This window comes from Leptosomus discolor, chromosome 19, assembly GCF_034619465.1.
Source record: "Leptosomus discolor isolate bLepDis1 chromosome 19, bLepDis1.hap2, whole genome shotgun sequence".
Taxonomy (NCBI): Eukaryota; Metazoa; Chordata; class Aves; order Leptosomiformes; family Leptosomidae; genus Leptosomus; species Leptosomus discolor.
The window spans coordinates 3,527,939-3,665,751 of NC_141409.1; the positions used below are offsets into that span (position 1 = coordinate 3,527,939).

Genomic DNA, 137,813 nt, shown 5'->3' on the forward strand with positions numbered 1-137,813 from the left:
GACAGATTCAGCTGCTGCCTGTCCCAAGCTCCCTGCTGATCCTCGTTCAGCCCCCGTCTGACCTCACCACGAACCTTCGAGGGCTGCTGCTCTTCCTCTCCGCAGGACAGCTCGGAAGTGGGGCACGGGCAGGAACAGCAGAACGGATAACCTCTCCTACCGCACACACACACCATAGCCGCTCCTTTCCTGTGCCCTGGGCTATTTTATTTGCAGCTGTGGGATTTGTTATCCTTGCCAACAGGGTCTGACCTAGAGGCTCTTTACTGCCTGCACCTTTGTGCAGTGCCCCAGCTGAAGCACCTATTTCACTACACCCTCACCGCGGCCAGGAGCTGCTGATGGCCCTGGATGTGTGTGCAGCCCTGCATGAACCTCCCTGCGCTGCCCAGAGCTGTTTCGTGCCGCTAGCACAGAGGCAGGTGTGTACTTCAGGCCAGAGAGAGAAGCCGTGGAAAGCCCTGCAATGCACACGATACAGCAAAGCCCAGCTCTCCTCTTTTCCTCACCTCCCTTTCAGCTTCTCACTCCTTCTGCCACAACCATCGCAAATAGTTTCCTTCCGCCCACCAAGAGGGAAAGGCTAAACACATCCCTCCATCCTCCAGCTGAGCTTTCTGAGTCATCCTCCCTGTGCATTTCTACCTGCTTCTCTCCTCGGCCTCGCTCTGTGCAGGCTCAGTCCCTGCTCCCTCGCACAGGCCTGTGAGGGGCAGAAGCCCCGGCTTGGAGGGAGCCGGCCCAGGGCGCAGAGCCTGGGGGCTGCACCTCCAGCTCCGCCTGAGCCCTTTTGCCGACAGTAACAGCAGACGTAACAGCGGGAAAGGGTTTCGCTTCTGTGCCCAGCACCTTTAGGTACAGCAAGGGTTGGATGTGGCGTGGGGTAGGGCTGGAGCAGAGCTTCAGGAGTGGGATGTTTTTAGGGGGACAGTCACACAGACTTTCCTTTAGTAGCAACATTTTTTCTTCCATCTTAAAACACAGACACTTCAAACTTCAGCTCTTCTGCTGCGTGGTGCCAATGTCAGGACAAAGTCAGACTGTTATTTTGCCAAACCATGAAATACTGAGGTGTGGATGGAGCAAAAACTGAGTAATCACTGAATCATTGAGCAATCAATTACCCTCAGATCTGTTCCTGGAGCTCTTTCGGGAATCCCGACCTTGGGGAACCTCCGCTGTAAGGGCCAAGTCCTGCATGTCCACAGCTGCTGAACGGTCCCTGCTGCTGCTGGGGACACTGGGAGTAAAACCTGTCTCTGGTAGGTGCAAACTCAGTTTCCCTTCAGCAGGAGGGTGGTGCAGTAGGGGCACACGTCACCCTAGGCAGGGGGATCACCATCCAGCAAGGGTGTCACAGCTTGGCCAAGCGAAGTTGCTGTAGCGTAGGTGACAGCCCTGCTTCGAGCCGGCAGCAGGACCAAAGACCTTCAGAGAGCCTTCGCGCCAGTGCTTCGTCATCTCTGTGGAGACGTTAAGGAATCTTTTCCCCGTATGAAATATCCATGTCGTTGTTTCCTTTGTTATAATCGATTGGTTTTATTTGTTGTAGTGTATTCTGAGGGACTAGCTTACGTCAATTTGGTACCACTAATTTAGCCAATAGGAATGAAACGATGTCACCATCCTGCTCAAATCCTCCCTCCTGCTATAGCCAATGCTCGTTTCTTCTGTTTCTCTCCACTTGCTGTATCATTTTTAAGAGAAAAAGAGGTATATGATATTATGCCGCTCTTGAAATGCCCACTCTCCTGTCAGCTCTCCTGACTCAGAAACTTGGTGTCTCATCCAGAGTCTTCCTCTCCTGGGCAGAGCGAGTCCCCTCGCAGGGATTTAGGGGCACGCTTTTGAAATGATCCCACCAAGACACAGACACAGACCACAGCAACCTCCCGTGCAGGCGCTATTTCCTTTCCTTGGGCTCTTTGGCAGCTCCGCTCGCCTCTGTTCGTTTCGAACATTACGGGCTCTGGGCACAGTTGCCCAATATTGGTACCCAGGCGCCCTGGGGCTCAGCAAATAGCCAGAAAACTGACTTGGCAGCCAGGAGCAAAGGCTTTCTCCTGGCACGGGATGGAGAGCAGGACATGCAGGGGGTGGGAGGGTGTGGTGGGAAATGCTGTGGCTGTGTTCAAGATGGAGTTTGGGAAAAGACAGAGGGATTTGAGAAGGGACAGAAGGGTTTATATGGTCGATGGTGTTGGATGTGCTCTTGTCCTCCCTTAAGTACCTGAACTATATTATTATTATTATTATTACTACTACTACTGTTATTACTGTTATTACTTTGTGAATTGGTGTAGATGCATATCAACAAGGGCATGCACAGGACTGAGTCTGCCTGGCTCCAATCTACCTGGCGCAAGGCATGGCTTACATTTAGAAAATTATTTTAGCCTTCTGGGGTCACGTTTTAAGGCAGGTTTGTTCAATACTTTGCATTTCAAGCCCTCAGTCCTGACTAGGCCTTCCATTTGCAATATAAATCTAATAAATAGCAGGCACGGCTGAGCGTTGAGACATCTTTGTGGCTTGCACGTGAGCTCGTGTCACCTGGCTGTTGTAATGGCAGTGAGTCCTGGATGGAGCAGCCTTGTTGGGAAGGCAGCTCGAGATTTCATCCAGCAGAGTAATAGCTAATTGAGTGTATTTCAATCATGAGATCCACAGACAGAAAGCAAACTCCACAGAGTAGAAGGAAATTGCATCTTAGAGTAATCTGAATGTGGGTAGATAATTAGGCCTATATTTCATGGGAACATTTGCTGGGCAACATAATGAAAAGGCCAGCAACATAATTTTCTTTAAGTAGCGTGATGCCTCCCACTAGGGCCGTGCCGTGCCAGTGCTGGTGCTGCAGTGCAGTGGGACCAGGGAAGGGCATCGCCTGGCCAGAGGGGCTCTTGTGTGATGGTGCGAAGCTGAAGCCTGTCCTCCCCATCTCTAATGCCTGCTCAGAGAAAGCTGCCAAGGTCCCTACACTGCCCTTGGCAAGAAGGTGGCAAACGAAATCCCGCAGCCTCATCACCTCGCCATCTCTCCGAACGGCAGCCGCAGCAGAGTCTGTTCAGGTTGTGCTTGCAGAGCTGGCCAGACCCAGGCCAACTTCTATGGGAGTCTCCCAGTGGGAAGCCAGGCTGCTGCCTCTGAACCCGCTTGGAAGAGCTCCTGCTCTGAGTCATTGATCCAGCCTGGAAGGTCGGCGGGGGGTGCCGGAGCGGCTCTGCGGCTGAGGTTCGAGGGGAAGGCGGCCTGGCTGTCTGCGTCCAGGGAGCCCCAGCCGTGGGAGCGGCAGCGCTCTGGGCCCGCCGAGCCGCGCTCAGCTGGTGCCGGTGCCGGGCTTCGCCCTGAGCGCTGGTGGTACCTGCTGCTGCTGCTGGCTGCTGCACTCATCCCAAGAGAGCGCACCAGCCCTCCGATCCCCCCAGGCTGTGGCTATGCATGGGAAATAAAACTCCAAGGCCTTTTTCAATGTTGTTTTTTTTTCCAAATTTGGGATAGAAAGGCTCTGCTTTTCCACATTCTCCACCCGCAGCTAGGCACAGATCCTCCCTTCCAAATCTCCAGTTTGGACCAGAGCTGCTTGTGTCTCGCCCTGCCAGGGACCCTGCTGCCTTGTGCAGGAGCAGGCAGATAATATTAAATATTTGGCTTCTTCATAATGCTGGCAAATCAGAAGATTTGGGGAAGTGCAGTGACTTAGGAGGGTGGAGGAGAAGGTTTAATCTTTGAGCACAGGTAACCTGTGATCAGGGTCTAAGGGGTCTGAATTCCTTTCCCGCCAACACTGCACTCATTAGCACATTGGGGCTGGGACATGTCACATAACAGAAAGCAAGGCTGAGAGGCTGTATCCAGCCCTGATAATTACTGATCAGGTCTTTTACTAAAAATATCTGTGGGTGAGCTGGCCTAACGCTGGGTCTGAGTGCTCCGTATCCCAGCCGGTTCAGAAGGACTGTTCATCCAGTCATCAGGAGTGTCTTTGGGACTGCATTTGAGCAAGCTCTTATTTTCGGATGTCAAATGCTTGGCCATTTAAGAACAGCTCTGTCCAAATGAATCTGCTCAAAGCAAAACCATAATTCTTGGCTAATTCCAACTTGTAAGCTTTTGATATTGCTTCTGTGATGTATTGCCTAATTTTAATTATGCCAGTGTTGGGAAAGTTATTTTCTTACAGTGCCTCATTAGACGGGAGTTTCTAATCGATGAATTCAACAGCAACATCTTGAAGTGACTAAATTGGCCAAGCGGGAAGGCAGCTAGATGATATTTGAGTGACCTCCTCGTACCTGGGAGACCTTGAGCTTCCCAGTGCAGTTGGCCTTAACTGTTGTCCTCAAACTCCTTCCAAACAGTGCTACGCAGGTAAACCCCAACAGCTCCTCCAGCTCCCGTCTTGGTTTTATCGCCATCTCTCAGGGCAGTTGTGACTTGTCAGGAGAGCTGGCCTGGGACGCCGTGTTTATGGATAGTGGTCACACCACTTTGTCTTCTCTTTTCAGTCTGGTGCTTCACCCTTCCATTTCCACCGCACTTGGGCCAGTTGTTTTGTGCAGAACAATGGGAGCAGGGGGCTAAAAACTGAGCCAGCCCTCTCCGTACCACTTCTGCAGCCTCAGCGTGCCTGGGAGGCACCCGCACCTCGGCTCGCACTGTGGTGATGTACAGCCCTGGGAAGTGTCCCTGGGGGTGAGGGTCCCACACCTCCCTTGGCGCTGCTAACTCTGCCCTTCCAGTAACTACATAACCGACTGTGTTACCTGTAGGGGCCGCAAATGATCTTGGTCTCACTTTGGACCAAAGAAACTACAGTCCCTCCACGTGGCCCATTAAACGTCCTGCTTTGCCCTGGTTTTCTGCTTACCACGCTGCCGAGCCCCTTCCCTTTACCTCCTGGGTTTGTACTCCCTCTGAAGCCAGGGAGCAGTGTGTGAGGCACAAACGCAGCTTGGGTGGGGATGATACTCAGAGGAACCTGGGAGAAAAAGAGGCCATTTCTGAGGATAAGGATCAGCGCAGAGTCCGGTACCGTGCCACTGGAGTTGGGCTTGTTTTTCTCCTGTGTGCCTATCTTTGTAATTATCCGCTCTGGATGTCCTGAGCCAGTTTATTATCTAGTTATTCACTATCATGAGGTCCTTGTATAACTCTTTACAGCATCTAATTATTTATGGCCCTGAATACCTTGGTATCATCAGCAAGCTTTGTCGCCCCTTTTTTCAATTCCTTTTCAAGATTATTTCTGAATATGCTGAAGTGAGCAGACCCCAACACAGGTCCCTGTGGGGCTCCATTCAAGTTCTCCCTCCATTCAGGAGCCTGCCTATTGAAAGAGAATCCTTTAACCAGTTATTTATCTATTTCAAGCCTTTTCTGCCAATCCCATGGTAGCTCATTTCTCTAAGAAGCTCCTGCAACAGACCTTCTGGGAATCCAGGCAGACTATATCACATGCTTATTGCCTCCTCTAAAGAATTGTAATAGATTTATGAAGCACTCCTTTATTCAAGGAAAACCACCTTTTTTTTTGTCTTCCCAGTATTTCAGATGTATCCAACTATGCACTAACCCTATTCTTTATTACATTTTCACAGTTTGCCCAGGAAGGACCTCAGACTTCATGGTCTGTGATAACCCCAAACCCTTCCCAATTGTCCCCTTGAAGCTCTCAGACACTGAGGCTATGTTATGCACAGTGATTACATGCTACAATTAAGTAATTAAACTGTTTCATCTCTGAGTTCCTGAGCACTTAAGTGAACCAGCTCAGTCTGGTGAATTTGCACTCTTTGGTTTGGCTATTCCTCAACTTCTTCTGCTAACACTTGAATAAGAGCCAAATCTGATGCCACATCCATATAAAGATGACTTTTGGCACAGGAACTTCTCTGAGCTTTTCCTCGCTGACTAGAGATGCAAAGTATTCATTGTTTTTCTGTTCTGACCTTATCTCCTGCGAATGCTCCTCTTGCACTGTGGCCAACTTCTGACTCCAGACTCTCCCAACAGACTTCCTGTGCTCGATGTGCTTGAAGAAGTATTTATTATTGTTTGCCTTTGCCTTTTGCAGGTTGTTCCTGTGACTGTTTTCGGCTTGCCTTATTTCTCCTTTTTCCATTTAAATTGTCAGGATACACATTTTTTACTCGCTTAGACAAAAATGGCTTTTCTAAACAAAAAAAAAGACTATCCTTAAAGTCTGAGAATCATCAGGCCATCTCATCTCAGCCTCATCTAAGATCTAGACCTAGCCAGGTCTAAGGCTCTGGGTTTCCCACTAGAGAGAGATGCACTGTTTGGTTTGAGAGGATGCTGAGATACCGGATCTTTCAAGTGTGGACAAAATTTATATGGACGACAATCATCACTGGTCAGGATGAATTTTGCCTGGCTTGGGCTTCAGGATATTGCACCTTCACCGGTGGAAGTAGGGCAGCATTTTGCTGACCAGCTATGATTATTTTGGAAGCTGTTTCGGGGTGTGCTCCCCTAGGATGGCGGGAGCTCAGCAGAGGGAGCCCCATGAATGGAGGTGTGGGGCTCGGGCGGAGGGACCACGGTGCTCCCTGCCTCCTCGGCCTGTTTGCCTGTGTGCGTGCGTCTGGAAGGCCTGTTGCCATGGAGAAGCGATGGGGAACAGTCTGCCTGGCTTGCCTGACTCTTCTCCTAGCGGGAAGCAAAGGCGTCTCTCCAGCTGTAACCGAGCCTCCTCTGCTGTGCCGCACTGGGGTAACCCAGACCCCCGAATACCTGGGAGAAACCCAAAGGCAGGGAGGAAACCCTGAACGAAGGTAGGGAAGGAGCAGAGAGCAGGACGGGAAACTGCGGGGAGATGGGCCAGCGCTTGTGGGGTGCTGTGGAGCGATGGAGCCGGGCACTTCTCAAGGGCACACAGACCAACAGGCCGTGGGCACCTGTGGCAACAAGGGAAGTTCCCAGTAGATATATGGCAAAACCAATCTTTCCCTGTGAGAGCAGTGCAGCCCTGAGACATGGACTGGAGCTGTGGTGGCATCTCCATCCTTGGAGGTCTTCAAAACCCCTCTGGGCAAGCCCTGAGCAGCCAATGTGCCTTTGAAGTGAGCCCCACACTGGGCTGGACCCTCCCCAGCCTCAAAAAGAGAGACCTTGCTGGGGAATGGAGAAGGCAGGGTTTGAGAGACCTCCAAGAGGCACGAATGTGGCTCTGAAACCAGGATGGAGGTGGGGGCATCCCTGCTTTTTAATTTTGGGAATTGACAGTACTGGACAGTGCTTCACTGAGACTGTGACTGCTTGCACAGCTCAAGCTCTCTACATTTTTTTTAAGGTGCTCCCTAAAAACAGATGGATTTTCTCTCATTTTCTATTGTAGAAACTCTTTGGTGACATGACTGTGCAACAAAAAAACAGGGTGGGGGTGGGGGGATAGTCATGAGTAGAAGTTTAATGGGAGTCATCTTCTGTGGGAAGAAATCCAATGCACTGACGCTGGGTTTTGGTTTGTACCTGAAATATGTCACTGTAAGCAACTTTGGGGTCTTTCCAGGTAGATCTGGTGGGGATTAAGTCAGGGACAGAGTAGACCTGTCTGTTAGTTCTGGGTTTTTTTTTTCTGTTTGCATTTTAAAGAATTTGCCGCAACTGGCAAAATATTTAAACATAGAAATAAAGAGCGTTTCCCCCTGGTAATTACACAGGACAAAAAGGGGTGAAAGCACAGTCAAAAGGGTTGGGCTGACCTTATTTTTAAAGTATGCCTGTGTATTTCTCTGTTCTTCCTTCTTTTACTGTGTGTGCGCCTTCAGATCTCTGTGTCTCTGTGTTTCTAGCTGCATGAAGCAAGCCTGGCCGTCGAATCAGATGAGTCTGCACCCGCTGTACCAGCTTTGCTCCCACCACACAGGACTGAGGCGTACCTGGCCGAAGATCTCTTCACCAGTATTAGCACACGGGATCGAGACTGTAATGTTTGGAGAAGACTGATCGCTCACTTCAGCGCCGTGTAACGGCAGAGCTGCGTTCATCCTGGCTGAGACACAAACCCCGCGGGAAGAGGAGCGACTGCCATCCGCCAGAGCAGCTCTGTGGAGAGAGTGGGACGCGGAGGCCAGCTCACTCGGTGGCACTGATGGAGCAGCCAGTGTCACTTAGCACCTCTCCTTCAGTCAGGTGGTCTACGGCAAAAAGCAGGACGATGTCTTTATTTTGCACACAGGGCACCTATTCCGCTCACAGCTTGGGCCAAAGCAAAGCTACATTTCTGAAAGTAAATTCCCCAATGTATGACAAAACTCCAGCTGATGAGGTATTTACATCCCGGACCTTGTGTCCACACACACCAGGGTAGTTGGTAACTTACTCAACTTTTTTTCTGCTCTCTACACCAATTACTTTATTTTTCAATTTGTAGATTAATAGACCAAATAGTTAGACCTAATTTATTCAAATCCTCATATGTTTTCTTGCAGATTTGTCTTTGGAGTCTATGGAGAGAGAACACTGAAGCTTTTCCCAAACTTTCGGTCTCTTCCATGCAGGGTCTCTGAAGGACAGTGAAACATGAGCTTATGCTACAGCCTTTCCCTGGGTACAGACAAGACAAGGTGTGGCTGTTTGTCTGTCAGTCACTCCTCTTTTCACAAAGCTTGTAGGAATTTTAATTATCAATGAAACTTGTACCCTTCTGTCAAATATTGTTGAATGAGTTGGCTCTGAATTCCTGGGATTTGTGCACTCGCTTGCAGAGCCAGAGGCACCGCTTTTTCTGTATCTATTGTGAATAATATTTAAAAACCTGCTGTCCCCGCTCACTCAGGTGCCCTGAAAGCAGATTTATAAAATACTTTCTCAAGAAATGTGCTTTTCCAAAGCCTCCTGGGGATCAAAACCTACACCCATGAAATTGATCTGAGGGCTGGAACCCCTCTGCTGTGAGGACAGGCTGAGGGAATTGGGGTTGTTCAGCCTGGAGAAGAGAAGGCTCCGGGGAGACCTTATTGCAGCCTTCCAGTGCTTAAAGGGGGCTTGTAAGAAAGATGGGGACAGACTTTTAATAGGGCCTGTAGTGACAGGACAAGGGGGAACAGTTCTAAACTGAAAGAGGGCAGATTTAGGTTAGACATAAGGAAGACATGTTTTATTATGAAGCTGGTGAGACCCTGGCACAGGTTGCTCAGAGAAGCTGTGGCTGCCCCTCCCTGGCAGCGTTCAACGCCAGGCTGGATGGGGCTGGGAGCAACTTGGTCTGGAAGGTGTCCCTGCCCAGGGCAGGGGCATTGGAACTAGATGGTCCAACCCAAACCAGTCTGTGATTCTGTGAACTGAAAATCCCCTGAGGCTTGGCGGGCTGAGCAGTCGATCAGCTCCTCACGCTGGGTTTGTTTTCAAGCATTTGATGACCTCGAGGAAAGTGTTTGCTCTGGCAGGTGGCACTGGGGACGAGGAGGCACCTGGATGCCCAGCTCTGCCTCATGGCTCTGCTGCCTCCCCTCGCCCCTGGGAACTCCCGTGCTGCCCTGGGATGACAGGGGTGAGCAGTGATGGGCTGAGGGGACACGGACAGCGGAGAAGAACGAACATTTGTGTCAATCGTTGACAGATGTCATGTTCAGAACCTGACAGACTGACCTTCGCCTAGCCCATGAGGAATGGGACCCTGGTGCACCCACCCACCACCCTGCCATCAAGAGCACCCAGCTGTGGAAAATAAACCGTGCATAAAACCTTCCAGCGGTTCCGTCAAAGGCAGGCGATAGCTTTATGTCAAAATGTCTGCTTTTTTGCAGGGTGCAGGGCTGTTCCTGACAGGGACCCGGAGGGAGCAGCCCCGGGGCCTCCCCTCGCCACCGCCGGACATCCACCTCAGGCGCGGGCACAAACCCAGGAGGGCACGACCGCGGCGAACGCGGGACCCCGGCGATGGCAGCGCCGCGGGGGCGGGCGCCAACCGCCCTTCCCCGGGGTCGCCGGTCCGAGGCGGGCGCCTCCCGCCCACCGCGGCCCCTCAGGAGGGGCCGGCGCCCCCCTCCCGGCCGGCCCGCCATGATGTCAGGCGGGAGGAGGCGGGGGCGGAGGAGGGAGCCGCCGGCCAAATATAGCGGCGCTTCCTGGGCGGCGGGCCGCGCCCGGGCCCTCCCTCCTGCCGCAGTCAATGAGGAGGCAGCGGCGGCGGCGGAGCGCCGCACTCGCCGGGGGCAGCGCGGCGGGGCGGGGCGGGGGGCGCCGCGGTGGCGGCGGCGGCGGTGGCGGCGGCATGGCGGGGCGCTGAGGGAGCGCGGCAGCGAGGGGCGGCGGCGCGCCCCGGCACCCGGCCCCGCCGCGGCATGGGCAGCCGCGGGGTCGTGCGATGAGCGCTCCCCCGGCGGCTCCCCCCCGCGCGAATATGGGCACAGCCGTGTCCAAAAGGAAGACGCTGAGGAACGAGGCCATGTCGTCGGTGGCGGCCAAAGTGAGGTGGGTGCCGGGGGCGCGGGCGGGCGGCGCCTGAGGGAGCCCCGCGGTGCTGGGGACCCTGCCCGCCCCCGGCCCTGCCGGGGGCTCTCCCCGCGGGGCGCCCAGCTGGGGGAAGGCCCCGAGCCCCTCAGGACGAGCCAAGGCGGCCGGCTGCGGGCGCGACCCCGGGGCTTGGGCCCCAGGGCCGGAGTGGCGGCTGTGCAGGGCCATCGGGGTAGGGTGCAATCCCCCGGAGCTCGGGAATGGCAGCCGGGGGTAGGCGAGCTTGGAGGGACCCTGGCGTGCGCCCCCGGGGCACCGCCGGCGAGTCGCCCTCGCTGGCTGCTGCGGTGACCCCCAAGAGCAGCCACCGGCTTGCAGCCGGCCGGTAGCCGCGGGCGACCGTGCCCTCCCCTGCACGCAGCGGACCCTGAGACTTTGGAGAGGCGACTTGTCTCCGAAGGTGTCCCTGCTTCTTGCTGCCGGCCCAGCTAACATCATCCGCAGGTTTTATTTGCTAGGTTGGCAAGGAGCAGGTCAGAAGTGGGTTTGTCAGGGCTGGATCTTTCACATCCTCGGGAATTGGAAGCGCGGTCGGTTTGCTCGGTGGTTTCTCATCAGCTGAAATGCCATCTGCGCGTCCGAAGGCAAAGTCAGCAGCTTTCTTCAAGGGGTCTCGCTCCTCTGAATGGAAAACCTACTGTGTGAAAATCTGGACCCGCCACATCTGCCCTCTCTGGCAATGTCCCAAGCCACCGCACTGCCCAGTTAAAAGATTTGGGGCTATATTGTGCCTGTTACGTTTTCATATTGCTTGTCCTACAGTGTAGCGTTTCACATACTGTCTGGTCTCAGTGCTTTTTAGTCTCAAACGTGGGAATCCTAGAAAACGTGTTTGCTGGTGGTTGTACTTAGGTTTAAAAAGCTATTGCAGATGAGCTTTGCTACAGTGCCCTTTGCCCAGAAAGATGGAAACGACCCTTCTCCCACGCTGCAGTGCAAGTGTCACGACAATCATCTGGTGACAGTTTGGGGGCATTGGCACAGCTTTTTAGCTGCTCCTACAGTACAGCTGTGCAAAGGGGTAGGTCTGTCAGCGTCTCTGCTGTATCCAGACTAGCTCTTGGCTGCTGAAAAGAATGGAAAGAAAGAAACTTTTCAACTGCATTATATAACACCTCCTTTGTGTTAGGCAAAATTGCATTAGAATAACCCGGAGTCGTGTGTAGGACTTGATCTGTGCTGCTGAGGATCTCAGTCACCTCTCTGTGACTGTAACTCAGCGTTACAGCATCTCTACTGTGCTGGGAGAAAAGATAGTCTTATGGCTTGAAGTGAAGAGATCCCAAGATGTCTATATATTGCTGTCTGTGTTGTAAAGAAATCCGTCCTTCAAAGTCTGGAGTGCCTCTGGGGAAAGCTGTCTGGGCAGAGCCTGGAACTTTTCCCCACGTTATGGTGCACCCTGTTCAGAACCAGTTACCGAAATGTGAGCGCTTTCAACAGTGTTCAGAGATCAGGAAGTGGGATTCTTTTTGGCAGATGTCAGCCGGGTGGATGTACAGAAATGACACAAAATGCACCATAACTGTTATAATGAGGTTCTGGGAGTAGGATCAGACAGCCAGTCACACGAACACCACATTCGGTAATTGGTAAGATTTCAAATGGTGGCGTGGGTGTTTGGGAGCGACCAAGGCGTTTTGAATGCAAAGGCTTGTTAGCCCACCAGGATGGGCAGATGGTACTCAAGTAGTATCAACGTGTAGAGTCCAGGAGGTACCTCTGGGGTTCTGGTGTGCTATGTACCTGCTGTAACTACTGACAAGCTGCTGCTACTGCTGTGTGGGAGCCCTGAGGTGTCTTTTGGTGGTGTGAATTGTGGTTTGACCAGAAAAGTTAGCTGAGTGGACTTGGGCAGGGAAACCTGAAGTCCTTGAGGAGTGTCTGGTCACATAGACCGTGGCACAGGACATGTACTCTTACATGTCTCCTTGTTCATGTCCTGCGCTAGAAATGCCTGATTGAAAAAGCCTTTGAGGAGGGCAGAGAACTTCTGCATTGCCTCTTTGCATGGAGAAGGTGCTGGTGGACACAAGCTCTGCCAGTGTGCCTCCATCCTGCCACTCCAGCATGTCTCAGTCGCTGCCTTGTGTGGTCTCTGCCGCCCATAAAATTCTACAGGGGTGATGTCCCACCTGCTGAAAGGTTTCCTCTGGGCTTCTCCGAGCATGTCACACAGAGCTGCTCTACTCTGCCCTGGGTCCTCCTCCATGTATCCCCCCTGTCCTTATCTACCTTATCTACAGCGAGGACTCTACAGGGCAGTAGATAAGGCTACAGAGATAGACAATTCTGTCCTTCCCAGAGGGTTGGGGACTTGGGTCACCTGTGTGGGTAGCACTGCTGCAATGATCAGGTCCCCTGCAGTTTCATGTAGGCAGCCATGGGATTCTTGTGCTGCAGGAGGAGATGCCCTGGGATTGTTTCTCTGTACCTCCTGAGTTCTGCCCTATTCGTATTTCTCCTGACTTTTCTTTTAGAGAGAAAAATAGTCTCCTGAAATTCGCTGCGAGTCCAAGTGGTCACTGATGGGTATTTGTTACGTGTGGCTGGAGTACGTGCGTGTGTGCATTTGACTGTTACTGAGCAGGGAGCATCATTTGTTTGCTGTCAGGAGCAATGTGATCTAAGCAGAAGGTGCAAGCTCCCTAGATTCTTAAATTAAAATCTCTGCAGAGCGACTCAGGGGAGTCTCCTGTCCCAGGAGAATTAATTAAGCTCCATGCAGTTTGTTGTGTACTAGGTCTTTTAAATAGCTTCTTACAAAATAATGGCATAGTTGCTCTGTGCTAGCATTGTTGAGAGCATCCATGATACTGCCAACTTTGGTCGCTGGAGTCTTGTCCCCTTCTGAGAGAGGTGCAGCGAACTGCGTGCGGCAGCCGGGAGGTGACTGTGGCTTGGTGCTGTTGCTTTGATCAAATCTGAGGCGCTTGTCCGCGAGATCTCGCTGTCGTGCTATATCTCCTTCCTCTGTGTGCTTTTTTTTGCTTTGCAGCTCCTGGGGCACGAGTGCTGAAGGCAGGGCTAACGCCCTTGTCCTTGAGTCGTGACCTTGGTGCTGCCCCTCCGCTGACAGCTCCCAGGCTGCTGCGGTTTGGGCTTGTGCAGGTTCTCTTCAGGGTCCTGGCCCGCGTGGCGTCTGACACGTGCTCCTTGGCTTCCGTAGCACACTATCAAGGGCACAGATGAACCAAAGCCTTTAGAAACGGGCTCTCTTTGTCCTTGTGCCTACAGAACAGTACTGGCAACCCAAATGTGGCAATAAAGTAAATCTTTTCCTGCGTCTCTGCTTGGTATTACTCTGGCCTACAGATTTTCTCTGGGAGCATGTGATAGTGCGAGCAAACAGACCTGAGACTCTTGCTGGGTGTTCCAGAACCATCTCTCCTTGCTAGAATTAGCAGGAGAGGTATTTGAGTCGAGAGCGTGGTTCATCCTACTCAATTTCAGGACTTTGGTGTATAGTCCAAGATACCCCACAGAGACAGAAGAATTGGGTTTCTCTCCCTCTCTACTGACTAGAGAGGGCTAGGGAGCAGGTTTAAACAAGGCCACGAAGCGTAAATTGCTGCGAAAGGGTAAATTTGCACTGACAGAATGCCAAGGTACTTGAACGTGTTCCTTATCCCAGGTTTCTTACTGTGTGAGCAGTTTTTGGCTTAAATCTGGGTTCTTCACAGAATCTAGATTCATTTTTTCCGCTTATGAATTTTCCTGTGAGTGGTATGAACCCTCTCGTGCTTTGATTACCTTGTTCTGTTAACATCTTTCTGCTCTGTCCTCTCTCCTCCTGTCCAAGCTCCGTGACTAGGAATTCCTACAAAACTGCCAGGTCTTTGACTTCAAGATCCGTTGCTGACATCTTGATTTCCCTTTCTTGAGAGTGAGAATTTAGAATTTTAAAATTTAAAATGAAAATTTTCTAGCTACCATCTCCCACTCAGATATTTCAGAAAACTGATTTATATCTATCAGAGTGTTGTTACTATTAGGTTATATCAACGTAGGTGCCAACAGTCTTTAACTGAGCTGTTAACTGTGAGTATGCTGGGGGTGACAGAGGGGACAGACACCGCTCTGCTTGATGACAAGAGCAGGATGGCTGCTGTAGGAGGACGCAGGTCCTGATGATGCAGGAGGTCTCTTCTCTCCTGTTTTCCTGAGGTGCAGCACTGTCAGATGCTATCACAACAGATTCCTGCTGCAGCTCCTCTGGGCAGTGCTTCTGAAGGAACATGAGCAGGTGGTGGGTGTTCTTTATTTTTCCATGTAATACTCCTGGATAGTCAGGTTTTGCTTAGCTTGCTGCTATGCTCTAAATGGAGTTACCTCAGGTCTTTTGTGTATCTCTGAGTGTTCCCATACACATTCTTCACTCAGTTCAGCGTCAGTTTGGTTGATTGCACGAATTTGTGTGCATAGATTTCTCATAGCTGCTGGTATGCATCAAGGCCCCTGTTATCCTGTTGATGTGATTATTTCAGAGACAAGAAGGCTGTTCCATGCTCGTCATGTTGTAATTGAGATCTTTGTTATTTGGCAGCTTTCCTCCTTCTAGCAAATGTATGTCTAGACTGTCTATGCTTCTTCGCAAAATCTCAGTTCTCTTCCAGACCTGAGTCCAGCTCTGACATCTAATGCACAGTGAGGGCTGAAAAATGCCCTTGGAAGGGCAGCTGCCTTTGCTGCCTGCGTTGTGCTACCCCATCCCACCCTCTGCACTCTTGAAGTCATTCTGACGGAGAGGAAGCTGGAGATGATGGCAGTGCTTTCTCCGAGGCAACGGCAGTCTTGTCTTTACTGGTTAGACTCAGTAGCGCAGCGTACCAAGGCTGTAGTCCCTGGTTGATGTCCTTTTGTTAAATCGAGCTGTGCTGACTGTGTAACATGCAGGTCTGATCTGCCACTAAAATGAGAAGCTCTCTAGATGAGTCAGGGCTAAACTTGTCATGTCATCAGCTGATTACCTCTCAGTACTACCTGCTCATTTGTATGCAGCTTTTGCAGTGTCATACACTCAGGGTTATAGCTCATCAGCCCGCATATCTGTAAGGCACCTTGTACTTCGTCTCATTTATGTGAAACAAGTTTTCTTTTTTATCTCTCACCAGTTAAATTATCCTGAGGTGTCTCTGCTCTGAGCCCAGTTGAAGGGTTTTCTGTCCAGTGCCTTCAGGTGACTTGATAGGACCTGAACTACATTGGCTGTCATAGTGGAGGCAAAATTGAGCTGAGAGAAAAGTATGATTGTGTGGCTTGTGCTAATACAGCATGTTGATAAAAGAAATGGAAAAGGATGGGATGAAAAGAGCAGCTACCATCTGTTTGAATTTTGCTCTGACTTTATTTTGATCAAGTCATTGGGTAGCCAAGGAGAGGGGGTAAATGGCACGTTAATGGTATGGGCAGATGCTGGTAAACTGGGGTGACTGCGAGCCCCATGAGGGCGGAGGAGGAACACAAAAGGCTTGGCAAGGGGAGACTAGGCATAAGGAGCTAGCATGGCCAGCAAAGTCCCCTTGGCAAAGGGCACATGCAGACATCTGTGGGAGATCAGCTGAGGCACAGCCAAGGAGAAGCCGATGGCACTTGGGAAGCAGGAATGTAGAAGGGAACCACTGAGATAACAGGCAAATAAAATTGGTCTGAAGTTTGCGGTGTAATTGGCTGGAAAACCCCCGTCGCACATTGTGCTGTGCAGGCGTCATTGCCTTGTTAGCTGTCGCTAGATAACTGTGACCAAGCGTCTGCGTTTGCTGCTCTTGGGTTGGCCTGCAGCGTCTGAGAGCAGTGGAACAGTAGTGACAGACCTGCAGGTTCAGCCTGGGCCGGGCAGCAATGTTTTTGAGTTGCTCTGTGCTCCTTGACTGAGCTTCTAACCTGCAAGGAGAGGTCTGGGCATCACCTGCTCACCGGGAGCTCTGGCACTTGGGGTTTTACCCTCCTACCTCATCTGCTCGGGGAAATAGGAGAGTGGCAGCACCTTTGAACTCGGGGTCTTATTCTGAGTGACACTGTTTTCACCGTGGAACAAGGTGGGATGGAGGGTGGCAGTGCTTCTCTCTGGCTCCATGTTAGCCGTTTGCAGTTTGATCTGAGGAAGTGCTTGGCGCTGATTTTTTGAGCCTGTGGTTTGCAAGCTAAAGGTGAAGCATTGGTTCAGATTTTAAGGCAGACAGATCAGCTTCAGGCATTGGCAGAGAGATGAATAGAGAGAATGATAAACAAACTAACATGCTCTTGGAGCTTTTAAACTAGTTACGGACTAAATTTTATCATCATATTTCAGCTTTTTTTGTGTAAATCACCATGTTCTCTCCCTGTTAATTTACCTGAGAACTAGGTAGCCTGTTTGAATGGTGTTGATGATGCCTTGCCAGGACAGACAGTTCCATGGGAAGCCTTGGACTTCCAGAAGTCTTGGTGGAAGAGATCTTGGAAGCCTCAAGCCTAGCCATCTGCTCAAAGCGGGGCTGTTGCCAGTGCTACATGAGATCAGCCGTGGCTTTGGCTGAGCCTTAACCACCTCTTAAGATGGAGTGCAGGAGTAGCTCAGGAGTGCTCTTGCAGCTGCATAGCCTGATGTTAGAATCATTTAGGTTGGAAAAGATGCTTAAGATCATCGAGTCCAACCATAAAACTAGTACTGCTGAGTTCACCACTGAACCATGTCCCTAAGTGCCACATCTACACGTCTTTTAAATACCTCCAGAGATGGTGACTCAATCACTTCCCTGAAGTTGCCACACTCCAGCTCCCAACTTTACATCTGTGTGTGGCCCCAGGACCAAGACCTGCTTTTTGCCCAGACGGAAACGTAGTGGGTGCAAGGAACATCCATGAGGTGCTTGTCCTCCTGTGTGGGTGAACCATGATGGTCATCCCTTTGTTCTTTGTAGTGGGGGTTGCATGCTAGTGTATAGCTCCCACGTGTGACAGAGGCTCTGTGTGACCGTCTCTGGGGGTGCTTAGGCATTGAGGAAGACAGTTTGGGCAACTGCTGCCCCAGGCTAGTGTCTAAAGGTACAGCCTGGTGCTAGACAGGCAAGAATCTGGAAGCAGAAAAAATACTCTGCGGTGTGTGTTAGCCTGTAATGATGCAGAAGTTTAAATGTGCTTCTTGCACAGCTCCAGCTGCACTGCTCCAAAGCGTTTTGCATTTGGCTGTGTTGAAATTTAGTCCCAGGGAGATTAAATTACTCTTTCTTCATCATTCATATCGATCCCCTGTTGCTGGCTGTGGATGACAAATGGACTTCCCACTCCTTCCAGCTCTGGTTGCTCTGGGAGGTACATCATAGCTTTGTTAATGTTTTCCCCTTTGGGAGGAGGTGTTTAAAAGCATGGGGGGAAAATCCTGTCTGCACAAGTTGGGATATGCTGCTGCATCGAGTAGCAAAGCAGAAGGTTGTTTTGGAGGTCAAAGCCATTTTCCACTTAAATGTTTAATGGCTGTTACGAGTCCAGCCTTTTGTGGCAGCTTGAACTGGAGAGGGATGTTCTGAGATTGAGCACCTCTGAAGGAGGAGGACAGTGGACATGATGCCTTGGTATGGAGAGTCATCCCTGTTGCAGCAAGGCTTAGTCTTCTCCCCTAAGAGACACTGGTGTGCTCGCAGGCTGAGAGTGCTCGGCTGCTGGGTTTAGTTGGCTTGGCTTGCCAAGGAGGTGGGTGGCTGTTCCGTCTCCCTGTTTGTGAGCCTCCACCCTGGACTGTCCATTGGCAAATACCAACCTGATGGTGATGCTGCAGAACTTGGAGAGATTGTTCTACAAACCTGGGGAAAATGGATGGCTGGGGAAAAGCTGGTGTTAGCTCTTTTGAGTCACAGGTCTGTTGGGTGCAGGACAACAAGCACAGCAGCAGAATGCTACAAATGGCCTGGCAACAGGAGACTGGAGATTGTGTTTACTGTATACCAGGGAATGCGTGCCTTGACCAAGGATTCCTTTCCTGTGTGGGTTGCAAGCAGAAAGCTTTTCCCTAGCTGGAATACTCGTAGGTTTGTTCTCTTATGTAGGCCTTGATGTTGGATAAGGATTGAGCTCACCCTGCCTGGTTGATTCTTAATATATTTCTGTAAAATGCCAGTCGTCCACAGGACCTGAATCCATCAGAGAGCCAGGAACTGCTTTTGTGGGGTGTTGTGGGGTCTCTCAAATGAGGTTATCCAGTAATCCAAATACTGACATAGCTGGTGCTTGAGAACTTAGGGTTAAGGTAGGTAAAATGGGTATTAGCATTAACGTCTAAGCTGTGGTAGCTCACAGGTAGGAGCATTCAGAGCCAGGGCAGAAGGCTGGGGTGATGGTTGGGACTGGAGGGGAGATACCTTCTTCCCTGGGCTGTCAGAATGGGTTTAACTTAGGGTGGTTAGAGACAGTGATCGAGTTCCTATGTGCGTCACAGAAACAAGGCCAAGTTTAATGCAGGTGCATTTCAAATTTTTTTTTTTTTGGTTTTAACAAAGAAGCTAAAGACTAAAATAGTCCTGGGCTTGTAGTCCAACTCTGTTTTCCCACTGGGCCAGGCAGAAACTGAGGTGTGTTAACCCACTGCTACTGCAGCACGTTTAGATTGGTGTCACCAGAAGCTGGGGGAAAGGCAGCTGCAGGAAAAGAGCAGTGTAGTGGTATTGAACTGTTCCTTCTTTCCTTGGCCTTTAACCCTTACTTATCTCTTTCTTTCTCTCCTTTGCTGCCTTCTGTGATGCTTGGATGTGCAGAGCGGCAAGGGCTTTTGGAGAATATCTTTCACAAAACCATCCAGAAGGTAGAAACGGCTCAGGTAAGAGAATTGACATGCCTTACTTTTATCCATATGTGCATGCACCTATTTGTTAATAGGCCTTTAAAATGAAAGTGCATTTATTTATTATAAAGGGTTAGTGTGAGCTCTCGGCAGCAGAGAGGCAGGAGGAGTCGCCTTCTAGATCTGTGAAGCCCTTGAGGAGAAAAGGCAGTTTGGGGACTCAAAGGTTGGGTGGGCTGTGGGGACAAGTTCAGTTTCAGCGGACAAGTGCCTTGTCATAAATTCATGACTAGAGCTGATGTCTTTGGAAGAAGTTTCAGCTGGGAAGTGAAAGATTGTACTGCACAAGGCTTCTGCATTGGTTTGTCACCCCTAGGTCTTGCTTTCACTGGGGAATAAAAAAAGGTGAGTTATAGCGTGTTACTGATGTGCTTAGCGTATGTGCAGCAATCTGTCCTTGCTGGCAAGGTAGCATCTGGATTTATTCCCAGGGTTTGCTTCAACAGCGATTAGAATGAGGTTTGCCTTGTCTAGGTGAGGACACCAGCATGTGCTAGCTAATGTGTTAATTTTTTGAGCGTGGATATCGTCCCTGTCAGCTTATGATGAGTTCTGCTGGATGGGCAAGAGAGCACAGGAGAAACGCACTTGATTTCTAAGAGGGTTCTGTCTTCTCTGTGAAGAAAGAAAACATTTTGCAGACAATAAATTCGCTACAAAACCTATAGAAAATCCTGTGGAATCCACAGAAACTCCTGTGTGAACAAGTAGATTGTTCTGTAGCATGGAACTGTTTTGCAGGGGATAAAGTTATTAAATAGAACATAATGCAGAGTGATGTTATCATTTTATGTGAACTGTAAGTGTGTGTGTTTAAACCTCTACAGGCAGCAAAAACCTCTTGCTAAAAGAGCAAGCCAAGGCACACTAGTCTTTGACAGCCAGCTGAATGAGTCCCTGCCTATTCTTTTGAATTTGTTCCCACGACCTTCAAGTTCTCCTTGGCTGAATTGTGCTAACTTTGTGAATGGAAGGGCTTGGAAACAGGCTATTGTAGTTTTCTTTGATTGTTTTTTTTTGGGCATGAGAAACTCTAGTGATACTTTACCTACAATATTTGGTCCAAGAACAACCCATGGTGGTAAGAAGGGACGGGCAGAAAAAGGCTGGTGTTTAATGCAGCTCAGATAAAGCGTCTGTGAGGCAGAGGGAGGGAAGGGGTTGGACAGACAGTTCAGAGACAGGCCAGGCAGGTCTGAGGAGGCTCACCAGAATGGCAAATGCATCCTTTATCTTGGCTGGTTTTGCAGCTGCTGCTGTCAGCTGGAGTCTTTGCTGGTCCTTTTCTGCAGTCCCCACCCCAGTTTCCCACAGGGAAAGCATTGTCTCCTGCTCATGTTGTGAGCCCTCATAGTACCTGTGGGGTCACGTTCAGGCCAGGTGGAGGATCTCTGATGAAGAGGAAGGGAAAGTGCAGATCTGTTCAGGTGCCAGAGACCTGGGGAACCTTCCCAGACCTTCAGCCAGAGGAGGAGGAGCCTCTATGATGCGCACTTAGAAAGCCTTACGGGTGCTCCTAGTTGCTCGTTCCTCTCTCTGACTGTAGATAAGGAGAACATGGAAATGGAGCTGGTGTGACTCCTGGATAATGCGCTGCTGTTGGGCTCACCAGACCAACACTTAAGCCCTCTGTGTGCTTGTAACGTCTGTACGCTCTCCAGGGAAGCCTTCTCGGACCCACTGCCCTCTTGGTGTGTCAAGGCTTGAGATAGTATCTGAATCCAAGGAAATTCAGTTGCTGCAGCTGAGGGTCAAGCAGCAAGAGGTACACTTGGATTTAACACAGTCCTTATGAGATCCTTAAGTATTGACTTGGAAATAAAGTTCCCTAGAAATTACTCTAAATGTTTATAGAAGAGGAAAAGAAAGAATCATCATTCTTTAAGTCATCTTTTGAAATTCCACAGTGTATAATTTAACAGAGTCTGTAACATTTCTTTGTAAATAACCATGGTATGAAGGTTGCTATCCTATAAAAATATTGAGAGTAGAAAATTTGGCTCCCTTTTGGTCTCCCCAGTAGTCCAATAACAGAAGTCAAGTCTTTCCTTCTGGCAGAAATACTGTATATCTCAGTATCACTTCTGCAAGTTTCTGAACGCTTCACCTTTGGCTCAGCAGAGTGCTTAAGCTTTATGATTAGCTTCCATCTGATGACTCCAGTGAAACAAAGGGAGGGCCTCTTCTACAGAAGTTGAAGATGTAGCATATGTATAGAAGTACCTGAATCTGCTCCAACTCATCACCTTGGCTGGCAGCGGGAGGCAGCGTTACGGCTGTATGAGCCCACCAGTAGTTAAATTTAGTTAGTTAATTAATTAATTAATTAATTAATAAATGTAGTTAAATTCCTACTTGCATGTGTTGGTGGCTTGGGTCCAGAAAGCTCAGTGCACTGAAGAATCGAGTCCTCAGTGCACTTATGTCTCTGTTCATAGCACTCTGGGCTTTCACCAGGAGTGTCTTTACCTGGTGGGATAGGCCTGTTTTCCACTGTAATAACCCCAGCAGTACATGTGGATGCTCCCTGCGCTGCCGGCAGACTGCAGCTGGGATTAAGGCTCTAGCCTAAATGTGGATGGAAGGAGGCAGGCCTTGACTTCAGTAGTTTGTAGTCCAGAAAAAACGGTTTAAGAAAGGTTTAAAGTCATTGATGAATGCAGTGAGGGAAAAGGGTTGTGGTCTTTGACGAGCAGGAAGGTGGCAGAGCCATCAGTGGGGCAGTGGAGGCTTAAATGGAGGAGGGAAGGACAGGATTCTCCTCTTCTGCGGATCCAGGAGCTAGAACCCTCCTCATGCAGAAAATGAGGTGGGTGTGAATCTCTGGGATGCCAGTTCTTTTGCTGCTTTGCTCGCTAATTCAACTCCTTGGCAGAAGGGTGGAGCTCTGTAACTCCCCAGGCAGACACAGGAGAGCCCCCATCTGGATGGAGATGCCAAGTGTGCGGAGACTGCACCAACTTACTTCATTTCTGCTGCACTTTGTTCTCTGGGGATCGTCCATTTTGGTTTGACTTTTTTTATCTTTAGAGTCCCTTAACTCCAAGGACAGGAGATGGTATGATGGCTTTTGCACCCCGCCTCTTACTTCACCTTTCACAACTGATCAAAGAGCTTATTTTTTGGTGGTAACTTTTACATCCCAGAGTCTGTTTCTGGTGGCTCCTCTGGAGAGCTTGTGTGTAGGTGTGTGACAGAATGTCTTTGAGAAATTGGGGAGTGGGAATGAAGAACTACAGAGGAATTGCATATCAGCAGGACGGGCCAGCTGCCATGTCCGACCATTTTAGTGAGGGGTGAGTTATTTGCAAGGCTTTGTTTACCTTCTGTTTCCAGTAAAATTGCAGTCTGTCCGTGCTCCGCTTCCTTCACTAGGGCAGTGGGTATGGAATTGAACATCAGCAGGAGGTAAAGAGGATTTCAGGGTACTGCAGGGTGTACGTGTAGTGAGAAAAAGGTGAGGGAGAGTATTTGTTGTTGGTTACGACTTCTGATTCTTCCTGATGTGAGGTCTGAGCATTTCATGGCTTGGAAATATTGTGTGACTGTCCCTGTGCAATTCGTTGATGTCTTATTCTGGAGGGATTTTTTTCCAGGTGACTGGGGAGGTATACTTACCTCTTCTCTGTTGCTTGGCTTAGAGCACACTGACTGTGTTCTGTGAGGTTACAGCAGGGATGATGGCCATACTGATTTTTTTCTCTTTGCTCCGCTTTTGGAACAGAGCAGCTGCCTGCTGATGGGGTATGAGTTGCTGGCAGAGGATGAAGGTATTGTCCCTTTGGGATCATTCAGATATTTTTCTCCTACCTTTAAGATATTCTGAGGAATTAGAAAAAAGGGAGGGTTGGACTCTGCTGCAGCTGCCAGGACATGGAGCTGGTGCTGAGGTGGTAATGCATCTCCTGCTCTCTTCCTGCCTCTGTTCTTTGCTGGCTTATTCACGCAGGCTGAAGGTCTGGGAAGGTTCCCAAGAAGAGCACTCTCCCATGTTCACTGTTCACTCAGACTGCAAGGCTGTTGCCAGAGACCTTGCTGACTCTCATAGCTTTCTGGTACCTTCCAAAGACTTTCTGTCTTGTCTGTGGCATGGGTTTAGTGTAGGAGTGCGTGCCCCTTGGGACAGACCTAGAAGAAAGACGGAGAAGGATTGACATGGTGTGAAAGGGAAGTGTAAAAAGGCTACAGAGAGCAAAACATAGAAGAAATAATCACTCGGAGTCTCACCAGAGCTCATGGAGTTTTGGATGTTCCCGGAGTCCTTTTCTCCCAGCTTAGGTGTCAGAGGCCCCACACTGAGATACTGCTTTAGATTTCTTTACCTCCGTTTACTGGAACTGTGAGAGGAAAAGGATATCCATGGCATGGGGCAGTGCAATTAAAAATGACAGCAAGCAGAGCATTTGAGAAACTTCCTTCTGTCTGGGGAAGCAGTGATGCATCCTGGTGAGATGGAATTCAGACTCGAGGATCCTTTGCTGAGGAAAGGAAGGGAGCTGTACTGGGGTTTTGCCTGATGCTTCTTTATCAGGCAGTTTCTATTTTGCTTAGTTGGGTTATTTGGAGGGCAGCTGCTGCTGCTGGAGTGCTGGGGCTGTCGCTGTAGGATGCAGCGCTGGGCTGCCCGCTGCAGACTGGCTGCTCTGGGCAAGCTGTGTGTGAAAGGCTCTGGAAGCAAGAGAGAGGGAAGGATCCCAGCAAGTATAAGGTGTGCTTGGGGCTGCAGAGGTGATGGGCCTTGGGCCAGAGCTGACTAGCAGGTCTTGACCCAAATTCGCTGTGGTTCTTGCAGAAACAGTATGGCTACTGTGACTGGTTTGCATCAGTACAACAAACCAAAGGGGATAGTTACCTGAAGCTGGAAGAAGCTTCTTTTTAAGCTCAAAAGAAGTAATCTTCGTTTCTTTTTGGTTTTGTGTGATGTTTCAGCCATCAGTGAAAACACTGAGTGTGTAAGGAGCAGAGGCAGTTGTGAGCTTCCCCAGGCCAAATAGCGATGGGTAGTTATGGCAGGAGAAAAATGTGTTTGCCGAGGCTACTGTGCCCCGTGCAGAGACTGCACTGAAGCAACTGCTTGTATTTGCACCCTGGGCTTTGACTGCTTCAGAAGAGAGGGTGTGAGTGAGTGTGAAGGGCAGCAGCCACGCAACAGAGGAGGTTCCTGACACTGCCAGGTGCTGACATGGGGTTTGAGAAACCTGCAAAGCCTCAGGCCAGGCAAGTGACCTGCGAGCTGTGCTTTTTATGAAGACATGAAGCAAGGCTGCAGCTATACAGTGCTCTAAGAAGGACCTTCCATTTGCTGATGATCAGACGATGGAGCTGCCAGTGGAGCCTGATTCAGGTTAAGCACCAAGTCTGCCTTTTTCTCTAGAGGGTGTTTACTCTGTCCCCAGGACAGACCCCAGGCGTGCATCTGGCCCAGCTCTCGGTGCTGACGTGGTGTGGCTGGCTTGAGCAGTGGAGGTGGCTCTTTCTAAAGAGCCCATGCTCTGGAGGGGGTTGTAGGCAGCCTGAGTTCAGGGCGAGCAGGGATGTGAAATCTCATCTCTGAAGGTTTCGGGCTGCTTCCAGGATCTGCCAGATGTGTGGTTGTGTCCTAAAAGTTGCTGTGGAATACGTTTGCTTATGAAATGAATAAAAACGTTGCTCACAGTGTTGCCATGGAAATGCTAAGGCCAGAGGTGGAGCTGCCACTTGCTCCTTTGGGTCGTGTCTTGCTCCTTTGGGTCGTGTCTCACAGTAACAATTTCATCTATTCACATTAATGTTACAGGCCAGACTAAAAGGTTACTCATCTGTGAGGAACAATGTCACCTGCACCTTCGGTTTGTTCTCTAGGCGTATTTCAGCACAGAAGACTAATTGGAACTGTTGTGTCATAGTTAAGTGACCTTCTCTTTTGTCAGAGCAGCTCCCTTACTGAAGCAGCCCTTGCCTTTTCTCTGTGGCTTTGCAGAGAAGCGTGTGATGGTCCTTCCTCAGGGGGAGGTAGGGTCAAGGTGCCTGATAAGGTCACGGCGGGGCTGTTTTGGTCAGGCCTTGGGCAATCCCATAGCGAACGCCGTGTATGTTGATCGCTCACTTGACTGAAGATACTGCATGGCTGAAATGCCACTGTGACCTTTTTCTAATCATTGTATCTGTATTTTTATATCCCTGCTTCGTGCTTCAATATTTTGAACAAATTTCCTCGTTTTTTACTGTGCCTATTCCTTGACTACGACCTGTGAGGTCGGCTGCCAGCCTGTCTCTGGAGGCAGGAGCCCTGTGCTGGCAGGGTCATGTTGTGGTAGCGTTGGGAAGGACAGAACTGACATGGTAGGGAGCTTTGCATTGTGGCTCCAGTGCACGCTCAGAGAGGGAACAGAGAACAGGACCCGACAGCCTCTTAGCCCGCCTGAGGGGCAGTGGCGGGCGTACGGGAGGTCTCAGAACTGAAATTGCAAGAGAAACTGCTCAGCTGTGCTGTCTGGAAAGATGCTACTCTTTGTGCAATGCTCTGGGCTCTGGCTCTCCTCTCTGAGGGTATCCCCTGAACTCCTACTGCTGTAAAATGAAAAAAGCATTACCTTCATTCCTCCTATGACGAACAATGCTGTAAGTCCGTGTAATGTAAACCTAAAATCTTTCTGTTCATCTTCAGTGGCTGAGACAGTTCTTTCATTTAAAGTTGGTACCATAAACAGCAGGTCCAGCTCAGACAGAGAAGGGAAGAGAGAACTGTTTCCTTGAAATTTATTTTTCTGAGATGACAGATGGTTTTTTAGTAGGGTTTATCTGGATTCCCCTTTGCCACTTCACTTCTGATGCTGGAGCTGAGGTTTTAAATCTAAGGTGCTTTAATCATCAGTTTGGCTGCTAAATACAGTAATAAATTTGGGACTTTCTTTTTTTAAGCTTCTGTCTATGCCTTGTGGCTATATTCTGCCTTGATTTATAAACTTCTCATCCCATGGGGTTACAAGGCAGTCTGCATCAGATACGAGTTTGGCTTGGCGAGTGCCTCCACTGCTGTGAATGGGGCATCAGTCAGCTGAGGCTTATCCCAGCCTGTTACCTCCTCTCGAGAACCCTGAAAGAAAATGTGAAAGTCTTTTCGTGGTTAGTTACCTGAGTCAGAGCAAGTGCTCAAGTTAGAATTAGGGAATGAAGAAGGATGTATTTTAAGTATCTAATAGTAGTAAGTGCCTAATTTTCAGGAACTACATGTACCGAGAATGTGGATTCTTTCTTTCCCAAGATACCGCAAATTAACCAGTACAGATTATCACTGCTGGTGGTGGTCATGTCTTTGGTGATAGGCATGTCCTAATGACTGTGGTGGGTGGTGCTGCGTGGAAGATGAAGAAAAAAATATCAGAGGAGCAAGTGAAGCCGAAGAGATGCGTTCAAGTAAATAACAAGGGGGTGAGAAGTGGGTTGGCCCCTGGGGCTGGATTGTCGAGCCCCCACGCTCTGGACAGTCTGTTAGACTTAGCCCAGGTAGACAGGAAAGTGATGAAAACATGGTTTGTGTGTTTCTGTTACCAATAGACATGTGGTCTACAGGTCAAGCATGTTGGTCCTCTTCCCTTCATCTTACTGTTAGATTTCTTGGGCACAATAAATCCATGTAGAGCACAAATCTAGATGAAAAGAAATCCATCTGAGGAACCCAATTTGTCTGCTCCAAGGCAGCTGTGCAGCTGTGTGAGACAAAGGTGTTGCTGATGAAAGAAGTGGGAGAGCAGAGTTGTCAGGTCAGCTTTGTCGGAGTGGCTGAAGATGAGGGCACTGTGCCAGGCTTCCCGAGTCACGCTGCCCTGGGCTGGTGTGGCAGTTTGATGGAGCAGCTGGTTGTGGGAGAGGTGACAAGAGCAATGTGAAAATGAAATGAAACGGAGCAGCAGTAACCAGGCAGAGGGTGTTAACAGCAGTCTGCTTCAGCTGGCTCTTAGAGGGCAATTCCAGTTACTGCTGAAGTCCCCTGTTTCAGTTACTGGTTCTCAGGTCTCTTCACTGAACAGTGATGTGGCTCAGATTTAATTCAGCATTGATTTCTGGTCCAGCTTGGCTTCTTTCTTAGCAGAAGCAACTATTAACCTAAAATGCCATAGTGGAGGCAGGTGCAGTGCTTTGGCACCTGAATCCGGGTTACTGCAAGCACAGACGAAGGAACCAGTCACTGGTAATGTCTCGGGGCTGCTGGTGTATGTGAACACGTGTGTGTGAATACTAGCACAGACTTGCTCCCTGAAATTGGACAGATTTGTTTGTAGAAGCCAGTGATTCATTATGATGGATGTTTGAGTCTCTTCCTTCTGTACTGATTTTTTTTCTGTAGGTAAATTCTTTATTAACTAGAAGTTTTGAATAAAGCTTCACATCCCCTTTGCATATGAATTTGCTTCTCCAATGTGCAGTTACTAAAGGTGCTAAATTGAATGGAAAGAAATAATTATCCGATAGTTTGACAGAGAGAAAGCATATTGGTGTGGTGGCAGGCCTTCATAGTGTAGACCATGAAAACTCCTAGGTAAGTACAAGTGAACACGCCTTGAATCAGGGACAGGTAAGGTAGGAAGGAAGGATTGTCCTCACATTTTGCATGCTTGATCAGACAGGTAGTTTATGTCAAAAATATCCAGTCAAGAATTGTAACCCTGCAATTATTTCAGTAAAAAAATGACTCTTACTTGAAACCAATCATGTCCCACTTACATGTCTGTAAATTTTATGGGGCTGAACAGACCTTGGTGTTTATAAAACAGAGACTGGTATCGGTCTCTCTGCACGTGTGATCACCAGCATTTTCAGACATGCTATACTTTGGGTGCTTCATTTTTTCCATTTACCCACTGTTACCAGAGTTCAGAAATTCCTGAATCTCTGAATTGTGGTGTTGTCTGTACGTGAGTAAAGGTACACGATTCTGTGTGTTTGCTCTAATGAGGCTCTGTGTCTTCCATAGAAGTACTCATTTCAGGAGGAACAGGGGCACCTGTCAGCCACTATTTTGTCGTGTCTTAAGAAATATGTAGCATCATTGTGCCCACACAGATTAGTAAGTTTGACAAGTTGAGACGAGTACTTAGAACTGGCCTTTGTTTTTAATTTAAAAAATGGCGTACTTGGCACTATTAGCCAGCACAGATCTTGGCAGATCTTGAAGAGTCATTTGGTGGTGTTTTCCCAAGACATGCCTACTCTAGAGCACAGTTTTGGAACTGGAGAGGGTCTGAGTTGCTGGAGCACAAATGTGATGGCCTGCTGCCTCTTGAGGGGTGACAAGTGGTTGGAGAAACTTTGGAGTGAACACTTTCTGCACTGGTTGGTCCATGACACTGTATCCGGCAGCTGGTAGGACTCTGTGGACAAGCTGTTGAAGGACAGCTGGTGGAGCAGCTTCTTCTACTTGGATGGCTTGCAATTGTTCTGGTGATGGCCCTTGTTGTCCATCAGGCTGTCCTCCTGGAGGAGGTGCAGATGTCCATGCTGTCTCTGTGCAGGAGACGATGGGTGAAGTAGACCACTGCCAGCCTTTCATGTTTTACCTAGACAGTATCAGTGAGCTGCGTGACTCCTCACTAGCTAGGTACGTGTTTGGGCTTCATGTGAAGGCTGGCAAGACAGCATCAGCTCTAGATCCAAGAGGCATAGCTCTTCCTTGAGGACTCTACAGGCGGCTCCTCCTGGTCCGCTCAAGGAGTCACACAGCTGCCAGCTACAGTATCCAGAGACTGTGAGGTCTCACGAGGAGACAAGTGAAACAAACCTGAGTTGTGTCAGCCTGAACAGTCCTGACAGTCACTTCTTGATTAGAGTGGCCAGAGACGTGTTTATCTGCTAGTGGTGCTGGAGGAAGCTGTATCTCAAGCAGAAAAATGAGCTAAGGGTGACACCCTGTACCAGTACCAGCTCAATTTGGTTCAGTCTTGGTTGCAAACAGAGCTGGAGGAGAGGCCCTGGGCAACGTGAGCACAGTCCAGGATGGGCTTCAGATTCCAAAGCTGAAAGTGTACGTGCTCAGCTTGGGAGGGCTCTTCTCAGACACGCACAAGAGCACTTCATAGGAAGCAGAATGTGGCAGCAGTGACAGGTCCACGTTGTGCACGCACATCAGACTTGCCCTGAGATAGGGCTTTTCCTCCTTCACCTCTTTGTGGCCAAGCAAGGTAGCCAAGCCTCAGATTGTTGCAGAGTTCTTCCAGGTCATTACTCAATAGCTAAAGGAAAGATGTTCATTAAATATCTAATGAAGTAAAGGCTTGGGTTTGCTTTCTGCCCTGTTTAAAATGCTGCTGTCTGTGCTGGACACTAATGATTTTCTTTTTTCTGGGGTAGTAGTCACATGAATAATGCATTCCCTGCTGAGCCTTTTTAACAGTCCCCTAGCTGTTTCCCATCTGAAGGGAAGTGTAAGAGGTAATTAACAGCCACTTGAAAAAAAGGATTAGCAGGTGGGTGGGAGCTACTGTTGGGTTCATGCACGGAATTGCCATGGAAATGCTGAGATTTCCTGGCACTTCATCCAGTGTGTGGGCTCCAAAGATAGTTGCACTCATGGGCCTCTCTCCTTTCGATCTTCCTACCCTAGAAAGGGAGCGGCTGTATTTTCCTTCAGGACAGCTTCTGCAGCCCGTGCTGTCACCATCTGCCCACACGACGAGACCTGCTCACCAGGGGTGCTGCAGAGAGAGGGACCCTGTGTTACAGCTGTCGGCTGAAGGCTTTTTGTAGTTCTTTCACGTCAAACCAATTGGCAGAAAATCGGGGGAGGAGGGGGGCGGGACACCAAACCCTGGTAGTTTGCTCCTTTCCTTTAGTTCTAAAAAATAGCAACTTGGTGCACAAAACACGCAGAGTTTGTCACTTGTTAGAGAAGTTGGTGCTGGTCCTTGTCCTGCAGACTTTAACCAGCTCAGTAGCCCTTGTGTGGCCAAACCTGCTGACGCAGACAGGACTGCGCAGCTGAACAGGGGCTGTTTTGCACGTAAGCGTTTTCAGACTGTGCAATGAGACCTACATTTGCTTCTAGCCTTGTTTGGTGGCCACGTGTGCTTAAAATATTGGGTGTATTTGTGAGGAATGTCTCTCATTTCAGTACCAGCTCTGGAGGTTTAGAAGGCTATGGGCACATGTTCTTCTGAAAAGGTTCCTTCCTGGGGGAACCCACCATATCTCTCTCCCCCTTCCCCTCCTGAGTTTGTCGGTGTCTGGGGTGCTTTGGTTTTAAGGGAAGTGTGCCATTTGTTTCAGATCACCTGTTAGCAGACTCCTACGTCGGACAGGAGGACTCCCCTGAGATGCAGCAGGCGGCACAGAACAAGCGCAGGCTCTCCGTCATCTCCGACGGCAAGTTTGAGAGGAGTTTCTCCGAGGAGCAGGCAGAGAAGATGCCAAGCGAGGGACCGAAGCCACGAGTCTACACGATCTCCGGCGAGAGGCCGATGCTGTCGGACCATGAGAATGAAAGTATGGAACTGGTGGTGATGAAGGGGGCTGCCCAAGAGGAATGCCACCACGGCCACCAAGTGCACAGCGCGGGCAGCTCTCACGGCGTTAGCAGGCATTGCAAGGGCTGGCCTGGCAGCCGGCAGGGCTCCAAGGAGTGCCCAAACTGCACCCGGCTGGCTGCCCCTTCCCAGCATTCCTTTGACCTGGAGCAGCATCAATCCAGTGACACTGGGTGGCACAGAAAAAGGCTGGAGAGGATGTATAGTGTCGATCGAGTGTCTGGTAAGTAAGGGTCAGTGCTAGGTGCTGGAAGAACACAAAGGGACTCATCGACCCAGGGGTAAAGGATGACACTCAGCTTACCCCAGCGTGGAAGTTTTGTTGCCATGTGCCTTGAAGTGAGCCCTGTAGTGTTTCCCCTTAGGCACCTTGCGCCAGCTTTCCTGGAAGGGGATTGTCAAAGGGGGGATTTAAAATAAGCTGAGTTCAGTTTGAGGTCAGCTCATCCATGCCCCACCGTCTCTGCTTCTAGCTTGTCAGCAGCAGATGACCCAGGTGGTTTTTGTGCCAGCTTTGTGTAGCGAAGTGAGGGTGATCTCTGTGGGCTCCCTTTCTGTGGATGGAAGAGCAAGAGAGGAGGCGCTGTGTCAAGGCACCTATTTATGCTCATCCAGGAGGCAGTTCAGAGCAGGACCCTCCTTTGCCTCATTCTGGGCCTGAGGCAGGGGAAATCTTTGTGAACGTGCCAGGGTGCTCAGCGGGAGGCTCAGCTCAGGTACGGTGTTCTGTACTTTGCCGTGTCCCCAAAATGCTCGTCTGCATGGCTGGAAGCAGTTTAGGAGGGTCCCTCACGTAGTGCCGCCTCATAATCTTTCCATAAATACTAGCAAATAACACAATATTGGACTTTTTTCCCTGCTCACTCTCCCTTTGCTCAGTATTTTCAGGGAATAGGGCTTGTAATTATTCAATTACATTAAAAAATTCCTGATTGTCTTTAAAAACTTAACTATTAATCAAATATATGTCACAATTATGTGCTTTGAATTATAAGCTAGTACGCAGTCTGTCTTTGCCTGTCAGCCCTATATGCGGTTGGCAAAGAGTCTGACCTAATTTGTCAGATTTATTTTTTATTTTTTTTCTTTTTTCCTCCATAAACACACATCAAGGATTCTAGAGCGGAGTGTCCAGCCAGGAAAGGTCAAGGGTTTTGCCTTGAAAATAAATTGAGTATAAGGACAGTGGAGATAAAACTGTACATCTTTCCTTGGTTCATAGTTTTCTAGTAAATATCACAGTGATATTTACTGCAAGTAAAATCACAGAAAGGTTGGGTTCTGGACCATATTTTCATGCCTAGGTGCTTGAAATTCTGTGACTAAATTAATACATGGACTAACACTAAAGAATAATAATTAGAAAATAATTTTAGAAAATAATTGATTATCGAGTGTGCAGAACACCTACAGTCCTGCTAGTTTCTGTGAATAGTTTTTAAGTGTTGTTTCTCTGTCTGTTCCCTGTGATTTTTGGGCTTCATATCAGACGCTACATGTACAAGTTTAGACCTCATTATTTTTATTGTTTAAGTGCAAGAAAAGGAGTGAGAAGAGTTTTCCTGTATGGAAACCTTTTATTGTTTTATGGTCATATGTATTTTACCTGCTAAAAGATGTCTCTGCATGTGATGACACAGCCAGAAAGCTTGTGTGAAGTTAGAAAAAGAAACCCATTTCAGTCCCAGCCTTTCAGGAGAGGAGATCACCAACCCCAGGGACACGGTCTTGTGGAGATCAGGGTACTGAGTACAATTGCTTGCAGCCTCGTGATGTGTACTGAATGAAGAAGGTTTTCCTGTTCTAGTGCTGACGGATTTCTGTTAAAAGCTATCCCCAATAAATCAAGACTGTACTATGCACTGTGGGACTGAAGCAGGGTACTCGGTACAGAACCAAAGAAAAGCTCCAGATCGCTAATGGAAGGGTTTAACTCCTCATAGCTGGAGCGAAACACCTCTGTTTGCTGGAAAACATGTCCTAGCAAATGCTATAGAGAGGTGCCATGTTCTGTTTCTGGGCCTTGGGATTTGTAATATGTATTTTCAACTAGGCAGCAGTTTTTGTTAGGGCCAGTTATCAGTATGAAAATGAGATTTGCCTTTCTGAAAATATATTGGAGTAGTTACTTAAACGGGAACAAAGTGGGCAGCACTGAACCTGCAGATGCCTCCATTGAGTATTTCATGTTTTGTACAAGCAGGCAGCAGCTGCCCTCAGTGCTTGTCTCAAGCTTCTGAGTGCTTGCACGTGCGGCTGCACAGCAGCGCTGTGCCTCTGAGACCAAATCCCATCGCAGCATTGGTATCGTGGAAGGAAAGTTTTCTCAGCTTGGTCTCGTTTGTGCTCTGTCCAAGCATTGTTACTTAGAGAAAAACTGAGAATTGAATGGCACAACTGCCACAGGTTGCAAGAAGTATTTCTTGGAATGCCCTTCATGCATGGCTAGCAGAGAAAGTGGAGCAGGGATGAATCGGGAAATTGGTCTCCCTGGCCCCAGAGGTTCACTTTATAGTGCTGCTTTCTCTGTTTGGATTTACATGACACGTTATTGCTGCAAGCCAACACTCGTGGCAGTTAAGCCAGAAAGGCATCATTTCTGGCTGAGTTTGTGATGCCTAACGCCATTCCAGAGAAGCACAAGCTGTCATCTCCTGCGCTGCTCCCAGCGTCTGATGCGAACACATCCACTCATGGACAGAGGTGCTGAGATGTGCATGCAGCCTGGCAAGTGGCTGGAGATGCTGAGCGTGGTGGTGGTGGTGTTCCTCCGGTCTTACCCAAGGCCGTGGTTCCTTGACTGTTTCCTCACAGTTGATGGCAACAAGGAAGGAGAACAAGGTCTGCCTGGCCAAAAGGAGCTGAGCTGTGCCCCTAGTCCCCAGCTGTGTGCTTCTCTGCTGCTGTTCTGCCTCTGGCTGGTAAAGGGGTCCCTTTGAGGGGTCACAGATCTTTTGTTCTCCATGGAGTGCTGTGGGTAGGGGAGCGATATCTTTCCTATGTTGACTCCTGTCTACCAGAAAAGGAGGGGAGGCTTCCAGCAATTGTCCAGACAGAGCTTCATAAGGATGTTAGCTGTTCATAAGCTCTGCTTTGGATCAAAGCTAGTGGCTTAAAAGCTATAAAATGTATTAGGAGAGTGTGCAGTCTTTGAGATGCATAGTCCCCAAGAAGTCCGTACAGAATTGTTGGCTAAAAAAGGAATTTGTGCAACAACCACTCCTTCACCACTTCTGTGGGTTCGAGACTTCAAACAAGTAATTCATTTACAGTCTGAGCTCTTTTGCATTTCTTCTCTATCTGCTTTTTGGAAGAAAGCAGACAGAGGAACTTTGTAGTAAGTGTTTAGCAAACTAGGATGCAGTTTTCATTTACCATATATATTTTTTTAGGGTGCTTTTATACAAGGCTTGACATAAATTGTTAGCTGAGAAGGAGCATCTGTTACAGCTTTCTATATGATTTCTTGGAAGCTTCACAAAGGAAGCCTCCCCAGTTGCATTTTGTGTTTTCTGCATCTGTAATTGCAGCCACTTCTTATACTTTCAGGGAACAGCAGGATCAGTCTGTAGTAGGTGATGATCTGTACAAAACATTTGGTAAGTGTCTTGGTTTGAAAGACAGGTGTCTGCGGAGGAAGGCAGGAGCCTCCCTTGAAATGGAAAATGCAACCCCCTTCCCTCCAAATTATTATAATTTTGAAATTAACGGGCCTTCAGGCAAAGATATGGGGAATAGGAATAACAGTTCTTTACTAATATATATATATATATATATATATATATAACACAAGGCAGGAAAAAACCAAACAACCCACTGGTTTACACTGACAGAGTCAGGAATACAACCTGACCCCCTGTTAGGGGGGCAGTAGCAGCCCGATAAGATGCTGGCTGCAGTCCTCCTGAAGCGATGGATGTAGTTCTGTGGAAGCAGCGATCTTGTAAAAGGGTCTGGTCTTCCTCCGAAGGTCCAGTGGTAGGTAGGTAGCTCTTGTCCTCTGGAACTCCAGTGGGGGGAAAAACTCCTCTGGGAATCCAGTGGAAGAAGGCTGCTAGGGTGTTGGAGATCTCCGTTTTTATTTGGCATGGACTGCTTGGCTCCTTCCCCCCGGGCAGAGCATCTCACCATGGGATGGGGAGTCGTGAGGCAGTTCCTTGATGGGCCATGAACAGGAGATAGCCCAGGAGCGAGTTATCGATGGGTCAGGCGATAAGGCATTGTTGTGCCCAGTAACAGGAGATAGTCCAGAGGGGGGAGGCAGGGAGCACCGCCCCACCTGGTCTCAACAGCTCCTGAAGATGGTGGTAGAATACTTTTTTTGGGGGCACATCTTACACTGTAACCCAGGACAGTAAGATATCTGGTCAGTAGTAATTATGTCTGTAGCAGGCACGCAGGTTTTGATTGGGTTTTGGCCGATGAAAGTGAATTAAAAAAAATACTCTTGACAATGCCAGGATATTAATGACTAAGATACTGTAGTTGCTAATGATCTTAAAACTTGAATGACTGAAGAAAGACACATGATCAGCAACTTGTGGCAAGGCATTAAGCAAGGAAGCCGCAAACTGGGAGTGAAGCAAGATGAAAAAAATCAGGTAGCCCCAAAACCCAGAGATCCAATCCACTGAGATCTTGCACTACTTGTGTCAGTGGATTTTAACACACCTCTAATTCCCTGCCTGAGCGACTTCTCAGTAGGAGCAGCTTCTTGGTCAGGTTCCTTCTTCTGGTCACCACCCTCCCACAGACATAATTAGTGATTTGTTTTGCTGCCTGCTTTTTGTCTTAGTCGTCCTAATGCAAGGGGATTAGGAAACAATCCACAGTTGGTTCGGGCAGGACAGTTTACAAACACAAGGGACCAAATAAGCACAGTGTTATCTGCAGATTGTATATTTGATGTGGGTTTGACTTCTAGAGCCAGAAAACCTCATGAAGGCCAGGTCAGAAGCAGATGTGCGAGGGGTTTCTTGAAACCCTTAATGGTAGAAAAAGAGAGTATATCTCAGGCTTACTGTTCTGAAGAGAGGAAGCTGAATGCCTTTCGTCTTCCACAGAGGGTTATATCAGAAGGAACTGGATGAATGGGACATATCAAATCCATGGTACTAAGGAAAAGGCAGAGGCTGGAAAATGCTTTTAATGAATTTTTTTTTTCTTGTTCAAATGTCTCTTCTGTAATTCCTGGATTATTATAATCTTCCATGCTTTCATTCTTCATGTAGTAGCCTGATAGACAGGCTTAGCACAAATTTACAAAACACCTGGTGGTAGCGTGCATATATATGAGGAGGATGAGACTGTCCTGTTTAGTACAGGGCAGGGTGCTGAAGGAAAGTACTAAGAGAAAGAGCCTGGAAAGTCTTGCTGTCTGAATGATGTCTCTGCCTGCTGGATTCTCAGGTTTTGCGCTCTCTCTTCCAGATGATGTCCCCATACGAACTTGGTTCCCAAAAGAGAACCTCTTCAGTTTTCAAACTGCTACTACAACTATGCAAGCGTAAGTGAAACCACTGCCGTACCTTTTACTGTGTATCTTTAAGTTCGTGGCCCACTCAAAGCTGTATCTGAGAGCCTGGAGCAATCGAGTTGTGTGTTTGGCACTGCAGTCTGGGGGTGAGAGAGAACCTTGTCTCTTATTAATTTGTTTTTTACACTTATTAGTTATCTTTTCTGCTACTCCCACTTGTTTGGTTTTACTTTCTTTAACTCTTTGGGCTACGCAGCTCTTCTCTGCTTCCCTTATTTTCTCTGTGACGCTGGCTGCCTCTGCAGAGTGAGGGTCATGTGGGAGCACCAGCTGAGACCCTCCACCACTTGCTTCTGCTGCAGGCACTGCCCCGAGGAAACATTATTCCAGGTTTGCCCTGCAAAGACGTGTGTCTCTATAGGGTGAGGTGTAGCCCTATAGCTTCTCTGCTGGTCTGGTCATTTGAAGAATCCCTCCAAAGTGTGAATGGATCTGAGTTAGGAACAGCCTTTCCCTCCATATTCCGCACAGGTTTTGGTTCCTCTGGTTGCTGTGCATTGGGAGGAGGCAGTTCTCAAAGGACTGAAGAGAATAAGAGAAGCCTCCTTTCCAGGTTGTACCCAGCTTGTCAGGAAATGCTGTCTTCCTGGTTTCAAGTATTTCCTACGTGGCTGGAAAGCCAAGGCAAGCAGTGAAGGAAATGAGACACTGTTCTGCCTTCTAAGGCCCTTCCCTAGCCTTCTCGCCTTTTTCCTATGTCCTTTTCCCAATGTCTGTCACTCTCAGCTCTGCTGCTCTCTTTATTTCTCCTTGTCTAATCTGGTGTCCTTTTTGTAATCTGTTTCTCTGCCACTTCTTCTTTCCTTCATAACTTTTCCCTTCCCAAATTCCGAAAAGAGGCTGATTGTTGATCCTGGTGTTACCCAGATGGGATCAGACCTGTAAGGACTGATGCAGGGAGGGCTGGATCCAGAACTGGGGAGAGGGGTAGCTGCTGAGATATTGGAAAGGATCTGTATTCCCCCGAAAAAAAACACTTGTAGCATCACAGAATGGGTTGGAAAGGGTCTTAAAGGTCATCTAGTCCAACCCCCCTGCCCTGGGCAGGGACACCTCCCACCAGACCAGGTCGCTCCCAGCCCCATCCAGCCTGGCCTTGAGCACTGCCAGGGAGGGGGCAGCCACAGCTTCTCTGGGCAGCCTGTGCCAAGGTCTCACCACCTTCACAGGGAAGTATTTCTTCCTTGCATCTGATCTAAGTGTACCCTCTTTCAGTTTAAAGCCATTACCTCTCGTCCTGTCACTACCCTCCCTGATCAAGAGCCCCTCCCCACCTCTCCTGTAGCCCCCTTTAGGTACTGAAAGCCCGCTTTAAAGTCTCCCCAGAGCCTTCTCTTCTCCAGGCTGAACAACCCCAACTCTCCCAGCCTGTCCTCACAGGGGAGGTCCTCCAGCCCCCTGAGCATCGTCATGACCTCCTCTGGACCCCCTCAAACAGGTCCATGTCCTTCTTGTGCTGGGGATCCCAGAGCTGGATGCAGCCCTGCAGGTGGGGTCTGATCAAAGCGGAGCAGAGGGGCAGAATCCCCTCCCTTGCCCTGCTGGCCACGCTGCTCCTGATGCAGCCCAGGATGCCACTGGCTTTCTGGGCTGTGAGCGCATGTTGCCGGGTCATGTTCAGTCTTTCACCCACCAGCACCCCAAGTCCTTCTCGGCAGGGCTGCTCTTGATCCGCTCATCCCCCAGCCTGTATCTGCACTCGAGATTGCCCCAACCCATGTGCAGGACCTTGCACTTGGCCTTGTTGAACTTCATGCCCTTCCCCTCCAGCTCCACTGGAGGTGTGACCCACCCTTCTGGTATGGGGGACATCACGGGGGAGGCATCTGCCTGGTGCCAGTCTGCAGAATCTGATGCATGGTGGTGGGGTGCTAATCCCCCTCTGACAGTGGGAGTGAGGAGCCTCCATGGGCTTCTACTCTCTCTGTATTGTCCTAGCACTGCTTCTCATGCCTAACCTCGACGCCCCCCTGCCTCCCTTTCAGGGGCTGTAAATCTGGTGGCATCCCAGCTGGTTAACACCCCTGGGCGCCAGGCGGACAGGGCCTGTGGGCAGTCTGAGGGAAATTTGACAGGTTCTTGCTTTGCTCTTTAAAAGTCTTGGCTGGTAACAATGAACAGTGTTTTACGGTTCTGATCTGATGCACCAAACCATGCACAAAATCGGCATATTTACTTTGCCTTTGGGCACATCTTTGCTATCTAAAGTCATCTTTGCTGGGCTCAAGGTTTGTTGGAGGATGACGGCCCGTGGCAGGGCTTACAGGGCTTGAAGGCCAAAGGGAGGTTGGTTTGGGGAATGGTGCCCTAAGGAAACCCTTGAGGAGCTCAGCTCTGCTGGTTAACATAGCTCTTCAGTTAACATCACCAGAGAGACTGTGCTGCCTCTAGGATTTGCATAGAAACATCTTCAAAAGTTCAGGGCACCTCCCTAAGCTGGTTGACGTGGCTCCCCCAGGTACCCCTGTCCTCTTGGCCTCTGCTCTAGTATTTTCAGCCCACCGTGCTGGCTTCCTTTAGAGACCAGACAGCGTGAGCTGACTTCACAAGTCTTTGTCACTGTGGGAGAAGGTCTCCCTGCCCCGGAAGCCCAGGATGCTGAGCTCCTGTCGCAGCCCGATGGGCCGCGTTCAGCTGTCAGTTGTATATCTGCATGTTCTCTGGGTCTACGTGGAACTTAATTTGCATCGAAGCCACATGGCAACACTGCCCCAGGGAGGATTTAGCTTGGTCAAGTAGGACTCTCACCACTGAGAAATGTTTAATTTAAAAAGCAATTTCCTTCCACCTAACAAGAAATATTCCTTCTGGAGTGCAAATTCCCTTAGAACACTGGCCGGCGCTGAGCACTAATGAATTCCTCTTCTCTTTCTTTTTCTCTGCGTCTCCTGGACTCTCTAGCATCTCGTAAGTATAATCTTCATTTTTTTATTTCCTTGTCTGTTGGTGTCCTGGATAGACTCTCCTCTCCTTTCCTCTCCTGTCCATCATATTCACTTGTGCTTTCCCTATGCTAGGGCTGTTTGTCAGCTGGCAAGAGGTTAGATGGCTACACCTCATAGGCCTACATGGATCGCGGTGCAACAACCATCCTCGTCTTCGAAATGGAGACCACAGTTGCTAGCATGCTTTTGTCCCTCTTGATCCTGGTGTACAGAGGTTTTGTGTCTGCAGTCTCCTAGGTCCATTCCTCCGTAGCAGGGATGATGGCTGCCTGCCTCCATTCTTTGGGCTGTGCTCTGGCCACTCTTACGTTTGATTTAGGAACAACGGCTTGTCCAGCCACCCACCCTAGAGAGTGAGGACCTTGGGTTTGGTGAGTCTTTTGCCTGGCCCCTAACTTGCACACAGTCCTGCAAGGGCTGGCTGTCTTCTTTGGTCAGCCTGATCTCTGTTGTCTGGTGAGAGCTTTCCTGTCTGTGTTTCTTGTCCTCTCCAGTTCAAAGCTGTGTAGTTGGTTAATGGCTTAAAATGGTTTCCCAGGGCGTTCAGGGGCTACGCAGAGAGGAAGAGACGGAAACGGGAGAATGATTCTGCAGCTGTTATACAGAGGTAGGGCCCATTTTCTCCCATAGCTGTAACCTTGCCTGGTGTTGCATGGGCCCTTCGGGTGTCATTAGTGACGCTTGATGACATTGAACGTGGTTGTCCCTGTCTGTGTTGCTGTCGTAGGGACGCTAGCAGTGGCTATGTTGGAAATGTGGAGGTGAATGATGCTGCAGCCTTTAAGGTAGCTGATCTCCATCTTCTTAAAGGAACACTGTCAAGTTTCTTTTAAGCTTCCAAACACAATACACAAGAATCTGTGTCTCAGGCAGAAAAATATGTAATAGATGTAAACAAAATTAAAGATGCAATTTCCCCAGCCCTCTCCCAAATACTTGAATTTGTTTGAGGTTAGCTGAATACTTTTATGTGCAGTTGCTGCATCTACAAGTGCACCTGAGAAGTCTGAGACCTAAGCAAAATTAATATCTCTAGTGACTAGAAGTCTATTTTATTTTTGATCTTGTTTTAAAGAATAGAAAGGAAAGAAAAGGGGTTGGGGACTGATTCCTTGTCTGGGTGTTACAGAAGGGCCCTGATTTCCCTCTGCTGGCTTCACAGGGGACATCACTGAGCCGCTGTGGTAATCAGAACTGCTCTGTTTTTTTAAATGTGCCAAGGCTTGTGTATTTTGGCAGCCTACTAAGAAGGGTAACACAGCATTTGTGTCATTGGTTAAAAACTGCCATGTTCACTTCAGCAGTGTTCAAAACAAAGTGGGAGAAAAACATCAGGTTCTCATAACTGGGGAATTGCCAGGAAGATTTTTTTTTTTTTTTTTAGCAACTTAAGGGTAGTGGGTTTTTCCATCAATAATAAAGAGAAATAAGAAAAAAACTGAAGAGGCTGTAAATAAATAGACAGTGTATCTTTAAAAAGAAAGAGATTTCTCAGATTTTGTTAGACAGCGGCAAGTCTCTGTTAGAAAATGGCTTGTTGATGTGGCTTGTGAGTACGGGGGTAGGAGTCGTATACCTTGGTGATGCTGTGTAGTCAGGATGGAGGATGGAGTCATGTCACCCTTGTGTTGAGTGGCCAGCAGGTCCCTTCACCTCCGGTGGACACTGAAGGTCTAGGCAGGGTTGTACAGTGGGAGCCCGTCTGCATTTATCTTATCCTAAAAGAGGAGGTAGGACAGCCATGATGGGGTTTGGCCGTGTCGTGCGAGCAGACCCTGGCCAGCTGTCAGGCCTGCTGGCAGTTAGTGTGCAGCTCTTTCCCAGGGAGCGAGGAAGACCGCAGTTTTGGGTGCTTGTTGTGCCGCCCTTCATGGCCTCGGGTGTTTTGGAAGTTCAGTTGGTGTTGCACAGCCCCTTCAGAGCTTGGCCCTGTGTCTTAGGGAGGCTGGTTTGCGTGGCACGGCACGCAGTGGATGTTGCCTCAAGAGTGAGCGATGCCCAGTGGTTTGCTGAACCTTGTGACCGCTGCAAGGAGGAGCTGGGGAACAGAACATGAGAGGTGCTGTCAGGAGTTTTGCAGAGCGTTGATGTATGTCAGTAATTCTGTCGCTGACCTCGGCTGGGTAATGAAAAGGCTTCTCTGCGGAGTGCGAATGAACCGCTGCAGGCAGAGCTGTAGAGTGTGTGCAGTGGGGCTGCTGTGTCTTGGAGACGCTGGCTGGGATGGATACTGTGGAGGTGACTTAGGGTCCTGCAGACCACATGGTGAGCTGAAGCCTCTCGGGAGGAAGACTGTTCAGGAAAGGGAGTAATAAGGAGATTTTTATCGCTGTAACTTGAGAGATGCTTGTTGAGTTTTGATGGGTGGAGATCTTGCCAGTGATCATGTAACAGTGGGTTTTCTGGGTGCATTTGCAGGAACCAGGCAGGAAGACTGGCCAGGTTTATGTAGCCCCCCTGCTCAGAGAGCAGACTGTTTCTCCCCCAGGGGTGCTGTGCCAGTGCTTTCGTGCTGACATGCAAGACAGGGGCCTAAGGAACAGTACAGCTGCAGAAAGCCCTCAGAAGGATCTAGATGACCACAGGGTGCCCACATTGAGGCAGTTGCAGGCTTGCACCTCCTTTCCAAAGTACTTTTTTCTTTTTTCTAGAAGAGGAGGGGGAAAAAAAGCCCTTTGTGCCATTCTCTGAGCATTTAGTGCCATGGTTAACCTTGAGCAGCTGGATTCTCCCTGGAGCTGCTCTCAGTAGTGTTTGGGAGATGTGTCTAGACAGCTGCCCTCAACCCACACTCATGGGAGAGACCAGCTGGGTGCAGCACACTTCTGTGGCAAAGACTGCTTTACCCCCCTTCCCCCCAGGGTCTGAAGAAGCTCTTCTGCAGAGAGGACAACTGAGCATTTAACAGAAAATGGATTTTGCTCCAAAATGCCAAAAGCCCAAAGGATGTAATGGTGGCCTTGGCAATTTACTTTCGTGCTCAGTGTCTGATATGATCTTGGTCTCACAATGGACCATAAAGATTTTCATTCTGATGAGTTACAACATATGTCTAAGACCTTTCTGTGTAAAGAATGACCCTGGTTCCCTTAAAATATTGCATTTATTTGGATTTGAATGTAATGCTCAGTATGACATCCCACGTGATCAGTCATCATGCACCCCAGAAGGCGTTGTACATGGAGCCCGTCCAGCATGTGTTAGCGAAGCAAATTGTCTAAAGGGGGCAGGTGTCTGATCCACAGCAGTGAATCTTCACATACCCAAGTAGAGCTAAAATAAATCTTTGTAAAATAACATTAATAGCCCAAGTGCAGATGGAAATTTGTCATGGAATAATGTTGCTCTCAGCTTCGCTACCCAGCTGCTAGTTTTCCTTCTTGAGCTGCTGAATTTAGATCCTGATGACAACATGAGATCCAAGGCCAATGCTGGGGACAGAGCAGAAGGTGACGTGGGTTAAGTGCTCTCCCATGAGGGCGGTGTTTGTGTTGATCTCTCTGTATAGGAGAAGACATATCTGACTTATCTCTGAACAACTTCATGTCGGTGGTGGAAGTGTCTTCTAGTCCAATTAGTTTGCTAAAGCATCTGCATGGTTGTAACATGTTCTTACTCATCCCACTAACTCGTGTATGAGCCAGACGACTTGTCAGTTTACCCGTTTCACCAGCAGTAGTATCTGTTGCTTGATGTCTACGGTGTATGTTGGTGGGGCAGAAGGGAATCTAGGAAAGCTCCCCTACTCCATGCAGGCTGCTCGTACACAGTCTCACTGACATACCTGGGGTCCATGGGGCTGCACCGCAGGGTGAAGTCACCCTGGTTAGGTAGGGTTCGTGGAGGGGTGACACTTTTCTTGACAGTCCACGTGCTGCATCTTCCCTGTGTTTCTTCTGGTGTCCTGTTTGATTCCTGTCCTGTTTGGTTCCTGCCTAGGTGAGTGATGTCAAACTAAGGGGAACAGGTCCCTTGCACTCGGAGGGGCTGGATGAAGAGTCCCTTTGCCACGGTCCCTCAGGAGTGGCCAGGACGGTCTGTTTTACCCAGACCTGACTATGGGGTGTAGCTGCCCCCCAAGGTTTACCCTCTGGTGGATTTTTCCCCTGGAGCTGTGTACCCTGAAGCCCCACTGAGCTCTGCCTGTGAGTCCTGGGCAGGGAAGCACGTGGTTAGGCAGGCAGCGTTAGCAGAGAGCAGGCCCATGGGGACAGTCAGAGAAGGAAGAAGCTGGTTCAGTCTTTCCCAGTTCTTTGTCCTGGAGCGCAGTATGGGCTGCATGGTTGCTAACAGCACAGGTGGTGTTTGAGCAGCTGCTGTAACTGTGTTTGGGGATGAGCACAGCCATGAGCATGGTGTGTGCATGCTGCCAAGGAGGGCAGAGCCTGGACACCCCACTTTCCTGCTGAAGCATGTGTGGAAGAAGGAAGAGAGGGGAAGCAGTTACTGCCCTTGGCCAGGAGAAGAGGGAGTGTTGCCAGCATGGGCAGTGGCGGCGTCTTCAGCAAAGCTACAGCAAGGTGTGCCTTAGTCATAGGAAGGTGAAAGCAGGCCATGGGAAGGGGGACTGCTGTGTAGGACCTCACTTGCCCCATACCAGCAGCACAGGGAGCTCGGAAGAAACAGACACACTCCTGACAATCATAACCATCCCCAGCACTGAATAGGTGCAGGCTGGGTACCTGGTCTCCAGCTTTTCAACACCCAGAAGGAAATACACTGTCTTCCCGATTTTATTTTTTTCCTCCCCGTTTTTTCAATCCTGCTGGGCCCAGGTATTGCTTTGTGTTACCTTTCTCAGAGGTTGTGTTTGGCATTTCTTTCAGGAATTTTCGGAAGCACCTCCGCATGGTGGGGAGCCGAAGGGTTAAAGCACAAAGTAAGTGAGAACGTCTAAGATGTGGCTGTGGGGAGTTGGGTTTTGTGCCAGTGGGATATGGGGAGAACCCTATGTTGTGTGCAGATGTGGGTAGAAAGGACCTAGCATGGGGCCAGACAAAGGATTTGACCTGCTGGTGCCATTTTACCCTACAAAAAAAGAAGGCCCGGTTGTTGCAAGTCTCCAGGACACATGAATGTCTGCAAGCAGCCTGTAAGCTATTTCTGAGGATGCTCTGCCTTGGCTGTGGGAGATCTCTGTGGCCTGAGTGGAAGCAGAGCTGCAGCATCCTTGTCCCGTGTGTGTGGCTTTGGGTGATCACCGGCGTAGGCGCTTGCGAGGAGGATGACAGCTGAGAGTTCAGCAGAGCTGGGGAAGGCTGCCTGGCCTCTCACTGAAGCTGCGGACCAGCTGTGGCTCCCTGGGGACAGTTGGCGCTTCATGTGCCATGCAGACTGGTGGCTTTTTCTTTTCTCCTCCCCTGTCTGATCGCCAACTACACAGCAGGACCTGGGGGAAAGTTGCCTGGTGGGAGCTGAGAGGACGGTGGAAGAGAGAAAGAAGAACAGGGAAGAGATTGGTGCAAGAGAGAAATAAGGGAGTGTTATGCCTCACTGGGGAAGAAGTCACCTCTTAGGCCTGGGAAATGGCAGTTCACTTTCCCTGAGGAAGACAACACTCCTCCATAACTTGGTTGGGACAGCTCCCTTATCGCTGTGAAATGGGCTGAGAATGGTGTAACTGGCTCCCAAGAGCTGAGGATTGCTCCAGAAGAGGAAACAGTTTGTTCCTTCCCACCCCCTGGCCAGGTGTCATTTGTAGACTGCCCACAGCAAAGTGTTCCTGAGTTGAATTTGCATTCTTTTCTTTCTCCTATGCTGTGGGAAGTGAACAGCAAAGAGCATTGCCCTTTGAAGTGTCTTTATTGGGATCTGAGTTAGCACTGCCTGAAATGAGCAGGGCTCACCTCCCCCTCGAGCTGTCTGGAAGTTCAGGCATGCCTCTCTGCATTGGTAACTCTCGGGTCATGTTTTCAAAGCTTTCTTCGTGTGCACAATAGCTAAATGCTTGGTTTTAAATGAAAGCTGAGGATGGAAATCACCTGAAGAGCTTACGATGTGATTTGCCTCCCTGGACACCCGCACTTGGACACGCTGCGGCAGAGGACGGGTTGCTTCTCAGCTCCTGTAATGCAGGTCTGCAGTGAATTCCTGTGCTGCTGATGTGAGATGCTGTTACTAGATACACTGCAGCAAATTTGCTCTGTCTGCTGCTAGAAATAGGTATTAGTGGCTATAAGTGGCTGTTAATCTAGGCATAATGGCTCTCACATGGGCTTGCCAAGTCAGACATTGTGGTTGGCAGTTCCCAGGAATTTGCCTGTGGTGCAGCCAGCTGGGCCAAGCTCCCTGGATTCTGCTTGGGAAATGCTGATACAAACAATATAATGCCCCTTGGGCGGGGGGGCAGAAGGGAGCGCTCGCAAGAATGCAGGCAAGCGAAAACTGAAGGATTTCCTCTTTTGCAACAAAATTTAGAAAATATGTGCTTTCCAGAGGTGGCCCCTCCGTTTGGTCCAGCTCTGATTGAGATGTTACTAGAACATGAAGGGAGAACTGACCGGAGAACTAGTGCCTTCTTCTGGTCATGTATGTGTCATTAGCTGTTGAGTACATCTTCCTGTGAGGCCTTTGAGCCAGAGCGTTTACACTGGAACAGCCTTAATCAAATTGAGGTTTGAGCTGTGTGCATTTAAGGAGTGCTCCTCCTTTTTCGGTATTACTTACCCTGTGATGGTCCTGCTCAGAAAGTGCGCAGTTTGTCTTCTGCTGTCTAGAAGATAGACCCTTTTTTGCTGTGTGGAAAGGACTCACGCTTGGCAAGTGGAAGAACAAGCACAGGGGATTCTGTGATGTGTGGCTTTGGTGGAAATCTACTGGATGTTTTGTTTTACTGGCAGCAGCAGAGGTGGCTTTGGAGTCTGTTAATGTCGTGCTTTGGTTTTATCCTAGCATTTGCCGAACGGCGTGAGAGGAGCTTCAGCAGGTCCTGGAGTGACCCGACTCCCATCAAAGCTGATTCCTTCCATGACTCTCGAGAAAGTGAGTTCTGAGTCCTTTGAGCTTCCTCCTGTGGCCAAACCCTCCAGCTGAGGCGTTGACTGGAGTTCCACTGGAGTAATGCTCTGTCCCCTTTTGTCCCATCTGTGATCCTTTTAGTTTCATGAGATCTGAGCAAATAACACTCCAGGTATATGTACCTGTTCATCTGTGTGTACCTATAGTTACTTGTAGAGCACAACGCATCTAACCTCATGTTATTGTGCAGTTGCCAAAGGATACCCAGTGGTACAGCTTTCTTACAGCCCTCTGTTCCCATCATCCCTTATTCACTTGGGAGCAAAGCAACCTACCTGGAAGGACACCAGTCCAAGGCTACATTCACCGTAGTGGGGCTAACCTGCCTGGCTTCCTGCTCAGGAGCCCCTTCCGAGCTCTTTCCTAGGCTAGGATAGCTCAAGAGCACAGCTGCCGCGCTCCATGAGAGGTAGCTTTGATTTCCTGGCCGTGCTGGCTGCACAGATGATAGCTTGGGGCAATCTGATCTTTGTTTGGGCTGCCAGGAATTCCTCTGGGAATCCCCAGTAATGCTTGATGTTCTGCTTGTGGGGACCGAGATGCTGCTCTGTTAATGTACAGGAGGAAATGCCAGCATCTTCCCGCTGTCTTTTTATAAAGGCAACGGCTGGTTTACCCCAGATTTTAGTGGAATCCTGTAGGCAAGGGGCTTGGTGGATAGGAGTTTGCCCATGTTGAAATGGATTGTACTGTAAATGAATTTCACTAATGAAATGAACTGACACACTCAGGTAAGCATGAGATCCAGCCCTCCTAGCTGCAGAAGACACCGTACCTGGTTATAGGGGGACATGTATGAAAGGCCACGTTTAAAACATGACCCGATTGTTCCTTTGCAGTTTGATTCCTCCCCACTCCTTCAGCTAACTCAGAGGTGAATGGAAAAGACGTGGTTCAGACAGGCTCCAGGCACTGCCCAGTGGCACTCGAACATCCCAAAAGGCACAAATAGAGGCATCTCGGTTCACTTTCCTCAGTCCCTGGCTTCAGGGAACCATCTTTATTTTTAACCTTTAATGGTCAATTATATTCCTTCCAGATGGTTTTTTCCCCAGGAGGCATTGAAGGCCAACAGGTAAGGTCAATTTGGAGAGCAAATTCAAGTATACTGTTGCAATACTACTGTGTTTGCCTCGGCTGTCTTCACACTCTGGGACTTCTCTGCCAGGATCAGTTTGACCAACAAGGCAGAGTTTCTTTATAAGCACTCAGAAGATGTAGTCAGAGCAGTGTTTATTATAAGGAGACCAGCTTTGAAGTCTTTGGACTTTTCCTCACCAGCTTGGCAATGTCGAAGTGTAGAGAGTCTGTCTGCGTTCTGTCTCCTTCTCCATTTCTGAAATGACAGGGTGACTGTTGTGAATTAGCATTTGAAAGCTAAACTTGGTGACTGTGAGAGTGATGAAAAGTTACGTGTTACATGGCATCAGGCTCTGTGTGCACACTCTTCATTCGTTAAGTGTTTGTCTGTTTAGAGGCACCTGCCCCAACGTGTGGTGTTTGTTGCTCTGTGGAAGAAAGGAGGGCACAAGTCTCATGGCTTGTGGTGCCTCTTGCGAGGTAGCTGCCAGACAGGATCAAGCGGGGAAGACAAGCTGTTCTACCCTTGTAATGCACCCTGTGTTCTGGCAGGCCATGACCTTCAGGATTCCTGCGGCACTTTGGATGGTGACTTTGATTTGAACTGGGAAGCAGAAAAGGAGCTTGAAGCCATGGCGTGTGACGGAGAAGACTTTATTCCACCAAAAATAATGGTAAGGGTTTTCAACTCAGCTACCTATATCTACTCAGGCTCTGTCTGTCCTTTCAGAGCTGCTAAGTTTAGGATCTTCACGGGAAGAGGCAAGTCTTTTGTACAGGCAACTCTTCAGGTGTGTATGAGGGTCACTCAGAGATCAGCCAAGACGTGACATTCAGCATCTGTTATTGCTGGGGATAAGGTGTTGGAAAGAAAACTAGAAGTGGAAGGACCTGTAGTCCAACCTCAAATCCAGGCAGGACTGTCACCAACACTGAATTGAGTTAGCCTGAGTCTCGATAACCCTGACAATGGAGACCTGAGTCCCCAGCCCCATCAGTCCCTCCTTCCTGTTGCTACTTGCCTGATTTGCTTTGGAGCCATATGTCATCCCTTGAGATGCTTTCTGCTCTTTTATCATGTCTTGATGCTAGGCTTCCCCCTGTGCTCCCTCCTGCTCTGCTCTGTGGGGTTTGTCAGACAGGACCTGGTTCTGACATGTCGCTTCTTTGGCCACATGCACAAGTACTCAGGCAAAATGGGGTCTCAAGCATCCAGCTTGTTCTCAGGGCAGCATTGCCAGTCCAGCACAGCAGTACTGTGTTTGAATGGGTCCTGCTAAGACTTGGGAAGAGTGAAGGACATGGAGACAATCTTGCTTTTGTATGTGTTATATCTGTGCAGACTTAGCCCTAAAGCACCCTCAGGGCAAAGTGACCAAAGAGACCCAAACACTAAGAACCCAACAGCTGGGTTTGTTCAGCCCTTGACACCTCCAGTGTGTCTCCCCAGGCGGCATATGCCAGGATTGTCCATCCCTGGACTCTGTAGATTGTGCCTCCTTGGAAATTTTACATTAACTCCCATGTGGCTGAAGCAGTGGTGTGCTGCCTGCCAGGAGGGAGGGCTCTGAAGCCAGCCCAAGCCGGAACCCAGGCTGCACTTACAAGCCCACCGGTACCGCTGCCTGCTCGACTCCCACCGTGATGAACAGAAGTGCCTGAACTCACAGCACAGTCAAATTGCCCACGTTGCCGTAGCCCTTTGGCCGTGCTGGTGGCAGGCCCGGCCGCTCCAGGCTCTCCTGCTGATGGAGCCAGCTGAAGCTTCAGCCAGAGCTGTCAGGCAGCCTGCGTCTGCCTGACATCCTACGGCTGGGTGCCTGCCTGTGCCTGGTGCCATTTCATCCCTTGGCTGGTTCCTGTTCAGGCATGCAGCTGTCCAACCACCAGCCAGCTACATGTGCAGTTTGAACAGTCCTCTACAGCCAGAATCACAGCCCCTCACACAGAGGAAGGCTGTGATCTTCACTGGGGTACAGCCATCTGTGGTGACACACAAGCTTCTTCATCCTCTGTGTACACTGGTCTCCCCTTTACAAACGGTTATCTCGTACTCAATCCTGCCTTTTGGGCAGAGTTGTGTGCTGATTTGTTGGGAGCCAAGGAGACAGTGACACGTGGGGGTACTTGGCAGGCCTGGGGGTGCTCTGTAGTGGACCAACAGCTTGGAGGACCTTCCACAGGGATGCAGATAGGCTGGATTAGCTGCTAGTTTGGGTAACACCTGAGAGCAAGTGAATAGGGCACTGTTATCATTGCCTTTGTCCTGTCCAGACTCTACTGGCTTTTCCTCATGCTGTTGCACTGCTTTTTTCCACTTCCAGCTCATTTCTTCCAAGGTGCCCAAAGCAGAGTATGTCCCGACAATTATCCGCAGGGACGATCCCTCTATCATCCCCATTCTCTACGTAAGTATATCACTTCTCCTATCTCTGGATGTGTGGGAGCAACCTTCATACAGAGAAATTGTTTTTTGTCCCTATCTCTAATTCCTCTTACAGTGATTCTGAAACACTGATGTGATTTGGAAAAGCTGTCAGGAAAGGGCTGGGAGTATGCTGAACCCACATTTGGGGACTTAGGTAGCTTAGGTAGCGGGGCTCAGGTCTAGGTGGAAGAGTAAAGTAGAGTGAAAATTGGGGGGGGGGCTGCTGGACTCTGCAGGCACAGCCAGGCAGCATGGGAAGCTTAACAAGGAAAGGGCAGGCCTGAGCACAAAGCAGAGCTGTGTGTCACCAGGCTTAGGGCTCCTCCTTGTGCTCATCCGAGCAGAACCTCAGAGCTCTGCGGTGGACCATGATCCCCATCGCCCCAGGTACAGGGTGCATCCCTGTCATTAATTTAACCTTGATTTTTCACTAGGAGTCCTGCCTGAGCAGCGTCTGAAACACCAGTGAGGAGTCAGGGGTCTCTCTTTCCTTGTCGCTTCATCCTGACTTAATTTGAAAGGGAAGGCTGGGACTGACAGCCCAGAAAACTCAGTCTCCACGTGCAGCAGGCAGTGAATGTTGCTGGGGGGTTTGGCTCTGCCGCCTCTCTCTTCCTTTGGGAGTTGCACGGTTGTGCAGATGACCCTGCCGTGCCCGAGGCAGATGTGTTGGGTGTAGCTGTTCATTCGCCAGCTTGGACAGGTGTAAAGCCAGCGGCTGGCTGCAAAACGTGGGCCAGGGGGCAAACGCGCGTTGCTGGTGCTGACTCCATCTGGTGGACGGTATGTGCTTGGGACTTGCCTCCAGGATTCGTCTTCAAGCCTTTGGATGGACTTGGTCTTCATAGACCATTCAGTCTTCAGCTTCTGTGCTGAGGCATGTTTTAGGGCGGTAATTACTGTGCTGTGAGAGAAGCCATCAGCTGGTATAACTGTGCTCTTAGAGCATCTGGTTGCCTGGGAATGGGATCGTGTGCAGTATTAGAGACTGTAACAATGTCATGGGAGCTGGTGCAGTGACAGTGAACCTTGATATGTCTTCTCTTTTCGTTTCCAGGACCATGAACATGCCACTTTTGATGACATCCTAGGTAAGTGAGTGTTATTTTCTTTCTTAACTCCTGCCTGTTGACAATGTAGCGGATCAGTGTGTTAGAATCACTCCCCTGCCCTGTGCCTCAGCTGCCATTTGTAAAGGTGTTTCTATCACCCCAGTGACACCTGACAGTCAGTCAGCTGCTGTTGGATGTGCTGCAGTAATAAAACTTCACTTCCATGGCACATTTTCTATGGCAGGCTCCTGGTTTATGAACAGGAAGCTGAGGCACAGCAAAGATCCCCATTTATTGCACCCTTGCAGATGAGTAGGAGCATCAATGGAGGGCCAGGACGGCTGGGGCTGGTACAGTGCGGTGGTGCCTGCAGACCAGTGTGTGGTGCCGCGCCGTACCTTCTCTGCCCTGTGATGTGCTGGGGTTTTCCGCTTTCCACAGCCTGAAAGCAAAGGGTTTGCTCCGACATCAGTGGGAATGTAGGTGCTGAGCACCTCTCCCAGCTCAGCCTCCTGCCTTCGGGACTAAAGTGAGAAAAAATAAGATTAATTTTTCACTTCTTCCATGGTTCATCTTTTCCAATGTTTTTTGCAGAGGAAATAGAGAAGAAGCTTAACATTTATCGGAAAGGCTGCAAAATCTGGAAGATGTTGATATTTTGCCAGGTACATGAAAGTTCTTAAGCGCTTGGGTGTTTTCTTACAAATTTTCTTTTTCTACAGGGAAAATTACGTAGAGGAACCCGTATTCCAAAGTCAGTGTCAAGGGTTGAGGCTGGGCTGGCCACTAATGAATGACAGACACTCTCTGTTAACCCCTCTCCCCTCCCAGAAGGGGAAGGGAGAGAGAACAAGGGAGAGAGACTTTACGGTTTGGAAAAGAAAATTAAAACAGCTTTAATGAAACAGTAACAGTAAAGGAAAAGATATTAATAAAAATAAGAAAATAATGAAATATATGCAAAACCAATACCAAACCCAACTCCCCCCACCCCGATGACGACACGTCACCACCACGCTGCAGGGCTGGCACTGGGGCAGTCCCAGGCTGGACTGGGCAGCAGACAGGGACGGGATGCAGGAGCTGGACTCAGGCACTGGATTCAGGGATGCACGGATCGGGATCGACGACAGAAGAACAGACAGAGCCCTCCTCAGATGTTGGCCATCGAAGAAGAGAGATTGACCCTCGTGATCCCTCAGCTTTACACTGAACGTGACGTCTGTGGGATGGAACACTCTGTGGGTCAGGTTTGGGTCACCTGTCCGGTTCGCTCCTCCCTGCAGGGGCGACCTTTTTCGTGCTTGTGACCCTTTTCACTCCCAGCACCCCAACACGGGGTACAAGATTTAGCAGTGACCTTGGTCGCTGTGAGGACAAGTCTAAGCAAGGGCCTCTCTGCATCCCATTCCTTGGTACTGACTGTAAACGCCAGGCCTTGTCACTGCTGGGAGCAGTCACTGCCTGGAAGAACATGCTGCTGATTTCAGAAAGTGCCGTTAGTTAGAGGAGACTGAACTGAAAAGTAAAATCACTGAACAGAATTGCTTCTCGTTTAGCTGAAACCAGGACAGTCAGCTTCTGTTAAAGTAACTGCATGTGTACAGCTTTCACTTCTCATTTCCCCAGCCACCGAGCAGTCTCGAGTTGCTGTGACAGCAGGAAATAAAATCTGATTTAGTGTGGCCAAGTCTACGGCTGAGCTGCTTCCCAGCTGCTTTCAAGGAAATCCAGGCAAAGCAGTGTTAGCGCAGACCTCAGAGGATTCCAGAGAAGGGAACGAGCATTTGCAATGAGATGGTTGTAGTTTTCATACAGCTTCAGTGTGACAGTGACAGTGTTGTGGACCAGACTGTCAGATGGCACTGCTCAGAGCTGGAGGCCAGCGTACGTGGGAGAGGGGTCAGGGCACAAGCTTGCTGAGCTGTGCGTGGGACAGATTCAGGCCCTGCTGGATCTGGGGCTTGCTGGGGATTTCCTTCCCAAGTTTCTTGTTCCTCAGAGTGGTCAGCTTCAGACTTTCCCGGCAGCTGTCTCAGGAACCTTGAAATGAGAAGTCAGGAAGGTAACCTAGCTTGAACTCCCTCCCATGTGCCTAATGCTGCAGAACTGCGGGGTTTGCAGCACACTGACCTGGAGATTGCAACTCTTAATTTTCCTGATGTTGTGCTCGGTGGTTTTATGCCTGCCACTGCCAAAGTCTGGTTCTACAGTGATGTCTTGCCTGCTTATCCCTGCTTTGCTCAGCTTCTCATCTGCCTAGGCCAGTCCCCTAGCATCCCCAAATGAAAGGATGTCTTCCCTGTTACTCTCCAGCGACCCACAATGGAGATTTTTGTCTATTACTGTGCCTTTCTAGAGTGAGGTGGGCATATAACAGTAAAAACTGGAGGATCAAACACCCACCACGCTCCCCATATGTGAATATTTCCTGAGCAAGTGCCTGCGGTGTCTGCTGTGGAGGTTGTAGCAGCCGTGCCAGCTTGGCGTGGCTACTCTGCTCCCTTGTGGCACTTGAGGGTACGGCTGTGCAGGACGAGAACGTATCCAGGGTTTGTTTCTTCAGCGCCTGTGCAAAGTGGTTTGCATCTGTCTGTCTCTGTCTTGCAGGGAGGTCCCGGTCACTTGTACTTGTTAAAGAACAAAGTTGCCACTTTTGCCAAAGTGGAGAAGGAGGAAGATATGATCCTGTGAGTGGCTGCATTTATGTTCTGGGCTCTGATAGCATTTTTCCGCTCTGTTTCCTCAATGGTTGTAGCGCGTGGCCTAGAAAAAGAGGTGGAGGGAGCTGGGGTGGCTTGGTCAGGGGAAGAGGAGGCAGAGGGCGGACCTAATAGCAGCTTACAGCTCCTTCAGGGGCAGTTGCAAAGATGATGGAAGCAAGCTCGTCCCTGGGGTGGTGTGGCCCTGTGACAGCTCACCAGGAGATTTATGCTTTTATCTGCTGTTTAATGTCTCTACTGACTAGAGACTATTAAAAGAGGAAGAGAAAAAATATGTATTTCCTCTCCTAACAAAGGCTTTGCTGACCAGAAACCATAATGTGCCCCTCGTCTCTGTTGCTCAGAAGTGGCTGAGACAGCATTTCTAAGCAGGGGACTAGTGGCAGAAATCCCAACCGTTCCCCACCACAGCTGCCTCCAGTAACTGCACTCCTAACTGCAGGGGGAAATGGAATTTGCCTCTGCAAAGCCTGCTCAAAGTCCAGCATGTTACTGAGGAGGATTTTCGCTAACATGACAGCCTCTCAGCCAGGGTCACCGAGGCGATTTTGCTTCTCCTTGCAGAGAGTTGAGCTTTGCCTGTTTTGTTGCCTGCGTGCTCGTGCTGGCTCAAACTTACTTGGCTAACAGTGCTTCGTTGTGGGGGAGAGGATGTATACCAACCTGTTCCTAAACAACTTTTTGTTGGCATGAGAACTGAGTATTAAAATCAACATCTGTTCAGCGCGCTCATGCTCTGACACAAACACTGTCAATAAAATCCTTCAGCACGTGTGCGCATACACACTTCTGGATGTGTTCCAGGCATAGCTGGTCCGAAGTTGTTAATTCAGGGACCTTCAGAAACTGTGAACACGCAGCTGAAAACCTGGGTGCTCGGCAGTGAATGTCTCCATCCAGCCCGTGTGTCCCCTGGGGGGCGGTCCTGAGGAAAGCTTAGGCTGCAGCCTGATCGCAGACCCCACAGAGGAAGTGCTGGGCTTTAGAGCCCACCAGAAGTCTGCTGTAACCCCCTGCACAGGGGGAGAACGTGGTTGAATTTCATTTCCCTGAGGCACGTTGAAGTGTGTCTGGTCAGTAATCACAAAATGTAAAGTGGGTCAGACTGGTGAGCAGCACCAAGCCCTGGCTAAGATGGAACAGCCTGGTTTGGTGTTGTCTCTCTAGCTATGTAGAACAACCTCTCCAGCTGTCCTCTGCTGATTTCATGCCCTGGGAATGAACCAGTGCACTGATAACACTCATATTTAGCAAGAGCAATTGTTGATAGAAATGGAAGAGAGGAAATTGGAGGAAACTGCTCCAAGAAGAGCATACTTAGTAAAACTGTCAGTCTAAAAGCACTCCTGGTGGACTTCGCTCCCTTCTCTTCACCATGGAGCTTCCTTGGCTCGATGGGCCGCTCCTCCTTCTCTGCCACGTGACTTGGACCCACTCTTCGGGCCCTTGCTCTGCCCCTGCTCTTCCTTGTCTAAAAACCAATGGCTCCTGCCGAGCAGCTTGCTCCTCAGGCCCCTTCTGAGCAGGGTATGCACACGCATCCTTGTGATTACACATGCATGTGAGGAGATAGGGGGTTGCTGGTTGTTGTTATTTTTAGTTATGTATTCTGTTCTTTTCCTGTTTATTCCAGCTTCTGGAAGAGGTTGAGCCGGCTGATGAGTAAAGTCAATCCGGAACCAAATATCATTCACATCATGGGCTGCTATGTTCTTGGAAACCCCAATGGGGAGAAGGTAAGAGCTTCCTGGGTTGCCTCTCTGGGAACGCCTGCCGAGTAGCTCTAAGCCCGGGCAGGCAATAGTCACACTGTGAAGTCTAAACCTTCCTCTTCTGCTGTGGTGAAACATGCTGCCATCCTGTCCCAGGAGTGGCCGTGAATGGGCGAACCACCCTATGGATTGTGCCTTTCCCAGAGGGCGGGGAAGAGCGGTAAGTGACGTGCAAGACAAATATTGAAGCCCTTGAGGACAACTGTCATTCAAAGCACTTTATTTATTTACTGATGAGCTAGATGTTTTAAAGGACATGAGTAGAAGGTTTTCTAGAGGTAGGGAACAAGGATGGGCACTTCTGGGTGCCCTGCAGTTCGTCTTTGTTTTCAGCTGCTAACCCTCGATATGTTTTCCTTTCAGCTATTTCAGAATCTGAAAAACTTAATGAATCCTTATAGGGTTGCCTTTGAGTCTCCACTTGAACTCTCAGCTCAAGGTAATTTATCTTCTGTACAAAGACACACACCTTCCTAATGAGCCTGCCTCCTTCAGTGGGCATCTTCCTCAAAAACCAATTTTGAGCTCCCTTAAGTCCTGCCATGGTCTTTGCTTGTATCCACCTTGTGTAGTTCAGTTGCTGAACCTGGTTTTCCTCTTGTAATTCCTCCATGTTCACATTTCACCTGTCCTGTTTGTTGTGCCCGAAGCTGCAGAGCCCTCTCCCATCCTACTGGCTGTGGCAAAGGTGCCTAAATAGTAAGTGGCTTTCCAGGCTGTTTAGGAGGTTCATCATATTACTAAGGGATGTGAAGTCCGTGGGAGAAATGCAGGTGGGAGCAGAACCTTTTCTGTAACCAAGTGTGCAGGATCTCTTTTCCAGGACTCCAGCCACTGGTACTGAGTGAGTTGTCATCAACAAGCGGCTGGGATATAGCCTCTTAGAGCCATTCTGCATCTCAGTCTGCTTTGCTTTCGGTCTTTTTTTGCCTGTAGCTCAAGATATTTCAAGGGGCTATAGAATTTTTCCTGTTCTGTGGTCGATGTAAGTAATTACAGGTGCAGTTTCATAAGCAACATGTTCTGAATTTGTCCTTGTTATTTTATCTTTGCTGTAGTCCTTGGTACTTCGTTCTCTTGGAAGATAAAAACAAGCAGCATTAGGCTATAAGCACTGTGGGTAATTCCTCTGCTGCCCACAGCTGGCATCAGCACTGATGGGTTATTCTTAACTCCCACTTACTGTCACAGGAACCTACGGGAGTTGAGCATGTTCAGGCCACGCAGTTCTCTATGCGTGTCCTGTCGGGCTGTGGACCCAGCTTTATACAGTGCTCACACATCACACAGCGAACATGCTCGTACATGTGTGTGCCAAGAAGCAACTTGCAGGGAAATTCCTGGGTTTATAGGCAGCTTGGCAGGCAAGGCAGCGGGCTCTGTGCATGTGCATTTAAGCAGTTGATCTTCCAGGAGGCTGCGCTGAAGGATACGTCTGAATTTATCCCCTTGATCAATCTGGGACGCGCTAATAGTGTACCCTCTCTAATCCTTTGCAAAGTCATCTGAAACTAATCTTAATCAGGCCTCAAAAGCTCAAATCCCTTCCTGAGCCCCGTCTCGGAGTCCAGGCTTGTTTGCCCTTGTGTGTTCAGCTGCGCTCGCTGCCTCCAGCGCCGGCCCTGTGCCTGGCTGTCAGGCTGGGGCTGCCTCCTGAGACCCCCCGCCTTCAACCAGAGGTGCCAGCGGTGCAGAACTTGCATTAGTGTGTCCTGTTGAGCTCATCGCTGTGAGAATTCGGAGGCAGCCCTGCAGGACAGAGACAGCCTGTTAACGTTAATTTAAAAAAAAAAAAAAAAAAAAAAAAATTATGTTGAGAATTTTCAATGTTAAATTAATGTTTTCCACAAATTTTTACAATGAGTTTACTCTTGATTTGTAATGTTCTGAAGTCCCTGTGCCAGGTTGCCTCCTGCAGGCAGTTGGAGCTGTTGTCTGATTCTCTGCAGCCCCGGCCCCCCTTCTGCAGTTAGTGCAGAGAGGCCAAAGTCTGGAGACACACTTTGTGCTCAGTTCCCGCCCCATGGACAAACCCTGCCAGGGGACTGTAAGGAGTCTTTTGTGGTTTGAGGAGATCTAAAAGACATTTGCTCCTCATGGGCACCTTCCCGTGGCCTGGCTGAACGTCAGTATTTTCCAAAGGAGGCCTATGGACGGGTTCTCCTGTGCCCCTGCCTGCAGGTGGGCTGGGGTTCTTCGCTGCTGCTGCAGCCTCTCGCATCCCTCCGTTGCGCTGCAGGGTGTAACCCTTCTGCTTCGTTTCGCTTCTAGGTAAGCAAATGATCGAGACTTACTTTGACTTCCGCCTTTACCGCCTCTGGAAGACCCGCCAGCACTCTAAACTGTTGGATTACGATGACATTTTATGAGCTGGAGAAGACTTTGCAAGAGGAAGTTGATCACCGGTGTCCAAGAAGTCATGCTTATTGCAGAGAGACTTTTTTATTGGCACGGGGAGCCCTTCAAAGCCCTATAGGAGGCAGCAGTGCTAAAGGGAGGGAAGAAGGAGCCCTCGGAAGTGTGTCAGGAGGCAAGTCTCCTGGGTCCAGAGAGACTGGAAGGAAAGGGTTTGACACCTCACTCGCCTCAGGTCAGAGCCGCGGTGTCTCAGGAGGAGCTGTGTGAAACGAGGACAGGATGGAGTTCCTTGCAGAACTGAGCTGTTTTGGGTCAGAATGGGCCAGATTTGATTCCAGGTCCTTTTAAAGACTTTTGAAGCTCAGGTTTTCTTACAAAAAAAATAAAATCAATTACCCATGCACTACGGTGAAGAAGTGCCCAGAGCACAGAGGAAGGAGGGGTTTGTACTGATGGGACTTTCTGTGCTGGGGACCTTGGAGAGCAAGGACTGCTACACCTACTCCTGCAAGCTTAGGTCAAGATGATCAAGTTTCAATGTGAATATATACTGGAATATAGAATTGAAATCTAACTTTTGTTTTGTTTTGTTTAATAGAAAATAAGTGCAATTTTTATAGCGAGAGGGGTAAAATCCCTCCCAATATTTAATTAGTTAAAAATAACACACCAGTAACCAATAGATGAGGTATTTTTGGTCTGCTTGAAAATATATTCAAAAAGGTAATATATCTTCTGTAGACATATTTAATCACCAGCAAACATGATTTTAATGTAACTTAGCAGACCCTGCATGTCTGCTGCATTGATTAATCTGGTTTGGTTCCTTACTTTCAGAGTAGCTGTGTTGCACTAATTGTATGTGCTCTCACGAATGTATATTTCTCCTCCAATTAGACACAACTTCGTTACTTTCTATTTTGCTGCTTGCAAAACTATGGGACTTTAGTTTTGCTGAAATACTTTAGGTTAGAAATATGGTACCTGGCTGAGAAACCTCTGTCAGGTTCACTATGGTATAAAAATGAATTAGAAATTAATAGCCATGGTAATTACGTGTTGCTGCCAGTGCTTTGCTGTGTGTGGAGAGGCGAGTTCTTTCCAGTCTGCTGTGTGGAGCAGCGTGGTTACGCGCCCGTCAGAAACCCTCCGAGGGGACTGTTCACTGAGGCAGTTGGAAGAAAAGCTTCTGCAGGAAAACAGCACGGGTTTATAGCATGAGTTTGAATCTTCCCTACGTTCACTTGATTGCCCGTTGTTTGTGCATAACCCACCTCTTTTCCAGTGCTGAAAAGACCTGTTTATCGGTCTGAGCTGCTCACGTCCCCTCCCGTGTAGGACAGAGTAAACCCAGAGCTTTGTCAGAGCAGCCGTGGTTTGAGAACCCAGATTTGTACTTGATATTTGAGGATATATTTTAGAATATATTGGGGTTTTGTTTGTTTAGGTCAGGTGGGGGGGGGTTGCTTTTTGTTGTGGGAATGGTTTTTTTCATCTTCTGCTCTCCTGTTCAGAGGAAAATTCCTACTTACAGCCTGCATAGGTCACTGTGGCAATTCTGGGAGGTGATACACGTTATTTCTTTTGTAAGTAAAATATACTGGAGAATAACCGGGAAGGATTACCTTGGTTTCCTGATTTCCTGATATCTAAAATCAGTTGATTGTGAAGTGAAAGAAAACACATGTACAAATCTTCTTTTAAATACTTGCAAAAAGAACTAGTTGTTCTGATCTGTAGAGTACTCCTTCCCCCGCGACACATCTGTGGTTGTAACTTTGGGGAGCAGGCCTCTGGCTAGAACTGTACATTTATAGCAGTTTTATAGCAAAACTTTTGAAGAAATAATGTATATATAGTAAGTAAGGAGAGGAACAGGTGGAGAGAGATAGTTTAAAGTCACAGAAGGCAACATTGAACCAAGCAGGTGGGGGCTGTGGCCTCCCGCTCTGGTTCGGAGCTGTTGGGAAGCCGCCCTGCTGAGCTGGCCTGGCCTCAGGAGGTGTGGTGGCTACGGCCCATCCCTGGCTGGACTCTTTTCCTCTTGACTCGGTCGTATTTTCCAGACTTGTAGTGAAGGGGGTAGTAGGCACCAGTCTGTAGCTTTCGGAAGAAAATGCCAGCTATAAAAAGGAGAACCAAATTTATGCCAATTCTCTGTTGTTTAGCATGGTAGCTTCCACCAGCTGCGCTTGTGAGCCGGGGGAGCTGTATGTGCGATGAAAGCACGAAGCCATGTGTTATTTGGAGAAGGAAATGGTGGTGGCAGAAGTAAAACGCTGACACAAAACTCTCTCCCTTTCTGACCTTTTTACCTCTATGGTTACTCTTCTAACTGGAGACAGACAAACTGTTCTTCCTTTCTGTTTTCTAAAGTAAAATCCCAATTCAGTGAACTTGGTAGCATGAATGTAGCATTGTGGAACTATTGAAAATCTTATTTAACTCCAAAAGGGCCCGTTTATGTATCCACTTCAGTGGTTTCTCTGTAGAACTATTGTGTATCTATCCTCATCGACCACTTGTAGAACTAGGGTGCAAAGTAGAAAGGTAGATTGTACAGTTGCATAACTTCTATAGGAAGATGTATGTTTGAATGAGCATTATGGCCTGTTTTACTGGTGCAGTTGACTATAGTAGAGTGTAATGACAAACGATGAATGCATTTCTCTCTTTTCCAAAGATCTATATTCCTCATAGTTTGTGATGTTTATGACATGAGCATATTATTTCCTTTGTAGCATTCATTTGACTAAAGAGATGAAATACTCTAAAAGCTGTGACTGGAAAGACAACAGAGTTTTGATGTTTGAAGTCCTTTGTGCAAATAGCGTCATTGAAGTCAACCATTGCTGAAAGAGGAAAACGAATTTCTTCCCCTTTTTAACTGGTTGGATTTTTCAAGTGGCTTCTGGGAAAGGAAGGGATCAGCAAAGGATAGGGTGCAAAAAAAAACCCAACAAAAAAAAGCGCAATTATTTAAACTTTAGACTTAAAAACAGAGCCTGTAACTTCCTAAGTTGGTCCAGCCTGTGCAGGGTGCCCTCAGGGTGTGCGCTCGCCGCCAGCACCCAGCACAGTGACAGCCAGGACGTCCCCTCCGCAGAGGCTGAGCGCCCGTTCCTCGCACCCCGAGCGCCTCTGCAGCATCTTCCCTGGGGGCTGCTGAGGACAGCCTGGGCAGTGCCTGCGGGCACGGCTCGCCGCAGGGTCTCTGCCTGGGGGAGCTGTGGCTGCTGAGTACACGGGACAATTTGTCCTTCCACTTCTACCTGCTGCTTTCGGCTCCCTGCTTTTGGGGTGTGTCCGTCTGAAGCCCTGAAACCAGTTTGTTCACAGTCCGTAATTGCCGTCTGAATTGGCTTGGTGGGGCTCGGCTCTCGTTAGGGTAATCGGAACGAGCAGTTACGGTGCGGTTGAGCTCCCGTTACACTCAGCCCCGCCTTGGGGAGCTGCTGCTGCAGCTCCTGTGTGGTCTGGGTCTGCTTTTAGCAGGGGCTGGAGAAACGGGGGCACTTGGTTAACGCTGGAGAGAAGCACATCCATCTGGAATAGCTACACAGGGTGCCAGCCCCACCTGGTCACCCCAGCCGTGCGCAGGAGCTTCTGCCTCTGGCTATGAGGCAGTACTGGGGGTGACCTCCAACCCCTTGCCTGGCCTGAGGAACGTCAGCAGAGAGCTCTGCTGGTTGCGTTGTGGCCTGAGCTGGGACCATCACCTCCAGGAGAGGAGAAAGGTGGGCAGCAAGTGCGTCAGGCTGCTCCTCAGCCGGGGCTGTGCACTGGGAGCAGCTCCCGACCATATTCTCTGGTGCCTGCAGACAATATTCACTCAGCTGTAGAGGCTGGGGGACAGGGGGTGTCATCTTCTTGGATGTGGCGCTTGTCTTATGCAGGGTTTTCTAGAGAGGATTTTCTCTTTTTCTCGCATTTGGCTGGGAAGGAAAGGGAAGAAGAAAATTCAAGTCACCTGAGGGACATAGAAATAAGTAGAAAATTGAGATACAGCTTTTTGCACCTTTCCTCATGCTGCAGCCGCCACCTTCCCTTTGCAGCTGACCTCCAGGCCTGGGGTGGGAAACGGATGAGTTAGCAGATAATCCCTTCCTGCATTAAAAAAACCCCAAAACCCAACAAAAACAGAAACAGAAAAATCCTTGTAGCTGTAGCAAAACATCAGACTGCAAAAGGCAACCAGCCAGCCCATCCTGCCCCGTGCGAGGGCTCTGCTGTGCGCACCCGTGGGATCCCACCTGCTTCTGCCTCCGAGTGTCCCTGGAGCTGCCCGAGCCACGGCCCACGGGGGGGCTTTACTCTGCCTCCGCGGAGGGGACTCTGGAAATGAGTTTGTTCTTCGTTTCTCAGCCTGGGCTTGTTGCCTGGAGCTCAGCACAGGTCTCCTGCTCCAGGGCCCTTCTGGAGTAGGCGTGTATGTGTGTTCCCGTCATCTCTTCACACACAGGCTCTCTCCCGTGGCCTGGGAGAGATGCCCCCCTCGATTGCCCCCCCCTGTTTTGCCATGTGCAGTAAAGCGCGAGGCAGCGTTACCGTTCCCGGCCGTGCTGTGTTGGTGTCTCCAGCTCCTGGCACGCACCCATCTCACAAAGAGCTGCTGTTGGTTCGGGACGTGACTGTGTTCGTGACCTGTGGCTGGGAGTTCCTGTTCCCAAGGCTCTGCTGGCAGAGTGACTGCCAATGCTGCTTCGTCACCTTCAGGCAACATAAGTGGGGTTAGTTGAAAGAATGGAAAATGCTGATTTTAAATAGCCAGCCTGGCAGGATCTGGAAATGGGAGTGTGTTCTTCATCCCGGCCCAGACAGGAGGTGGAACGACAGGCTCACTCTGCTCTCTTGGTGTAAGCGTAAACATTGAACCCATTAAAACCTCATTTAAGAGTTACACTTACATATTATTAATGTATTGGTCCAGGATAAGGTATGTTACTGTATGATTAAAAAAATCCTTCCAGGGCCCTTGGCGGTTGGCCTGCGTTGCCAGAACCGTGCATCAGAGGTGTGCTGGGTTGTGTCACCCTCCCTCAAGCGATGGGGCCACGCTGCCAGCACCGAGAGACAGATTTGCAGGTACATGTAAAGCTGAATCCCTTTGTACTTTGGGTTTTGCCATGACAGTCCCTGGAGCTGACACAGACAGCCCTTCCCGAAGCTGCCGTGCAGCTATCCTCCCGAGGGATGCCCAGCGGCAGCAGCATTTTCCATGCCACCTGTGAAAAGTTGTGACTGTACTTTGTCTTGCTGATCACAGGTTCTGTGGCTTTCTGCGTCTTCCATGGGAGTGTGTTTTAATTCTCAGTTGTGGAAACACAAGCCAAAGTCAACTGGAAACTTACGGTCTTGATCACAAGTCGGCCTGCCGATATTGTATGCTCGAGCTGAGTGAGTAAATGGGTGGTTTAATGACCATGAACCTGATTGTGAGCATTGTTACTCCCAGTAATCCTGCTATGTCATCGGCAGAATTAAGATACCAGAGTTTGCTGTCTCTGCCTAAAATGCCAGTGCATGATCTCTTGCCGAGGTTGTGCATGAGCTAGTGAAGAGTGATAGGAGCAGGTGGGTGCTTTGATTCAGGAATAAATTCGGCCCAACATACTGCAATTCAGTGTGAAAGGGACTGGAAGGGATAAACATGGTGGACATTATATGTAAAGAATCCATCTGAAGGGAAGCTAAACTGAATTTTTCCATAAGTGTTTAGTGAATTTTAAAAGACTAATACAACCTAATGATTTTTCACATTGTTGTATTGCTTTTAGAGTATCCTTACAACTGACATACGTAAGGACAGATAAGCCCCACCTAGGGCTGTCTCGCCTTACGGTAGTGGGAAGGCAGGCTAGATTTAGTGAGTTAACTGGGCACTTTCTTCCTTATCTCAGCATCCAGATGAACTGGTGATTAACCACAGCAGTGCTGGCCCTATAAACCTCTGTCGAGAGGAGCCTCCCCACTGCATGGCTCAGCCTTGAGCAAAGCGAATGTATTCGCAGAGACCCTCGAGCAGCTGATGGAGCCAAGCTTTCGTCCTGTGTCATGGGGCGGCCCCTCCCATGGTTGACTGAGGGTGTACAGCAATAACCCACGGGCACGGCCCCTGCCCTGCTCCCTGCTGTCCGGGGGGTTTCTGGGTGTTCAAGTGGCATCTTCCCCCCGTGGTTGTGCAGGGGACGTGTTGAGCTGTGCTTGGGGGACGTTTCTTACCTGGGGAGACCGAACTGCAGGGTGCTGAGGAGGCTGCGGCAGGCAGCCAGGGACCGGTCACTGCCGCTGCCGGGTCACCCTGCCCTCTGGCGCAGGACCAGCACAGACGCATAGCAGCACGTCAGGGGTATTCAAAGCGCTTCAATAGAAAGTGTGGGGTTATGAGATTTTTTTTTTTTTTGGTGCCAAAACTCAGTTGTAGCGATATGGTCTCCACTACAAGGTCCTGTTAATTCGGAGCTGGTGCAGAGCTGGGAATGCAAGGACAGATATCTTTGTCCTTACATTTGAAATGCCCTAAAAACATCGCGGATAAGTACAGCCAAGCACGGCCCTTTGAGTATGGAACCTGCTCCCCTGCGCTTGCTGTGCCCTTGTGCTAAATGAGATGTTATTTTGCTTAGGTGTTCAAATGGGGGCGACAGAACAAACTGAGCGAGTTTGGCATTCCCCATCCCAGGAAACCAGGCTGGAGTCATACCCGAATGAGCAAGAAGGGGCTGTAGTTTTTCCGCTGTGTGTTTCCTGTTGTTCTTTAACAACACTATTCCTGGAACTGGGGTGACTTCACTTGTGATGCCGAGCAACAGCAAAAACGGTGCTCTCGCAGGCCTGGAGTCAAGGTGTTTTTGGGATTTTTACGTTTCCCCTCGGAGTTCAGACACCAGTTTTTCTTTCCAGCTCCTTTGCTCAGCTGCGAGCCCTCCCTTTGCTCCTGCAGAGCTGCCAGTGAGGCAGCATCATCGGTTTTCTGAAAAGAAAACCAAATGTGTGAGTAACAAGTGGGATAGGTAATGGTGAAGGCTTTGAAAATGGATCTGGTGGTGTAGAGAAGGATAGGTTATATCTGGTAATGCTCCTAAACTCTCAGATATTTGAGCAAGTTACTTTTCATCCAAATGAGAAAAAGAAAGAAAGAAGCGTAATTGTCAAAATAATGTGGAGAAAAAAACCCCAAAGCACCCGAGTGTGAATAGTAATCAACCATTTCACAAACCACGTGAGGATAAAGCGCTCTGGGGTCTGATTCTGCCCCTACCCTCAGCTGAGTTCAGAGGCAGCTGACAGCGTCCTGCTCCTTTCGAAATCAAACTCCAGTGCAGGGTAGCACGGCTGCCTCCGGCTGTGCTGCTCAGGCGAGGCTGGGGCCACACGTACCTGCCCGGTGTGTGTCCGAGCGCTCAGGTCCCTCTTGCACTCATCCTGTCTCAGCCTGAAGCTGAAGGCAGAACAGGTTGGGGCCAAGAGAGCCGCCGGGTTGGAGAGCAGAGCAAATTGGGGCCAAGAGAGCCTCCAGGTTGGAGAGCTCAACCCAAGACGTGCTGTTTTGGGGCCAAAACTGTCTTAACGGAGAGTTTTGAAAACAAAGATTGTAAGCTCTGCAGTCTCAGAGGGCCCAGGACAAGCAGGTTGGCTCCTCAGAAAAATCCGAAGGAAGTTACTCCAAAGCGCTCTCCCCTGTTTCTGAGGCGGTTTCTGGCTGGCTGCCTGCTGCCCAGCCGTGGGGCAAACCTGGCTGTGACGCCGGAGACCTCTGCCATCTCTGCTGCCTCCGTTAACATGTTTGAGACTATCTGCTGCTTCGTGTATGATAACCAGGTTTCAAATACATGAATGTTTCTAGGTTTTAAGATGTGATTTAATAAAAAGAGACGTTTCTGGGAAAGCAGGTTTTCTCTCTTGTTTGGTTTTTTTGTTGTTGTTGTTCTCTGGCTGAGTTTACAGACCCAGGAAATGCCACTTGGCAGATGCTTTGCTGTGTTGGCGGGTGAGGGAAATGCAGGCGCCGGCCATCTCTGAACACAGCAGCGAGGGAAATGCTGAAGACTCAAGAGCAGAGCTCCAGAGGTGCAAGAGGCCCAGGTGCAGTTAAAAGCAGGGGGAAGGTAAAAACTCCTGGTGGTTTAAACAAGGGACCATCTGAGAGACACAAATCCAGTGGCAGGGATAGTACAGAGTGAACCACAGTTCCAGCACTACCTGCGGCTCGGTATGGGTGGGATCGCTAAGGAACTCGCAGAGCACTAAGTGTTGTGGCTGTTCCTGGGAGGAAGGCCAACCTCTGAGCAAGCAGAGCCCTGGAGAAATTCCAGGGAGGCTAAAGGCCTGACAATCCTTCTGGGGAAAACAGACCAGCTCCGAAATAAAGCACATCCCCAGGAGGGCAGAAGGCATCAAATTCCGCTAAGCCGCTTTCTTTGTCACAGGTCTGTTTGGCTTAATTGCCAAAGTGAGCAGGTCTGGCTTGAACTCCCGGCTGCAATTTTCCCCCTTTTATCTCCAAAACTAAGTCACCTGCATGTTCATCTTCCATTAAACGTGGTAACTGCAGCCCCTCTGAGCAGAGGCAGAGATAAACAGGCTGGACAACTCTGTCATTTGAGGCACTTTTCTTCAGCCCTGGGATCTCTCAGCCTTCGTTTCTGCATCCTCCCTCTTCGGAGACATTCTTCTCCATGTGCCACTGCCACAGTGGGGTGGGACATGCTGTAGCTATCTCAGCAGCATGACAGATGACAGAAATCACTTTTAATCCCTTACCACCAACTGTGCAGCCAGCTTCTGGCCAGAGACCTGGCCCCTGCTCTTCTCCCTGAGGCCTTTGCAGCATCTGGTGGGCAGAAAGACAGTCTTCATTCTTTATCCCGGAACCATTCCATGCTGGCACTGTCCTGTTTTTAAATCAGCGTCATAGGGTACAAAGTCAAATTTGCTGCAGAAGCTGTTACAATGGGTTGTTTTTACCTGTCACCTCCTTCCCTGTCCCACTGTGCTCTGTTACGCGTGGTGGTGTGATGGACGCAAACCCAGAGCAGGAGCAGTGCAGGCGGAGTTTCGCTCTGCCCTGTGAAAGGGTGTGGAACTGAGATGTCTCACGGGGGTTTAAGGTGAAATCACGTGTCTCCTGCTGGGCCCTGCTCTTTCCCTGTCCCCTTGTCACCTGGCTGTACCTGGGGTTGTCCCAGCAGCTCCTGCCATCGCCAGCCCTACTTCCCTCGCAAGCCATACGTGCCACGTCTGGTACTGACGTGTCCTTTGTGCCACATCCTGTTGCCGGCTCTGCAGCCACATCAGCTGGGACCTGGCGCTGCTGGGACGCCGGCAACTCGTGCCTGTGCTACACGGTGGCACTCTGCCATCACACCCTCCAGGTCCTGTCCCCTGCCGTCATCACACCTGGGTTTTGTAATCGAGCATTCATTTTTGTGCCAAAATATGAGTGCTGAGCGGGATCCCCGGGAGTCTCTTAGTAACAGCACTCGGGCACTACTCCGGGGTTAACCACGGGTGAAAATACAGCGAGGCAGGGGATTAGCTCCAAAGCGCTCGCTTGCCAGCCGAGTTTCACCATCCAGTCCTTAACACTGTTTCACTGACTCAGCCTAGGAAAGAAACAGTTGACAGGAGCAATAGAAGGCTCTCAAATCTTGACTGGCAGGGGAGAACATGAATAATGGCTGGATTTATTTTTTTGTTATAAAGGCGGGCAGGCATGCAGCGAAACTAGCAGATGTCAGGTTCAGTCCCCACAAAGGGAGGCGTTTTCTTTGCACCAGGTGCAGATAAACTATGGGATTCATTATTTCAGGATTTATGGGCTTTACACAGGCTCAAAAGGCAACCAGACAAGACCACGAAAGAGAAATCCATTGAGATCTCCGAGTACAAAGGCACATTGTTGGCTCTGTACGTGCCTGAGCCATGAGTCACCAGAGGCGGGCAAATGTCATTACCCGCTTGCCCAGTCTTTATCCTCAACCCTGGGCACCGACCGCAGCCCCAGCGAGGGCCACGATCCAGGATGGTGCATCAGGGACCTGCGCTTCAGCGGAGCACAGCAGGTCACGTGTAAACCTTAAATCACCTTTGTGTTATTTAAGCTGAATCGCAAAGAGCTGCCTTCTTCCGTTGAGCTCTGGTTTGCTGGCTTGCAGCAGAGCAGCTCCTCGGTGCACCCAGCACATCTGGGCATCGCACGGCTCCCAGCGTGCCAGCAGCTTTGGCAACAAAATAGTATTTGCAGCCGTATCGTTTCCAGGTATCATTTGAAGAACGTGCAATTTGTCTGTCCTTGCTTGGGAGTGCAAAGATAAGCGCCTTATCAGCAGGATATGGTGCTCCTTCCCGTACGCACACCTGTATTTTCAGCACCTCAGCTCCAGCAGAGTGAAGCCTGTCAGGTTGAGGCGGCCTGGCACGCTGGGGTGTGGCAAGTTGTGGCCAGAGGTTATTTACATCATGGCGTGCCATATCCCCTGCATGTTCTGGGCTGAGGATTTCAGCACCCAGCGTTATCAGAGGCGTGGAGAGTCCTGAGCTGTTGTGCGATCCTGTCCTGATTGCACAGACTTCCCAAAGAAACCTGCTGGCGGCTGATAACAGGCACTGCCTGGAAACAACACCACGGCGGTGCTTTCCCCTGCGCTTTTGTGCCCAACAAGCAGCCGTAGCCAAAAAGCAAAGCCGGTGGGAAAAATGTTTTCCCGCTTTGCTGCCATGTGTGGTGGAAACCCCCACTCGTCTCCTCCGGAACTCCCCTTGAAACGCCCCTCTGATGGGCCCGACAAGACCCTCCTCCAGTGCCTTGCTCCTCGCCTGCCACGGCTGCTCATGCCCAGGCACCTGCTCTTCCTCCGGCTGTGGCTGAGCTCATGCTGGGTGACCCCGAAAGGCGTTTTTTCGCTCCTTTCCTCCTCGGCCGGTGCCACATGGGCCAGTGCGGGATGGGGGGAAAGAGCATACCAGGGGTTTTTGAGCAGGGTCTGTCACTGTGGCTCCTGGCAGGCTGGAGCCCCTGCAGGGCCTGTCCCATGCCACGTCCCCGAGCCCGGCACCCCAGTGCCTGGGGGCTCCTGGGCAGCAGGGACCCCGCCGGGTCACCAGCGCCGGGGACAGGGCTAGCCATGTCCCTGAGAAGCCGTGTCGGTAACACCGCCCGTGCCAAAGCCCGGCTGCTTCCAGGCGGCCCCCGATGGGCTCTCCCCGCCGGACGGCGCCCGCCATGGCCCCGCGGGGGCGGATCTCTTCGACACCGGCCCCGAGACCCGACCGGGCGCCTCAGGCAGGCGCCTGCGAGCACTGGGCCGTCCCCGGGGCCGCCGGCCCTGTCATGGCGCCCGCCCCGCCCCTCATACCACCGCCCCGCGGAGGGCGGCCCCGGGGGCGGTACCGCAGCCGGCGGCGGGGCCTGCTCAGGTGCGGCGGGCGGAGGCGGCGGCGGCTCGGCAGCGCAGTCCCCGTTGCGCCGCCGCCATGAGCAGCGCGGAGCCGCCGCTCGGGGCCGGGCCGCGGGCACAGCCCGCCTGGAAGCGGGAGATCCTGGAGCGGAAGCGGGCCAAGCTGGCCGGGGCGGCCGGCGGCGAGCCGGAGCCCCCGGCGGGGGAGCGGCTGGTGGTGGCGGAGAGCCTGGGCCCGCTCCGCGAGAACCCCTTCATGCGGCTGGAGAACGAGCGGCGGCGGCTGCGGCAGGGGCTGCCCGGGCACGGCCCCGGGGCGGCGCGGCCGCTGCAGCAGCTGCTGGAGCTGTACAGCGCCGTGCCCGGCATCCGCACCATCCGCGCCGACAACATCCTCATCATCGAGTCCCAGCCCGACGCCGCCGCCTGCTTCGCCGAGGGGGACGCGCTGCCCGGACGCCGCCGGGACCCGGACGCCGCCTCCTCCTCCCCGCCGCGGCGCCCCGACCCGCTGCGGGAGCTGCTGTCCCGCCGGGGCGCCGCCCTCGCCGAGATCCGCGCTGACCAGGTCGTCGTCTACGAGACGGCCGAGCCGCCGGAGCCGCCCGAGGCGGCCGAGCCGGGCACTGTCAGCCGCCTCCTGGAGAAGTTCGGGCAGCGGCCGCGGGGCCGCCGACGCCGCGGCGGGGAGGCTCTGACCGGGCCCGGGCCCGGCGCCGGGGCAGGCGGGCCGGCTGCTCCTCCGCCCGTGGGACCGGGCTCCCCCCGGGCCGGGCCGCCCCCTGCGCCGGTGGGACCCGGCTCCCCCCGGGCCTCGGCGCCCCTCCAGAGGGGACCCGGCTCTCCCCGAGCTTCGGCCCCAAAGGCGGGACCGGCATCTCCGCAGGCGGTGCCGGCCGCCCCCCCCCAACCGCTGCCGGCTCCCCCCCGGGCCGCCACCCCCCCAGCGGTGCCGGCCACCCCCCAGCCCGCGGCCCCCCAGGCAGCCCCGGCTCCCCCCCGGGCTGTCACCCCCCAGCCCGCGGCCCCCCAGGCAGCCCCGGCTCCCCCCCGGGCTGTCACCCCCCAGCCCGCGGCCCCCCAGGCAGCCCCGGCTCCCCCCCGGGCTGTCACCCCCCAGCCCGCGGCCCCCCAGGCAGCCCCGGCTCCCCCCCGGGCTGTCACCCCCCAGCCTGCGGCCCCCCAGGCAGCCCCGGCTCCCCCCCGGGCTGTCACTCCCCAGCCCGCTGCCCCCCAGGCTGTCCTGGCTGCCCCCAAGGCCACAGCCCCCCAGGCCAACTGCTTTCTCCACAAGATCGGCTCCAACTCCTTCACTGTCACCCCCCGGGGGCTGCCCCCCGGCAGCCGTGTCCCCGAGCCCGGCACCGTCCCCGCCGGCCGTCCCGCTCTGCCCAAGGGGTCACCAGTGCCATCTGCCAGCGCTCCCCACGCCAGAGCCAACGCCAGGAGGCCAAAGCCGGAGGAGGCCGAAGTGGCCGTGTTGCCCCCGCCCAGTGCCAGTCTGGCCCCCAGTGCCACCGGCTCCATCCAGCCGCTCTCCGCCTCTGCCCCCCGGGCCGGGGGCTCCTTCGAAATCCACCCAGCCCCCAAGCCTGACTTGGCTGCCATCCCAGCCCACGACCTGCAGGCCCAGGCCCTGGCCAAGCTGCGCCTGAATTCGCGCAATTCCTTCCTCTTCGTGCCCCGCCGGGAGGGCAGCCAGGCTCTGCCTTCTGCCGAGAGCACAAGACCGGGGCCACCGCCACCGTCCTCGGAGAAGAAGGCACTGAAGGAGCCTCCGAGGGCTTCCGCCCCGGAGCAGGAAGAGCCTGTCGCTTCCCCACCGGCGCCTCTGGATCCGTTGGTACCTGTGACTTACATTGATGACATTGTGGAGCCGGACAGCGGGGAGCTTTCTCCCGGGGCTGGCTCATCTGCGAGGACAGGGAGCTTGGCAGATCAGTCTGGAGGAGCTGCCCCTGACTTGGAGATGGAGTTTTCCTCCGTGCCCCTCTACAGACCACACTCTGCGCCTCACCAGAGGGGAGGCAGCACCTTCACTGTCGTGCCCAAAAGGAAGCCTGTTGCCTCGGGGCTGCAGACTCTCACTGATGCCAGCGGAAGGCTGCAGCGGGATGAAGAGGAGGAGGAGGAAGAGAGCAAAGGAAAAGGCAAAACCGTGGAGAATGCTGATGGGCCCCAAGCAGGGATGTCCCATAAAAAGCGCTACCCCACAGTGAATGAGATTGAAGTGATCGGGGGGTACCTGTCCCTGGAGAGGTCCTGCATGAGCAAGACGGGCTCCCGCCGCAAGAAGGTAACTGCCTGGGGTGCCTCTGTGCTGAACAGCCAGGCTGAAAGTAGCTCGGGACTACTTTTGGCTTGTCTTTCCATGAGGCGCCGGGTGGGAATATGGGCAGTGTTTTTCTGACCCTTTGGAGAGGCAGAGGCTTGCCCTTAGGGAGGTGGCATTGAGTGCTGTTCCACCAAGTAGGTGAGGGTGGGATATGACGTGCGGTAACTGCAGGGCCTCTCCCACAGTCGCTGTTTGGAGGTATGCTAACGGAAAGTAAAATGTTTCAGGTATTTAGAAACTTGAGGTAAGTCGTGTGGTTTGAACAGCTGTGGACTTGCCCCCTCCCTGGCTCTTCTCTGTGCATGGTGGGTGTTGGACATGTTGAGCTCCCCGTGGCCACTGCCCGGCTTGTGACACGGTACAGTGAGCAGTGTGGCGTTGGCATCTTCCCCGCATTAGTGATCTATTGATAGAGGCTCAGGAATTAGGTCTCCATTAGGCAGAAAGAGATCAGCAACAACTTAACTCCCTTTGATAGGATTATACCACCTGGCTGCTCGTTCTGGGTGTGCAGCTACGTCTGTGAAGATCCACGAGATGTCGATTGCTCCAGGTGTCTTTGGAGCAAATGCCGGATTTTCTTACCGCTTGGGATCTAACTTAGATCCTTGTGAGCCTTAGCTTGAGAATTACTCTTTGTATGGCTTGGTGAAATGCATCTGGATGTGATAAAGACAGAGTCACACTGAAAGAGCCGGTTATTTTGCTGTGCTGGAGGAGCAGGTGTGAATTGTTTGGCTCTGAAAGCAGCACACGGAGGTGACAAATACTGATTTCTAGATCTGCGATGTGATGTGTTTTTCCGTAGCGGGAAGAACTGTCTGATGTTCCGTTACCTAAATTTGACTAAGTATTTGATGGACTGAATCCACATGGGTGCCTGAGGCACTAAGCATTATAATTTGAGGAAATCCTTTGAATAGGGTGCATCTCATTGGGAAGGGAGGCAGGGAGGGCTGTTTCTCGTGGCTTAACATTGTTAAATTCCTTCATAAGAGCACACGGTCTGTGTTAATTTGATTGTAACTAATGCAGGGAGTAGATTTGGACCATAAGTGCCATGAGATCCAGAATGAGCAAATAAGCAGGAGTGTTGGTTTTCCATTGGTATTCCTGCAGTTTTTCCTTTGTCCTCTTACAGGGAAATGCATGGTCAGACTGGAATTGTTCTGTTGCTTCAATACCTGCTGGCTTGCACTCATTCCAGCTATTTTCTTGGCTCTGCTCAGTTTAGTTTGGGGTATTAATTTGATTTACACCACATCAGGTGTGTGGTATAAATGGTGAAAATATCAAGACAACATGTTACAGTTACAATACTCCTAGGATGGAGCAGAAAAGGCAGAGGAAACCTTGCGGGACAGCCACTCTTAGGTAAGCCCAGCTTCTGATGGAGCCAGAGGAGCCAATTTAGCTGTGCAGGGTGGTGCTGTTAGGGCAGCAGCCTTGCTGGTGAAAGAAGAAAGCCTCAAGTAAGCAAAACCAATGAAATGGTGTGCAGTGGAATCTGTCCTTACAGTACAAAAAGGAGGGAGGGAGACGAGGACAAGGCTAGGGCAGCGGCTGAATTGTTTAAGGTTGGTCAAACGCTGGAAAAGGAACCCAGAGAAGTGGTGGCATCTCCATCCTTGGAGCTATTAGAAACTTGCCTGGGGACAGGCTTGAGCAACTGAACAGGTCAGACCAGCTTGGAGCAGGAGTTTGGGCTGGAGACCTCCAAAGGTCCTTTCCTACCTAAACCAGCATGTGATTCTTTGAAATCGGTTAACAACTGTTTTGTCTGTTCAGCGTTGGATTTGTGTGACATTGGGCAGGTCATGTAGCTTCTCCACTTGTGTTCTTATCAGCTTAATGGCATTAACTACCCCACTCTGCACCTGAAGATGTGCTAATACTGCACGGGAATATACAACTGTTACAGCATTCGCTAAGAATTGGAGGGGGGGGATGTCCTGCATGAGAACTTGCATAAAGATCTAGTTTCTGAGAAGAGAGATATTAAAAGGCAAAGGAGGAACTGCCTGTTACATTGCAGAGCTCAGGAGGCTGAAACAAACGGGGACCCTTCAGAAAGTAAGATCCTGCTTAAGGAGAAGTCGTAGAGTCACAAGTTTCTGGGTAAAACTAAATGTAGCAATTCTCCCTCAAGAAACAGTTCCCACTTTCAGAAACTTTCAGTTCTTTTCCCGCTAGAGGCGGCAAGCATGGAGTGTGACTTTGTAGCCAGGGTTTAGAAGATGGTGCTGTAGCAAAGGGAAAGATTTCTGTTTACTCTTAACCTAGAGGATGTTTGTGGCTTTTACTCTGGGTAATAAGGCTGAGTGTTGATGCCTGAAAAGGAAGGAGCTAGTATTAGGATGCATTCCTTGGTTTCTTCCCAAGAGATTGCTGTGTGTCGCCAAGGCAACCGGCCAAAAACAAGGGTTCTGTTTTGTAGATACGTCGGGGTTTTCAGAAACTTGATTTTGTCCTGAATTGGGCAGAAGCAGACATTTCATGTGAGCTGGAAACTGCAGTCCTTTGGTAAAACCAATGTCCCTTTCTCTTTTGGAGTATCAAAAGCAAACCTGATGCTGGTTTCAATGAGCAGCTACCCAGTCTTTTGGGGTGATTCTCTCCAGGCAGACCTGCTGTATGAGCCTTTCTCCTGCTGAGCACCTTCCTTTCCAAACTTTGTCTTGGATTTGATGAAAGGTCTTTAAGTATGCTTAAAGAAAGTGGTGTTTAGTGAAACTTAGTTGACTTGGAAAACTTCAGCCGCTTGCTGATACCCAGCAGGAATCTGGGTGAGATGAACAGCAGGTCTAGCACAGCCTGGAAATGCCACATTCTTGCGGATCTGTGTGTTTCTGTGCTTACACTCAGGGCTAATGATTTATCAGGAGGGAGAGAGGCGGTGGTGGCAGTTAGACTGATTATTCTGTGAGATGCAAATTGTGTTTTTCTTCAAATGCGGAAATTTGGCCTCCCTTTTCCATCCACTGATTGCCTGTCTATGGCAGAGATGCCAGAAAAATGGAGCTGACTCGGTCTGTGTCCTCCAGTCCACATCCTTCATGGCTTTTTGGAGTGGGGGAATGGCTGGGACAGGGTGGGGGTGGGTTCCAGTGCTGCTCTTGTCTGCATGGAGGGAGCTCCAGTCCCCTGATCTTGGCTACATGGCTGCAGGACCGAGTTATACTTGTGACTTTGCTGTGGCCTGCTGGTGTCAAAGGGCTTTCAGGAAAAATAGTTTTATTGCTCTTTCCAGACACTTCAAATATGTGAAGCAGCTGTTTGTTTGGGGGTTGAGAGCTGGACCTTGAGCTGATGAGGGAGAGAGAGAAATGCTGTTCCTGTGTCAGAATAAAAAATGGGTTCCCAGCTCTCTTGTGCAGCTAGAGCTGCTGCAGTGGGACAGTTGTCATTCACCCAGGGCTGTGAAGGTGAACATGGGGTTGTGTATGATCGGGCACGACGAAGATCTGCACGTGGAGGGCAGAGCCATGCTTGTCCCAGGGACTGGGCTGCCCGTGTGGGCAGGGAGTTTGAGCTCTGGTCCTCCTACAGCTGTTAAGATGCTCTTCAGGACTGTTCATCTACTCCGTGGCTGTTCTGAGACCTCTCCAAGCAGTACCACAGGCAGTCCGGATAAAGCAGTGGGGGTGTGACTTCAGTTTGAAAACTAAGTGAACGTTTGCAGCCTTGAACGGACGTGCTGGGTTTGAAGCGGAGCGCTGGGCAGCTGCTGGAAGAGGCTGACTGAGCTGTCAGCTCTGACGGTGAGGACAGGATACGTGCACAGGAGTGGAAGGAGACCTGCTGACCTTTATTCTAAACAGGGAGTGGGGGAGAGGATGCAGACTGCTGTTGGTGACTTCTGTTCAGTGCTTCTCTTCGTAGTCTGTTATTACAGAAGTAAAGACACTTCAGCCTGATAGCAGCCCCAGGAGGAAGGGAAGGCTTTGCTGCAGGATGTGGATCTTTGGGATCTCAGAGGATAAAATCTAGCTCAGCTGAGCTGAAAAGAATCAACCTTGGTTTGGTTACCTGCCAGAATAATGTACAATAAAGTTGTCAGCAAGATAGAAATCTAGGTTTCTGTAAAACATGTGACTGGCATGTTGGAGCGAGTGGCTGGAAAGGACTGCGAACTGCTGAGCCAGCCGGGGTCCTGAGAAGTAGTCGCCTGTCTTTAGGCTTTACGTTCTCAACCTATTGGAGGCTGGACTCTGCCATGAAGGTTCTGCGTGTACAGAATTTGCCCCGACTGCGTGCGTTCCTTATGTCTTGTCATTCCCGTGGTTCATCCCAAGTCACAGTATGTTTGTCCTCTCCAGGACATGGTACCTCTTGGAGATCCTGCAGGAAAGGGGACTTCTGGCCAGGCCACCCAAAGTCCTGTAAACAACAGGACCCAAGAGCCACAAACATCAGATTTTTGATGGTTTCAATGTTTTCTGCCTGTCACAGTTGGCATTTTGCTGAGTGCTGGAAGGTGAGGTGCAGCCTTGCGTGAACAGGGCTTGCAAGAGCAAAGTTGGTGGGATCCAAACACTTGGGAGTCTAACGCTTCCCTGCTTCTTTGCCAAATTGTCTTCAGAGATGTTCAGCTTCAGCTGAACTTCAAAAAGTTCCAGCTTACGTGGACTTTAGCACGGTTCATTTTCTAACGTTTTGAGCTGCATAATGCCTGAAATACGACTTCTGAATGCTCACTTAAATGTCTGTTAAAAAGTGATTCTAAATATCCCGTGGCTTTTCATCATGGGCAGTATTGGGCAGCAGTTTTGTTGGTCTAACCTGCTGAACTTCTTGCTCTGTAGCTTTCCATCTGTTCAGTTCTGCTGGAGATGGTGCCCTGTGAGAACCAGGTGTAGGCTCGAGATGTTGGCAGGGGTGAACACTTCCAACTATTGCCCGGACCTGTTTGGAGCAAGTTTGCACAGTGTGGAATCTAAATACCGGTGACTGCCTGAAGTAATTTTTTGCAATGTATAGCACAAGTAAATTAACCATAACACAAGTGAACTAACCTGGTGGTAGAAGCAAAAATCTCTCTGCAAAATAGAGTCCCTCGTCTCTGTGTTTTGGAAGGGTCAGGATGAAGATTTGCTCTGGGAGAGCTGCGTGTACCTGTTCTATTTTCTGTCTCGTGGTTGTGCTCTGCTGGAGCAAATACATCTGCCACCTTTAAGGAGGGGCTGTGACACGTATCTGACATGGCTGTGTTGAATATTTGATAGATGAGGTCAGCAGTGCCAAGTCCTGCTCAGAAAATATGTGTCTTGGATGATCAGGCGTGGTCGCTCCCCTGCGGAGGCGATTTCCACTAGCCGTCAGATGTGAGCAGGCTGCTTCACCCAGACAGTGCAATTTCCCTGCCCTTTTCTAATTCTGCTGATTTTCAGCCTGTGGTGTTAATGGCTGAAGACTCTAGAAATCAGGATCTTGTGGTCATAGTTTCTAAACCACCTCACAAGCTGCACCTGAGGCTATCAGGGGGAAGTAGGTTGTTTTTTTGTTTCCCCACTGCCTGCCAGCTCCTTGAAGTGCTGGTACTTTGTTGTGCTAAACTCATAGCAGAGCAGATGAGTCATATTTATCTCATCTCCGTAGTGGGGAATTTTCTGTGACTGAGATTCTCCATGGCTTTGCTGCTCCCATGCTTCGCCTTGTGCCTCAGCAATAGTCTGAGCTGCTCCCAGATTCCCCCTATTTCTCTTCCTCCTGTCCCCTGCTTGCCTGCTGCTGTCGGCAGCTCGGGAACGGGACAGAGGAGCTAAAATAGAAACTCTTATGCAAATAAGAGGCAAGCCTGCCTTTGCGGCTGGTTAGGACGTGCCCAGGGCTCAGCCCGCCCCAGAGCTTGAGAGGAGATTTGGAGTGCTTTGTGCTCTGAATTCTGATCATGCGGATTACAGTTAATGTTATCTTAATCGGTTTCCTTCAATCTATGGACCAGATTGGAGATGGTTTATAATTTCCCTCCATCTCAAGTATTCAGCTTGTCTTGGGTTTGGGTTTTCCTCCTCACTCTGTTTTTTCCAGTATATGGTCATGGTGTTCCTGAGAAGAGCTGAGGAAGCACACACTAGGCTGGCTAGGGCAGAAGTCCTGCTTGTCTGTGTTATATGTGGGGAAACGGTAGGAAAAAATAAAGTATTTTGTTTCCAGGTTCAGTGGCAGTAAAGGAAATCTCAGTAAGAGCTGTTGCAGCAGCATCTCCTTCATCTCTGAGGTTGTGCTCACTCCCTTCCTGAGTGAAACCTGGACAATTTAAAATCTATTTACAAAGATTTGTAAATTTGACTCTTCCTAGTGACTGCAGTGGGATGTGGGTATGCTGTGAAGCGGTAACGATATCATTGTTTGGATAGTTTGTGTAGGAAGAGTCATGGGAGGTGTCGGTATCATACAGAGAAACTTCACAAACATCCTGGGAAAATCTGGACTGAAGGAACTTGGTGCTAATGTTTTCTGAGAAATGCCCTTCAGATGATCTTGGGAACTTGGCAGGATGGAGCTGCTGTTCTGTAGGCATTTGAAGGACTATAGGCGAGCTGAAGAAAATATCAGACATTGAGAGCAAAGTACTTGTGTGCATAGGGAAATTGTATAGCTTGCAGCTAGTGAAAATACAGGTCTGAGGACATATCCATAAGCCTCATGGTGAACTCGCTGCACTTAAGACACTTCCTCGAAGAGAAGTGACTTTGCATATTAGTAGTACAGAAAAAGGGCAAGAGAGACATGAGCTCTGTTGTGCAGCTAATACTGTTCCCATCACTGAAGCCTTTTGGTCCTGAAGTCTAGAATGAGCTCCTTACCAGGATTACTAAATCTGTTCCCAACATCCCCATATTTCCTGGGAAATGGTACTCCATCTGTCCCATTCCAGCTGGAGACTGTTCACTTGCACCAAACCGAGGTATTTGTTTGAGCTGCTCTGGTCAATCTCGGTTGCACAGAAATGTTTGTGGGTGGCATCTCCCAGCGCTGCACCACGCTGTAGCCACAAATTGTAGGCTCCGAGTTGCCTGTAAAGCAGAATCCTCAGCTGTTTGGGAGTTTTGTGCATTGTTGATGAAGATACCAAGTCTTGACACTAATTGTATCTTGTTTATGCCTGCTCTCGTTGTGTGTTCAGATGAGATTTGTTTCATATATGTAGAGAGATTTGCCCAATTCTTATGGGCCAAGTCAGTAATATTTGAATTGCTCGTTAAACTGCGGAAGGCTCTGGCTCCTCTGTCTGCAGATGTGCGAAGGAATGAAGGGATCCTTGGGTGAATAGCTGCTTTGTACCGTGTCAGACTGCGACTCCAACTGCCCTGTGATTGTTTGGGTGCTGGAATCTCTTCTTGTCCAACACAGTCAAGGGAAGAGTTAACAAAGCTGCCTGCCCTGCGATGTTCTCCGGGACTGTCCTACCCTGTCACTTCTCATCAGGAATTTGAAACTTCCCCATGTCTTGGTACAAGGAGTTTAATATTTCGAATCTCCATGCATTGGTCCTATCTGCCATGTGCTTCAGCATATTGATTACACAGAGCTGGCTTTGTGGGTTGCCTTGTAAATGGAGACTTTCTTCTTCTGCCTTGTGGTTTGGGAGCTGGGATGCGATCCTGGAGGCAACCTCTCCTTTGCCAGCCACACAGTGCTTCCTTGATAGGCTACTGCTGTAAATCTTTAGTGCCACTAGCTCTATTCAGTAACTACCTCTGTGATGCAGTTAATAGCTGAGCGAAACTCAGTGTTGCTCTTAGGAAATGCTTCTTGGAAAAGCACGATCAAGTGAGCCTATGCTGGAGCAGCCAACTCCTGTGCCCCCAAACTCTTCTCTTTTTTTTTTTTTTTTTTTTTTTTTTTTTTTTTTTTTGTACAGAATGACAGAAAAGCAGGTTTCTGAAGTGCCGTCTGCAGTTTTCTGGGCATTCTTAGGCCGCTTCAGCCATAGTGGTACAGGATTAATATGGTATAGGAACCAAGTCCCCCCCATTCCTAGGGGTACCTGTCAGGGTAAAACCCTTTCTTCCTGTGTCAAGGAAAGGCTTTAGAGGTGCAAAAGCTCCTTATCTTCTCCAGAATGACAGCAAATGCCTTCATAATATGCTGATGCTACTGCAGCCCCCAGAGTACTATTCCAGGCTGCTGCACATAGAGATTGTGCCTGGAGTTATTCAACAATTTGGGCTGACACATGACCACGTTGTCAGGACGAGTACAGGCGTGTAGACAAGCTCATTGCTAACTCCTATGAAATGGCTCATTTTTCCCCAAAATCCTTTATCTAAAAGTTTCAGAGAGAAAGCTGCTTTGCATAGGAGTTGTCTAGATCATTGACTGCAGGTTGTAATGCAAAAAAATGAAGGTCCCTGCAGAGGTATGCAGTTCGTGAACTGCTTCTCCACCTCCTTTTACTAAATCTGCTGGTTTGTGAGAATGGTCAGACTGGGTCAGATGGAAAGACTCTTTGGAGATCTTTGTCCGCCATAAAATGTCTGCTTCTACCCTCTGCTTCCAGTCTCACCAGCTGTTATTTGTCTGTGCAGGGACCTTCCCTCTCTCCTCGTGGCAGCGTGGAGCTGGGAGGTTGTTCTGGGTTGAGAAACCCACCTCTGCACAGATCCTGAGCTCCGCTGGGCAGAGCCTCCACCAGAGTTGGGATATAGTTAAAGGGTGATTTTTTTTTCTCTTTAGTGCCTAGAACAATTTTATTTTTCCTTTCTGTTATAACATGAGGATTTGGGTTGCCAAAGAGGTTCCTGTTTAAAAGGTGTAAAACGCCCTGCATTATCGCTTTGGCTTTGCCACATCTGCCAAGAAGCAAATGTGATAATGGGGGTGGAGAAAAGACCCACTAAAGATATTGCTTCTGGAGCTGATGCCAATTAAGGCCACAGTTTGCTCCTGAGATTTACTGTGATATCCCTGGTTTGTGAGAAGCCATTGGGTGTTTGCTCTTTCCTTAACTGCAGAGTCTTGCAGACTTTCCCACCTCAGATTTTGGAGGCGACGTGTCCGCTGACTTTCATTGTTGCTTTCTGAAAACTGGTTATTTTTATTTCTAATATGTCTCTGTACATGGGGGCTGTTCTGTTGTTGGTCTGGGTGCAGACTGGGTCCTGACAGCCTGCATCCCCTGAAACAAGGTTGAGGCTTTTTTCTTTTCTAAGTGAGTCCTGTATGACTACTCAGATTTACGCTTGTTGGGCAATGTTTACCCTGGCTTCTCTTTCCTGGATACTCTTATTACTCATTCCTGTTCAAATTCTAGCAAATAAATAAATGATTTTTTCTATGGCAACAAGAATCTTTCAGCTGAACAGCATAATATTTCCTGAAAAGCCTGCCTTATTCTTCCCAGTGTGGCTCTGATTGCTGGGCAGAGTATTAATATATAGATACATGGGTTTGGGTTGGACACTGGTTTTGTGACACAGTTCTGGGTGAAGCATTCAGCTGAGCGAAGGGTGACAAATCCCTGCAAACGTCCACAGCTGAAGGGTGCAAAATTCTTCCGTTCCACAACTGGCAGCTGCTGCTGAGGCAGAAATGGGGGAACCACTGCTGAGACACGACCAGCAGAGTTCTCTGGCTGGGCTAGAGGGTGCTTGGCTCTTGTGGGATACATTTTTCTTCTAAAGAAAATGACCCCTGTCGCCTTTTGTGTTTCCATAAAAGTCTATACGGTCTGGCAAGGGGCTGCTGGCTGTGCAAACCTCTTGTCTGTGCCGTTACTGGGCTCTCGATTTTTCTTTTTAAATGGTTCCTGGGGCTGAATCTGCCTGTGTTCCTTACACACAGTGCTCAGTTCTGCTCAGTAGCTGCTCCGAGGGTTCCTTAAGGCAGCTGTGTTGACCTGTGTGTTTTGCCTGAATAAGTTGCCCTCCTTCTGTGGGATCAAGCAGAGCTGCTTTGTGCTTCCCCTGAAACCGCCTCGTGCTTGGGGAGGCAAGCTCATGTGTGCAGTTTTGGGCCCCTCACTGCAAGACAGACACTGAGATGCTGCAGCGTGTCCAGAGAAGGGCAATGAAGCTGGTGAAGGTCTGGAGAACAGGTCTGGTGAGGGGTGGCTGAGGGAACGGGGGTTGTTTAGCCTGGAGGAGGCTGAGGGGAGACCTCATCGCTCTCTACAGCCACCTAAAAGGAAGCCGTGGTGAGGCAGATGTTGATCTCTTCTCCCAGGTAACTAATGACAGGACAAGAGGAAATGGCCTCAAGTTGCCCCGGGGGAGATCTAGATTGGATATGAGGAAAAATTTCTTTACTGAAAGAGTGGTCAGGCATTGGAACCGGCTGCCCAGGGAGGAGGTGAAGTCACCATCCCTGCAGGTGTTCAAAACACGTATAGATGTGGTGCTTAGCGACATGGCTTAGCGGTGGGCTTGGCAGTGTTAGGTTAATGGTTGGATTTGATGATCTCAAAGGTCTTTTCCAACCAAAATGATTCTGTGATTCTATGTGGGGAACGCAGGTGATGCCATGGAAGATTTGTCACTTTGGTTTTGGGGACTTCCGCTCTGCGTGGGCAGGGTTGATGGAGTGCCCCGGGGGTGTGCAGATGCGGGGAGGGCAGCTGCCCATGCAGAGCCTGTTTGCAGGAGTCCGACCCTGTGCCAGTGCCTGGTTGTTCCCCTGGTGTTTACTTTGCCTGGGAGCGTCCGAGTGCTTTACTCCAGAGCGGCCATAGGGCTCTTCCTGCTTCTCGGTAGCAGTGCACTGGGTGCAGGGGTGGGACGCCACCATAGAGCACGGCAGCCCGGTTTTGGGGCGGTGGGGTTGTGCCGAGGTGTGCTCACGCCAAGCAGGACTGCCTGGGGTCAGCCTTTGCACAGGCTGCGCTGGCCCTACCAGAGGTGTTGCTGAAGCAGCAAATTATCTTGTTGGAGCTCTTCCCCAGGCTGGGGCCCTGGGTGCAGGGGTGGTTAATGATTGCTCTTTCTGAATAGCCTCAGGATTGCCTCCTGCAGCGCTGCGGCCTCTCTGCCGCAGGTACCAGAGGAAATCCGGTGGCAGAGCGTTCTGCAGGACACCCAGCCCGGCTCTGGGGAGCGAGCGTGGCCCAAGTTGATTTGGCTGTGGGCAAGTGGGCGCTTCAGTTCAGGGCTTAGGCTGGGCTGTTGGCGTGTTGCCTCTGGGCGCTGCATGGGGTTGTCTCCTGGTCATTTCTGCTGCCTTCTACTCTTTGGTTTTACTCCCTGGTGAGGCTGTTTCCTCCCCTTGCACTACACACAGGTTTGGTCCAAATTGCACTCAAAGTCATTTTTCTTAGAGATTTCCTCCTGATAGCAGAAAACCATGAAAAAAACAGGAAAACTTAGTTACATTTCCCAAGCTTAAATTCTAAAAACAAGGCACATCTCTCCTGTCCCCTTTATTTTCCATGTTTAGCCAAGTACTTGCTCTTCAGCACAGTTGCCAGTGCTGGTAAGCAGCCTGTGTGCAGTGTCTGGTTCTGGGATAGCTTCTGAGCTTCCAGAGCCCTGGGCTCCTCCACCCTCGTGGCCTTCATGCCTGGCAGCGTGGCTCATCCCCACGGTACAGACACCACATTGTGAGCGGCCGCTGCCTGCTCCGCTGCCTGGCTCGGATCAGGGAGCATCTAGGTCAGCAGTAGGGGTGAGAAATTCAGGGAACAGCAACTGGGATGCTCTGACATTCAGAGCCATTTTATTCCAACCCCTTTTCTCTAAGATATAATCATTCCTTTCACCGTGCGTCATCTGGAGAAGGTCAGAGTGGCTCTGGCCAGGGCTGGGGCAGGGAATGGGGAAAGGCAGCTGGTTGCCTTCTCTGCTATTTCCATCCTGTCTTCTCCTGGGAGTGTGGGGAAGGGAGGTAACCTGTGTCCAAGCTACGTCCTGGACTCGGGCAGAGGAGCACACAGCTCCACAATGCTTATTTGTGCTGTAGAGGAGGTGTTAGGTACTCACTCTGTTACCTGGGTTTGATTCAAGCTCCCCTCGTTGCTTTTCTGAAAAGCAGCAGTGAAATGCTCGCTGTCTTGCCCCAGTGCTCCTCTTGAAAACCCTTATCACCCCCGTCGCTCCAGCATGTCTGTCTGTGGGCAGTGCAGGATAACGCAGGAGCAGGCCAGCTCCTGCTTGCTGCCGGTTTGCAGGCTCTGGCCCCTGTGCAGTTGCAGGTTCGGCTCCAGAAGACGCCGTTGGCAGCAGCAGCAGCATCGCACCGGCGCTCCGTGTGCAGGAGATGCAGCGGGGCGGCGGCTGCTGTTGCACCTGGGCAGCACGGGCGGTTGCTTGATGGCTGCTTGGGGCCACGTGCTGATTCTCAGCCTGTGGGGTGGTTTGTATGTGAGGGAAACTGCAAATATGGCACACGGGGCAAATATGCTGCGCTTTCTTCTTGCCCGTTACTGTTACACAGAAGAGATCTTCTGAACCATCCAGCTCCTGCTGCCTGTCACAAGCAACCATGCCCTTTCAATTCTGTTCATAACCCTGTTAGCTCAATTTTAAATGTAGTTAGGAGTAAAGGGATCACAACACCCTTTTAGGCAGCTGCTCCTGAACCTTGATCTGCATTGGCTGGATACTTCCCTAATGCTGGCATAAATTTATTCCTGGCAAGCTTATCCTCCTTGTTTGTCTGTTGTGCACTGGCATCAGCTGTTCTCTGCTCCTTGGTGTTTATTTTCTTGGTGTACTTGCAAAGAGCTGTTATACTTTTTCTCAACCGTCGTTTTTGCTAGTGTGAACAGGCTGAATCTCCTCTCCGCCTGTTGAGATGACTTGTAACCAGATCTTCTAAGCAGAACGGTAGATAATGATTAGGACATGTAAGGCTGCAGGGGAACAATCCCTTCCCTCACCTTTTACTCTGAGCAACACATCTGGAGTTACTGTGTCTGGGTTTGGGCGTCCTGCTGCAGGATAGATGCAGAAACTGGAGCAAGTCCAGCAGGGGCTACCAAAGCGCTCCTGGGGCTAGAGGAAATGGCATATGAGGAGAAGCTGAGGGAGCTGGTTTGTTCAGCCTGGAGGAGAGAAGGGGCAAGTCTGATTGCTGTGTTACAGGGAGGATGGAGCCAGGCAGACCCTATTCCCAGTGGAAATGCCTTGCTTTATTCCTGCTTTAAGCAGCACCCTAATGATGATCACAGTCCCGTGGCCAATCCAAAATTTTCTCAGTTATTCAGAGACGATGAACTTCTCTTAGAGCAAGGGTTGGTCTTAAACATCACCCTGTTTCTATTGTTCTTGCTCTTCAGTTCTCCTCATGACCCATAAAATTCTGTTTTTCACTAGATGAACTCCCATGTTTAAGTCATCTTCCTTTCTCTGTCTCCCAGTTATTGTGCAAAGGTCATTAGTGAGAGTACGAAATAAAACTCATTTCAAAACTGAACCTTTCAGGGCCTCCCACTTGTCCAGTATTTCCCCCCTCTACTACCACTTGTTATCATCTCTCTTTTAGCTGCTTCTGTCTTCTCGCTTCTGGTATTAAACTCTGTTTTTATCTAGCTTAAATAGCGTTTTGCCAGGATGTCCTCCCAAAAATCTGCTCCTGATGTTTCTTTGGTCTAGAGCACGGGTACACCAATGAGTTGGCAGGAATGAGCAATGTCTCCCTTCCAACGTGTGGATGCTTTCCTTTCCTCCTGGGCAACACCGATCCCTCTTGAGGGACATGCCGGCAGCTCCTCCTGGCTGCTGGGCACCAGTGTTAGATGGTGGCAAAGTATGCGCCTGGGCAAAAAGCCAGAGGTACTCTTGGCCTCTCAGCCTCCTGCCTCCATCCCATCTGTTAGGCTATCTGCCTTGGTGGTTTCTCTCAGTGTGGTAGGAGATTCGGCAAGGCACATGGGGAAAGGTGGGGGGATATGCAATGGCTCCTTTAAACAAGGGTGAAGCCCTCGTGTGGAAGGTGGCCTTTGCCAAAGCAAGCGTTGGGATCCGTGCTTCTTGTGCTGCTTTCTAATAATTCCCCTTTGCTCTTGTCTAGATGAAGATCTCTTTTAATGAGACAAGTTTGCAGACTATGTTTGAGTACCCGTCAGAGAGCTCACTGGCAGAAGAAGAGGAGGAAGAAGAGGAAAGACATGCTTCTGAAACAGAGGAGGACAAATCTTGCACCTTTTACATTCCACGCCCAAATAGCACTTTGCATCCCAATACACCTAACTCAGGTGAGCAAGGCTCTGTAGTGGCACTGTGGGGTGACTGGTGGTGTCTGACACTGTCCACGTTTCCTACAGACCCTTATGGAGCTCCACGCAAGTGGAAATGCTAATGGAGGTGACTTCTGCTGTCTGAGAACGGAACTGGGGCTTAGTGGGGTCAGGGCTGGAACCAGAACAGGAAACTGCAGATGGGCAGCTTCCGTGCTGTCCCTGCCAGGATCCTGATCCCACTTCCTTTTGGAGTGGTGAGAAACATTTACATCAGCTTTGTCCTCCCAGCAGATCTATCCAGCTACACCCCAAAGCACTCCGTGAAGTTCAGCGAGTGGCAGGAGCAGAAGTATGAGGAGATGCCTGCCACGGAGGGACCCCTCCCAAAGGAAGCCAATTCCCATGGGAACCAAGTCATGGTGAGACATTAAGCAAGACTTGGCTTTGTCCTGCTGCGCTCTTGTCCGGTGCTTGGGTTGGTCTGGACAGTGGATGGGATGGGATGTGCCTTCCACGGAACACCCATACTTGCGTTCGCTGCCCAGGGAGCTGTGCCACCGCTCACAGAGGCATCAGCACAGGGTCCCACTGCCACTAGCAGGCCTGCCTCTCTCTGGGTGTGTAAAGGAGACTTAAGGCAGCTGGCACACTTTGTACTCCAGGGCACGTTTGGAGGGGGGAATTAAACATGCTCGTTAGCCCTGGGCAAGGTGCCAGCACAGCCTTTGCCATCCAGAGGTGTGGGCACTCATTTGCTTTGGGTTTGATGACACCTTCATGTCAACTCTGCTTTCTCCACAGCTCACCCCAGCAGAGAAGGGCGGACTCTCGGATTTCAGCAGCGAGCCTGCTCTGTATTTTTGATCGCTTCATCTTCTAGCCTGCAGCAGCAGCTGCTGGAGGAAACGTGTCAGTGCACCCTCCGAATGTCCGTGCAAGCACCACAGAAGTAAGCTTCTGGGTCTCTCCCTCACCACAGTTTTCGTTGGATCCTCATGCCAAGGGTGGACTAGATGCTATCGGGCATCTTCGGAGAATATTTGCACTGGATTCTGGGACCTAACTACTACTTTTAAGGCGTATGATTTATTCTACCTGTGGCCTTGCATATTCCTTGTTCAAGATCAGCTGCTGTTAGGCAAGCGTGTTAAGAACAGATCTGTAATCCTAGGATGGATGCAGATTCTCTCAGTGCTTATCTGAGTCCACTTGTCCAGGTGCTGTAGGGGGTCTGGACAGCTTTTGTAACACTTCTACCCGATCAGAGGCCCCAGTGAAGAGCAGTTCTGGAGTTGGAGCACCAGGAATATCTGGGCAGTTAGCTGGATTCACAGAAGTGGTTGAGATTTCACAGCTAGATTGGGTGTCGGTTTGCAAAACCACTGAAGGTTTGTGGTTCTCAGCATGTTTCTGGGGCTAGTTTCACTGAACCATCATGGAGTTAACGTGCCAGTTATATTCTTGTGAAGGAAGCTGAACACGCTGTGTGGGGGATGAGAAGAGGAATGAATACCTTTAGCTTTAGGTGGTGTTTTTGCACTGATCTGTAAAGAAGTGTCCAGACTGGCTTGAGCCTCTTGAACATTCCCAAACATTGGCCATAGCTTTGATCTGTCCATACCCACCTCTGGCATCCAGTCTCTAGTAACTGCTGGTTGTGCTTCAGTTTGCCAGTTCCTCCTGTTGCTTTGTTCCAGCATTTGACAGGGCCCGACCCAAGATTTATCTGTCTTGGCTGGTGGGGAGGCTTCCTTCTAGCCAGGCTTGCTCTGCCCCTCTAATGCAAAGCACGGGAGGGCAGTTTCACTCCTTTCTTCTGCAGACCTTGAACAAGGAATATGTTTTGTTTTTGTTTTTTTTCCTAGGATTTTTATAGTTCTACTGTAATTGTTTAATGCAGCCAATATGCAAAGGAATCTGCTAGACTCTTCCATTTGTTTTCTACTACTGTAAACTCAGGGTCAAAATTGCACTCTGGAAAAGACAGAACACTGCTGCTAATGTGATTTGTACTTCTGGGATTAAAAGAGATGCAGTTGGAATAGATACGGCCTCCTTGGGCTTTATGAAACGAGTGGTACCCCAGTGTGTGGCTCTGTCCAAAGGAACAGGCTGGTATCTTTGATTACACTTGATGCGTTTATTGGTTTGTCTATTATATATAGATGATGAGTGTCTACTTCAGGTGACACTGGTCTATGAACTGAAAATGCTCTGCATACCTTGCACTTGTTTTTGTGTATACTGTAGCAGCAGGAGGAAGGTTGTTCTGCTGACAAATATGGTCAGGACTAAATGTTAGGACGTACCTATTGTTCTCTTCTGCCCTGGGTGCCTAAATATTTCTGGAAAGGTAGTGCAAAAAAATGAGATACTCAGCAGTTTGTTAGATGTTGGCTGGAGGGGCCACAAAGGAACACTTTGTACCTCCTTGCGCTTCTAAGGCTTGTCCTTTTCAAGCTAACTCGGGATCTGCTCCCTGCGTCGCCTCCCAGGAGCAGTACATGGCTGGCCTGTGACAAGACACCAGTACTGCGGAAACAGCAGTGAATCCCGTGTGCTAAGGCTTCTCCCATTCATTAAATACTTCAGGACAAGATGCTGAGACTGTGGTAGAATGAGGGAAAATGCAGGACAGCTGGTGACTGCTAGATTTAAGGGATGAGTAAGTTACCAGATACGCAGAGTTAAACACTGAGCAGCACCCACAGCCAGGAGCTGTGCACACAGCCAAAGGAGATCAGGAACTGTGTTTGAAGAAGAGGTTATGCACAGCTTTTCTAGCAGGAAAGGTCCCAGTGAGCACCTTGCACTGTGGAAAAGCTCAGGCCAGTTAAGGCAGCCCTATCTCTAGATTTGCAACTTAACAGAACTGCAGGTGGTAAAGTGAAAGCTGCTTGCAGTTGGGTAGGGATGAGGTGTCTGAACTAGTCCTGACTTCGTTCTGCTATGGATCAGTGACAAATGCTAAAGCCAACAATATCCTGCAGCTTGTTCCACTGACTTCAGCCAGTCGAAATGCTGCTCTGGTACTCTGCGTGCTCTTCTCGGTGAATTAGCTCTGTGCCTACAACTTCCCCGGTTAGGAGAGGCTCAGTGAAGGCGTGGGAGTGCAAAGCGTGCTTCTCAAGAGGAGCACGTTGTGCCCTGGTGTGCTGCTGACTTCTCTACTCCTTCTTCCAGTTTGCCTGCTCCACCTTATAGCTGTGATTTGCACCTCGCCAAGTGCTGCCTTCGCACTTCCCAGCTTTGTCCTCTAAGCCCTGTCTGGACCAGATGAACTTAGCTTGCTCTCGGCAGAGCGAGGTGAATGCTCGTTTGAGGGCAGAAGCAGTAGCTGATAAGTCACCTCCTGGGATATGCTTCAGTATCACTGTGCTCAAAATAAAGGGTATTTTTTTGTAGATGCCTACCCTGATCTCTAGCTTTTGAGGATTAACTTAGGTAGATCTCTAACTAATACCAAAGTGCATCTGAAAGGAAAAATGACTTCTGCAAAACAAAGACTTTTATTAAACATGTCATCCTTGTACCAGAACAGCAGCTGTCCCAGACCAACAGGACTTTCCAGGTTGAAGAACAAGTTTAGGAATGCTTTTGTCCATGTCCTTGTTTTTCTTTTTCTTTTGAAGTGCTTTGTGGCTCACTGGCTTTACCAGCATTCCCAGCTTCTCCCTTTAGGACATCTAGCAATGTCTGAGAACTCTCCAGTATCTGGGAAAGAAAGAAAGAAATAAAAATAGCTTATTTTTACATAAACTATCTTTTTCTCTTATGAGTTCCTTTTGAATTCAGCTGATCTACTTTGCAGCAAGAGGGATTCTCCAGCCCTCACCGTGTCTAATTCTCGGCAAGGTTATTGTCCTATCTCACTGCGGAAACAACTGTGGAGGAATTTCTCTGGCTCGTGCCCATATTCTGAGTACAAAACACCTTAAGAAATTTATCTCTTCAGACAGAGAACTTCCTGAAGCAGGTGGTAGGGTGAACTTTTTATTTTTCTTTTTAAGGGCGATGTTGATACCTGGGCTTTTTAGATCAGTGTTGCATTGTGCTCAGCTGACCCAGTTTCAAGTGTCTTCCACTGTTCAAACTGCACACTTTAGGTTTCTTGCTTCGAGGCTAACTCAACTCCATAATGACCTCAAGTGAGACTAAATCTTCCCTTTTATTAATTTTCTCCTTTTTTAGCTTGTATTGTATGCAATCAAACATTCCCACTTATTATGCCCTGGGAAGCAAGACTACAGCAGGTTTAGGAGATCCTGCTGCCTGTCTATCTCACCATTTTCAACACAGTGAACAATTGTAACAAGATGTAGGGTTTTAGTCCCAAAGATCATTTACGTTCCTCTGAACCTGTGGAAATCACGAAGTGGTCAGAGAAGAGACGAAGGTAAGTGCCCCGCAGGACGAGGCATCCGTTGAACATGTTGGTGGGATCTTGCCGCCATCTCCGTGGAAGAAGGTGGGGTCGTGTGACTCCCAGGGGCTGTGGGAAGGCAAGGAGTGCGATTACAGACAAGAGATGTACATCCACAGGAAAGGAACTTTGTTACTGGTTTGAGTTTGCAGGACCTCTGCATTGCTTCTCCTGCCCACCTCTACTTTTTACCTACTGTGAGTGTCTTTTAATTTCAATAAACACAAATTAATTTGTAGGCTGGGGGGTTGCGACTGGCATCTCAGGTAAGGTTTCCTTTAAAAGGTGCTGTTTGTTTGTGTAGCTTTACAACACAGTTTTTAAGCTGTTAAATTTTTAAGCGAGTTCCCCTGCTTCATCCCAACCATCAGGTCTCGAAGTTGCCTGACAAAACAGCTCCAGCCTTATCTGAAAAATAATTGTCAGGGGAAAGTACTGACTTGGGGAGATGAAGAGGATCTGACACAGAGTAGTTCATCACATTCAATAAACAAATGGGAAGAGGAGACTTTAGGCAGCAGCTAATAGAGGAAGGGGTGCTTTTGAACCAAAGAGCTCCTTGTTACCAATAGAAGGAAGATCATCACTTAGCTGGCAGGGAGCAGGAAAGACCCTTTTATTTTTTAAAAAAGCTGATAGGTGTGTAATTAAAAAGTGAATCCAGCTGTTATCCCATATGCAGGACCACGCAGTCCCTGCCTGGCAGAGCTTACAGACACGGGAAAGATGCAAGGGTAGAGGCATCCCAGGAACTGAAATAACGGTAACAGCCCTTGCACCGTTTGCCTCCTTCCCCCCTCCCCATCCTTTACTGGTCCAACACTTCTACTCTTTCAAGGATGATATTCCATTCGAGGTGGAAGAAATGGCACTAAAACCTGGACAAAAGGAGTGTCTAGCAGGCCCACAGCTCTGTCACCACAGTTTGTTGTCACCTGCACGAATTCACGGACTTCTGGGCCACCGTCCCGGCTCTGGATTCCTCCTTCCCTCCCCCGAGGGTTTGTGAGATGCTCCTTCAGGGCTCCGTCCAAGGACCGCTCTGATGTATGTTGGCAACCCGCTTTCCCCAAGCTCGAACAGCCCCCCCGCTCCTCCCCAGCCCCGACCTCCCCGTCAAGGCCTGTGCCGGGAGCTCCGTCCCGCCCGGCGCCCGGCGGGGGTACCTTGCCGTAGGCCGCCTCGGTCTCGGCGATGGTCCTGTCGAGCTCGCTGCGGGCGACCAGGTGCCGCGCCAGGCTCTCGCTGGTGCGGGCCAGCCGCTGGGTCAGCGCCCCGATGCGGCCCTGCAGCCGGCTCCGCTCCGCCTCCTCCTCCCGGATCCGCCCGCTCAGCTCCTCCCGCCGGGCGCGCAGCTCCGCCAGCCCTGCGCGGCACCGACCCGTCAGCCCCGGCCCTGGCCCGGCCCCCGCCGCCGGCCCCGGCCCCGCTCACCCTCCCGTAGCTCCGCGTTGTAGCCCCGCAGCGCGGCCCCCGGCCCGCTCATCGCCCCGGCCCGGCCCTGCCCCACGGCCCCGCCGCGCTCCGCCTCTTCCTGCGGCGCGGCCCGCATGGAGCCGCCGGCGGGCGCGGGGCTCTCGGCCGCCTGGCACACGCTGAGCACCGCCCTGGTGCCGCCCGCCGCCCTGGGGCTGGTGAGCGGGGGCGGCCGGGCGGGAGGCGGGGGGAAGGGGGGCGCTGCGGCGACCCCGGGCGCGCGGGGGGACGCGCCGCTCCCCGCTCGCCTCAGCCGGCCGCTCTCCGGGGCCTGTCGCGACCGGCCGCTCCCGTAGGCCCGGGGCGGGCCCCGACTGCCCGCTGCGCCACCCCCGGGGTGCCTGAGGTGGCCCCGGCCTCGTCGCCCGGCCTGGCCGGTCTCCTTCCCCCCTGGGGCCGGTTTTGGGTGCTGCCGCGGGGCGGGTGGGAGCTGGTTGGGGGAGAAGCGGCTGGAGCTGCCGGCTGGGGAAGAGGGGAAGGGGGGATCTGGCGCTGCGGCGGGTTGTGTTTGCTCGGGGGGCTGTCAGGGAAGGGCCGGGGGGGTCCAGCCGTCCCCCTGTCCCCCATCACACCGGCCAGGAACGTCCGTGCTGCCGCGCTGCTCCCTGCTTGCTCCCCGAGGTCGGCCGAGGAAGGTTTTGCCCCACGCTGGGCTTTTCGGGGACCCGAGGGTGGCTTGTGTGCGGCCCGCCCCTGTGCCCTGCGGCAGCCGCCCACGGGGACAGCACTGGACAGTGGACGGTGTTTGGGTGTTGGGTCTGGGAGGTGGGCACTTGGCTTCCAGCAGCGGGCTCAGACCCCAGCAGGGCTCCACGGAGGAGCAGCATCCAGCTGGTGCGGTCTGATGGCAGGGTCCATGTGCATTTGGTCCCTGCCCTTTGAGACGAGCGGTCTCTTCTGCCACAGATCCTACCAGAGACCTCTTTATGCGTGCCTGACTTGGTATCCCCTCTGCTTTTCAGGCAGCACCGAGGTCTGACGCTGTGGGGCCGCTGAAGGATGCCGACCTACGGGCAGCCCTGGACGTGCTGCGGTGTTATGACTTGCACTCGATTGTGGAGGAGTGGTTCATCGAGGTGCTGCAGACGGACCTTCAGGCGAATATAGCTCCTGAATTCTGGAACTGCATCGGCCAGTATGAAAACACTGCTGAGGAGCCCCAGTGCTCCTCGCTCCTTCTGGACGCGTTTTGTCTTCTCAAGTCGCGCCTGGACCCCTACCTGAACAGCCTGGAACTTCTGGAGAGGTGGACCAGGGCAGGCTTGCTCCTGGGGACAGGCGCTCAGATGCTGCAGGAGAAGGTCTACACCATGTTCAAAGCTATCCTTTTCTTCTCCACTACCAAATCTTTCCAGGAAATGATCCAGCAGTTCTACAGCCGCACTTTCAGGATATACATGCGACAGTGGAAGAAAGGAGAAGATGGAACGAACGAGTGCGAGAGCAGCATGAGTGAGACGGAGCAGGAGAGTGATACGGAGGAGGGCGGAGGAGAGAGCCCGCTGTGCGCGGGCTGCAGCAGCAAGAGAGAGGAGTGCTGGTGCCCCAAAGCCATGGAGCAGTTTCAGCAGCTCAATGACATTCTGTACGTAGGTCACGGGGTGGTGGCTGTCACTCAGAACACTCCCGGATGGGGAGCAGCGGCAGGTTTTCCTGATTTCTGAAAACAGGAGGAGTCATGTGTGAGGTCAGGCTGTGTCATGGCACGGGGTAGAGCTTGACACAGGTTTTCTGCAGCTGGTTGCCAACCGGTGGTTGAACAAGCAGATCGAAAGATCTTTAGATCTCTAAAGAGCAGTTCTTTAGACAGGAAGGTCCTCTCCCTGGATATGGGAATATCTTCCTCTTGCTCTAAGGCCTTCTGTCCACAAAGAAGCAAACTTCTAAACAAAAAAGGTTTTGATGGCTAGAAAGTAACGTTTCTAAGGAAGACGGGATAGCGATAGTGTCGTGTGTTATATATGTAGCACATCTGTGCGGGCTGTCAGCATTTAAACTAAGAGCTAGGCCTGCCTGTGCGGAGCACACGGGGAGGAAGGTGCCCTCAGGCAGACAGATTTGCTTTATTTCCTTGTACCTTTGCTTCCATACGTGCTGAATTGGGTCGCTGTCTGTGTCTGTAGCCGCCGGCTGAATTTGCTGGAGAGAGTAAGCGCTGATGCTGTCACGACCATCTTGCACAGGATGATAGAGGAGAGGATGGAGCAGAGGTGCAGGGGGGAATACGAGCACTCCTTCCTGAACGAGTTCCAGGAGGTAAGGCAGGCGTGCGGGCAGCGAGGGCCCTTCCCTTGGGGATGTGCAGCCGCTCCTGGTTTAGCAGCTCGGGCTAAAGCAGATTGCACCTGCAAACACCTGGTCCGGGGCTGTGACTCCCACCGTCGCTGGCAGAAGAGGTGGTTAAAACTCCCCATTTGGATGTACGTTAGAGGGGCGGGTTTGCTCTGACCTGTGCATTGTGTTTCCCCTGGCGATGTCCGTAGTAATGAGGGAATTTCTGTGGTTCTGTTGTACAAACTACAGGAACACGAAGTGCCACCTAGCCTGCAGAGAACCCTCCCTCTGCGTAGGTGGGCTCGTAGTTTGAATTTGTCTGGCTGTTTTCTTTCTTCTTTCCATTTTTTCAGCATCCCTTTCAAATGTGAAGCGGTATGGGAGGGGATACTCTGGTATTGATCTCGCCAGGGGGCCACATACAGAGTTAAAATCCTTCCTTGCACCTACCCACTTGCTTTCCTGCTACCGTAGACCGAGTTTGTGTTGGGCTGTTTGCCCAGTGTGACCTTAAAATAAAATTCTTCCCCAGGTTATGGCTCTTCCAGGATACAGTCCTGGCTCTGCAGGCTTGCCCCGCACTCTTTGTTCCTTGGTGCATGACCTCGCCTCTGCCCGTGGGGAAGAACAAAGCGGGAAGTCGGGTTGCCATGCAAACCATCCTGCGCTCTGTGGTTGCCTTTGTTTCCTTGCTGTTGGCCGTGTTTGTCGTCCGCAAACATCGGCCGTTATTTTGTATTTACTCCCCTTTAGTTGCCGTGCAACTCTTCCTTTATTGGACCGAGTGTGAAATGCTTTTGGATGACCTGGAGACTGTTTAAGGACATTTTAAGGGCACCAGAGGAAATGCAGCTGCGTTCCACTTGTCAGATGTGGCAGAAGGTCTCCGTGCTCCCAGCTCCTCAGCAAGGCCAGTGTGTTTGGCCACAGAATATTGGAGCGTGTCAGAATTAGGAAAAGATAGTTTTAAGAAAAAAAGCACAACCCTGGCAAGCTAGAGGTAGAAGAGAAGTCTGAGAAACAGCTTGCTAAAAGTGCAAGTGCTGCCAGCAACCCCCCCTTTTTGGGCACATCGGCAGCAGTCCGGAGCGGCAGTTGCTAATCAGGCCACAGCAGGAGCACTCGGGGAAGATAAACTCACGGGGAAGAGTGGGTTGGCTCGATAATAATTGTATTCCTTAAAATCGAGTTGCTTTGCGTCAGTGATAGTCCTTTCCTTTTGTTCTTTAGGAGAATTCCTTATCAGCTTTTCCACAGTTTTTCCCAGATCGATGCCCAGGTGTTCTGTAGTTCTCAGGTTTGTCCTGCCTTGTAATTAGCAGAACTTGTGCATTCCTTCAGTGTTTCCTGAGTGGAGTAGATAATTAAAAATTAACATGATCAAACCAGCATTTTTGTTTCAGGCTGTCCAAATCCAGTTAGCAGAAAAGATTAGTATTTGAGCAATAGTAGCTAGTAAATACTATCCCAGGAAGTGCTGTGTATTTGCCACCTTAAAGGTAAAAGTAAAATTACAAAAAACCCCAACACATTTCTTTTGAATGTCTGGATATTGTAGTTGAGTATATTTGAAATTTGACAATCACACGTTTCTCTGTAGAAAACTAAATCTCGAATACAAAAAAATGAACCTTCTGGTGCTCTCTGTTCAGGTTTTTATTTCATTATTCAGTGCCTAGGCTGGTATTGGAGGTCTTGGTTCCAAGTGCCCGTGTTTGGTTGGTCAGAGTATGTCTGCGAGTCCTTGGGATGGCTTGCTCGCTCTTCATGGGTTTCAAGAATCATAGAAATTTTGGGCCAGGGATGATGTGATGGGCCATTTGATCGTATTCTCATAAAGCGAATAGTTCTGCAAGTATAGAATGGAATTCTGCAAGAATAGAACAGCCTGCGAGTTTTTGAATATACCCTGTCCCTTCTGGAGCCTGTGCACTGACCTCAGTCGCCCCTTGTCTTCTCGCACATGCCTGCAGAGTCTATAGCCCGTATCGTCAGTTAAAGGTCATGGTCTTTCAGCGAGGCTTTCCCCGGCTATAACCCAGGCCAGGGTGCGTTTGGGGAGCAGCCGGGGGTAGCGCTGGCCTCGCCGAGCTGCTCGCTTCTGCTTGCTGTGGCAGCTGCCCGGTGATGGGATAAGCATGGGACGCGGGTGTGCGTCCGGCCGTGGTGCTCACCGTCTCTGGTACTCTCCCTCTCCTTGTGCAGTGGATTGAGAAGGTGATCGGCTGGCTCAGCAGGGTGTTTCTGCACGACGGGCCCTTGGCACGCTCCTCTCCAGAAGCCAGCAGCACCCTGAAGCGCTGGCGGTGCCACGTCCAAAGGTTCTTCTACCGCATCTACGCCAGCATGCGCATTGAAGAGCTGTTCAGCATCATTCGAGGTAGATGTGACCAGTCAGTCTGCGTTCAGTCTTGGAGTTGGACTGGATGAGTGGTAGATCTGTCTTCATCTCCCGATGTGCCTCGCTGTCTCCTCTTGCCTTCCCAGGGAGCATGGCAATGTTTCTAATCACTGCTTGGTTTTTAGATTTCCCGGAGTCGAAGCCTGCTGTGGAGGACCTCAAGTTCTGCCTGGAAAGGACTAATCAGAGGCAGCAGCTGCTCAGCTCCCTGAAAAGTGCTCTGGAAATGCGACTTCTGCATCCTGGTGGGTTTTACAGCCCCGTGTATGTCATATCGCTGTAAGGAGACTGGGTGTGAGTGGGGATCTACTGGGAGCCATCGTCTGATTTCGTGTTTGATGAGTAAGAGGTAACTAGGCTGTGCTCATCACGTGCTCTCCGTGTTCGAGTGGGCAGGGGCAGCAGTAGCTGATTATATCCCAGCCCTTTCTTGCCTTGGTGTTGCAGGATGGTGAGTTTTTGAGCTAGAAGTTCAGTTTTGGTCTAGGTGGGTAAAGGCGTCTTTGCTGTGTGTGGTCTGAGGCCCTAACGCACAGTCGGGGCTCGGCTGGTTTACAGTAGGCTCTGAGCCTGCGTTCGCAGTTGGAACTGGTTTCTCGGACATGCGGATCCGATCTCTCCCTTTGGCTTGGGCAGCAGGGCCACAAGCCCTTTGCCTCTGACTCCATAGATCGAACAGGTGGCTTGGAGCATCCAAGCTCCTTGCATCCAAGCCATTGGTCTGTGCTCCGGGACTCTGACTCCCTCTGTCCCTGCCTTGTAGGAGTCAACACCTCCGACATCATCACTCTGTATATCTCGGCCATCAAGGCCTTGCGGGAGCTTGACCCCTCTATGGTTATCCTGGAGGTCGCCTGTGAGCCCATCAGGAAGTATCTGAGGTAAGAGGCTTGCAGGGCAGTCTGACACATCCCCTTTCCCTCCCCTTCCATTCACTTGCTGTTTCTCTTGCCTGTTGGCAGGACTCGGGAAGACACAGTGCGGCAGATTGTGGCTGGTCTCACAGGGGATGCTGAGGGCTCTGGTGATCTTGCAAATGAGCTCTCCAAAGCTGATCCGGTGACCCTGGAGAACGGCCAGGAGAGTGATGATGACATCTCAGAACCGGGGGACTGGGTTCCTGACCCGGTTGATGCAGATCCAGGTTAGATGCCAGGACCAGAAGTCCTGGCAGCCCGCGGTTTTCCCTGGTGGGCTGTAGTCTTGAGCAGCTCATCTGCTAGTCCTCTACAGCTGAGCTGGGCTGGGGCAGGTCTCTGTTAATCTCACGCTGTCGTCTGCTGGATTTCACTAGGAAAATCAAGTTCCAAGCGTCGGTCCTCGGACATCATCAGCCTGCTGGTGAGCATCTACGGCAGCAAGGACCTGTTTATCAACGAATATCGCACGCTTCTGGCTGACCGGCTGCTGCATCAGTTCAACTACAGTGCTGAGAGGTGAGGCCCCAGTGCCCACCCGAGGGCTTTCCACAGTAAAGTCACCTGATAAAGGTGTGCTTCAGGCCCTGTCCTATGGACAGCTGTTTCTGGAGCCAGAAATATCTTTGGCCATTTTCTCTGCAGCTTTGGGTTTCCATCTAGAATTTCATGTGCTCACCACTTCTCGGGCTGCTTCCTACTCAGTCCTGCCCTTGGCTTGTACTAATAGGGCAGCATGTAGGAAATTGGAGGCTCCGACACCCTCTGAGCTCCATCCCACATGTGCTGGTGGCCCTCACAACCTGCACAGGCTGCAGAAAGTGTCAAAGTCAGTAAAAGGGATGAAGCATCAGGAAACCTCCGTTGCAACCCAAGTGTGTCTCTTGGTTCAACAGCTGCAGTGCTTTTCCTTTCTGTGGAAGGCAGCTGATGCAAGCCACGTCTGGGACGGGCAGTCTTGGGCGAGTGGCTTGCCGGGTGCTGAGGCTGCGCTGTGTTGTCGAGGGAGTGCCTGGGTGCCGTGCTGTAGCTGCTGGCCTACAGAGGAAGCGTCTGTTCCTCACTCAGATGCTAGGAGGCATCCTGTTCAGATGAAGTGCCTTGCCAGGCTTCCTAGGAAGAGCACCCTTGTGCCAGGGACGGTGGTTTCTAGCTGTGTTGCAAGGGGTGGAGGCCAAGCCAGGCTTATCTGTCTGAGGGTCTCGTGTCTGATCTGATGATCTGTTGTTTCTCTTATCAGGGAAATCCGCAACGTGGAGCTGCTGAAGTTGCGGTTTGGCGAAGCTCAGATGCACTATTGTGAAGTCATGTTAAAAGTAACTTTTTTTCCTTTTTTTTAAAATTCAAGTCCTGGGTGTTTGCACTCATTGGGGAAGGGGAGGGACTTGAGGAATGACCCAAAAAGGGTCTTCTAGGAAAGTAGGGTTCCCAAAATCCCAGTGAGGGGGTTGATTTGTGACAGACAGGAGTGCATTTAAAATCATGTCTGGTTTTTAAGCCCTGTGGGTCAGGTTATCAAGTCTGAGGGATGGTTTCTCTGGTGCTGTTGTCTCTCCTGCCTTTCCTACAGTACAGTATTCTGGTGTTGAAGACCTGAGCTCTTCCAGCTCCTCTAGAGTTGGGACTCTGGAGCTTAATTTATTTGGAGCACTGTGGGAAGAACACAGGTCTGGAGGGGCTCCAGTATAGGCTAGTGTTGAGTTGTGGGGAAGTTGAAGAAGGGCTTACAAATGTTTCTGAGTATGTAGCAGACTTTCTAGAAGACACACATGATCATGTCCTTTCCTTGTCCCCATCATCGTTTGGAGACAATGCTAGTCACCTCGTTTAAGCTCCTCCTTTACTAAGGGTTAGCATCGGCTTGGAAGAGAAGGAGCTGCCTTAACTTCCTCTGCCTTTTCCAGGACATGGCTGACTCGCGCCGCATTAATGCCAACATTCGGGATGAGGAAGAGAAGCTCCCAGAGGAGGAGAGGCCGCTGTTCAGCCTCGTTGCCGTTATCCTGTCGAGTGAGTTCTGGCCACCGCTGAAAGAGGAGAAGCTGGAGCTTCCAGAGCAGGTCAAGGAAGCCATGGAAGCCTATTCCAAGAAGTATGAGAAATTAAAGGTGAGGCAACCTTAACCCTCCTTAAAAAGGTGTATGCTGTCCAGACTTGGTTATATAGCATGGCTTTTGCAAAGTCCGCTTTAATGTCCCTTAAATTTTGGTTGCTAGTACACCCGCGCTGTTACGGTGGAATCCCAAAGTCCTTCAGCTTTGAATTGGGGTTAGAAGCTGCGGTAGCTTAGCTATTGCCAAAAGAAGGGTTTCTCTGTTTATGGGGTGCCTGGGTCGTTGTAGCAATGGCAGTTAGGGAACAGAGTTTTCTAAAGCATGGCAGTGTTCGTTAGTTCAATGGGTACTGAGGTGGAAGTTCTTGGGCATCTGCAGTCTGGTCTAAGGTGGTTGGCCTAAGTTCTGTAGTAGTGAGGGTGACATCCTGTCCCTGTTGGGCCGCTCTTCTTCGGTACTCTGGCGCTCTCCTTCCCTGTTTGTCGTCTTGAAAGGAAGCTCTTTTAACGTGGTCTCATTTTAAGATTCACTGTTAGTCTGGAATTGGGTGAATGTTGCTTCCTCTTCTGTCTGTGGTCTCTCCTGGGTTGGGTCATTCGTTTCTGGAGAGCCTCTGAACTCCATGTTAGACAGTTTGGGTGCAAGCATTTTTGGTCAGTTTGGCTGTGGCTCAGCAAAGACTAAATCCATGCCTTTGTAAACAGCTTGGAAAGGTGGAAGAGAGGCCTACAGAGCAAATGTAAGCAACCATGCAGTATGCTTCTGTTCTGCAGGTGCATGACCATGGCAGTTAGTCAGATAGAGAAGCTGAGGTGCATCTCGCTCTGCACACACAGAGTGGGTTGGAAGCAGGAGCATGTGTCTGGAAGTCAAGGAGAGATCTAGGTCACTTCCAGAGCTGTGGTCTTGGCTTTCTCATCTTGCAGCTTCTTATCTGGTGGAGTGCAGAGCACCCGTCTGGAGCATGGACGATTTGGATCTGGCTGGCACGCCAGTGTAGTGTCTGTGCACACACGCAGGTGGTTCTTCGCAGCCAACGTGAACACAGTTTGGTGTCTCGTGCAGATGTTCCTCTTTGCCTGTCCACTTGTGCTCTGACTCCACTTCAGGCTTGGTTTTCTATATCCTTTCTTGACCTTGCCATACGCCAGGCGATACATGCCAGGAGGCTGGGAAGCTCTACTCTAGATCTTCTCCTGCTGTAGCTCCGTGCCAGGTGTGGATGCCTGATTGCTGTGCCTGCAGCAAACCAGTTGGGAGAGGATGCAGGAGGGGATGCAAGGAGGGGGCAACCTCTTAAGCATCCTCAGCCTCCAAATCAAGCAACGCTCTTTTCACATCAGTATCAGAAGAGATTGCTTCTCTTCTGAGGAAATCCAGCCCCAGATGAGGATTTTTATTCCGGTAGGAGTTTGTCCTGACTGGGCCAGTTGGTCTTCCAGTGTTTCCTCACCCTGTGCTTACTCTACCAGAGCGCGGAGTGACTGGCTTTCAGGCAGGAGAGGGGCGTTGGTCTTGGGCAAGGGCTGAACAACAACTTGTACTGAGGAGGATGTTTCCCATGAGGGGGTAGGGGACGGTTGGGTGGTGGCAGTGCTGGGCAACTCATGAGGAGGGGAGCAGCTTTTGTATCTGGCAGAGGTGTACGGAGTGCAGCTGGCCCTGGTGATAGAGGGGCATTTGCAATAACGCAGCACTTAGTGGTTCCTGTTAGAAGATCTTCTGTGAGTGACTGTTTCTCCCTTTTCCAGGCCATGAGAACCCTGAACTGGAAGTACCACCTGGGCCTGGTGAGCTTGGACGTGGAGCTGGCAGATCGCACCCTCTCCCTGTCCGTCTCTCCTGTGCATGCCGCCATCATTCTGCACTTCCAGACCAAGAGTGAGTGCTGTGGCAGCGACTCAGCGTTGCCTCCCGTGTCTGGGTGCTTCCGTGGGTGGGTGCGAAGGCCGTGTTACTTGAGTGGTTGAAGGCTCTGCAACCTCTGGCAGCTGGGCTCAGCCAGGTCTCCAGCTCTCCTAGGAGACAGCGCCCAGCAGGGCCACAGCTCAGCACCCAGTCTGCTTTCAGGCAGCTGCTGGCTCCTGGCCGTGGCTCTCCAGCCTTCCCCATGCTCTTACTAAGTCCTGGCGTGCTGGGCCCTGGGCAGGTGTCCTCTTCTCTGACATCCGTGGTCTCTGCAGGTACGTGGACACTGACAGAGCTGAGTGAAGTGCTCAAGGTGCCCGTGACATCGCTGAAGCGGAAGATGACGCTGTGGCTGCAGCAGGGCGTGCTGCGTGAAGAGCCCCAAGGCACCTTCACCGTGATTGAGGAGGAGCAGAAGGACCAGGTGGAGAAGGTTGTTCTGATAGACAGCGATGAGGAGGGGGACTCTGCCATGGCGTCGCAGGCTGACCAGAAAGAGGAAGAGCTGCAGGTACCTGTCCATGTGTTTTGGATGCTTGGGAAGCCAGCAGGATGATGCAAAATTCCCGTGCTTTTGGTTTCGGGGAATCTGATTAAGGTGATGGATTCAATTTGCACTTTGGGTTTGGATTTTCCTCTGCAAGTGGCCAAGTCCAGCCTGAGGGCTTTTTGAAGTGGGTATCTCTTGATGAATGCTCTCTGGTGCAGGTAGGTGCTGGATCACAGCCTTCCCTCCAGAACAACACCTGGCTGCTGAGCCAGGCAACCATTTGGGCGTCTCTAAACCTGTTTATTTCAGTTTAAAAAAAGTCCGAGGCATGATTTCGTATTTGAAAATAGGCATAACTTACTTGGATTCACCCAAGCAGCGCTTTGTGGCACTTAAACTGCCAAAAAAGGCTTACCCAGCACTAACAGCTGGACCTTTACTTTCTCTGTGTCATGGTTCCTGGACACTTCCAGTGCTTTTCCTACCCGTGTGTCACGTTGTGTGCGTTTGTGCCACGGTGCAACACGGAGGTGCCATACCGGTGTTTATCCACCAAGGGTCATGCACGTACTGCATGTCAAGTCCCGCTTTCTAGCTGCATATCCCAACACCTGATGCTCTTCGCGGATGTTTCCCGTTTAAAGACCACGTGCTCGTGGCCGAGGGCAGAACTTGCTGCCAGCCACAGCCCTGCTCTGCTTTTGGCATATGGGATGCTAAAGCACCCGTTTTGTTCATGATATGGATGTCGGTGTGGTTTACTGCTGTTTGCCTGTCCCCCTCTGCAGCTCTTCTGGACGTACATCCAGGCTATGCTGACCAACCTCGAGAGCCTGTCCTTGGAGAGGATTCACAGCATGCTCAAGATGTTTGTGATGACCGGCCCAGTGGTTACAGAAATCGATATACAAGAGCTGCAGGGTTTCCTCCAGAAAAAGGTCCGGGACCAGCAACTCATCTACTCCGGAGGTGTCTATCGCCTGCCCAAGAACTGCAACTAGACCACGAGCATCCCTCTGCGTCACTCAGTGCCTGCACTCGGCGCCTGGGTGCCGCCCAGCTCTCTGCGTCCTGCTGGGTAGTTTCTCTGGGGGGTTGCTGTGCCCCCTTCCCCAAAAGGGTGTCCTTTTCCACAAGGAGACAGCTCAGTGGCAGCCTGGGCTGTGCGCCCCACGACTTCTGGGACTGGGCCTGCTCCCCACATTGCTTTTCCTCCCATACGTGAGTGTCTGGGCCCACATCACCGGTGAATAAAACCCAGCAGTCTCCTTTGGCCGATGGTACCAACTCTGTTCTTTCTTCTCAGCAGAGCACTCTTGGCATCAGCCTTCCCACGCTGAAAGGGCAGGCAGGAAACTCCCTAGTCTGCTGGGCACTGTCTCCCTTGCTTTGGGTCTCCATCTGTAGCCCCGGGAGGTATTGGGAGGGGGCCCGTTGGCTCCAGTTGCTGTCTGGGTGTCTGGGTGGCTTTAGCCTGTGATGAGCAAGACCCTACACAAAAGCAAGTGCTCATGCTGTCTGCTTTGGTTTATGTGGGAGGAAGACTCCAGGGTCTGCTTACCCTTGTTTGGGACTCTTAAATTGTGTGGGATAATTTTACTGTGGGATAAAGAATGGTTTAGATGGATGAGACGTAGCAGTTCTTCAGGGCAAGCTGTTCAGTCCTGGAGGATAAGTGGATTGTCTGGGCGCTGGTGGGCTTGTTTTACTATGACACAAATACATGTCTCCCTTCAACACCATGGGTGCTGCCCTCGAGGGTGCGTCGTCCTGGTGTGCTTCAGAGTTATTGGCACCACTGAGATCAGCGAGGCAGGGGGTTGGGATAATCCCTGAGCTCCGCCGGTTAAACATCATGCCCCCAACCATGTCAAGCAATGGGTTTCAGAATTGCAGTCTGTCTCCTCTTAATAGCTTTCAGGCTTCCTCAGTCCTGCTTTCTGGGTGGGTTTTGCTCATCAGGAGGAATATGCTGGGGAAATCTGGCTTTTACTAAAAATTTGCTTTCTGCGAAGCAAAGAATGAGTTTCCACAGTGCCAGGAGTCTTTCCCCTCCTCTGCTGAATCTGCTGTCCCAGCCTGTGGGCGCTGCGGCAGCTGGAACTGAGATACCAAAGGGCCGCACTTAGAGCACCGCAGCCACCCTGGCTGTGCATCCAGGTGCACGAGAGACTTGTGGAACACAGAAAACAGCCTGTATTTAACATTTAACCTTGTTTTTCAGTGCGTAAAGGCCTAGCAGTCCCACACTGGGCATCCTTCGTGCAGCTGCAGGCAGTGGAGTACAGCGCTTATCTCCACCTTGTGCATTTACGTTTTTTCCTCTGTGGGTGACAGCACGTGTTCTTTCCCTGCAGCACTTTACTCCTGGTGGTGGTGTGGCACTAGCAGCTGGTTGGTGTGTTCTGTTGTGAAGTTTAGAATGTTCCTCGTGATGTAGGAGCTCTGGTAGTATCTCAATAAACCCCAGTGTGTGAGTGTGTAGGATATTACTGCAGGTAAAGCCAAGGAAGATGCACAGCAGCTGATCCCAAATCACAGCAGGCCAGGGAGGGAGGTCCATGCCCGAACGCGTGAGGAGCCCCACCAGACCCTGCTAGGACACCCAGTTGGATCTGCTGTCATATGAGGCTGGGTGGGGTGGCCAGGACACGGCACTGGCCTCGTCATTGCTGTGCCCAGCGTGGGATGTGGCTGGGGACATCCCTGGGAGCCACACCTGGGACCCACGTGTTGAGGACACAAGGCCCAAAATCTTGTGGAACAGCGGCTTGTTTAACCCCAGGCAGAGGTCTCTGCTGCCTGCTGGGTGCTCCTGCAGCAGGTCCTGGTGGGTTTTCACTTGCACAAAATGCCTCCTGGGGACTTCACCTTCCCTCAGAGGCTGCTCGGCTCCTCGTGCCCTTGCTCAGCTCTTGCTTCGACCCACCACTGAATGAGCCAAAGCAGCCCACACGTGCCTGGGCTCCATCCAAACCCCACACACCCCGGGAGGGCGAGAGGGAGCCAGATGTGGGCAGGCTGTGCAGACATCCCCAGAGGGTACCTCTTTCCTGTGGGTGCTGCAGTTGCAGAGCCCCAGGGCTGTGTTTCGCAGCTGCCCTTGCTGTATTTTATTTTGGTTTGCTTTATTTTTTTTCAGGAGAGAAAACTGTTGGAGCCTACGGAAGCACCTGGAAAGGTCGTCAGCCCCGGGGCAGCAGGGTCAGTGTCTGCCGGCCGCGGGAGCTGGAGCTGCCCGGGGTGTGCCACGGCACGTCCTGCTCCACGCCTGGTGGCTGACCATCCGCCGTCTGGGCACGCTGCGGCTGCGACGGGGCGGGGAAACGGCTTTTTTGTTGATCTTTTGAGATCAAAGAAACCGCCAGCTTTGCAGCAGGGCTGCTGGCAGCCAGGGCTGTCCCCGGCCACCGATGGAGCCCAGGCCGGCTGCTGGGGCGAGGACCGTGGCTGTGAGTGACTCCAGGGCCCTGGCGGGTTCTGCGTTGCTTATAGATGCAAAAACATTATTTATGTATGTACGGGTGGGTGCAGGTGGATATATTCCTCCTGTGGTGCTTCCTCACCCCCCAAGGCAGGGTGCTGCGAGGTGGCGAGCGGGCCCCCAGCCGTGCCCTGTCCCCGGCAGCGCTCCCAGCCTCCCCGTGCCGTGGCCGGGGGCGCATCCAGCCCTCCCCGCCCTGCCCAAAGCGGTGCTGTGCAGCTCGGGGTGGGGAAGGGCACGGGATGAGCATCTTTCCTGCCCTGACATTTCCCGACTGCCCCGATGCTGCCCCGTGGGATGGACCTGTGGGGTGTGATGAGTTTGTCTGTCCTGAGCCAGAGGGTGAGCATCGCTGCCGCTGAGGGGACCCAGAGTCTCTTCGCTGCTGGTGGGAGGTCCCAGTGGAGCTGTAGGGTGGTCGTTTCAAAGTGTGACAGTAGGAAAAACGCTGGTTTAATGAGCGCTTCAGCTTTTATGGAATGTAAAAGTCTTAAAATTAATTGAAACAAGCTGAAAATGCAATTTTTCAGCCTGAACAGAGGAAGTTGGTTAAAAAAAAAAAGGGATTTGGGCTCTTCCCTGTGCTGTTTGCTGTGCAGCCACCTTGCTTCAGGCCAGAGCTGCATCTGCTGGCCAAGGCGAAGCCCAGTCCCAGGTCGCTCGCCTTTGCAAATTGCTTCCACTTTCAGAGGAAAGAAAGAAAAAAAATATTTATGGCTCGAAAATGCACATAAAATCCCATTTCTTTACTCCGTAGAAGCTTGGAAATAGCTTTGGTTCCTCCGGGGAGTTTTACAGACGCCCTCGTTGCACAACGTAAACCCTTTCTGTGAGCGCTCGTTTACGTGGGAGGGTGTTACGATGGTTTTCTCTGATCAGCCCTTGTGAGCTGAGTCGATATTTATGGCATCGGGGGGACGCTGGCAGCAGGATGCTGCGTAGGCGACTGTCCCACCCGCTGCAGGACGAGCAGCTGTGGCGCTTGCTGCTCTCCCTCTTTTCCAAATTATTTCCCAAATTTTCCATTTTTTCCTTTAATTTTCCACTTTTTTTCCCAATGTAAAAAGGAGTGTGACAAAGTCTCCCAGGCGCAGCAACATCCCATCGCCACCCCAGTGCTGAGCCCTGCTGGCACCTTGTGGTGCGACCGTGACCTTCCCGGCAGTCCTGCGCCGCCGCCAAGGCCGGCACGTGAGGGGGTGAAGCTGCTAAACCCATTTTTGTTTGGTTTTGCCTTTTAAAAATTGTTTTGGCGAGGTGGGGATGGAGCCCAGCTGGAGGAGAAGGAAGCAACAGATTCAAATCGGGGTTTAGGAGCGGTCATCTGGACCAGCACTCCTTGAATGGCTTTAAAAAAGAAGAAATTAGATAAAAATCCTCGCTTTCCTTCAAAAAAAGCAGTCGCCCTCATTTACCTTGGTCTATTTATAAACTGTTTAGAAGGGCCACGATAACCCAAGCAGGATGCGGCGTCCCTACAGGGGACATTCCCCAGCCCATGGATAAACTGTTTGGGTTATTCAGGACGTGTTAAAGCTGAGCTGCTCACGAAGGCTGGAAATTTTTGCTAAGAGTGAGATTGGGAAGAGCACGGAGTCCTCTGCGTGCTGCCCGGGGAGTCGCTGAGCTGCTGCTGGGCTTACACCCAGCTTGCTGCTGTTTGTGCTCCTTGCTGGTGCGCCGGGTTTAGGATGCAGGAGGGCTGTCAGCGGTGGAAGTGAGGGGCTGGAGCAGCAGCAGAAATTCAGGGCAGATCAATGCGATGTGGGTGATATAAAAGGAAAAAAAAAAACCCACCCAACAGCCCAAGCTGTTGCTAACGTGGCCGTAGAGTTGGGGGGCGGGTGGTAGCTCTGCGAAAGGACATCTTGACGCTCGGATAAAGGACCGCTGGGTCTGGGAGCGACCCGGAGTGGGCAGGAGCGCGGCTGCCTTCGCCCCACCGCAGCCAAGGGGCCGGATCCTGCACGTGACGCCTGCCAAGGGCTGCAGCCCCCACCCCGTCTGCTTGGGTGGCCGCCCACCGTGGGAAGGATTATTTTATTAGATATTTTATTCTTCCCTTTTCTGGGGCCATGGGAGGGGCCAGCTCCGAGGTCGGGGCCCGCGGGGCTGCTCGGGGGTTTCTGTCTCCCCACCCCGGCACCATTTCTCCTTCTCCACTTGCAGGCTCTTTCTGTTTCAGGGCCGCCTGCCTGCTCCCTGCCTGCTCCCTGCCTGCTCCCTGCCTGCTCCAGGCTTTGCATCCATGGGGTGCATTTGTGACCTCAGTATCCATCTTCCTGGCAGCTCCAAGCCTGTGACTTTTTCAGCCTTTAGCTTCTTTTTGACAGATTTGCCCCTTTGTTTGCAGAGTTTCTCTGGGTAAGGCTGGCGCTGCAGGTATGGGACCCCCCCTCCCGGTGCTGACAGGGTTCACCCTGGACCTGCTCTGGGCACCCCAGAGAGACCTTTTGGTCCCAGGGGTTCACTTGCCTGGGCACCCCAGAGGGACCTTTTGATCCCAGGGGTTCACTTGCCTTATTCTGGCTGCCTGGGGGAGCGACGGGCCGGGGCGTTCGCACGTGTCTGGGATGCAGCTGCTCCTTATCAGCCCTGGAGGTGTTTCAGCTAAAAAGGCGACGTGCCAAAAAAACAGAGGAAAAATCTAAACCTGTTGTACAAGTCAGTGCCCAGCAGCAAGGGGCCGTGCAGCCGCCCTGACCTCCAGCGATCCTGTCTGGTGGGTACCAAAATCGGGGGCTGCCCATCACCTGTGAGTACCCAAACCAGTGGGTGCTGGTCAGTGACTGGCACCAAAATCTCGACTCAGAGGTCACCATCTCCCTCTCCCTGGGGCTTTCTTGCCCCCCGTGCCCCGGGGTGCCCCGTGGTGGGGCAGAGCCACAGGAGAGGCCGTGTTTGCACAGGATTTGCATTCGTGGCTCTGCAGGAAGGGCCGTGGCACCAGCGGCCGCTCCTCACCGCTCCCGGCCCAGCCGCCATTTCCTCCCCGCGTGGGGCCTGACCGTGGGGGGGTTCCCAGCTTCGGCACTGGCAGGGACACAGGGGACAGGGCTTGTGGCCCCGAGGTGAGTGGGGGGACTGGAGTTGGGAGGAGAGAGGGCTGGCCCCAATGCACACCCCTCCTGCCTCTGCACTAGACCCCCACGCGTGTGTGCAGCCCCCACCCCATCCCCCTGCCCCATTGCATGCTTGCAGCCCCCCCGTGCAATGCCCCAATGCCCCCCCCCCCCAGCTGTGTGGTCCCCCTGCACACACGTGCCCCCCCCCCCCCCCACTGCCCCCTTGCAGCCCGCAACCTGTTGCATTGCCCCCCACATACAGTGCCCCCCAACTGCATTGCCCCAGTGCCCACGTGTTGGGGTTTGCTAACAGCCCTCGGGTGGTGGCTGGGAGCTTCTTGCTCCTCTAGTTGCTTCTTTTAGGGTTTTTTGGGGGGATATTACTTTTTTTTATTTATGATTTTCAACCGTGCTGCTTGGGGCAAGCTCTTCCTTTGCAAAAACCCAAATTCGCCAGAAATACGTGTCTTTTCATGGTTGCTCCTGAAATGTCTGCCTGAGTTCCTCTGGAGGGGGCCTCCAGCTCAGGGTCAGCCCTGCCGGGCTGCCAGACCCGACAGCAGCTCCCAGCCGCTCCATGCCGGTGGCTGTCCTCCAGCTGAGCTCCTCGTGACACAGAAATCCCCACATTTGCAAGGATTTGTTAGGCAAATCTCCCCCAACCACAGCAGAGGCACGTCCAGCTGCCCTGCACAGGGTCAGGGGGATTCCATGGAGAAGCCGGGACGTTCGTGTGCATCGCAGCCAGGGTGGGATCTGCGCTGTGATGCTCCAGAACACCCTAAATTGTTTGGGGTTTATTTCCCCTAGTTTTGGTCCTGGACAGCTGCTGTCACAGGGAGTGGGTTCCAGTTGGGGGTTTATCAAAAAAAACCAGCAGCTTGAAAGACCAGCAAGAGGTTGCTTTGGGGCTGCTCTGGCTTTGCCAAATGGGCTTGTTTTTCAGGGAAAAGTCTTGGCCAGGTTGTGCAAACGCAGGTGAGATGCAGGGGGGCGGGTTGGGGTGGGTTCGCCAGGGCTAAATGCAAGTTGAGCTGCAGGTAGAAGTGAGGAGGAGCCGCTGTGATGAGCCTTTGCACACCGGGTATGGAAAACTCCTGCTGCTTCCTTCTCTCTTAATGCAGCTGATGGAAGAAGCAGTTCTTCCCCAGGGAGTTTTCGGGCAGTGAGGGCTCAGGGTGCCTATACCATCTCTTCCAGAGGTCAGTGCAGCCTGGCCTGGCCATCCTCGTGTCCCTCTGCCGTGGGGCTGGGGGCTGCGAAGGGGCCAAAAGCCTCAGTGGGGTCGGGGTGGCTGGGGCCAGCGGAGCAGGAGCTGCTGCGGCGCAGGAGCCTGCCCCGGGATGGACAGATCAACTACTCTGGACTTGCTATTTTCTTTCAGACTCACTATTATTTTATGGCCTCACTATTTTTTCACAGATTCACTCTATTTTCTGCTCTCCCTGTTTTCCCTGCTGGCAAGAAACCTCATCCCCAAGCTGCACCGGCACTGGGTCAGCCCCGATAGCCTCTCTTCACAGCACCACGGTTTGACCTTTACCAGTGACAGGCTCTGGGCTAATTACACCCCAGAGGGTGGGGATGTTTTGCCTAAACTCAGGGTTTTCGAGGCTGCGCGGGTGATGAGCTCATCCTGCTGCCCCGTCCCTGTCCCGCCGCAGCCGCCCAGGATTCGTGTTTCTTTGCACGATGCCGCTGTGACGGCAGCCGCTGAGGAGGGTTTTGAGCAAGAAGGGGGAGAGAAAACCAGCCGGCAGCGGCCGTCCCATGGCACGGGGAGAAGGAAGTGCCGCCACGGGCCACTCCTCCTCGCCATTTCCTTTCCACTGTTGGGTTTTTATACAGATGAGAGGGGGGGCAGAGCAGCAGCCGGCCCATCCGAGGCCGGAGGCTGGGCCCGACGGCCGAAGAGAAGCGCCGGCAGCCAGCCCCGAGGAAGACGCTGTGGGTAACTGCGCTTGGTTCGGCTCCCCCGTCCTGCTCCCCACCCCGCAGGGGGTCACTAGGACACCCCTTGGCCTCGGCCACTTCGAGCTCCATCCCTGCCATCACCTCCTGCTCATCCCCGGTGGCCCCTCTCCACCAACAGCTGCCCCAGTTTTGCAGGGACTCTCCTCTTCCCGCTGTTTTCAGTTGCTCTGGGCTCTTCCCCTCTGCTTGCTGCCCTTTACACCGGTCTCGGTCTTTGGCACTTGGCAAAATATTTGGGCTGGGAAGGGGGGGGGCAGCGGGACTTGGTGGCTTTTGGGGTGGCGCGGGTGGGTTTTGCATTGTGCTGGTTGTCGCCCTTGTGCTGTGTTTTCGGGGAGTGCGAACATGTGCATGCCCTGAGCTCGAGCTGCAAAGCAAACCGTGTTTCTCAGCTTGTTTCCAAGTGGTGCCCTTGGGGAGCTGCAACTCTGGGTGCTGGGGCTGTGCTGGCCTCTGCCGGCATCCAGGATTTCCACTCCCGGCCACCGATGCCCTTCGATCCTTGGCCCCCACTGCGAGGCGCCGTCTTGCTCTATTTTCCCCCTGGAAATGCTCAGTTTTGGACAGAGGGGGTTGGCTTTGATCAGCCTTTGGGATTTTCCAGCTTTTCGCTTTTCCCAGCAGCTTTGCTAAAGGAAAGAGCCCCAGTTTGGGGTGCAGGTCCCTCCTCTCTGATGCTGTCCTCAGGATTCAGCACCTGGCACTATAACTGGAGACACGTTTCTCCCGCTGGCGTCGGGCCAGCGTTTCCCGCAAACCGGGCACTTCCCACCCGCCAACACCGTCTGCCCGGAGGCTGCCCCCGTCCTGCTCCCCTCCCAGCCTAGCTGCCTCCGGCTGCCCGCGTAGGCTCATCTGTCGTGGAAACCTTGTTTTGGCAGGAGCAGGATGACACACGTATGCAAATGTTCGGGGAAGAGCTAAAGGAGGAAAGCTGGAGGTTTCTTAGAGTGTTTCCAAGAGCTAAGTGCAAGTTGTCCCATGGTGCGGCCGGACTCGGTGCGGAGCAGTGACTAGCAGTGTTTACACGAGCACTTGTGAAGCTGCAGCCTGAATTGCCAGGTTCTTTTTCCTATTGTTTTCACCAAAGAGCTAATTGAGCTGCCGAAAGCGCATCTCTGCAGGCTGGCAGCACCGGGGCTGGCACAGCCGTCTGCCGTGTCCCCGATCCGATGTTGAGCAAGCGGGGGCTGCTCGTAGAAAATTCGAGTCCTTTGTAAATACCAGCAAGTATTAGGAACTGAGTCATGGTATTAATAGGATTATTATATGCGTGACTGGACAGATTTCTTGCTGAGGGTGGGATTTGGTCCCTCCACCCTGCCTCACTTGGCTCATCTGGAGTTTTGGTGGGACGGACGTGCTGTTTGGGCTCTCAGCTTTTGGTAAGAGGGTCTTGAGCATCTCCTGGCTAACAAGCGCTCGGTCCTTGCTGTTTTCCATTGGCCTCGCAGGGGCTTCGGGCTCCCCACGGGGGTGTGACAGTGGTAGGACAGTCAGCTCCGGGCTGCGAGGAACTGAGTGGCTTCATGCTTTGGCGGGGGCTACGGGCAGGGGCAAGGTGGGGCAGCACCCTGCTGTGTGCCAGCAGCACCCTCGGGGGGGCATTTGGGGTGTCTCCTGTTGCCCTGCCAGCACCCTTCTGCTCCCTAAACCTTTTCAGGTAAATCCCCACGGCTCCCCCCCCAGCATTTAATCAACCCCCTCTATACTTGCATGGTTTTGAGGCTGAGAAAGCTTCATCGGTGTTTGTGTTGATATGTGTTACAGCCCAGAGGATTGTCCTGGCCCCAGGCTGAGCTCTGCGGTGTCCCGCTCCCTGGGGACCATGGCCCGTGCTGGTCTGTGCTGCAGGAGCTGCTCTGCAGCAGCTTTGGGGACAGCCATCCCATTGGGGACCTTCAGACACTGAGCAAAGCAAAGCGTGCAAGATGGAGAGGAGCAAGGGTGTGACCCCAGGGTGGCGTGGGGACAGCCCAGGGTTCCCAGTGGCATCCCTGGTGGTGGCATCCTGGGTGGCAGGAGCCCCGGGTGCTGCCTCTGCGCCTGCTTGCAAGAATCTCATCGGGCTGGTTTTGCTCTGGGCATGGCCAAATCCTGCACAGGGTCAGCAATTAGCACTTGGGGGCTAATTGCTGCGCAGCGATAGCTCATCCAGCAATTAGCACTGGGAGAGTCGCTCAGCGCAGCTCCAGCTTCCAGCACATGGTCCAGAAATCAACTTGTCCCCAGGATGGGAGCGAAAGCTTTGCTCAGCGGGTCCTGGCATTTCAGAGGAGCCGGGAAAGGAGCAGGGTGAAGCGAGGAGGTGGCTGGGAATGTTTCCCAGTGCCTGCAGCTCCCCAGCTTCCCCGGGCGCCCTTTTGCTCGCTGCGTGCCGGCGGGCGGCTGCCTGCGTCAGCCTCATGGTCAGGGAAGTAAAACCTTCGCCGGACCGTGACATTTTGCAGGTTGGCGACTTCCTGCTGAGCTGAAGCGAGTTAATAACAAACCCTTCGGGGACTTCCTCCTCCCCCCAGAGACGTGGTGATTTTGGCAAGACCTTGGGTTGTTTTTTTTCTGGGCGGCTGATAAAAGCGGCTTTCCTTGCCCTGCCCCTGCCGGCTTCCTGCTCTCGGGGTTGGCAATGTCATGGCAGCAAACTGCCCCTTGCGTCAGCGCTGCTGCGGTCTGGAGGTGGTGGGGAAATGCCCTCTCACTGTGTCACAGCTCCTGCTGCCACCGGCTTTGTACCGGGCAGCTCTGGTTCAGAGCGTGGGTCTGTCTGCCTGGTGTCCTGCTTCTTGTTCGTGGCAGCATGTGGCAGAGCCCCTGGCTTTGGCTCCAGCCAGCTCTGAGCTTTCCGTCTGAATGTGAAGGCAGGGTTGGTTTTGTGATACGCATCGGTTTGCATTTATTTACACTGAATTTCATCTGTAGTTTTGCATGTCTAGAGCATCTTCCAGAAAGTTAGCTTAGGTCTGAAAGTCTCTCCCTGCCACCTTGCCACGGCTGATGGCTACAGATAATCGTTCTGCCTGTTAGAAAGTGGGATATCTGTCTAATTTGACTGTTATTGGTCACTTCCTGATCTTACAAAGATTGATTTTACATTGTTCTTTTTCTTCTTAGAAAGAAGATGATGTGAATGGGCTGTAAAAACCAGGTGAGATGGATGGAGAGCTGCCCTGTGCTGAGGTAGAAGGAGAAATGTCCTCTGCCGTGGAGGATCTGGGAGGAGAGATGTCCTGTGCGGAGAGCGATACTGAAGGAGATGTGTTGTGTGTGGAGAGCGATGCAGGAGGAGAGATGCCCCGCGCTGAGACCAGCACAAAAGAAGAGGCACCTTGTGCTGAGAGCAGTGTGGAAGAAGAGATACCTGGCACTGACAGCGATGGGGAAGGGGAAATGCCCTGTGGCGGGAGTGACGCAAAAGGAGAGGCATCTTGCTATGAGAGCGATGGGGAAGAAGTACCAGATGCTGAAATCCCTGATGCTTCAAAGAAAATGTCTGCTATTTCTTCTCCATTGCGGGCAATCATCCGCCTGCGGCGGCGGTACCGGTTGCAAAAGAAAAACCATCTGCATTTAAAGCTGCCTCAAGAAAAGTCTTCAGAGCTTGTCCATACGAGGCTGCTTCAAAGACAGCTTTCCCTGAACCAAACGAAGCTGTATGGCCCTTCCATGTCCTTCTTTAATCAGAGCAGCTTTGAAACTTCCCAATACTTCACCTTTGACACATCCATGGAGCAATGTTCTATGAAGAAATGCAGGCGGAAAAAGAATCGAAGGAAATCTAGGATAGTCCTGTATCCAGATAAAACAAAAAGATACCTTCCAACAGAGGAGAAGAGCAAGGCAAAACGCTGCCTCCTCTTGCTCATTGTCATTATCTTCTTCCAGATTCTCAATGCAATAGAGAACCTGGATGATAACCTCCAAAAATATGACCTAGATGGTTTGGAGAAAACAATGCACCGGGAAGTGTTTGGGCAGAAGGTTGCTGTGGAAAGTATTATGGAATTACTGAAAGACTATCTAGCTACCCACATACACAACAAGCCTCTAGTAATCTCTTTAAATGGCCCAACAGGAGTTGGGAAGAGTCATGTTGGCTGGCTGCTGGCCAAACATTTTCGTTCTGTCATGGACAATGACTTTGTGCTTCAGTACTTTGTCATGCATCACTGCCCCAGTGAAGTGGCTCCTCTTACTTGTGAAATAGATTTGTCTAAGAAGATTTCTGACATGGTTACAAGAGCTGAAATAGAAGAGAAGACACCATTGTTTATTGTGGATGAGGTTGAACTCATGTCTCCAGTCCTGCTGGATACTCTTAGTCGATTCTTTGAACCCAATCAAACCAACGAGTTCCTCAATGCCATCTACATTTTAATAAGCAACATAGGAGGTGCTGAAATAACAAAGTTTGTTATCCAGAATGCATCCGCTGAGGTTCTGCATCAGCAAAGGGGAGTTGAAGAACTGCTGAGCATCATCCAGCCTGTACTGATTGATGTCCACCCTCTCTGGAAATCTGCAGACATCATCCCATTTGTTCTCCTGGAGAAGAGTCACGTTATAAACTGTTTCTTAGAGGAGATGAGGAGAGAAGGGCTGTATCCCGACCAGAAGCACGTTGAAAATCTAGCGAGTCAGCTCAGTTACTACATTACAGGGGACAAGCAGTACTCCAGGACGGGCTGCAAGCAGGTTGTTGCCAAAGTCAATCTGCTCTAGTGATTTACTGCAGAGACCAAGTCCTGCTCTCAGGATTTGCAAAATTCTGGGCTTATGGAGGAGTACGTTACAGCAGGCTGTGGTCAAGGTGTCCTTTCTCAGGCCTGCACTGACTTTGTCCTGGTCAAGGTAAAGGGATGGCAGCCAGGGCTCCTCTGCAACATGGTCTCTGTTCTCCTCCAGATGCTTCACTTGTTCCTGATGTTCTGTGAATAAGGCACAGGCAACGAAGCCCAAGCAACCTCCCATTAATGGTGAGCAGCTTTGATCCTCGCATGATCATTTGGGATACTTTGTCATTAAGGAGTTGTGAGATGAGAACAGACACTGCGGGATATGAACAGGAGGAGGAAATAGTAACTGGGTCACTGTCCCTGCACTACACGTAGCCATGTCTCACCCCTTCTCCAGGCTCACAGTCTGGAGAACTCTTTCCTTTTCTTGGTCCTGGCTGGTGATGTGCAGAGCAGAGGTCATGCCGGACGCCTGGGAGAACTGAGACAATTTGTGACTCCTCATCCCCCAAATGTGTGGGCAGTCAGAGCTCTGTTTTCTCCAGCTCCTACGTGACCGAGTGCTCTGGAGACTGCTTTTTGGACCCGTTCCTGAGTTCTTGCTCTTCTGAGCTCATACCTGAGCTCACCTTTGGCACCTCCAGTGAGATTTCTGCCCTGCGAGTCTGTTTGGGCTCGTCTTGAAGACTGCTCGGCTGCACCAGCTGGTGCAGAAGTAACTGCCGGATTGTTTCAGGTCTGGTGGTGGCAACTCGTCCTGAGAACTCTTCTGCTTTTTGCTTCTGGGTACAGCTCACCACGCTCGTTATCTAGAAAGCCTGAAACAGCAACTGACATATATTAAGCAACACACACTGGAAAAGACAGTTTGGGTTATCTGGGCCCAGTGCAGTGGGAATGCTGGACTTGTTCCCAGTGCTGTGAGGCCAAGAAGAGGTTCTCTGCTATTGAGACCCCAGGGAGAGCATGCCGCCTGGAAGCACCTCAGGAAAAGCACATGTCCTTGTTTTGAGCAGGCAAACCGAGCAGGTACTTATGACATTGCTTTTTCAGATTTTGGTTTTGTGCCTAAATCCCCTTCTCCAATTTGCTGTGAATTACCATACACATAATCCTGTGGATGTTTGCACTGGTTGTTTGATCTGCCTCTTTCTAATTGTTGGTCTCCAAAGACTTCTGTCGCAAACTCCTGCTTCCAGAGCTATTGTCAGGAATAAATCCAAACTATCCTGAATAAAATCATTGGTATTTTCCTTTATTTGACTGAAATGTGGTTTTCTTCCCAAAGTTCTCTTCTGGACCAACGTAGCCGCGCTGCCATGCCTGTGCTTCCTGGTGACTCAGACAGGGAGCAAGGGCTACAGCTTTGCTGCGTGGTTTTTTGCAGACGACCTCAATGCAGTGTGTGTGTGCAGCTCCTCAAGGTACGCTCATGGTAAGCCAGATCCAACATGCACACAGTGCAGCAGTGCCAAAAGCCCTGTGCTGCCCAGCTCCCCCATCCCCCAGAGCTGCACAGAGGGGACTAGGCTGGAGACCGGGGAAGTGTGTCCTTGGCAGGAGACGATGCTGGGTGGGAAAGCCTGTCCATGTTTTCTCCTCTTGAAGTTATTCAGTGAGAAGTCTTTCTCCTGCAGAATAGCCCATGAGAGCAGCTGGGCAGAGAGCAGGAAGGGCTGCTCGCGCGGCTCAGGGGAAGGGCTCTGAATGAAACTGAGCCACCTTCTAGATGCAAGTGTCCACAAAAAGCAACATGTGTGAGCTGGTTTCCATAGCTTAGTGAGACTTTACTACTAGGACAGTTAATATGCTTTCATCCTGGATAAGAAACCTTTAGGGACCTTATCAATGCTTATAAATACCTCAAGGGTGGGTGTCAGAGGATGGGGCCAGGCTCTTCTCAGCGATGTCCAGTGACAGGACAAGGGGCAACGGGCACAAACTGGAGCACAGGGAGTTCCGCCTGAACATGAGGAAAAACTTCTTTCCATTAAGGGTGGCAGAGCACTGAACAGGCTGCCCAGGGAGGCTGTGGAGTCTCCTTCCCTGGGGATATTCAAAACCTGCCTGGATGCGGTCCTGTGTGACCTGCTGTGGGTGACCCTGCTTTAGCAGGGGTTGGACTAGATGATCTCCAGAGGTCCTTGCCAACCCCTGTGTAACGGGTCTGCGTGGCAAGGTGTTGGTAGCGGGGGGGTTACAGGGGTGGCTTCTGTACGAAGCTGCTAGAAGTCTCCCCTATGTCAGATGCAGCCAATGCCAGCCGGCTTTAAGACGGACCCGCCGCTGGCCAAGGCCGAGCCCATCAGCGACAGCGTTTTTCGCCTCTGGGATAACGTGTTTAAGAGAGTGAAAAAGTGATTGTGCAGCAGGAATTGCAGCGAGTGAGAGGAGTGAGAGTATGTGAAAGAAACATCCTGCAGACACCCAGGTCAGTGCAGAAGGAGGGGCAGGAGATGCTCCAGGCGCCGGAGCAGCGATTCCCCTGTCGCCTGTGGTGAAGACCACGGTGAGGCAGGCTGTCTCCCTGCAGCCCACGGGCGGTGGAGCAGATGGCTGCCTACACCCCGGGGAGGGCCCCCACATCGGAGTAGGTGGATGCCTGAAGGAAGCTGTGACCCCGTGGGAAGCCTGCACTGGAGTGGGCTCCTGGCAGGACCTGTGGCCCGTGGAGAGAGAGAAGCCCACGCTGGAGCAGGTTTGCTGCTGGTGACCCCGTGAGGGGGCTCACGCTGGAGCAGTCAGTTCCTGAAGGACGGCACCCCATGGAGGAGACCCACACTGGAGCAGTTCATGAAGAACTGAACCTGTGGGAAGACTCACGCTGGAGAAGTCATGGAGGACTTTCTCCCATGAGGGGGACCCCACATTGGAGCAGGGGAAACGTGTGAGGAGTCCTCCCCCTGAGGAGGAAGGAGCGGCAGAAAACAACAGCGATGGACTGACCACAACCCCCATTCCCTGCTCCCCCTCATGCACTGCTGCGGGGGAGGAGGGAGAGAAATTGGGATCAAAGTTAAGCCCAGGCAAGAAGGGAGGGGTGGGGGGAAGGTGTTTTAAGATTTGGTTTTATTTCTCATTACTCCTCTCTGAGTTAATTGGTAATAAATTACACTTTCCTGTAGTTGAGTCTGTTTTGCCCGTGACGGTAAATGCTGAGCGATCTCCCTGTCCTTATCTCAACCCCACAAGCCTGTTGTTTTTTTTTTTTTTTTTCCTCTCCCCCATCCAGTTAAGGAGGGGGAGTGATAGAGTGGCTTTGGTGGGCACCTGGCATTTGGCCAGGGTCAACTCACCACACCCTGCCAGTCTGTGATTCTGTGAAACAGAAACGACTCAGGATTCCCCTCCTTTTCCAGCTGGGAGAGAGACAGAGGTTATTTCTGGGTTCTTCTACCGTGGTCTTTTGTTTCTAAGAGAGGAGCTCAAAGCCTGAATATGACAGGAGAGGTAAGTGTCATCCACAGCGCCCCAGCTTGGGAGCTGAAAATGCCATCAGCCTCTGTAGTGCTGGGCTGCAGGGGTGCTGCCGAAGCAGGCATCCATAGGCGTTGGATTGCAGATGGCTTTTGTCATGGTGTCAGGAGAGGCAGCAGCGCTGATGGCAGCGCTGCCTTCACAAAGGAGGATTTCAGGCTTCCAGGGGCTATGCAAGGGGCTGCAGGCACTGTGGGGATGCCTAAAATGTTTTGGAGGGGATTTAGACTTAGATTTGGATGTATGCACTTGCAGTCCACCCACAGCGTGTTGTGCCAGAGGTCCCTGGGTGCCGCTGCACAAACCATCACCCCGTGTGAAAGAGGAGGGTGACTTTGAGTGGAGCTGAGCATCTGCAGAGCTTGTTTTCATCTCTCTTTCACCTGCGCTAAACCAGGGGTCCCAACTCTGCCTGAGTTTTGCTGAGGCACCAACCCCTCCCTTCGTATCCCCAATGAGCTGCGTGCCAGCTGGCTCTGGGCTCACTGTGAGCAGCTCAGCACCCTAAGGTTCAGCAGTGTAGGGCTCCTCATGTCTCTGCTTGGAGAGATCAGGGACATATTGCTCTGCCTTGCCTCCCCCTCCATCTCATCCCACTTCTGCACATCAACTCCCTCCCAAAGCAAAGCTGTCCCAAATAGCAAAAGGCATGGGGTGCACAGGTGCCCCTGTGTACCCTGAAGATCTGCCAAGGTCTTTGCCTCCCACAAAGCTCCTTTCAGTGCTAAGAAGTGGGACTCAGCTCTCTGCTGCATGAAGACCACCTCAGCCTTTGGCCAGTGCTGAAGAGAACAAGCTGGCCAGTGCTGCACATGTGCCAGCCCCACTCACACTCCCAGCCCCTTGTACCTCTGGAGGCCTTCATCAGAAAGCACAGAAACCTACGGGCCATGGACCTTCCCTGCCAGAAGATAAGGATGTCTGGCCAGGTTGTCCCCAGTCCCAACTTGCCCCAGGACTTGGATCTCAGCTCAAATGGCTCTTCAGGTTCTCCCCAACCGCAGTGTCCCCCAGGATCCCAGCTTAGACATCTGCCCATGCTGTCCCTGGCCCCAAGCTGCCCTGAGATCCTCTGCAAAGCCACCAGCCCTGCCAGGCGCTTTCAAGGCAGTGGAGTTGGCACAGGGGTGATGCACAGTGCTGAGCACCAGGAGCCTGGTGGCTCATTTCTCAATGCTGTGTGCAAAGGAAGCTGGTCTAAGGGAAAGGAACAGTGAAGGAGACTTAAACCTCAGTCTCCCATAATGGCTGTGCCAGGACTGCTGAGGATTTCGGCCTTTGCTCGGCACAGGAGTGCGCTCATGCTGCCTCAGAGCCAGGGGAACCTCTCTAAGGAATTGCTTATCATCGTAGCTGCTCCCACGCGTACCTGGCCAAGCTCACACCGTGGCACTCCTGCTGAAGGGCTGGGGTGATGAGCCTGGCTTGAGAAGTCAACAGCTCCTCCTGCAGAACATGCGAGGCTGGAATTTGGGGACTGAAGCACAAAGAGCTTGGTGGCTTGTCCTTGGTCCCACTCTGTCTCTTGGAGGGTCAGACACTTCTGGCATGGGACGCAAAGCTCTCCTGGAGAGCTTTTACTTGATGGGTATGGCTGAGATGCCAGGTGTGTGGTAACATGCTTTCACCACAGACTTTGTCCTCCTTAGCCTGATTTGGATTTCTTTGTCCAATTGCATTTTCCAGGGAAAATGCTGGTTGAGCTGGAGGGATGGGATTGAAGCTGAAGGATGGAGAGAACACCCCAGGCTGGGGCACTTGGACTGCTGGTTCTGCTTTTCCCCTGCACGGCCAAGCCGTGAGCTGAAGGGCTGTAGACAGGCTGGACTCCCTCACTTGGAGAGCATTGCACACGCCTCCCCTGCGCTGTGGGCTCCTGTGCCTGGTGAAGGGCTCATTTTCTTCCAGTAGCCCTGGGCCACGGGTGTCACAGGATGCCAGGACAGCTGGTCTCACGGGTCCACGTCACTGGGATGGGTGTCCTGGTTTGGCTGGGATAGAATCATAGGCCAGCCATGCTAGGCAGGGTCAAGCCAGCCAGAGCAGCTGACCTGAGTCAGCTACAGGTGTAGCCCATGCCATAATGTCATGGTCATTATAAAGGGAGGAGGTTTATTAAGGAGAGGGAGCTCCTGTGGGGTTAGTTGTGCTGGGGTTCTTTCTGCTCCTCCTCTGCTTCTGCTGCGGACTACTCTGATGACAGCACATTCATTTGGCTAAGTATTTTCTGTTTGTACTGGTGATGGTTTCTTTAAATCTGTTGTACTTCCCCCCACAGGTCCTTCCCCCCCCCCCCCCCCCCCTTTATAATGACCATGACATTATGGGATGGGCCACACTTGTACCTAACTCAGGTCAGCCGCCCTGGCTGGCTTGAGCCTGCTAATGGCCTGCCTATGATTCTATCCCAGTCAAAGCAGGACACATGTGTCACCCTCCTGTTGCCAGCTCTTGCTTCCTAATACGCACCATGCACCCAGGACTGGGTACAATGTGTAGGGGGTCCCCCCAATGGAGTAGGGGGACCGCAAAGGGTAACATGCTGTGTTGTCCATGCCTCATCCATCTATAAGGGATCTCTTCAGCCCTTCTTTACTCTTAATATCTTCTTTGTAATCAGAAGATCTAGAAATCCAACTTAGGGGATATTGCTAGAGATAAAAAGAATTGCTTGGCTGCATGTCTGTCCTGTGCCTTCATCCAGCTCCTCTGGATGCCCCAGGTGAATGAGGGCTGCCTGACATGCGGGAGCTGCCATGTGTATCTGCTATAAAGGTGGCTGCAGGTAGCACTGGGAAGGCTTCCTCGATTGGCAAGAGCTCTTCCTGAGTCAGGCACACCTTCCTGTCGTGCTTGGAGCAGTGATTTATGGAGAGCAGCTCCCGCCCTGCTGCAGGCATGGCGCTGCTTTTGGCCTCAAGCAAAGTGTGGCTGGTTCAGCACTTAAAGCAGCACTGGGATAACCATCACGGGCTGGCTGGGGCTCATGGGGACACCAGCAGGTACTCTGCACCCCACAACTGCATCCCGCAGCCAGGGTGGTGTTTGGGCCAAAGCCCCTGTTTGCATTTACCCTGAGGAAAGTGCAGAGTGATTCCAAATAGGTGCATAGCGAGGCTGTGGGAATGGCTGCCACTGCTGCCCCCGAGAGCACAGCAATGATAAAGGAGGGTGACAGTAGATATGAAATAGTGTGTGTCTTGTGCAGCATGGAAACCGTGACCACGTTGGCCCAGTCTGTGCTGAAGGCTTTCCCAGGGCCAGGCTCAGATCAGAGGGCCCCATGGCATGAGCTGCATTCCCACCCCATGCAGCGCTCTCAGACACAGCAGCTGTGCCACCTCCCAATACAGAAGACACACCAATTAGCACCAGCTCTGAAGGCACTAATTAGTCTTCCCCATATCAGCCTCACCTGACAGCTCTCCACACCCAGGAGCCCTTCCTGCATGGGAAGCTCTTTTCTCAGCATGCTCAGGAACCCTATTTAAGCTCAGCTGGACCCATCCATCCCTGGGGGAGCTGTGTTTGGTGGAGTGCTGGTATCCAGCTCAGCTCCTTCTGTGCCTGGCTATGGGCTCTGCTGCTCCAAAACCTCAGCCTAACATTTTGCTTTGCCTTGTCACCATGGACCTGCCTGGCCATTGCTGGATCTGGCCCTGATCTGTGGCTTGTCTTCCTGGCTTCGCACTGGACCCATCTCATCACCATCATGTTGCTGGATCTGGGCTCTTGGTTGGACCTGGCCACCGTGTCACATCTGGCCCAGTTTTCCATGCAGGTACTGTGGGATGGACCTTGCTGGACTTGGATTCCCTTCTCCCTGAGGGAGCAGCCCTGCTCTTTCTTCCTTCTGATATGGGAGAACCTTGGGGGGGTGGACAGGAAAGGCCATCAGGCCAAGTGTGCAGCTGGCAGGGAATACTGAAGGGGGCACTGAAGGCACCAGTTGCCTTCTCCCTGTGGGTGCCTAAAGTCATAGTGGAAGGTGATATCCCTCCCTTTGGTGCTAGCTGTGTCCATGACATGACCCATGTTGTCAGACTCCCCCCTCCATGGCTCCAGAAGAGCCCCCTGAGTGGGGGGACACATGGTTCCCAATGCCTGCACTTCCTTCCCTGCCAAAGCAGCTTTTGCTTTGGGTCACAGGACAAACTGCTGGGGCTGCCCGGGGAAGGGAGCAGCCTGGGGTGATGCAGCACGTCAGCAACCTGGCTGGCAAAGGTGTCACTGGTGGTGTACCCCAGGGTGGGTGTGCACTCCAGCATGCTGCTGCAGACCCACCCCCAGCTACCTGGCCCGTGTTCCATCCCCACGGCATCTCTTTTCCACGCTGGTGTTGGTGATGCCCAGCTTGAGCTCTGCGTGGTTCCTGACAGATAACCCACTGTGGCACCTTATGCCCATGTGTGGGTTGAAGCTGCTCCCACTCACCCAGCACTGGGGGCCACCGGACATGTGCTTGTCCCTACCACATCAAGTGGCAGCAGATGGCACCGAGGGGTTGTGCCAGTGGGTGCTCAGGTTGGATGGCATGTGTGGGAACCCTGATGGCTGAACAAAGCATTTGCTGCCCAGCTATGGAAACAGCAAATGCTTCCCTGCTGGGATTGGCAGGAATGCACACAATGTTTTTGCTGGTGTCTCTCCTGGTGCCCGTGGGTGTCGCCCAAGTCCCTGCTCAGCTGCAGGGCTCCATCACTTTGCAGTTGGCCTTTGGGGCTGGGGTGGTGTCCCTGCTCTGCTCAGTGCCTGCAGCCCTGGTTGCCTGTACGACCATCATCAGGGACAACCTTCTGGCCAGGCTCTCCCATTTTCTAGTTGCAGGAGGATCCTTAGTGGTTCCTGAGAAAGGGCTGAAAGCTGGAGAACAGCTGACCTTCAAACTGCTCCTACATGCGAGTTGGGAGGTTTTTCTTTTACACAGACAGTGATCCTGAACTGCTTTCAACAAGCTTGTGGGCTTGGAGCACTCCAGGCAAGGAGTGCTGTTGGCTGGGGTTCCCAGGGCACTGCTGTACCAGGGACATGGCTGCCTCCTCCATGTGGTCCAGGGTTGTGGGAGTATGAACGGGATGTGCCCTGTGTTTTTCCACAGGCATGGCCTAGCTCCAGCCAGAGGAAGGTGGGTACATGCACACATTCTACGTGAGCTCTGGCTAACTTGAGCTGCCTCCAGGAAAAGAGGTTTGCACTTAAATGTTTCTAAAAAGGAGATAATCCCAGCTGCCTCTATTAATCTAAAGCAAGCCTGTCTAAGCTGCCTCCAGAGGTGGATGCTGGCTGCAAGGCTGAGTCCTCCCTGGGATTTCTTTCTGCTGTGGGAAGATGCTCCAGTGATGGCACAGTGCTGGACCAGAGCTGCTCTGTTATGCACCACAGCATCATGCCAGCCTTGCTGGGCTTGCCTGGTCCCTGAGCTCCCCAAGTGCTGCTGGAGCTGCTCCTACTGCAGTGTGCTCACCCAGCAGGACCTTGTCCTCACTGGCTGGTGACTCTGGCCATGGTGGCTCTTCCAAGACCCATAGAGGATGCATGACGTTGGCCTAGGGCACCTGAACAGTGTTTGCAGACCGATGCAAATTGACGTACAGCTTGCAGGGTGTGCAAGGGTGACAGTAAGCCCATCTCCACGGACACTAATGATATGCCCTCACCTCAGGGCAAGGCAAAGCTACTGATGATTCCTGGAAGATTAAGTGCTTTGTTGCTTTCTTCCCAACTCCTGTGGTCTTCACTAAACAGGTGAGCTGCAACCAGGAAAGCAAAACTTAACATAGTGATGGCAGGGGGGCGTTATGGGCTGCAATGGGGGGGAAAAAGGAGCAAGGACAGCTCAGGTAAGTTAGAGCTTTCCCAATAGCTGTGAGTGATGCAATTCATCTGAGGGTGCAGAGGGAACTGTCTGCAATGGTTTTTGAGACCACATGGCGATGGGGTGGGTCTCTGAAAGGTGGAAGGAGGACAAGCACCCCCTCTTTTTGGGAAGGAGGAAGAAGGTACAGGCAAATATGGGATCAAATGCATTACCTGTGAGCATATAGAAGAGATGGGAGAAATAACATCCAACATTTTCCAAGTTAAGTTGTGATCATAAAGTCTTATTTCCTCCTCTGACAGGATATTCAAAGAATAGCTGTTAATAGTTACTGGGATGAACTGGAAAGAGTTTTGCAGAGCTGGGGAAATTCAATATTCCCCAAATGGTGGGGAGGACAGAGGTGGGAGTTTGCCCATTGAATTTGGAGGGGATGAGGAGCTGAGAGGCATTGCAGAAGACAGACTTGGGACAAAAAGCATAAATTGGAGGAAAGGTGTGAAAGAAGGTGCTCCAGAGGAGGGTGGGAGTGAGCAAATGCACGTTCCAGGGCAGGGAGGGCGAAGGGCTGGAAGGAAAACAAGCCTGGGGGGGATAGCAGCGCTCACACACCGCATGAGGAATAATACCACTGGGTTGTGAGAAATGCAAACATCCCACTAAAATGTATAAATAGGTGTGTTGCATATACAAGGGATGAAGTAATGCGGGGCCATGCGCGGTGCCTCGCTGGAGCACTGTAGCCATATTTGGGCACCCTCCTGGGGAGGGAGCCCTCGGCGCTGCACCGCACCAGCCATCTCGCCTGCAAAAGTGAGCCGCAGGAGGGGAGCGAGCGAGGGGGGTTGATGCAGCCCGGGGAAAAGTTTCAGGTGAAGCATGATGAGAGGTTTCAAATATGCAAAAGACTGGCAGAAAGGAGACAATGGTGCTTGGTTCACCCAGACCTCCTTAGCCAGCGTGCTAAGTTGGCTCCAGAGAGTGAGATTTAGGTCAAACTTTAGGAAAATAGCTGTAGTTGCAGAAGTGAAACAGCAAAAGGCATCGATTCAAGTGGCTGCAGAATTGCGGCCACTGAACCTGGGGACAGAGGAGGGTGATTTAGCCAGAGCTGCAGGACTCTGCCTTAGTGGTCTCACAAGATCCCACTTTGCCTGTCTTCTGTCACCCCTTGGTACCTGTCAAGGGTTCAGCTGTAACTTTTTCCTGCCCAGCACACAGCTGGTCTCACTTGCAGTGCTTAGTCTTCACAGAGATCACCTCAGTTTTACGTTACTCCTCTGTAATAGATTTGTTCAGTTACTAAAATACTTGGGTTCAGGTGCAAAGTTTCATGCACCTGCATCTCAAAACTGTCAGCCTAGGGACATCAGCAAGTGAGTGATCAGCAAGTAACTCCCCAAATGGCCTGATTTCCCAGGTGGGATGAGTTAGAAGGACAGGGGAATCAGTCAGCATTGAAACTAGGGCTTGCAGAAGAGTTAATCACATAACTAAACTAATCTAGAACCCCATTTACTTCCCCTTGACACTTTTTGCCTTGTCAATTCAGTTTATTAATAGATATTAGATATGATTTTAGGGTCTACATCGAGAGCTACCCAAAGGACTTGCAGCCATCTCCAGGAAGCACCCGCAGAAGGGACAGACCTCCCCAGCATGGTTTGATATTCTCCACTGATGGATATCGAGCTGGTTGATGGCTCCCTGTGTCACTGTGCAGGAGCAGAGCTCTGCAGCGTGGGGCTTGGCATTGGCTCCTGGTCCTCCTTGGGGCTGTGGAGATCACTACAAAGGGCCGCTCATGGCTCTATGCAGGATACGCACGGTCCAGGATCTTCTGGGGATGCTATTTTGAGTTTACTGACACTGTGCTTCCTATGCTGTTTTATCAACCAATCCCTCAGGCTGGTATTCAGGTGCCCTAATTTTGGCATCTTGAGGAAGTCTCGATAAGCATGCCTGGGATTTCCCCATCCCTGCCTCCCAGAAAAAGCCTTCCCAGGAACCCAGGCCTGGGAAAAGGCCATCTGGAAAATCTTCCCTGAGCCATGGCTCATGCTCTTCTCGCCCTGCGCAGGGTCAGACCCCTGGGGCCATGTGGTGCCCATGCAGCCCCCAGGTTATTCCAGCCCACTGCAGCTCTGTAGTTCTTGATGCAACAGCGTGCTGCTGATGGAAGCTACCACCACCGCATCCCACCGCTGGCTACCCTGCCATGACACCCAGCCATCCTCACCCAACATCTTCCATCTAGGACAGAGTGAGTTCCTGCAGGCCAAGCTCATGGTAAGCAGCAGCTGTGGGCCAGGCCCTGCTTAGTTTGCTACTACAGCCGTGGAAGCAATCGCTCCGCGGCCCTGAGCTACAGGATGTCTTTGTGGGCGCGTCTTGCCTTGCACTTGGCTTTTATTGCTAATGGTGCATCTCCCTGCTGGGCCTTTACCCTTGGGATGTGCCTGGGGAGACCACCACGTTCTCCCCATCCCTGCTCCCAGCCTGGGCCACCTCACCAGCTCCCCGTGGTTTTTGTTAACTCTTGGTATCAGCTCCAGCTTCCCCAGAGAGGCATAAAGGATCTAGTCCTAAGGAGCCCATCCTTCACCAGATCCCTGGTAGCTGACCCCCATGAGATGTGTGTACTTGTTTGTGGCCAGCAAGTGTTATCTGAACGAAAGTAAAGCGTTAACTGCAGCAAAAACCTGTTTCCACCTGTACATTCGCCCATCTCCTGCTCCTATAATGTGCTGCACTATCCAAATGCTCTCATTCAAACCAGACCCATGTGGTATCTTGCCTGCTCTTCCAAGTAGGAAAAAAAAAAAAAAAATTCAAAATCCTGGAGAAAGATATTCCCAGAACTTATGGTTTCCTTTTAAACTCTTTGAGCCATTCAACATGAGCTGTGTGCAGGCACAAAAGGAGTTAGGAGGTGCAAGCATGACTCTGAACTCCGCGAACCTGGTGCCGTGTTCTCACCCAGCCCTCACCATCTTCCACATGTTCACAACACGGCGCTCGGTTTCCCAGTAGCTTTTCCAAGGCTGCAACCAAAGAGGTATGTACCGCTCTTAGCTGGCGCAACTTAGCATTACTATCGCATGCTGATTCTGATATATCACAGCAAACCACCCAGTTCTTCCTGAGATGACTTCATATATTCCCCCTGTGGGATCAAGGTTTCTGAGTCACAGGCTGGCTTTGCCTTTGACGAGGTCTTGCCTTTTCTTTGGGTGCTGTGGGGGCCTTGGAAAGCCAGTTCTGAGCTTTTGCTTTGAGTGTAAGCTGGTCCTTGGCTTCAAGGTTTTTGCTTCTCTCTCCAATGTGAAAAAGGGCTTGTGTGCCTTGGGTGTGCTCCAACTATTTCAGATGATGTAATGAGCATTTCTGCCCCTCCCTGCAGACTTTAGCACAAACAGCATTGTGATTCTTGGATGCCTTTAGGTCAGAACACGGTACTGAATATTGCAGAGCGCCCTGGCCTGAAGTGACCCAGTGTCCTCAGCTTCATCAGTGCTATGGCCTCTGTCATCTTCAGCTGCAAAAGCCACTCCATGCTGGATCTTTTACTCCCATGACCCATGCCAAGGCCTTTCAGATTGCACCCTTATGCCAAATACCCAGCACCTCCACCCCTGAATGCCGCTCCTGACGTACCCAAGGCTCAGACTTTGGCTTTGGGGATCCGTTGGTGAAATGCATTGAAGTCTCTGGGTTAGAGGGGGGTCGATGAAACCAAATTTTTGGATCCAGCTCAACAGAAGTTGTTTTTCCTCTCCTTGCACCTGGTGGGCAGAAGATCTGCTTCTTGCAATGCTGATTCATCTTAGTTCTCACTTGAGAAGGATCCGGTGACCTGCTTGGACAAGCTCACCTGGGAGTTATAAATACATCCCTGTGTAATACTCACATGACAATAAGCTAATGGGTAATGATGATTGCCAATAAGAACAGGATTTGTCCCTACAGGTAGAGACCCCTTTTCCCAGGGCTCATTTTGAGGTTGGGTTATTACTTGCCTCTGTATAGCTGGGTGTTGGGCAACGCTGGTGAGATGGATTATGCGCATGAGAGGCGCAAGGTGTGGAACTTCACTGAGAAACCTCTACATGATTAACAGAGGTGATGCCATTGGTGCCAGAGCTGGAGTCATCTTCTGGACAGGCTGTGTTCCTGTCCATCAGGAGCTACCCATTGACCGCACTGAGGTAAACACAGTTCATACGATGGGACAGCTGGAAGAAACTAAATTGATGTGTCTCTCTCCTTGGATAGGACCCTGGTTGAAATAAAGGGGGTAGTTGAATATAACACTGAATGTTTGATTCCTGGCCTTTAACATCCACCATTCACTCAAGATCCAGGTATATTTGGTGTCCAGTTTGGGCAGCTGCCTGTGGCACTTTCTCCTCCAAACTGAGCCGAGATGGACTGAAATCCATGGCCTGGGAGTGGGAGAATTCGTTACTAATCCCCTGCTTGACTCATTCGCGTGTTGGGGTCAGGGCAGGTCCGAGGGCTCAGACACCACAGGTCACAGCAGCAGCAATAATCCACATGAATCATTTTCTTATCACATGCTTCTTTCAAACCACTTGAGATTGAGGTGCTGCCTGACAATAGTGCACCAGTGGTGGGAGGCGGATGCCCGGCAGGGAGTGCAGCTGGGACACTGCCACTGAGCACAGCTGTAGCATCTGAGCTAAGCCATTTTACCCCACTCTGACCAGCTTGCATGAGAGATGGTGACTAAAGAGGCTGCTTGAGCCAATTTCTCCTTGCATCTTAGGAGTTGCCTTGCCATGAGTTGCCAATGAGTAGGTGATTTTGGAAGCAGCAATGTGCCTCCCAGCCCTCTGGACTTTGTCTTACAGGTGGGGAGAAAGATGGCTGAAGACCGCTAAAGCTCTTTCTTTAAGCCTTGGCTGCATCTCAGGTTTAAGTACTCAACTGAGTAGCATAAGAGACTGCCCTGAGGAAGGTGTTTTTCAGCAGCAAGTGTCTTGAGGTGAGCTGCTGGCTCCAGCACTTGTCTTAAATGGAGATTAGGAATGATTGCAAAGGCCACAAGCAGCATTGTCATGTGGAGTTAATGACCCATCACCTTGGAGGTGCTGGGTGGTACATATCTAGAAGTGGGACCTCATGTACTGTAGATAGTGTTAGTAGCTACAGTTTGGTCTTGGCCAAGACTTAGTTTCCAGTGGAATAAGCCGTACGACTGAGTTTTTTCACATCATTACAGCAGGTGACATAATGGTGATTTACAATGCTGAAAACACAGAACTTTGATTCCTTGTGACTTAAAGCCAACATGATTTTGCTCTTCCAAGAAGCGGAAATCAAGCAATGTTAGGGAGCCCAAAGGGCAAGAGGAGGTGTCAAAGAATGGTTTTAAAATTTCAAATTTTGCCCTTCGCTGCTTTGCGGTGGCTAAAGTCTACCTGAGACAAAGCAGGAGAGATCAAGTTATATTCGATTTTACATTAGCCATCCCGAGCTGGTCGCCCAAGGCCTTTTTATAGAAGTCCATCTTTCATTCCCATGTGCTTGGTGCAAGTGTGAGGTGCCCCACACTGACAAGATACATGAAGTTTGCAGCTAAAGCTTCTAAGTTCATGACAAAGATCCCAGAGAGCTGGAGATCACTCTAGCAGGTTTGTGGGCACTCAGCCCTTTCAGGCTCTGTTTAGTCATCATAAGGCACAAAGAATTTGAATGTGAGTATTGTATTTTTTCCTTTTCTGGACATATCTGAGATTGAGCTTGGCAGAGCATGTGCTGAGGTTGCTTGTTTTCTGGGGCATAGTGCTGAGCTTGCACGGTGTCATAACAGAAACTGGGGTCTCCCACCTCCATCCCTCCAGCTCAAGGGCAGAGAAACTGGCAGATGGGATGGGAAGGCAGGGGAGGAAGGTGAGAGCATGCCTGTCCTCAGACTCGGTTTCTGTTCTTCATAGCAGATAGATAGGTGAATTTTAATGAAGGATACACTCTTGAAAGCACCGAAATGTCTCGAGGCAAAGTCTTGTGATAGACAGCTGTAATAAAGGAGAACAGAACTGGGAAGGAGAAAATTTGGAGCATGCTCTTACACTCCTGTTAGCAGCCAGTGCCCGTGGGCAGATACGTGGTGCTGGGGTAGAGACATTCCAGAGTGGTTTGTGAGTCAGCTGAGCTCCTCCCATCACAACTTCACTCATCAAAGCAAGTATTTATAGCACAGGTAGGAGTAGGGAGAGAAATCAAAGAAGAGCTTCCCAGAAAGACGCATAAATCACTCCAAGAGTTCAGCTCTGGGGTTCTGCATTTTTTGCTTTAATAAGAATGAATAAAAAAGCTATTGTTATTACTAATATTTCTTAATATTATTTCATCGTTCTGCTTTTTGAATTAAAACCATCTTTGAGCAAAGAGATACTTCCATAGAGTTCTCCCAGCTTTCAGAGCTACCCCAGCAGGCTGCTAAGGACATGCTGTCTTACACCACAGAAAATATTTTCTCCAACACAGATCTGCTGAAAAACAATTCAGAAAGTCTGTCTAGGCCGATGTTTGCTGTCCGAACTGTCAGGAGACATCCAGGCCTTCCAACAAAGCGAAGCAGGAAAGCCAGGAAGGTGCTGTACCCAGCCCAGGTGAGAAAATACTTGCCACGTCAGGAGAAAGATCTAGCCAAGCGGTGGCTGCTCTTCTTTGCTGGCGTCATCCTCATGCAGGTCTTAACTGAGGGTCCTGAGCAAGAGAGACTGGCTGGGGGAAAAAGCCTTGGAGAGCAGCTGCTCTGTGCGCCAGCATCACTGACGTCTGCACGGCTCGGGGCTGCAGGGAACAGCTCCAGAGAAGACAGAGCTATTTCAGAGGCCCCGGCAATCATTTTCTCATCAGCTTATGGGCACCAACCTCTCAGGCAAACCACAACAGATGTGCCACAACAAGCAAGGAGACAACCGCACGCCTTCTGCAGGCAATGCTTGACCAGTTTCTCCCACGCAGAGCACTAAACTGGTGTGAGAAGCTGTCCTCCTACTCCCGCTCTTGGACATCAGCTGGTGGAGCACCATCAGCAGCAGAGGTGACCTGTGAACTCCTGCACCCCTCTGAGGGGACACGAGGACTCTGGATGGTGAGGTGGAGCCAGCAGTGGCCAGAAGAAGCATTGAAGAAAGCCCAGGGCTGCAGCAAGAGCTGTGCTGATTCATTTGTGACTGTGATTAGAGACTGGGTTTCCAAGAGCTGTAACAAAAGGCTGCAGGAATTAGATTTACCCTCCTGGGTCTGGTTTGGACTGTGCTGACCTACCTGTCGCTGTTGCATAACTTTTTCCAGTGCTTCCACTTGCATGTTGTAATTTACTGTCAGTTCTCACAAATTAGAAGAAAGTAGCTGAGCTTTCGAACCGAAGGGAGTCCTGGGAGTTTTTCTCCCTCTGTAACACTGTAAGAATAAAACTGCTAAGATCAGACTTTCACAACATGTTTCATCTGAGATTTTTAAAATTAAGGTTTGCTGCTCTGCCACATGCTGGGAAGTGCTGACCATCCTGGGGAAATAAAACTGTCCAGCCAGCAAGAATGGTGGGGTCAGAGCCACAGCAGGACCTGGACACTGACACGCTAGCGCCCAGCATGGGGAGAGGGTTCAATGACCCACGTCACGCATGGGATGGGACACAACATGAGCCACAGCACCAGGCTAAGATATCTTCTTGGGAAATAGCTGGGAGGCCCTAAAGGAAACCATGGGACACGCTGGGAAAGGGAGTTGATCAAGGGGGAGGCTGAACCGGAGATCACCAGTGGCCCCTTCCAACCAACACTTCTACCCTTTCTGTGTTTATCAGGTTACTGGGAGTTTAGCAGCACTTCGTGGTTCTGGGCATGAAACGTGGGATTAGCCACTGGTCCAAGGCAGGATGGTTGAGGGTTTTTTTTGAGCAGAGTGGATGTGATGGTGTCTGGGGGCTATATAGCAAGGTGCAGCTCAGAGCAGGGCTGCTGCCCCTCAGACATGAGAAGGCTGCCTCAGTTAGGAATAAAGAAATCTGGCTCAGGACCTGCTTTTGCTGCACGTTCAGCCATGGGGCTTGTTGCAAAGAGCCACTCACTGCTCCTTGCTGGAAATGCAGAGCCTGAGATTTCTAGTGGATGATGTTTTCAGCTAATTGAATTTCCTGGGCTGTTTTATCACCGAGTCCCTGGGGCTGAGATTCAGCTGCCTAATTTAGGCATTCTGAGGAAAGTCTGAGTAAGTCTGCTGGGGATTTCCCCAACTCAGCACTCTGCGTAGAGCATGCCTGGGAGCCCAGGTCTGGTCAAAGGCCACCTGGAAAATCCAAGGCATGGCCCATGCTCTGGCACCACGTATCTCACATATCAGGGCTCCCCCCCATGAGGGTCAGTGCCAAAAGGCCACGCTATGCCTCTGCAGCCCCAGCTTTGCCCTTCAGGTCTCCAGTCCAACCTTCCACTCTGCAGAACAAACTTTTGCTGGGCTGCTCGGGGCAGTGTCCAGCTCAACTTTTAAAATCTCCAAGCACGGAGATTCCACCACCTCCTTGGCCAACCTATTACGCTTGCCTGGGACTTAATTCAGATCTTTTCCATGCCACATCATGACAGTCAGCTGGTGTGCTTCACATAGCTGTTCACTGAGAAACCTGTTGCAGAAAGCAGATCTTTTCATTAGTTCCTTAGGCCCTGATATGAGCAGAATTCAGACGTTTCTTAATGACCTAGAGCACCCGCATGTGACCCAGGGATGGAAGGAAGCTGGATCGCACATGCAGTGATTGCAGAAGAGGTGTGGAAAAGCCAAGTGCAGCACTGCAATCCACAAGAGAGAAGAGCAGGGAGCTGCAGCCCCCCAGTAATTACAGAGCCCTGCTTATCTTGAAAAAATGCAGCTGAAAAAGCTGACTCACTAACAGAATTTAGCTGCTTAATTTCTACTGAAAAAAAAAAAAAAAAGAGCAAGCTCTTTGTGTTCAGCCAGGGAACTGTCTGGAGTCAGGAGCAGCTGCGACACGACTTTGGCGAGTGGTGGTCTAGGAGAAGCCCTTCAAAGGGGCTCTACCTCCCTTGTGCAGGTAGGGGAAGAAATGAAATCACAAGGAATAACTGAATGTGGAGTTTTGTAAAATTCTGGAATGGTAAAGACCGTCGAAAATAAAAAGATCTTTCAACAATGGTCGTGGTGGTGTTGAAATCTTTCAGAGCTGATCGTAAACTTGGTGATGGGGGACATTCCCAAAGCCCAGCATATCTCAAAGGCATCACGAGAGGGCAGCAGAGACAGAAACTAAGCAGGACCCAGCTGGCAGTGGCCTGCAGTGTTTCAGGCACCCAAATAGGAAACCGCAATGGTGCATATATTTTGAAGAATGGCTGAGGGTGCTGTCAGTACCTTGCAAAGACCTGATGCGGTGGGAAAACAGAACCTATCAAAACAAACCAGCGTGCTGGGGCATAACCCAGAAAAATGTATACAGAGATGCCTTCGATATAAAACCCCCCGTCACCGAGTCTTACAGGTGAGAAGTTCTGTTGTTCCATACGGCGCGGGGCAGTGAGCTGAGGTACGTGGTAATGCGGAGGTAACAGAGGCTGCCATCAATCAACACCCAAGCTAGACACTGACAGCCTAAACCAATGCAACCACTGAGAATTCATCTCAGAACTGGTGGCTTGAATGAGCTAAGTACAAAAAGGATGGTTACAATCAGTCTGTTGCATGAAGTCTAGTGTTTCGTGTCGTGGTCAGCCCCTACTCCTATCTGTTATGTTCCTGTCTGATGCAGCAGTTGCTTTTGGTGGCATGTGATATGGACAGGGTCAGCTCTGGCCGAGGGCAGGAGCGAGGGACACTGCTAGGAGCGCACGTCCCTGCTCCACAGCACGGTGCTGCGAGTGCTGCCACGCAGCTCACCCATGCCCAGCCCTGTTGTAGCTACTTCCAGGCCCATCCATCCCCAGGGTGGTCTAGAGGTATGTGCACCAGCTCCAGCTGAGGGAATGAGGCAGCCTGGCAGGACAGCTTTGGGAGCCCTGTGGTGCCCTGGAGGGATAATAAATCTGCGCTACACCGCAGTCGGCAGAGCGGCATATCCAGACAGGCTCTGTAGCTGGGACATGCCAGGACCCAGTCCTGCACTTGCATTTCCAGCCCTGCACAGGGCTTGTGGCGGCTGCTAGGAGCTGCCTTTTCTATGAGGGGAGCCCCTCACACCCCAGCTCTATTGCCCCAGAGGCTTCCACCCTCACGTCATGTCCTTGGAACAGAGTCTGTGCCTCACTCCTTCCTCTCCCAGAGCTCTCAGTTCCCTGCTCTGCCCACTCCAGAGCCTTCCCAATCCAGGCGACAGCCCCTATCGCCCCTCCCTCCATCCTCTTTCCTTACCCAAGCCACCTCAGGCCATCTCAGCCCACCCTTCCTGCTGCCCCAGAGTCCCCCAGCCCTGCTGCTGGGCACAAAGTCCTTTGCTCGAGGACACAGCCCTGCTGGTAAAATCTCTTGGCAAACAGCATCCAGATGTGTACCGTGAGCAGCCCCTGGGACATTCCCACCATGTTCCCTGCCTGGGTATGGTCCCTGGGGACCTTAATACATGCACTACCCCAAACCCAGACCAGGTACTTTCTGGCAGTTTGTCATTACACACGATCACATTCCAGCTGCGGCCCCAGGAGCTGCTTGACGCAGTACTATAGATGTGTCCTATGGGACCAGGCGCACAGTGAGGGGCAGCACTCCAGAGTTCTCCTAAGGGGAACCTCTTGCCATATTTCCCCAACCCTACAATGTGAACACCCTTTTGAACGCCCCCATCCCCATGCTCATCTAGAGCAGACACAGAGCTGCTCAGTACTTTTTCCAAGGCACCTTAAGAAGGCCATTCGTAACCTCACTAGCAGAGATCCACTCTCCCGCAGCGTAACAGCTCTGCCGCAGCTTTTCCACTCCACCAAACGTAGGAGCCAGCATCCCTTCCCCTCGCTGCGACACAAGGGCACCGACGCTGCTCCCTGCAGAGGTGTGCCGTGGGAATTGTAAACACAGCTGCTTTCATTAGGTGCATTATTCACCCTCTGGCTCACTCGAAGTTGGACTGATGGTGTGTTGGGAGTGTAATGGAGAAAATATTAAAATGGGGTTTCGTTGCACTGCCTCACCTAAGTATTATGTGCTGCATTACTCCATTGTACAACCAAATGTCTGAAAAAAGGGAGCCTGAAAAGATTACTGTAAATAAGACTTAGAAAGAAGACAAAAGTCAGGGGAAATGAAAAGAAATCAATAAATCAGTGAGCAATCTAGTGAAGACATTCCAGGGTCTGTACTTCTCCTTGCCTCACAATTAGAAAGCCACTCAAGAGCTCAAAGACATGAAATGGAAAGCAGGTTTGTGCTCACTTACACAGCAAAAAAGGAGTGAAGATTCTTTACAGGAGACAGAAAGTTTGATTATAAGGACCACGGGATTACCCTAACACCCAGCATTTCTGCTTCCTGAAGCAAAGCAATGTTCTTCACTGTTATTTGCTCTTAAACAATATTTTCAAAATGTCCATCTACTTTAAACCCAGAGACAGTGTAGCTCCATCCAGCTGGTCACTGGTCTAATGTTTTGGTTATGTTTCCACCTAGTGTACTGAAAATCTCTTCCGAGCACATCTTTCCCTGTTAATCAGTGTTTTCCTTACTTTCATTCCTCGTGCTCAGCGGCGTTTCACACCCGCCTTCATTTTCTTTGGTTTGCTCGTGGCCATGTGTCTGGACAGCCCCAGGGAAGGGCCCATCTTCATTGACATAATCCTAAAAAGTGGCTGAAATGATGTCAAGTTTGTTAAAAAGAGGCAAGTGTGGGACAGGCCGTTGCGACTGAACCTCCGTCTGTCCTCAGAGGCCACCACCAGCACATGCTGGCCCGCGGCCCAACGAGTGCCATTGCAGCCACACAGCATGGGCACTGGTTCTGGGAGGGGGTGGGGTGGTTGGGTGGACCCACTGGCACCACAGCTGTGATGGATCCCTGGGGCACATGGTGGGGACCTCGGGTAGGGACTGGGGAGCATGGGGTGCGCAGCGTGGCTTAGGAACACGGCAACAACCTGAGGTACACGGGGGAACATGGGGACACGGCAGGGCCCTAAGGTACACGAGGTAACCCAGGAACGCGGCAGGGCCACGAGGTACACCGGGGGGACATGGGGGGACAGCACGGCCCTGAGGCTTGCGGGGTTACCCGCGAACACGGTGAGGCCCTGTGGCACACGGCTGGGGCCCCGAGGGACACTGGGACATGGCCCAGCCCTACCCCTGAGGCACACGGGGACATGGGGCCACAGCCCTGAGGCACACGGAGGGGACACGGGGCCGCGCCGCTGACCACAGGCCGCCTCGCCCGCGCGGCCGCTCCGCAGGGCGGCCCCGGCCCAGCGCCGGGACCACAGCGCCAGGCGAGCCGCGGCTCCCGCTCTCCGCGCCGCGTTGCCATAGCGACGCCGCCCGGCGGGCCCCGCAGCGGCGGCCTTCCCGCAGCGCGGCCGCGACCGTCCCCCCGCCGCCCCGGAGAGCTGTCGCTTTAAGAGCGGCGAGGCCGCGGCCGCCCCCGCCCTCGCCCGCCCGGCGGCCGGAAGGGGGCCGTGATGCAGCGCGCCCGCCCGCCCGCCGCCGCTCGGTCCCTCAGGTAAGCGCGGCGGCTCCCTCGGCCCCACCCCGCCTGCCGCCGCCGCCGCCACCGGGGGAGGCGCTGCCCGGGGCGGCCGCCCCGCCCCGCTCCGCTGGGTGCCCGCAGGCCCGGCCGCCGGCGCGGCGGGGCTGGGGGCGGCGGTGGAGCCGCCGCGGTTCCGCGCCGTGCTCGGCCGCCGCGGGCGGGCGCAGGTGCGGGCGGAGCTCGGGGCAGCTCCCGGGGCGCCTTTCGGGAAACCCGGCGGGGCTTTCGGCCTCCCTTGGGTGTGGGGGACCAGCGGGAGCGAGGGGGGCTCGGCGGGGTCCCTGGGGCCCAGGCGCCGCTTGCCCCTCGGGCTGTGCCCCCCGCGGTGGGCAGGGGCCGCTCGGCGGAGGCGGGACAGGGTTGACGAGTGTGTGTCGTGTCCCCCCCCCCCCAAAAAAAAACGGGGCGCCCTGTTTTGTGTTTGGCTGCACTTACGGCTGCGAGCTGCAGCGCTTGGGTTTAGCCACTGGCGTGTGCAGGAGCCCCTCAGGCTGCGGCAGCGTTGCTCGGGGCGGTTCGGTGCTTCGGGGCAGTGACACGCACCGAGACCTTTTGAATTGCGGCTGCCGGCAGCGCCTGGGGGTTTCCTTCCTTTGTTCGCCCTGTTTGGCAGCCTAACCGGGAGCGGGCTCCAGCGCCGCCCCGCCCGAGGGTTTCTCCGCAGGTAGAAGGTGTCGCTGGGTTTGTCCCGCTGCGGGTTGTCCCCGCGGCCGGGCAGAACGGACCCGGCCAGCGCCCCCCGGGCCGCTCCGCTCTTTTTCTTTCCTGGATCAGCCTTCGGGCGGGCTCTTTGTGGCCCTGCGGGCGGCTGCTGGGGCAGCGCAAGGTAGGAGGGAGCGAACTGCGGTGCGGAGCGGCTGTGCTCGTTAGCTCAGGTCCTGAGAGCTGGGTTCTCCTCGCAAGTTTGAGTTAGACACTCGTGCTGGCTGATGGTTTCGTTTGTTTGGGTTTTTTCCCGTTATGAAAGAAGGAGCTTTCAATATTTTTTTTTTTCTTAAGCAGCCTTCTGTGGGAAAACTTTGCTTTTAAACTTTTATTTTGGTCT

General features: G+C 51.5%; 5 protein-coding genes across 12 annotated transcripts; 4 read left to right on the forward strand and 1 right to left on the reverse strand.

The window, feature by feature from the left end:
- Positions 1–10,333: 10,333 nt before the first annotated feature.
- NSMF (NMDA receptor synaptonuclear signaling and neuronal migration factor) lies at positions 10,334–57,717 on the forward strand. 5 transcript variants are annotated; one of them, XM_086475769.1, is made up of 16 exons: positions 10,370–10,440; positions 19,212–19,273; positions 30,539–31,018; positions 36,226–36,301; positions 39,233–39,238; positions 39,815–39,883; positions 44,103–44,155; positions 46,168–46,257; positions 47,926–48,047; positions 49,698–49,781; positions 50,859–50,892; positions 51,448–51,518; positions 53,464–53,543; positions 55,210–55,312; positions 55,712–55,787; positions 57,620–57,717. In XM_086475769.1, the coding sequence occupies exons 1-16, from the start codon at positions 10,370–10,372 to the stop codon at positions 57,715–57,717; spliced, it is 1,575 nt and encodes a 524-aa protein (XP_086331895.1). The 5 variants fall into 5 exon arrangements, with proteins under 5 accessions (XP_086331894.1, XP_086331896.1, XP_086331895.1 ...); XM_086475768.1 differs by lacking the exon at positions 39,233–39,238 and having other exon boundaries at positions 10,334–10,440; XM_086475772.1 differs by lacking the exon at positions 46,168–46,257.
- An 11,464-nt stretch (positions 57,718–69,181) lies between these two features.
- Positions 69,182–86,423, forward strand: TPRN (taperin). Of its 3 annotated transcripts, XM_086475868.1 has the most exons (6): positions 69,182–69,916; positions 69,992–70,111; positions 70,343–71,401; positions 85,391–85,574; positions 85,848–85,978; positions 86,361–86,423. In XM_086475868.1, exons 1-6 carry the CDS (start codon positions 69,182–69,184, stop codon positions 86,421–86,423), a joined length of 2,292 nt encoding a protein of 763 aa, XP_086331994.1. The 3 variants fall into 3 exon arrangements, with proteins under 3 accessions (XP_086331994.1, XP_086331993.1, XP_086331992.1); XM_086475867.1 differs by having other exon boundaries at positions 69,182–70,087; positions 70,226–71,401; XM_086475866.1 differs by having other exon boundaries at positions 69,182–71,401.
- A 2,632-nt stretch (positions 86,424–89,055) lies between these two features.
- On the reverse strand, positions 89,056–91,468 carry LOC147414102 (uncharacterized). The gene is made up of 3 exons (XM_086475530.1): positions 91,417–91,468; positions 91,149–91,348; positions 89,056–89,273 (listed from the first exon to the last, which is right to left on the reverse strand). The coding sequence occupies exons 1-3, from the start codon at positions 91,466–91,468 to the stop codon at positions 89,145–89,147; spliced, it is 381 nt and encodes a 126-aa protein (XP_086331656.1). The 3' UTR covers positions 89,056–89,144.
- Positions 91,469–91,517: 49 nt separating this feature from the next.
- ANAPC2 (anaphase promoting complex subunit 2) lies at positions 91,518–102,775 on the forward strand. The gene is made up of 13 exons (XM_086475529.1): positions 91,518–91,616; positions 92,421–93,043; positions 93,582–93,714; positions 95,938–96,112; positions 96,259–96,378; positions 96,897–97,014; positions 97,096–97,277; positions 97,428–97,569; positions 98,291–98,366; positions 98,955–99,158; positions 100,856–100,985; positions 101,288–101,523; positions 102,291–102,775. The coding sequence occupies exons 1-13, from the start codon at positions 91,533–91,535 to the stop codon at positions 102,501–102,503; spliced, it is 2,436 nt and encodes an 811-aa protein (XP_086331655.1). The 5' UTR covers positions 91,518–91,532; the 3' UTR covers positions 102,504–102,775.
- A 10,343-nt stretch (positions 102,776–113,118) lies between these two features.
- TOR4A (torsin family 4 member A) lies at positions 113,119–116,011 on the forward strand. Of its 2 annotated transcripts, XM_086475709.1 has the most exons (2): positions 113,119–113,280; positions 113,314–116,011. In XM_086475709.1, the coding sequence occupies exons 1-2, from the start codon at positions 113,176–113,178 to the stop codon at positions 114,742–114,744; spliced, it is 1,536 nt and encodes a 511-aa protein (XP_086331835.1). In that variant the 5' UTR covers positions 113,119–113,175; the 3' UTR covers positions 114,745–116,011. The 2 variants fall into 2 exon arrangements, with proteins under 2 accessions (XP_086331835.1, XP_009945297.2); XM_009946995.2 differs by having other exon boundaries at positions 113,119–116,011.
- The last annotated feature ends 21,802 nt before the right edge of the window (positions 116,012–137,813 follow it).

What these genes read in the sequence shown, in the direction of transcription:
- LOC147414102 (XM_086475530.1), bottom strand. Translation starts at nt 91,468, where the DNA reads ATGAGCGGGCCGGGGGCCGCGCTGCGGGGCTACAACGCGGAGCTACGG. An exon ending in CAACGCGGAGCTACGGGAGG is followed by an intron (nt 91,349 to 91,416) that starts GTGAGCGGGGCC and finishes GGTGCCGCGCAG; the next exon opens with GGCTGGCGGAGCTGCGCGCC. An exon ending in CCGAGGCGGCCTACGGCAAG is followed by an intron (nt 89,274 to 91,148) that starts GTACCCCCGCCG and finishes TTTCTTTCCCAG; the next exon opens with ATACTGGAGAGTTCTCAGAC.
- TPRN (XM_086475866.1), top strand. Translation starts at nt 69,182, where the DNA reads ATGAGCAGCGCGGAGCCGCCGCTCGGGGCCGGGCCGCGGGCACAGCCC. An exon ending in CGGGCTCCCGCCGCAAGAAG is followed by an intron (nt 71,402 to 85,390) that starts GTAACTGCCTGG and finishes GCTCTTGTCTAG; the next exon opens with ATGAAGATCTCTTTTAATGA. An exon ending in CCCATGGGAACCAAGTCATG is followed by an intron (nt 85,979 to 86,360) that starts GTGAGACATTAA and finishes CTTTCTCCACAG; the next exon opens with CTCACCCCAGCAGAGAAGGG.
- TOR4A (XM_009946995.2), top strand. Translation starts at nt 113,176, where the DNA reads ATGGATGGAGAGCTGCCCTGTGCTGAGGTAGAAGGAGAAATGTCCTCT.
- NSMF (XM_086475768.1), top strand. Translation starts at nt 10,334, where the DNA reads ATGAGCGCTCCCCCGGCGGCTCCCCCCCGCGCGAATATGGGCACAGCC. An exon ending in AGAAGGTAGAAACGGCTCAG is followed by an intron (nt 19,274 to 30,538) that starts GTAAGAGAATTG and finishes CATTTGTTTCAG; the next exon opens with ATCACCTGTTAGCAGACTCC. An exon ending in ACTTGAACTCTCAGCTCAAG is followed by an intron (nt 55,788 to 57,619) that starts GTAATTTATCTT and finishes TTTCGCTTCTAG; the next exon opens with GTAAGCAAATGATCGAGACT.
- ANAPC2 (XM_086475529.1), top strand. Translation starts at nt 91,533, where the DNA reads ATGGAGCCGCCGGCGGGCGCGGGGCTCTCGGCCGCCTGGCACACGCTG. An exon ending in CCCATCAGGAAGTATCTGAG is followed by an intron (nt 97,015 to 97,095) that starts GTAAGAGGCTTG and finishes GCCTGTTGGCAG; the next exon opens with GACTCGGGAAGACACAGTGC. An exon ending in ATTGTGAAGTCATGTTAAAA is followed by an intron (nt 98,367 to 98,954) that starts GTAACTTTTTTT and finishes TGCCTTTTCCAG; the next exon opens with GACATGGCTGACTCGCGCCG.